The following is a 144,179-nucleotide window of genomic DNA, read 5'->3' on the forward strand; positions in this document are numbered from 1 at the left end:
CACCCATCACTGGATTAAGTTACCAGCATCTTCATACCTCTCAGTGGGGATTATATTCAACACATGAACCCTTAGGAGTCACACCCAAACTGCATCTCAACCACAGCAGGAGCAAGACATAGAAGAACACTGGGGGCTGGGGTTGTAGCTCAGTGGTGGACCACTTGCCTAGCACGTGAGAGGCGCTGGGTTGGATTCTCAGCACCACATAAAAATAAATATATATAAAGTCCATCTACAACTAAAAATATTTTAAGAACAAAATAAAACAAAAAAGAACATTGGGCTGGATTGTCAGCAAATATAAGATTATTTGGAGCAAGATGTGATCTTGGGATTCTTAGGGTGATTTATAACAGGTAAATTTGTTCCAGGACCAAGGGCACATCATGCCCAATATCTGCCTTTAAGGGCAAGAGAAAACCATGCATGAAGTTCAGAAGTGTTCCTTCTTTGAAAAAAATAGCTCCAGGGATGTCCTAAAGTTAGTAGATCAGTAAGATTCAGCATCTCTCTCTCTTTCTTTTTTTTTTTTTTTTTCATGCTGGAGATTGAACCTAGGTCCTCTCACACATGCTAGGCAAGCTCTACCACTGAACTATATCCTCAGCCCCCAATTTTTTTAATAATAGGGATATAATCCACATACCATAAAATTCACTCTTGTAAAATGAGCAACGCCATGGTTTTTAGTATATCCACAGGGTTGTGCAATTATCACCATAATTTAATTCCAGAAAGTTTTCATCACCCCAAGAAGAAACCCTGGACCCCTAGAAATAAAAGTAGAATCTACTTTCTCTCTCATGAATTTGCCTATTCTATACATTTCATAAACGTGGGATCATAATATCTCTTCCTTTCATAGATGCATCCCAGGTAAAGAGAATTGATGTTCAGAAGGAACCACTGCCCACCTTCCCACCCACTACAGCCTTCTCCCCACACACTCAAAGGAGGCCTTACAAGAGAAGATCCACTAAAGGTTCAGTCATTTTCACTTGTTCTCCATCTATTCAGAAGAATTTTTTTTATCGGGAGTTAGACCCAAAAAGTAGGAGGAGGGAACAACGGGGGGAAGTGAAGATTTTTGGTTAATGTATTAACCAGAACACTTAACTGAGAAGATTCTTTTGCCCAAATATGTATAACAGATGTTGGTCTCTGTATCTGAACCACATGCTAAGTTAAAGGGTGGTCTGCATCCAGGCAACTGATTCTGTTAACACTGGCAGAGCTGCCATACTGTGAGTACCATGAGGGCATAATTCACATTGCATTCTGGGTGAATGATGCTCACAGTTGTGCAGTGTGAAGACTTCCTGTGTGCACATGATAGCCCTGGACTCTAGAGGGCAGCTATAATTTAAAAGTTTGACTCAGCTGACCACAGTGGTGCACGCCTGTAATCTCAGCAACTCAGGAAGCTGAGGCAGGAGGATCACAAGTTAAAGGCCAGCACTCAGCAACCTAGTAAGACCCGGTGTCAAAATTAAAAAGTAGAAAGGCCTGGAGATGTAATTCATTGGTAGAATATCCCTGAGCTCAATCCCCAATGCCACAAAAGAAAAAAGAAAGGTTTGACTCACATTCAAACACAAAGCATGATGAATAGTGTGCTCTATAAAAATGGTGTTGCTGTTGTTCTTGTTTTTCCTTTTAAGAAGTATGGGCTAATGAGTCTCCAAGGCAAAGGGGCTGTGGTCAAGAGGAACTTCCTTGCCAGACACAGTGGCCCACTCCTGTAATCCCACCTGCTTTGGGGAGGTAAGGCTAAGGCAGGAAGATCACAAGTTTGAGGACAGCCTCAACAACTTAGCAAGTCCCTAACGAACTTAGAGAGACCCTGTCTCAAAATAAAAACTGAAAAGGGCTGGGGATGTAGCTCAGTAGTTGAGCGTCCCTGGTTTCAATTCCTGATACAAAAAAAAAAAAAAAAAGAGGAACTTCCTTAACCAGCTGCAGGTCATATTGACTTTCCATTTGCATGTGTGTTCCTATAATAAGGCATCCAGGTTTGTTGCTAGGCACTTACAGCATCAACATACCTTTTATCTCTCTGTTCTCTGAGCACCTGGCTGTCTGGCTGGATTGCTCCCAGGTGTTCCTTACCTCCAGCCAAGCCCCTTTAAGACCAATCTCATGACAAAGGGTAGTCCCAAGAGCTCAAGACTGGTAGACCATTTCATTCAGTCTTCTCAGAAACACAGCACAGTAACGGCCAGGACTGAGAGAGGCCACGTGTCAAAGAATGCAATAGCATCTTTGGTTTTATTCCATTTATTCCAGGTCAAAATCCAACAGAACTGATCTATGGAGTCAGGAGTCCAATGAGCAGCATCCTATGGGTGAAGGAAGAGGGTAGTGATTGGAAAGTGACAAGAGGGCCCACTGGAAGTGCTAAGAGTGTTCTATTTCCAGATCTGGATGAGTGTTTGCTTTGTGATATTTCATTACAATCACACTTAACGTTTTATGTATTTTTCCATAATTGAGTAAATTAAAAAAAAAAAAAAAGAATGAAAGAGCTGCCAGGTATGGGGGCACACGTCTATAACCCCAGAGACTCAGGAGGCTGAGGCAGAAGGATCACAAGTTCAAGACCAGTCTCAGCAACTTAGGACCTAAGCAACTTGGCAAAACCCTGTCTCAAACTTTAAAAAAATAAAATACAATAAAAAGGGCTGATGTTGCTCAATGGTTAAGCACTCCTGGGTTTAATATCTGATACCAAAACCAAAAAAATTAAAAAGTAAACCAGTGCAAATGAAAAGATGTCATTTAGCCACAGATGCTGCTAACTAGGAAAACCCATGTGGTTACTCAGTCTTAAAACCTCAAAGGACACCTGTGAAGAGGGGAGAAAAAGCCACATTCACAGGGATATGTAGGACCGAGCCGGCAAACTCTACCCCTGGTTCTCAACCTCGAAGTGCTCATTAGAATCATCCAGACTCAAAAACTGCCAGTGCCCCACCCACAAAGATTCTCATTCCAGGCTGGGGATGTGGCTCAAGTGGTAGCGCGCTTGTCCTGGGTTCGATCCTCAGCACCACATACCAACAAAGATGTTGTGTCTGCCGATAACTAAAAAACAAATAAATAAATATTTAAAAAAAAAAAAAAAGATTCTCATTCCATCGGTCTAGGCTTGCACATGGATATTGATATTTATACAAAAATATCAAAAAGTTCAGGTGGGCCAGGCATGATGGCATTTACCTGTAATCCCAGTGACTCAGGAAATGAGGCAGCAGAATCACAAGTTTGAGGCCAGACTGAGGACAATTTAACACACATACACACACACACAAAAAAAAAGTTAAAAATAAATTAAATTAAATTAAAAGAGCCTTGGGTAGAGCTCAGTGGGTAAATAGAGCACTCTTGGGTTCAATTCCCAGTGCCATAAAAAAAAAGTCCAAGTGATTCTAATGGGCAGTCAAGGCTGCAAACCAAGGGCTAGGTATGTTACCGCCCTTCCTGACCCAGGTACTTTCTCTCACTATCTAATCGGTGCTATTTATATGAAAAGCTCCAGATGGTGTTCCATTTTCCTATATTCACATTTCCTGCCATTTGCCCTTTTGTACAATTAAAGGGTGCCACACTCGGTATTGTTGTATGCAAAACTGACAGTCTATTCACAGGAGAGATGACAGTCCTGAAGAACAGACTTGGCTTGACTTTTTCACAGTACCACCAGTCGGTACAACAAGGATTATCCTATGCATGTCACCAACAAGAGCTCTGGTGGCACTCCGTGCAGTGGGGTGGGCTCTGATCAATGTGCACTTGTCCTCGGTTCTTTTGTTTTGAATTATGCAAGTAAGATGTGTTTCATTCCCCAGATGTAATAGCCGTCAAAAAACATGCAAATGACAAAGGTGGCAAAGGAGCCATAAAAGTGCCGAGGAAGTATATCAGGTGGATATCAAAATGCACACAAAGAACTGAATGAGGAAACTGAAGATACAAATCATCAACTAGGCAGTTCAAGGAGCCCTCCCACCAAGAAACATCAGGGCAGCCAGAACAGAGTTCAAAACTGTGAACAAGACTAGAAGACAAGGTAACAGGACAACTGTCACAACTTGAGATTTGGGGAGAATGATGTCAAGACACATTTCCTTGGGCTCATGCCCAAGTCTGTCTTGAAGTCAAGTGTATCTGCCTTGAATAAAGCGCTCTCTGGTAAGGAATTCAAATGGCAAACAACAGAATCCACTAATTACAAAAAGCACAACAACATTGGTGACAGGGCATTACTTAGGAGCATACAGAACTTCCCGGAGGGACAGGAAAACAGGTGGGTTACTAACAGTCTGGAACAGTGCAGTTAAGAGCCCTGACTTCTAGAAGAGCTGCTCTAACACCAGTTCCACGGCTGCCACAGCCCACCACTCTACACCTGTGACAACCCCTCCAAAAGCTACCCCAGTGGGATTTTCCAGGGTCGCCCCACTCCATAATGCTCACAGCCACCTTCCCAGGTGCACCTTCACAGGTGCACCTTCACACAGGAGCCACTGCTTGACAAAACTGCTGGGAATTCTGGGAAAGCAATGTCTTGGTTTCAGCCTTTCTAGCTCAGGAAGCACACCTGATGGGACCTGGAATGGCTTTGAGTAGCAGACCTGCAGGGTCCGCCACCATTCCTATTGACAGGGCACATCCCTCTCTTCTGGACAAGGTCTGGACTCCTCTGAATGCCTATTAGATGACAAATGCAGACTTTTGTAAATGATTACTTCAAATCCTCTCATGGTGCTCCTGCCCACCAGCCAATGGATCTATTTCTGCATTGTCACCATGTTTGTTGAGCAATATTTGTTTCATAGCTCTTTGAGTGTTTTATTGTACTTGCCCTTGTTCTCTCCCGCCCCGCCCCCACTCTCGAGTGGCAAACAGAGAAATGAAAGTAATTATATTTGTAATAAGAAGCATAGGTCCCATAAATTCAATAAAATGGAGATAAAGATTAATTACCAGTAGATGCCAGGCACAGTGGTGCACGCTTGTAATCCCAACGGTCCAGGAGGCTGAGGCAGGAGGATCACAAGTTCAAAGCCAGCCTCAGCAACTTGTGAAGCCCTAAGCAACTCATTCAGGCCCTCTCTCTAAATAAAATATTTTAAAAGGGCTGCATGTGTGGCTCAGTGATTAAGCACCCCTGGGTTCAATCCCTGGTACCAAAAAAAAAAAAAAAAAAAAAATTACCAGTAGAATCAGGCATGGTGGCCCACACTAAAATCCCAGCAACTCAGGAGGCTGAGGCAGGAGATCACAAGTTTGAGGCCAGCCTCAGCAATTTAGCAAAACCCTGTCTCAAAATAAAATGAAGAAGGATTGTGGATGTAGCTCAATGGTAGAGCCTTTGCCTAGCATGCATGAAAGCCTGGATTTAATCCCTGGTACTGAAAAAAAAAAAAAAAAATACCAGCAGTACCCAAAGCCTCAATAAGATTTTCATTGGGATGAACAATTTCTTCACATGTCAAGAGTACATTTCTACTGCTAAGACTGTGTGAATGGAGAACACGGCTTGTGGACAAAATGTCTTTAAGAATTTCGTAGTCTTTCTAGGAGAGGACCCCTCCCCTTATAATATGGAAGACTGTTTTGCAGTTTTGCCCATCTTTACTTGGATGCATTTTCCAGACTCCGTCAATGTATGAGACGGGGCTTCCCTCTACAGAGAGGAGAAGAGAAGTGGAAGGGGATGAGGAAGGACCCCCAGGTTGGGTCCTCTCCCATTGCTCATCTGAGACAGCCCCCCAGCATCCAGCACCTTGGCCCGTCAGGTACCAGCCCGGTTTACCAAGACCCTGCCTGACCCAACAGTCCAGGAAGGGGACAGCCCCAGGCCCTTGGTCCTCCATCTGTTGCTCATTCCTGCTCATCCTGACCCCCTGGTCTGGCTGGCAATGAAATGAAGACACTGAGAACAGCTGGAAGCAGAAGGGAGAGGACCTCTTTGCCACTCGGAGGAACCTTCCAGGTGAGCTGAGCAGTGCTTGGGCAGTATCCATTGCCGGGCACCAGGCACTACTTGGGGGTGGGTATTTGACCTGTGCATGGCTCCTTCTTAGGTGGTTAAAATGAAATACTTAATTTTCTGATAGAATGTCCTACACTTACAAACATGTCATTTCCATTTGGGTGACAGTAGTGACTTTCAGCAGAGCACAGACCCACATTTTTTGAGGGCAACACCAGCATGTCCCATGAGGCTGCTGACCTGTGAACAATAAACTGCTGAACTTAGACTAAATTCACTTTTTTTTTTTAAGAGAAATGGCTTGGAACTTCTCCAAATCACAAAAGATGTTTTAATTGAAGCCTAATGGAATAATTACTGGAGCTAGAGGGCCACCCTGTGGTTAAGTGTTAAAAAAGGAGGTCTGGGCTTTTCATCCTTTGTAATTCTACAATTAGAGTAGTTCCCCTTTATCCCTGGTTTTGCTTTCCTAGGTTTCAGTTACCTGAGGTCAAGCACTGTGCAAAATAATTAAATGGAAAATTCCAGAAATAAATAATTTATATTTTTGTTTATTTGTTCCAGTACTAGGGATTGAACTGAGGGGCACTCTGTCACTGAGCTACATCCCCAACCCTTTTGACATAGGGTCTCTCCAAATTGCTGAAGCTGGCCTCAAACTTGCGTTCCTCCTGCCTCAGCTTCCCTTATCACTGGGATTACAGGGGTGTGACACTATACCTGGCAAATGAATAAGTTTTAACTAACTTTTTATTAGATTATATTGTTATAATTGTTCTATTTTATTATTAGTTTTTGTTAAACTCTTATTGAGCCTAATGGATAAATTAAACTTTATCATAAGTATGTTTGTACAGGAAAAAACATACTATATATAGATTAGATACTATCTGCAGTTTTGTGTCTTCACTGGAGGTCTTAAAACACATCCCTGAGAATGACAGGCTACTAATAATCTTTTCACCCAAAGAGGCAAACAGGAACTGACCATTCTAAGCCAAATTTTTCAAATTTTCTGCTTAGAATGGTTAGTTAGCTTTGCAGACTATAATCATTAGGCCAAAGTACATTCCTGGACTTCACCTCACACCTATTCAATCAGATGTTCTGGGATGGATCCCAACCACCTGAGTCTTAACAAGCCCTCCAGGTGCCAGGTTAAGACTGAGCACCGCCAGTTTAGACCAGAATCTTTTGCTCTGGACTAGCATAACAGCCCAGAATTAAATGAAATTGATTGTAATTATTGTAGAATTTGTTCATTCAGCAACTATTGTATTTTATTCTATCGAAGGGTGATCTGTACCCCAACAGGGTAGGTGTCTGCTCAGGAAGTATGAGCCGCCTTGGAAATAAAAAGTCTGAAATAATCTATAAGAAACAAGACAGATGGGGGCTGGGGATGTGGCTCAAGCGGTAGCGCGCTCGCCTGGCATGCATGCGGCCCGGGTTCCATCCTCAGCACCACATACAAACAAAGATGTTGTGTCTGCCGAAAACTAAAAAATAAATATTAAAAAATTCTCTCTCTCTCTCTCTCTGTTCCTCTCTCTTTTAAAAAAAAAAAGAAAGAAAGAAATAAGACAGAGGGCTGCAGTTGTGGCTCTGTGGTAGAGCGCTTGCCTAGCATGTGTGAGGCACTGGGTTCAATTCTCAGCACCACATACCAATAAATGAATAAAATTTTTAAAAAAGAAAAGAAAAAGAAATAAGACAGAGCCAGAAATTAGATTCAAAGAGGAGAACCAGATGGGTCTTCCAGTCCTGATAGGAGCTGGAACTGAACAAGGGGAAAAGGGCCCCTTATTCTTTATTTCAGGGGTAGTACATCAAAGACAGGGATAGGTTTCAGGGGGAGGAGTCTTGGTTCAGGGCTTGCTTCTAGGTGTGACAGAGGTCTTGCAGGAAACAGGTTGATTGGCATTTTGGCATCTCCAAGAGGTTGTGTGGCTCTAGCAGGTCACCCCATCTCTGGTGCTGGCTGAACTTGATTGGAGTGAGGCAGGACCCCACATGAACCGGGCATTCTCAAACCAGCAGGGTTGCTACTGGGATTTCCTGATACCAGGCTTTCCTGCCTGATGGCTTCCACATCACTTTAGTTCACACACTGTTCATGGATGGCTCCCGGCACCATTCATTTAATAAACGTGTTCTGTGCTCAGCTGGAAGGCCTGTGTGATTAGAGAAAAGTAGCTAGGGGAGAGAGCAGAGGAAATGAGTTCTGAGAGGTAGGCAGGGGCCAGGTTGTGCATACAAGGAGATCATGATGAGGACTTGTGTGTCACGGGGCACTGGATGTTACTGACCAGGGAGTGGATATGATATGACTGTCCTGCTATAAATAAACAGTCCAGCTACTGCAGAGAGAACAGCCAGCGGTGGAGTGGGGGGCCAAAGAGAGGCCCACACAAAGCTGAGGACTTGGCCTGGGCCTAGCCTGGAAGCCCTGAGACGGCTGAATTCTGTGTGTAGATTTTGAAGATAGAGCTAATTGGTCTTATGTGTAAATTGGATATGAGATGAAACCAAGAGGAGTCCACAATGACACCAATGCTTTGAGCCTAACCAAAACTATATTTAGGAAGGATAATGAGACACCCACCACAGATACACTTACAATGTATCTCAAAATTTAGTAGTTTATGAACATAGTTAAAATGTTTTAGTAAGAAAAAAAATGAAATTAAGATTATGGGCCAGGTGCAGTGATGAATGTCTGTATCCCAGCCATTCAGGAGGCTGAGGCAGGAAGACTGCAAATTGAAAGCCAGCCTCAGCAAGTCATTGAGGCCCTGAGCAACTTGGCAAGACCCTGTCTCAAAATAAAAAATACAAAGGGTTGAGGATGTAGCTCAGTGGTTAAGTGTTCCTGGGTTCAAGACTATGGGTCGTTTGGGAGTTCCACACTATTTACCTAACTCTTTGTTTTTGTTTCAAACAATAGTTCATCTTCTTTTCTGAAATTTTCTGAATTTCAGGCAGTACTTTTGTACACCGACACCTGATGAAGGTAGGGGCTATACTGAAGGTAATCTATAGGTATTCTTCATTATAGATAGAAAAATAGGATTCCTTTATCAGCTTGCTACTTTATTCTTCCTGCTGTACCAATTAGCAGCGATTATGGATGCCGGCAAACATACATTTTAATATATAGTGGATACCTACTGCCTTTTAGCAGTCAGATTCCTGACAACCTCCACCTTTTGGAGCTCAGGCATGAATTCCCAAGCCACACTCAAAGTTGGGCACGGTGGTGTTCACCTGTAGTCCCAGCTGCTTAGGAGGCTGAGGTCAGGAGGATCTCGAGTTCAAAGCCAGCCTCAGCAACTTTAGTGAGGCCCTAAGCAATTCAGCAAGACCCTGTCTCTAAATAAAATACAAAAAAAATGGCTGGGGATGTGGCTGTTTGGCTCAGTGGTTAAGCGCCCCTAAATTCACCAGGACCAAAAAAAAAAAAAAAAAAAAAAAAACCCTCCAAGTCACACTCAATAGCTTAAGGGATGCATTTAAAATTAAGGTTAATGATTTAACAAGTTTCATTATTTGGTTTTCCCTGGCAACCACCCAGACTTCCCCAGGTTGAATCTAATTCATTCCGTGGCCATTGAGTGCTTACTGTGTACAGGGCATGGTCATACTGTAATGACAAATAGACAGGATGAAGACAGCAGATGACCACGAACTGCAGCCAGCAGAAAGGAAAAAGGAAGGTCCCAATCTAGAAGAGGACAAAACTCCCTGAGCTTCTGAATTAGCACTGATAACACAAGACAATTAAATAGCCCCTCAGCTGGATTATAGCCTAAATTATACAATACAACATAATACAATGCCTAAATTACATAATAATAGCCTATCAAATTTTAAAAAGGAAAAAGAAAAAGAAAATGAAGATGTTAGTAACTGTAGGCAAATATATAAGACATCTTCTTTCTCCTACACCGAAACTTCTAGTTTTCATTGATTCTTAGGACAACAGAATTATTAGGTCACAATAATGTGTTACCATTGGGCTAAACATTAATCAGTGCCTAGGTTTAAAGTCTTTAAAAGAATGTGGTAAACCAGGCATGGTGGTATACACCTAATCCCAGCTACTCTGGAGGCCTGAGATAGGAGGATCACAAGTTCAAAGCTAGCCTCAGCAACTTAGTGAGGTCCTAAACAACTTAGCAAAACCCTGTCTTAAAAAAAAAAAATAAAAATAAAAAGGGGTGGGGATGTGGCTCAGAGATACAGCACCCCTCGGTTCAATAAATAAATAAATAAAAGAATGTGATAATGAGGGAAATGGAGAAGGGAAGCTGGCATTCCCCTTTAATCCGTAGGAGAGGATCTGAACAGAGTGACCTTGGTTGTGAAGTAAAGCAATGAACTCAAAACATCTGAAGAAAGTCCCCTGCATAGTGGGCATGAGACCTGTTCTATGTGTTCCCCCAGCTTGTAGACACTGCGGGGCCCTCCATTGTGGCCTGACCCCCGCAATAATAAAATATCCAAAACCTCTCCGTATGCTTGGGATGTTTATAGCCTGGGATGGGGGTGGGGTTTGAACAATTTATCACATAGCAATAAAATTTCATAATCACATAACAACATTTCTGAAAACAAAAATATGATCATTTGGTTTTTGTGTGTGTCTTTTTTTGTTTGTTTGTTTTTGTCTTTTCAGGAAACATTTTTTTGTTGCTCCATGTTTAAGAATTGTCACTGATGATAGAAAATCAACACTTTTAGATGCTCTCCTGCATAGCCCAGCTCAGCTTCTGAATCTTTTTTTTTTTTTTGCAGACCTATCAACATATTTCTCTCCAATATGAACAATCATTTAACCCATGATTGCCACATCAGTCTTAACCTCCAATTTCAATACTTGGCCTTGACTTAGAAAGCTCCTCAGGACTGTCCTTAATTCAGAGAAAAAAGCTTCAGGTAAAGGAGACGCGGTGGTCACTGTGCAAGGTACTTCTCCTAGGTACACACTCACAATGGTAGAAAAGGCAGAAATGAAGCTATGGGCATTGCCTAGGCAACTGTTTTTAGCAAGCAAGTCCATCAGGTTAGACCTGATGGGGAAAACCTCTCTTTTGTTGTCATGTCATAGATTTTTGTGGGGTTTTTTTTTGGGGGGGGCGGGTGTGCTGGGGATTGAACTCAAAGGCACTTGACCACTGAGCCACATCCAAGCCCTATTTTGTATTTTATTTAGGGACAGGATCTCACTGAGTTGCTTAGCGCCTTGCTAAATTGCCGAGCCTGGCTTTGGACTCCGGATCCTCCTGCCTCAGCCTCCAGAGCTGCTGGGATTACAGGCATGTGCCAACCCAGCCTAAATTTTTCATTTTGATGGATGGAACGCTTAATATAGGTATTCAGAATAGAAACCGCCACATTGGGTTCCTTCATGAGTCATGCTACTCTCAACAACTCCTTTTCTATTTGTTCCGTTTATTCTGTTTAGATGCAGTAGAACAAAAAGCAGTAGCATAGTGGCCTTTAATGCCGTATATCTGAACAGGAGGTCTCTCAAGCTTGGTAAATGGTCTGACCATAGATGTGTGGAAGCATCACCTGCCTCAAGAGCCCGGTCAGCCATCTTCTCTCCTGATCATTTGGTTTTTAAAAATGTGTTTTGTTTTGTTTTTCTGTCCTGGGGATTTAACCCAGGGCACTTTTCCACTGAGCTACATCTCCAGAACTTTTTATTTTTGAGACAGGGTCTCACTAAGTGACTTAGGGCCTCAGTAAATTGCTGAGGCTGGTCTCTGATTTGCAATCCTCCTGCCTCACTCCTGAGTCACTGGGATTATAGACGTCTGCCAACACATCCAGCTGTATGTGTGTATTTTTAAAACACAATTGCATATTCTCTACATTTTTCTCTATCTTGCTTTTTTTACTTCACATGTATACCTTAGAGATCAGTCCATGGTGGTATTTAGAGATATTCTTCATGTATTTTTATATAGACAGCTGCCAACTGTGATTGAGTGTTTGTTGTACCCTGTGCCAGCATTGTTTCAAATGGTTTATACAAATTATCCCACTTAATTTTCCTAACAACCTAGTGAGATTGAAACTATTATAATTGCCATTTTTCAAATAGGAAATTGAAGGTTGAGTAATAATGTCCAAAGGGGCCCAACTGAAAAGCAATGAATCATCTTAAAGATAGAAAGGGAAAAAAAATGGGACAGGCAGGGTGGCACACATCTGTAATCCTAGCAACTCGGGAGGCTGAGGCAGGAGGATCACAAGGTCAAAGCCAGCCTCAGCAAGAGCAACTTAGCAAGACCTTGTCTCAAAATAAAACATGAAAAGGGCTGGGGATGTGGCTCAGTGGTTAAGTGCCCCTAGGTTCAATCCCTGGTACCAACAAAAAAAAAAAAAAAGGAAAAAATTGAATAAATTTTACATCTTCATTTTTCATATATTTCCTTATCTTTAGTTAGAGGAAATTTACACTAGCATACAATTAGTAGACATCAGTGTCCCAGAATACTCAGAAGCTATGCCTGATCACAAAGATTCCTGGAGAAGTTTCCATGGATTCAGATGGCTTACAGAGCAAACAAAACATTTAAATAGACACAGAAGGTAGTTTGAAAACCACTTTTAAAAGCTATTCTAGTATGTGAATAAAAGCAGCCTCAATTAACTATACAAATGATGAGATGACATGGAATAAATGAAAGTAAGCACAATGTCACAGAAATCATTGACAGGGTGTAAATTCTTCTTTTTTAAAAAATATTTTATTGTTTTTTAGTTTTCGGCAGACATAACATCTTTGTTTGTATGTAGTGCTGAGGATCGAACCCGGGCCGCACGCATGCCAGGCGAGAGTCTGGCGCTTGAGCCACATCCCCAGCCCCGACAGGGTGTAAATTCTTTGGGCACAGACACAGGGACATGTCTACTCACACGATCCATCTCTTTCATTATTTTGTTGTTCTTTTTTCTGTTGTGTCTTTTAATAGCAGGATCTCTTTCAGTCATCAGCTTTCCACCCAGGGGAAATGGAAACATTCTAGAGAGAGGGAAAGGCTAGAGAGCTAGCAGGCGAAGCCAAATAGCATCTATTCCAGGCCTTATTTTAATGCTTTGTATTCTAATTGTTTATATGCCTGGTTTCTCCTATTTATTTATTTATTTATTTGTGTGCTGGCAATTGAACCCAGGGGCGCTTAACCACTGAGCCACATCCCCAGTCCTTTTTAATATTTCATTTAGAGACAGGGTCTTGATGAGTTGCTTAGGGCCTCGCTGAGTTGCTAAGACTGGCTTTGAACTGGGGCTTTGAACTATAAAAACAAAAGAAATTCATCTTACTAAAGTAGAGTAACTTGTCCAAATTTGGAAATTTCATAAGGATTGTTTTAGAATGTGAATTTAAAAGGAGGTCAACAGCTAAAAAAGAGATGAAACGGTTTTAGGTATGAAATATATATTTTAATACAGAAAATAAAAGAAAATTTTTTGGATGAAAAAGTCTTTTTCCTGGTAAAGGAAAAGGTTGTAAAATGTCTAAATAAGTTATAGAAGGTTTATGGAGGGTAAATTTCAAAAAGTTTGTGTGTAACTAAATTGGTTATATATAATTAACACAATTAGGTAAAGTTACATAAGGCTTTTTTTTTTTCTTTTTTTATAGTGTCGGGGATTGAACTCAAGGCTTTATACATGTGAGGCAAGCACTTTACCAGCTGAACTATATCCCCCACCAGGTTTTTTCCTCTTAAAAGAAGATTTCTAATCTACAAGGCTAAAGGTTTATGAAGGGGGAAGGGTGTCTCTGACATGGAGCATGCTTACAGAAACAGATGAAAAGAAAGGGCTCTTTTCAAAGACATCTGATACATTTCAGGAGGGAGTGGTCAGACTCCTAGGACAGTTATTTACAATCCAGTATGTAGGGACCCATGGGTTAATTAGGCTTCCTGAAAAAGGGCTGAGAGACTGGAGGGGAACTGACCCTTTCTCCAGACACAAGTCAAATATACTGATATAAACCAAAGTTTGACTCTCTATGTATTAAAGTAATAAGGATTTCTTAAAACTTTAATCTGTTCTTACTTATCAAGTTATTATGTCTGTTAAGTTTTGTAATTTAGAAAAACTAATGTTAAAGGAATTATTGTTTGTCTAACTCTGATTAAACAACAACTATTATTTTAGAATATTCCACTACATTCCAGAGTCTTAAGTTTTTCTTCAAAAGCAAAATTTCGTTAGCATAAGAACTTCAGTGTAATTGTGATGTTATTACTAGCTTCTTTGATTACTGGATGTATTTGTATTTTCCAAATGTACAAGCCTTTAAAGTATAAGTTTTTTTTTTTTTTTACCTTTATTTTATTTATTTTTATGGGGTGCTGAGGATCGAACCTAGGGCCTCACATGTGTTCTCAGCAAGCGCTCTACCGCTGAGCCACAACCCCAGCCCCTAAAGTATAAGATTTAAAAGAACATTTTACCGAGCTTGTGTTCTCAAAACTAAAGTTCTTCATAACAGTGGTCTCTTACTGACTTATATAAAAATAACAAATTTAGTTGGGAATTTATTTATGCCATTTAATATTTTGTAATTACATAAAATAATTTGTCATAAGTTATAAAATTTTGGTTAATCTTTACACCATGATGGGAATTTGAATACATTTTTGAAAGGTGATAGGATAGCCTGGTTTATTCAAAGGTTGACAATTTGGGATAGAAAGACATCTTACCACTTTCTCACAGAAGGGGGTTAAAAGCTCTTTTAACTTGTTTGATTCATGTTTCAGATGTTGAATTATGTTAATGTTGAATTATGTTAACTGATTCATATTGACTCAGAAAATGATATATAAAAACTTTATAAATAATATTTGAGAGAGAAACAAAGACCAGTTTCAGAAATAAAACACCTTACCTAAGCTTTGTCAAGAGGCCACCTCACCGGAATTAAGACTCTGTCTCTCACTTTATTCTATTAAGATAATCATTCAAGTTCATTTAAAATTAGGTTCAAAAGATAGATTTAGTTATAAGGATTACTGTAATCTTGAACAGGAAATATATAACTAAGTAAAGATTTGAGATTACAAAAATTATATTTCTTGGTTCCTAGCTATGATACAAACTAAATATGTTTTTGCTCTTGTTAATCTCGTATTTTCCTTGTAAACTTTATAACTATTGTTTTCTTAGTGCCTTTCAGAAGTATAACTTCTAGTATAACAACCTAAGTGAATTTGAGATAATTAGGCCATCACCTATAGGACAAACAAGGTGTGAGGCTGACTTCCAGTACTTAATGACCCCATTTCAAAATTTTGTTGCTCATCTTATTATAAAAGGCATAAGTTGAGTTGTACAATTGTGAAAGCTGAGCCTTCTTTCATTGTGATACCCTCTTCAGTTCAATAACAACATTGGCTTTGACAATTCCTCACCTGCTTGACAGATGACTTTTGCTAATTTTCCTGGCCAAGTAGAAAATACACATCAAGTCATTTCTCAGTGTTTGGCTACTTCTCCAGTGCTAGGCCATCCTCTATAAACTAAGACTGATAATACTCTCACTGATAGCAGTTCTTCTTTTCAACCGTTTTGTGATCAGTATCATATTGATCACCAAACTGGTATCCCTTAAAATCCCCAAGGCCAGGCCATTGTAGAACGGGCTCACTTGTCCCTTAAGTCACAATTACAAAAACAAAAAGGGAGGGCTGGGGATGTGGCTCAAGCGGTAGCGCGCTCGCCTGGCATGCGTGCGGCCCGGGTTCGATCCTCAGCACCACATACAGACAAAGATGTTGTGTCTGCCAAATACTGAAAAATAAGTATTAAAATTCTCACTCTCTTTCACTCTTTCTTTTAAAAAAAAAAGGGAAAGATAGAACCCCACAAAATTGGGGTCTGGGCATGTGGCTCAGTGGTAGAGCTCTTGTCTAGCATGTGCGAGGCCCTGGGTTTGATTCTCAGCACCACATAAAAATAATCAAAATAAAGGTATTGTGTCTGACTACTTCTAAAAAAGAACCCCACAAAATTGTTTGAATCATGCTATCTTTGTTTTAAGATTTTTTTAATTGTGATGCTAAGGGTCTCACTGCTCAGAGCAACACAATGTACCTCCTACTGCAGGAGGCCCTCAGGCCTAGTCTGGTGGACAGACTTACAAACAGAACAATGGAATGGCCCAGATCTGGTAATGATGTGAGGTAGAGGCCATGCTTGTGTCTTTCCAGAAGGTGCAGCTAATCCTATCTGGCTACCTGAGTGTGTTGTTTGTCATCACCATGGAGGATCTCAAGCCACCATTCAGAAAACTGAAGAACCTGACACATCAAGCTGAGCAAATCGTCAAATCTTCAGGTACTAAATCTTCAGCCACCATGATTGTGGCTATGCTGGCTTTGTTGAGCTGTCAGATAAGTAGGGTTCATGGGCAACTTATTTCCCAGATCCACCTTTAGTGCACCCAGCAGTGTGGACTGGAGAATCCATTCCAGGATTTACTAATGATACACACAGAATGGGAGGTTTTTCAGATAAACATATGGTCCTTGTTCATACTATTGAATTTAATTAAACTGGATATAGAGGGAGTCTACCTATATGTTAGTCCTACAATGATATTACTATTTAAATGTGACCCCAGAGAAGTCAGAATATGGGGAAGCCAAGGTAGCCATTGTCGTTGGCACCTGGAATTTTAAAGTGTATGTCCAGTTAGAAAAATGGGACTCCCCAATGACAAAACCATGTTCCCCACAGAACATCCCCCAATACCTTATTGCCCTAATCACACTACAACAGAATCGGGAGTCTTTTCTAAATGTGTGGGGCGTGCCAATATTTTGCCACTGTGACACAATGTCTCCGGCAGTAGTGGATATATTTTGGACTGGTCTCATAGATTTGATAAGAGGCACCCACATCAGGAATTTTGACTCCTGGAGGATTTGTTAGTAATGTTCTGACCTTCAGTGGTGATGGTATACAAAGAGATCTGTGGCATTTGATAGCTGCCTTAGATTTCATCTATTATCCTGGCAGCTCCCTAACTGATCTTGTGGACAAGAGCTGTAAAGTGGTTCCCTGTTACTGCCTGTGGGCCTGCGTATAATCTCCTTATGTTTTAATTTCTGGAAATATAAAAGTAAATAGAACTGGAGAAAAGTACTATGTAACTTGTCCAAGTTGCAATCTGACTGATTGCATTACTAGGTGTAATAGAGGACAAGGAGTGCTTGTGTTACTCCAACCCTCCTTTGTTTTAATCCCAGTCAACATTTCAAAGCCCTGGTACTCTCATGCTGGAGTGCAATCCTACAACAGATTCCCATCTAGCTGAATAGACACCAGTGTGCTCTTGGTCTTATTGCATTTGGAGTAGTCATTTTGATATCTGTTTTGGTCTCTGCCATGACATCCACCCTATTCTTATCCAAAAGCATTCAAAATGCACATTTTCTATGATTTGGCTCAAAATACTTGTAAGTCCCTACAAAATCAGGTAAATATTGATGAAAAAAATAAATGATGATTTTTGAAAAAACTATTGATGATAAAAACTAAATCAAATGCCCTGGAAGCTACAGTGATAAATACGGGAAATGAACTTGCTGCTCTTAGAATTCAGACAGTGGCTTTGTTGCCATATTGGCTACCAATCTGTTTGTATTACAGCAGCAAGATACAACATTTCTCAATGGGACTGGGAGAAAGTTAAAAATCATTTAATGGGCATTTGGCAAAAAAAATAAAGACAGTCTAGACCTTAAGGAGTTGCATCACATCCATGATATTCAAGAGAGCAGGAATGATCTTGTGGATCCCGCATGACTTGCTGAACAAATACTTAATGATTTAAAGGATTTTAATCCTTGGAATATGTTAAAATATCCAATATGGTACATTTTTGGAATTATGTGTTTGCTACTGATACTCTTTTGTGTTATAACAAAGTGGGGGAGATGTTGGGAGTGGTGATCACAGTCTCTGACTGTCATGCGACAGGAGTATGCCTGCGCTAGGAACTCCTTGTACAAACGCACAAGTTGAGACTGCTCAGTTGCTCTGGTGACACTGTTCAAAGGAGGTTCTGTGCATGGCACAACACTATCAGTCTTGACCCTGAATTCAGATACCACCTGCCAGGGGTAAAGAATTATGAGTGCAAGTTGATAATTACAATTGGGGCTGCTCAGAACTTCTTCCTTCATCCTGCATGCTTTGAAGAAACTTCCCCCCACCAAAAAATAAATAAATAAATAACACAACAACTTTGATGTTAAAACCTATATAATAAACATGCCAAGCTAGCTCTGGGTCATTATATCTCCATCAGAGTACAAATGATCCACCTGGTCTCAGCTTTTTCTCTCTTGGTCTGTCTGTTTATCTTTTCTAATCCCCCATCACCCGTCACTGGTTTCCTGAATTAATGGCTGCGCCGGTCACAGCAAGAGCACCTCTCCTTCCCCTAAGCTCTGTGGTGTGAAGGTGTATGCTTTAGAATAGCTACATCAGTCAAGGTCCTAGAAGGAAATAGAAGACACAGTCAAATTGGGCAATTAAAGAAGCAATTAATTAATGGACTCTTTACAAAGATGGGATCCAGGAGTAGGGAAAAACTCAAGGAATAGTTAAGTATCTTAGGGCTATTACTGCCCTTGGCTTACAGGGGGCAGTTTCTGGAATCTAGAGACAGAGCCTCACAGGAGAGCCATCCACGAGGGCAGCTATGTTGTGCCTCGTGGAAGACAGAGGGGTTAATAAGTACCCCAGCCTCTGCTGAGCTCATTCTCCTCACTGGCCAAACCCCAGTGGAAGGCAGAGGGCAAGGGAGCCCATGAATAATATCCAGGTCTGTCACAAGCCGTCCATGGGCTCTGTGTGTGGATTATAAGGTGCTTAGTAACCTAATGAGGGGATAAGCTGGCATTGGGGACCTCCTGTGGCACCCCCCAACAGGGATTGATCTCCTGATGCAGGTGAACTTCCCCCTCAAGCTCTGCCAGAGATCCCACGCAGCACCTGAGATGGGTGTGACCTGCCAAGATGTCAATCAACCTGCTGACTCCAAGATATCTTGAAGCAAGACTCCGGCCCTGAAACCTTATCCCTGCCTTTGATGTCCTTCAATATAAGGGCTCCATTTTTCTTTTTCCAGTGTGGAAGCTCCATCCCTAAGATTGGCTAGCCCGTCCTGCCCCTGCTTTCTAAAAATATTTCCTGTGTTCTATGGTTTTTTTCATTGCTTTATCTTTCTTAGCCTTTATTTCGCAACCAGCCCATTTCACCCAGGGGAACCCCATTTCCGCCTCCTACGTGGGTCACAGGCAAGACAGGTCAGCCTCCAAAGACACTGAGCAGGGAAGAAGAATGGAAGACATAAAGAGGCAAAGAGAAGTCGTGGAACACACCTACCACTGCCAGGAGAGGGCCAGGGAGCCAACAGGAGCCTGTGTGAAGACAAGCTTGCTCACAAGGACAGAAAGGTAGAGCAAAACCATGTCACTTGTGCTGCCTGAACTGCTAGCTCAGCCGTCACCTGAAGATAGATATTTTTCAGTTAATAGAGTCCCTTTATCAAGTGTCACTTGAAACATAAAGGACATTCATGCATGTAATGAATCTTAGAGTGTGACTGAGATTTTAACAAGCAGAAGTGGGAAAAGAACTTTCCAGAAAAAGGGAGCACAGATCAAGCAAAGGCAAAGGTAGGAAAAAGAGAGATATGTCCAGAGATTGATGAGTAATCAGCCCACTGGGACACACAGCCCAAGCACAAAAGCACTGAGAGAAGACACCAGAAGGCTTGGTTGGGTCTGTGGAGTGTCAGCCTAGCACTGCCAGGTCCTGGGGTAGGGAGCTCCTACATTGGCAATAGGGAGTCGTGAAAACTTCAATGTGCTATAATTGTTATCTTCTTTACAGTTCCTTCAGATTCCTAACGGGTAGGAGAGCTGGTATATGTAATAGTAATTGATAAGATGAAAAGTCAGTCACAAGGCTAGACAGACTCACCTGCAGATCTAGACCAAGGGCTCTGAGGCTGCCGTGGGAATCTGATACTGGACCCTGATAAGCCCCTCTTCTGACCAGGGTAAGCCATTCCCCATTTAACATGTCATTCCACAAGGAAAAAAAAAAAAAAAAAAAAAGTTGCCCCCTGAGGGTAATGGCAACTGTAACCATAACACACCAAGGCTGCCCCTAGTGCTGAGAAAGTGAACAGTCACGAAGTTCCCATCTAACCCTGTCTTACACTCCCTCTCCCAATAGCAACTTGACTATCTACTTCCAGGATTGAGAGGAAATATTCTGATCCTCAAAATATAAGAGAAAATTAATTGGAAGCTACTACCATTGATGCACTATTTCCAGAACAACCAATCCCTTAGAAACCAAACAAGTCAATTATATAATAAAAACATCAGTCTTTGTTAGCCTTCCCAGGCTAAAATAACCAAATACAAGAAATGTATTTTGGAAACACCAGAAGTTTATTTCCTCACTGTTCTGGAAGTTCAAGATCAAGGTGTCAGCAGGGCTGATGTCTGGGAAGGATCTTCCCCTTGGGGGTGGCAGATGGCTATCTTCTTTCTGTACTTACATGGCTTGTCCTCAGTGTGTGAGGTGGGGTTGGGGGGAGAGAACTCTTTGGTGTCTTCTTAAAAGGACAATACTCCTGTCAGCTCATGATCTCACCCTTATGACCTCATTTAATTTTACTTAATTCCATTACTCTAAATATAGCCACACTGGGAGTTAGGGATATATATATATATATATATATATATATATATATATATATATATGATGTACTTTCAGTGTAACATAGATCAGGATGCAGTTTGTAGGGCTGGGGAAGTATCTCAGTGGTAGACCGTTTGCCTAGCGTGCATGCATGGGGCCCTGGGTTCAACCCCTAGCACTGGGGGGTCGAAGGGAATATATATATTACTTAGTTCCATCACTTTAGTGGCCTTAGGCAAGTCACTTAACCTCTGTGTGCTCAGTTTCTTTGTGAAGTGGGGATAATAAAAGCACAAGAATGTCAATAATGTTTTATGATAATAATAAAAATCATTGGTGAGATTAACTGAGACTTATTAACATGTAAATTGCTCATTCTGCCTGGTACATATTAAGTGTCTGTTAAATGTTATCTCTTGCTACTGTAATGAGTATTTGAAGTTTTAACTGAAGCACCTGGGTGCAAAAGACTGTGGATACTACTGTGAGCTGTGAATCCTACTGTAGGATTTTCGAAGCACAGGGCTGAGATCTGTTAGCAAATTACCTAGATTGAGGATCTGAGAGCACTGACTGCCAGAAACAAAAAAGGGGAAATCGCTGGAGCATTTCTTTGGAGAAATAAACAAGGGGTGTGCTTGTCATTTTACGCTCAGCTTCAAACCCATCCTCCATACTCTTCTCTATGGGGACTCCACCAGCCACATTTTTTCTTTGCCAACTGGGGACAATAGAGGGATATGACAGGGCTGTCTGCTTCACCACACAGCTACCATCACCCTAGCAAACATGCTCCTCTCCTGCTCCTCTTTGGCAGGAGCCATTGGTTATGGTAGCAATGGTTAATTCCCACCTCTCACTGATCCAACCTAATCACATCTGCAGGGCAAGACCACAAGCTTCTGTGTTTGCCATTGCAGCTGCTCTGCTTGTGCCCCAGCCCTAGGAAATGCCCTTGCTCCCTGCAGGTGCTATGTCAATGGCAACTTAGTGGGATTTTTTTTCCCCTTTTAGTTCTTCAATGCCTAGTTAATGACTCTTTATGTTAAATTCTCAGTTAAAATAATTTATGTGATTTCTGTTTCCTGTGGCTTCTGAATGATAGAATGGGGTAGTGCCCAACTTCACCCAGCCTAACTGAGAGGAGTGTCAAGATTTTGTAAGAAGTCAGACATGTTGGTCCACGCCTACAGTCTCAGCTACTCGGGAGGCTGAGGCAGAAGGATAAATCAAGCCCGGGAGTTCAAGGCCAGCCAGGGGCAACAATAATGAGATGGTCTCAAAAGGAAAGAAAGATTTATTGGAGACCCTGGATTTGGACTGGGCACCTGCCCTGCCCTGGGCCCAACAGACCAAACCACTATAGTTTTATCTTAGTCACAGCTTTGGCTTGTTGCAGTTGACTATGAACAAATAGTTAAAGTTTAACCAGTGGACTGGTTTACTGACCAGGCTATTGCAAACTAAGGAATCTTCTATGTTTCACTTCCATTTTTCTATAAATGCTGTCTGAACACATGGTTGGTGGGGATTTTCAAACCCTGCTCCAGTTCTGGGAACTGCCTAATTTGTGAGTTGTCTTTGGTTTTGGTTTTGTTCAAATAAACTCTACGAAGTTTAATTGGTCTCAGGAATATTCCATTTAATGAGTAATTCAGCTAGAGCCTTGATGAACTTGATATGTATCCCATACAGTTATTGGGACAGAGCAGACGAGTGTCTTGTCCCCACTGGGGAACTTTAGAGGTCAGAGGTGAGCTGATGAGCTGCTCAGGGAGGAGCAGGAAGAGCTGTTCGCACATTGGGATGGACCTGCACTCCCAGGTTCTAAGGTCACAAGGAATGAGAGTGTCACAGACCTAATTCAAGCCACATTTGGGGAGGGGGAGTGGCAGAGATGGAGACAATGGGGCTATCTAAGCCAACCAGGGCCAGCTAGAGGAGCCATGGACTCTCTGCCCAAAGGAGGCTGAAGTTGATTCCTAGATAATGTGGAGGGAGCAAAGAAATGTCTGGAGTACGAGTCAAGAGAATTCAGGTGGGACTAGCAGTGTTTAGCTTCTCAAAAGAAAACCCCAAGAGAAAATCGAATTTTTTAACACCTCCAAACTTAGGGAATACAATGCCATCTTACAACAGTATTACTCAGGTAAAAAAATTCCTGGGCCCCCTCCCATTTTTACCTCCTCAGGGTACAATCCTGAAGGATTGGAAAAAACCAGGTGACTTGGGAGGCTGAGACAGGAGGATTGCAAATTTGAGGCCAGCGTCAGCAACCTAGAGAGACCCTGTTGCAAAATAAAAACAAAAAGGGCTGGGGATGTAGCTTAGTGGGAGAGCACCCCTGGGTTCAATCCCTAGTACTGGGGGCAGGGAGACAGTTAGGCAGAGGTGGGTAAACTTGAGCTGTGGGCAGAAAATAATTACACCTTTCCCCTCATCCCCACATCTCATAGCAGGCCCCTGTAGGGAGAGGGGAGAAGGCTTGAAATTAAGTTAGGAATTCTGATTACTTAGAACTGACAAAAAAAAAAAATTAAAAATAAAAAAAAAAAAAGAACTGACAAAAGGGCTGAACTGAGACTGTGTTGATGACTTCAATTGGTGACTTCTTAAAAGTAACCAAAAAAATAATGGGGCTTGCTGAGTTTAATGCATGCCAAAAAGAATTACTGCTCCTCCCCCAGAGATGAGAGGATTTAAACTCAAGTTAGGATTATAACTCATAAATCATGCTTGTTCAACATGCACTTAGATTAATAATGCTGATAGTTGTGTAATTTCTGTTAATAAAGCATCTTATTTTTCACTATAAATTGTTACTGTCCCCCAACACTCTGCAAAAATTTGTGCCTTCTGTCAGCTTTGTCCTTGTTAAATGTGCCCACGAACAGGGTTTGGTGATACAAACCTGTAATCCCAGTTACTCAGGAGGCAAGAGATCGCAAGTTCAAGGCCAGCCTGGGCAATTTAGTGAGAGCAGGGTCTTGGAATAAAAAGGCCCAGGGATGTAGCTTGGTGGTAAAGTATGGGCCTAACATGCAGGAGGAGGTCTCCAGTCTTCAACTCTTTAGGGCACAATACACTCCACCTTGTGGTCATACTGGGGAACTGCACCACTGTTGTCCATGGTCCTACCCATGGTCACCACCCACTGTTTCCTGGTCCCTCTTTAGGTCTCTTTAAAAAAATAAAAATATTCCAAGATAAAGTCTATTTAATGGGACCTCATTCATCTTAAACATAATTGACCTTAAAACAAATATATATATTTCTTGTACATCCTCTTCGATCAATATTATGTTTTCATTGATTTCTTCAAAGCCACATGGATCAGGTAGGTGAACACATTTTCACACTAAATCCTTATAGTAACTGGGAGACACAAATGTTACTAACCTCATTTCACAAATGAGGAAATTTAGGCCTGCAGGGTCAGTGAGTTTCAAGAACTCACCCAAGATCACATATCTTATTTTGGGAGAAGTCGAAATTTGAGTCACATCCTAGCTCTATTTTGTATTTTATTGGAGACAGGGTCTCACTGAATTGCTTAGGGCCTTGCCATTGCCGAGGCTGGCTTTGAACTCACGATCCTCCTGCCTCAGGCTCCCAAGCTGCTAGGATTAAAGGTGTGTGCCACTATGTCTGGCTGAAGTTGGATTTTTTTTTTTATTTGTTCTTTTAGTTATACTGACAGTAGAATGTATTTTGACATATTGTACATATATGAAGTATAGCTTCCCTTGTTGTTGTACATGATGTGGAATTACACTGGTTGGATATTTATATATAAACACAGGAAAGTTATGTCCAATTCATTCTACTCTCTTTCCTGTTCCCATCTCTCCTCCCTTCCCTTCATTCCCCTTTGCCTAATCTGGTGAACTTCTATTCTCTGCTCCCCCCACCACCATTGTGTGTTAGCATCCAAATATTAGAGAGAACATTCAGCCTTTGGTTTGTTTTTGGTTTTGGCGGTTTTTTTATGTTGGCTTATTTCACTTAGCATGGTAGTCTCCAGTTCAGTTCCATCCATTTACTGGCTAATGTCATAGTTTTATTCTTCTTTATGGCTGAGTAATATTCCATTGTGTATATATACACATTTTCTTTATCAATTCATCTGTTAAAGGTTACCTAGGTTGGTCCAGAGCTTAGCTATTGTGAATTGAGCTGCTATAAACACTGATGTGGCTGTATCACTGTAGTATGCTGATTTTAAGTGCTCTGAGTATATGCCAAGGAATGAGAATAACTGGGTCAAATAGTGGTTCCATTCCAAGTTTTCTGAGGACTCTCCATGCTGCTTTTCAGAGTGGTTGCACCAATTTGCAGTTCCACCAGCAATGTATGAATGTACCTTTTTACCCACATCTTTGCCAACATTTATTGTTACTTGTAATCTTTCTCTTAGTGGGGAGATATCAGGATTAAACTCAAGGGCACTTGACCACTGAGCCACATCCCCAGCCCTATTTTGTATTTTATTGAGAGATAGGGTCTCACTGAGTTGCTTAGCACCTTGCTTTTGCTGAAGCTGGCTATGAACTTGTGATCCTCGTAGGCCTCAGCCTCCCCAGTTGCTGGGATTATAGGTGTACACCACCACTCCCAGCCTTGGTACTTGTATTCTTTTCTTTTCTTTTAACATTTATTTTTTTAGTTGTAGATGAATGCAGTACCTTTATTTTGTTCTTATGTGGTGATGAAAATTGAATCCAGTGCGTCACGCATGCTAGGCGAGCACTCTACCTCTGAATCACAACCCCAGCCTATACTTGTATTCTTGATAATTGTCATTCTGACTAAAGTTGGATGAAATCTCAGTGTAGTTTTAATTTGCATTTCTGTAGTTGCTGGTGATGTTGAACATTTCTTCATATATTTGTTGACCAATCATATTACTTCTTCTATGAAGAATCTGTTTACTTCCTTTGCCCATTTATTGATTCAGTTATCAGACTTTTTGGTGATAAGTTTTGGTGTTGAGTTCTTTATCCTAGAGATTAATGGTCTGGAGATGCAGGTGGCAAAGATTTTTTCCTATTATGTAGGCTCTCTCCTTGCATTCTTGATTGTTTCCTCTGCTGTGAAGAAGGTTTTTAGTTTGGTATCATCCCATTTATTGTTTCTTGATTTTACTTCTGGGGCTTTAGAAGCCTTGTTGAGGAATTCAGTTCTAAGCTGACGTGATGGAAATTTGGGCCGATGTATTCTACTAGCAGGTGCAGGGTCTCTGATCTAATGCCTAGGTCCTTGATCTACTTTGTGTTGATTTTTGTGCAGAGTGAGAGGGGTTCGATTTCATTTTGCTACATATGGATTTCCAGTTTTCCCAGCCCCATTTGTTGAAGAAGCTATCTTTTCTCCAATGTATGTTTATGGAGTCTTTGTCTAGTACAAGATAACTTTATTTACGTGGGTTTGTCTCTGTGTCCTCTGTGTCTTTTATTCTATACCATTGGTCTACAAGTCGATTTTGGTGCCATACTATGCCGTTTTTGTTACTGTAGCTCTGCAGTACAATTTAAGATCTGGTATTGTAATGCATTCTGCTTCACTTCTCTTGCTGAGGATTGCTTTGGCTAGTCTGGGCCTCTTTTCCATGACTGCCTTTTCTATTTCTATGAAGGATGTCATTGAAATTGTAATGGGAATTGCATTAAATCTATATAGTGCTTTTGGTAGTATGGCCATTTTTGACAACATTTATTCTGCCTATCCAAGAACATGGGAGATCGTTCCATCTTCTAAGGTCTTCTTTAATTTCTTTCTTTAGAGTTCTGTAGTTTTCATTGTAGAGGTCTTTCACCTCTTTTGTTAGATTGATTCTCAAATATTTTTTTTTCAAGGCTATTGTGAATGGTATAGTTTTCTTAATAGTAAAGGGATCTTGATTGTTGCTTCCTCTACCCATAAGCAGACACAGTTTCTTGATATCACCTCCTGAATGATACTGGAATCTGTGTTTTCCTCCCTTTCCCTACAGTCTCAATCTTACTTCAGCCCTTCAGCCATTACATTCATATGAAATACTACAATAGCCTCCCCACAGGTTTCTATGGCTCCCCAATCCTGCTCCATTGAAGAGAGGAGTCAAACTCAGTGGTGCACACCTGCAGTCCCAACAACTCAGATAGATGAAGCAGGAGGACTGCAAGTTTGAGACCAGACACTGCAACTTAGCAAGACCCCATATCAAAATAAAAAATTATAACAAGGGCAGGGGTTATAGTTCAGTGGTGGAGTGCCTGCCTAGAATACATGAGGTCCTAGATTCAATCCCTAGAGCTACAATAAATAAGTAAATAAACAAATATCCAATCCCAAAGTCACCATCCATTTAGAGGACATTTAGGCTAGAAGTATCAAGAGTTTTAAAAATGGATACACCCTGGAAGCTGGGGTTGTGGCTCAGTGGTAGCGCATTTGCCTGGCCTGTGTGAGGCATTGGGTTCTATTCTCAGCACCACATATAAATAAATAAAATAAAAGTCCATTGACAAAAATATTTTTTAAAAAGAATGGTTACACCCTTTCACTCAGCAATTAAACAGACTGAATTTGTGCTATATGCACAAAGATGGTCAAGGGGTATTACTGACACAATACATCCATCCTTTATAACTTTCTAAATACTCTACATAGAATAAATTATTTAAATCAACTTAATTTCAACTCCAAAACAACAGGATTTTCCACCTCAGGCTATGCTTGGAAAGTCCTCAGAAGACCCTGAAATTATGGGTCATTCATTTGTCACTGACAAGGCCATCCATGTCCCAATTTACCTGGTTCCCTCAGTTCTAATAGCCCATTAGTTTTAGTGCCACCCTTGAGAAACATGGCTACTGGTGAGTCAGGAAACAGCTGTGGAGACAGCTGTTTCTCTCTGAGGTCTGGCCACCCGCTGGGGTATTGTCAGAAAGCCGGACATGGGCCTCAGCTTTGCAGAACACTGGAACCACCACCTCCCCTTGAAGCAGTGTTTTAGCCTAGGCAGAATCTACCACAGCAGCCTGTTCAGCTTCCCCTGGAGTCCTTTCCCGTCTCTCCACACACTCAGGGGGTTAGACTTCTGAAAACAAAGCCAGGAAGGGAGGTGTTTTGCTGGCAGCTTTTGCTTTCAGCCTGCCACAAAGCACCCCCGAGGAAAGCCAAACAAAGCCTGCTACCTGCTTTAGGAGGGGAAAGAAATGGGAAAACACAGGGGGGAAATCCCACATTCACAGCTCAAAAAGTTACCAAACTTAAAGAAGCCCCAGGATGATACAATTTCATAAAACATGAGTTGAGACATGAAGTCTATGGGTCACACATGGATGCTGACACAGTCTGGCACTATCAATGAGCAAAATTGTTTATTTTAGTTGTGCATTTCCAAAGTTTTGGTGAAAATGACTGAATGAATAGATATTATTACAGCGACTGCCACGGGCTTTCCAGCTTTACACTCCCTTCCACACCTATGGAAATCTCTTTCCTGTTATTTAATCTATTACATCGACAGGATCGATCTGTCGCTGTGAGGGGAGTCTGAGAAGGTCTGGAGGAGATCTGTATTTGAACTTTCCAGGTCCTTGACTCCATTGTGGGAAAGAATTTAAGGGTGACTCAGGTTTTAGTAAAGTGAGGAAGAGCTTTATTAGAAATGAAAAGCAAAGGTGCATGCTTGCAGAACAGAATGTGGGCAAGCTCAAGAGCATGGTGCTCGCCCGCTGCGGTGGTGCACACCTGTAATCCTGGCAACTCGGGAGGCTGAGGCAGGAGGATTTGCAAGTTCAAAGCCAGCCTCAGCAACTTAGCGAGACCTTGTCTGAAAATACAAAATAAAAAGGACTAGTGAGGTAACTCTCAGTGGATGAGCACCCTTGGCTTCAACCCTCAGTATGTAAAAAAAGGGGGGAGGGTGAGATGTTCCACCAAGGCTTATGGCTACTGGAGTGCATCATTAGGTGGACTATGTATGATCCAAAGGGGCTGGACTTTCCTCAGAATTGGGAAATATTAAGATCACCTTTCCCCATTAGGGGGCCTGACACACAGATTTCAGCTTACATCAATGTCTGTGGTGGCTCGGTGGTCATTAGGGTGATTGGGTCAGAGGGTCATGGTCCAACTAATATTAGCCAAGAGGTTAATGGTATCTTTCTAATGAGGTCTTGTTCCTGTTTCGCTCCATTCCAGAAAACTTATAGGGAACTAGAGAGTTACAAAATGTTCAGTGCATTCTTACATTTTGATCCTTTTCTGTCCCTTCGGCTTCTTTGTCTGGCTCACAAGTTGTTTAGGAGTTGTTTGTTCTGGATTTGAACAGGGATATTTTTCCTGTAGAGACTCAAGTGTTCTCTCCATATCCCTAACTTTCCACCTCAAACCAACCCTTCTCCCTCTGTGGCCCTGGCTTCCCAACTTCATTCTGCGCATCTCACTTTCACTTCACACCCCAAGTCCACATAGTCTTCACTCAGGTCAGCCTCCTGTGCACACATTTCACTTTTTGTCAGTGAAACAGGAGGGAAGGTCTGAGCAAATTCATTCCTCTTCAACATCCCCTGGTGGAAGTGTCCTATACAGAAGAACTTCCTCTACAGAAGTTGCCACTTGCTACTACCATTTAGATGAATGGATTGGAATGAGCCCCAGTCCCAAGCACAGCCATGCTATTGGCCAACCAGACCTTCTGAAGTAGCTTGGAGTGAAAGTTCCGACCAGCAAGTCCACCTTCCATTAAATAGTGACCAGCTGAACAATCTGATCATTTCTCAGGGGCTTTAAAGACACATAGGTGTTGGCATTGCAGGAGGGTAAAAGCAGAGGTAGAAAGAGATGGTAGTTTAGGTACTATAATGGGTCTCATAGATAAAGTCAATCAGGTCATCAGGAACTCTGTTGTTCTCATTCACTCCTACAGCAGGTGAGCGTTCCAGTGGTTGGGGAATAGAAGGAAATATAGATGTTTTTCTCTATACTTCCTTCCTTCCTCCCTCCCTTCCCACTGCCTGTGAGTCTTGGCAGAAGGGAAGGCCATAAATCCCACAACAAAAGCTGAGAGGGTCAGGTACTTTCCAGCCCCACATCCTGGAAGTTGGAGCTTGAGCACATGATGATTGTGCTACCAAATCAGAGACTCAAAGTCCATTGAGAAAAACTTTACTGCAGCAGCATCAAATGTAAAAAGTGGCAGTATTTGGTGTGTAGTGGCCATGGAGCTATTAACAGTATGCTAGCCATACTGTTTGTTTTTTTAATAATTCCATTACACACTTTAATAAAGACAATCCCTGGATACATGTATAGTGCATGTATACATATAATATTTTAAGTATTATCAATCCTTTAAAATACAGAGTATTTGCTTTCTCTAAAAATAATTATAGTAGCACATTTATTGTTTCATTCACAAGCACACTTTAGTCAAATAGAAAGACCTGTGTAAAGTGCCTCTTTGCTGAGATGAATAAAACCTCATACTACACATACACATAAAGTCTTAGATATGGATTTCCTCCAAATAATTTTTTTTTTCATTTCATTTTTAGTTATACTTAAAAAAGTTAAAGTCAATAAATACTTTAAAATATATATCACATCCAGAGCTGGGGAGTAGCTCAGTGGTAGAGTGTTTGCCTAACATGCACTAGGCTTTGGGTTCAATCCCAGTACCCCTTTGGCTCTGGCATGATCAAGGGTGTGCATTCTTATTGAGGTTCAGCTGGCAACCACCACCATGGAATGTAAGCAAAGACCACAGGGTGCTTCTGTCTTCAGATGACACCTGAGAAAGGCAGGCAGTGATTAAAAAAAAAAAAAAAATCAGACATGACTCTGGAGAAAAATTTTACTGGCAGAAGAGCTCCACATTATATAAACAAAATTACCCACGAAGCCTTTAGGACAGGAAGTCAAAGACTTCTCGAGTTTCTCCAACCACAGGACTGTCCCATCCTCTGAGATTATGTGTGAGGCTACTGCATTGTGAGAGACCTCCTTGGCCTTTCCAGCCTTAAGAAGCTGAACCTGTGGGTCAATATCACCCACTTCATAGTACTTGACCTAATGGAACATCTTGGAAACTTCGGGCACCCGGCCCAACATAAGGGTAGTGGCCTGGATAGCTGCAGTGGCCAGCCAGACTATTCTTGTGATGAGAAAAGCTTCAAACCTATAGAAAAGTTGAAAGAGTGCAATGTAGATAGTCTTAGTATGTACATAGTTATTAGTGATTAGTTATATATTGCTGAAAAAAAAAATCTCCAAACACTGTAGCTAAACAGAACAAACAATCCTCCAGGTACATATCTTAGTGGTAGAGTGCATACCCTAAGTTCAACTCCCAGTACCAAAATAAAGTGTATCATGATGGTTAACTTTAAAATTTAGTATACACATTACAACATTAAGATGGGATGATATTGAAACTTAGAGGAAAAATAGACCACCACCTACAGATGTTGCACTTAGGTCAAATACAATAAATGATAAGACTTTGAGAGATAAGTGATAAGTACATTTTGCTGTTGTAGGAGAGATGATTGATTATATTGTAAGGGAGTATTTTTATTTAAAATTGAAAGCATAGGGTGGGTGAAGCTTGTCTGTGACTATTGGGCAGCCTGAGGGCTAAACTATAGTGGTGTTATTTTTGTAATAATAGAATAGGATCTAATTATTCTTCTAGTTGGAGGGTGAGTCTTAATTAAGTTGGGCCCCTCCTCTCCACACTAGAAGCCAGCAGGTTGAATAGAAGCCACAATAGAAACCAGAACTCCCCTTCCCTATTGGCAATTAGAACACAAGCATATAACTAGACTAGACCCAGCAAATGGTCCTTTCCAAAACACGAATCCTGAGTAAAGGCATAATTTCACAGAAAAGGTAAAATATAATTCATGGCCACACCAAGGTGCACGCATGCACCCTAATCAAGGTTGGCTAAGTAACTTGCTACTGGATCTCCCTGGGTTTTTATTTCTAGGCCTGGTTCTCTAGCTTTTCTGATGCAAAGAGTATAACCACACACAGCCTCCAGGCTTACTTTACCTGCACTTACAAGTACCAGAAGAAAGAGCGAGCCTCTCTCTCCCTTCCTCATTCTCTAATATCCCTGACAAGGGGTCAGACCACGTCAGGTAGGCTCATATACCCATCCCTTGGGAAACCTTTGAGAACAAGAGGAGAGGGATTATAGTTAGCTAAGCCTGGGCTCCATGCTGCCCTTTCTCCACACCATCTCAAAGAACTGTCGTACAAAAGAACCATCTGATTAACTGAATGCAGACAATTCCTCAAAGGAAAGATTACTATCAGGCAAAAACAAAAGATGCTCACAATATTTCAGAATTTCAGAGCAAAAAGGAAGATGGAACTCATCTATTCTATTCCCTCTCTCACAGGTGAGAAAATCATACAGGGTACAAAATGACAAAGGTCATAGAAAAAACAGATGACTACCTGAGGGGGCCAAAGGAGAAGAGAAAACACCTTTGGCTGAGGATCTCAAGGAGGGCTGATGAAGGTGGGGAGATTTGACCTGGGTCCTGACATACACAGAGTATAACATGCTTGTCTTATGCTTACAGTAGAATTACTAACTTCCTTTCTGGTCACAGTCTATTTATCTCAAGTTCCAACACTCATAACTTCCTTAGCTTTTTTGAGTACTTACTCACTTGGCTTTGATTCTCTTTCAAGTTCCCTTCACTTGATCTAGTGCCCCAACTCTCTGCTGGCAGTCCTGGCTACCTGTTTGGACTTGTTCCAGTTCTGTGTTCAGCTATGTTGGAAAAGTCCCAAATCTCAAGTTTGTGGGATTAAGTGACTCATCTGGAGGTCTCCTATGAGTACTGAAACAACCAAGGGCCACAAACACAAACGCCTTCAGATGTCAGGTAAGTAACAATAATACGTGAAATCTCTGGCTACTACTTAACATACAAGTGGTACTTGTGGATTCATTTATTTGGTGTTGGGAAATGAACCCAGGGCCTCCCATAGGCTAATAAATTCTTATTTAAAAACAAAATCAGCTGGGCATGGTGGCACATGCCTGTAATCCCAGCAGCTGAGGAGGCTGAGGCAGGAGGATCGCAAGTTCAAAGCCAGCCTCAGCAAAAGCGAAGCACTAAGTAACTCAGTGAGACCCTATCTCTAAATAAAATACAAAATAGGGCTGGAGATGTGGCTCAGTGGTTGACTGACTCTGAGTTCAATCCCTGGTACCAAAAAAAAAAAAAGGTTTGCAAGTTCAAATCCAGCTTCAGCAACTTAGTGAGTCTCTAAGCAACTTAGACTCTGTCTCAAAATAAAAAATAAAAAAGGTTGGAGATGTGGTTCAGTGGTTAAGCACCACAGGGTTCAATCTATAGTACTAAAAAACAAAAAGCAAACAAAACCATCTGAGGACTAACTGCGGCTGTCTTGACAGGTTCAGGAAAACCTAAGCCCCTTATCTCCTAACTGCAATGGGGGTCAAGGAGATGCAAAGGAACTCAAATCCTACTCATGCTTCACATTTACAGACTGTTTTTAATGAACTGGGGGGACATTTTGTGGAAATCAGAAAATGTTGTTGAGAGAAAATCATAAGGGAGGGTCTGAGATAGGTTACAAAGTGACCCCCTTCCCCACGACTGCCAGGTAATAGTTCCTCAATGATTCAGGGGCTCAGTGGTAAAACTTTTTTGCCTAGCATGCCTGAGCCCCTGGGTTCAATCCCTAGTACCCCCCAAAATACAAAAACAAACCCTCTATGCTTCAGTATTCTACTCAGCGGTAATTAGGCTCCGAGGCCTCTTGGCTCCCACTTCCTCTGGGACTCTATCACCGACTCCCCATTTGACCAGGCTGCTCAGAGCGCCACTAAGCAGCTCCTGGTTCATTTATCCCTTCTCTCCCTCCCGAACCAGCCTGCGTCCCACCTCTTCCTTAATGCTGACACCAGTCGCCGGGCTGAGCGATCGTCCAGCGGCGCCTGCTTCTGACAAACCCTAGCTAGCACCTGTTGCCGCCTGCGTCAGGCCACCAGGTTTAGACGCCAAAGTAAACAGACGCTCAAAGCAAGACAGAGCCCGCCTCCCCGGCAGCGGCGTGTCCAGAGCACGTCCGCGCGCCCAGAGCAAAACAAATGAATGAATGCCTGACTCGCCGCCCCGCCGACAACTAGGAGAACGCGCCTCCTGCCTCGAAGCTCCGGGCAGTTCCCCGGTGCCAGCCCCTAGACCACGCGCCCTCCCACGACCCCTCTACCCGCGAAAAAGAGAACACGAACCACGACTGCCTAAGGCGAGAATGCGGTCCGCCAAAGCAGATCCGGTCTCCCATAGGCCAAGGCGACGTAAGGGGCGGGGTCTTTTCGTCGAAGCGGGCTGTGTATTGGTGGAGTCTCCACACTGAGGGCTCAGATTGGCTGTTCCGGCCTCCCGGCGCGGACGGAGAGAGGGCGGGCCGAAGGGCGTGGCCGGTGCTCGGTCCCGCCCCAGCGTTCCAGGCGCCAGCGGGAGGGCCACGGTTGTTGCCTGGGATCCCGGGCTCGGGCTGTCGCATGGGACTGCGGGGCTGCCCAGGACGTGCGAAGGTTCGAGGTGCGGTGAGTAAGCAGTGTCCGACGTACGTGTCGGGGTGCCGGGCGTTGGGAATAGCGTCCTGGGCAGCCCCGCGCTTGCGGTGCGGCTCCCTCCGCTCCGCGATCTCTCCTGGGCGGCCTGCGAGGCCCGGGGCCGTGCGGGCTGGAGGGCACAAAGGCTTCCTGGGGGTGGGGGCGCCTCGTGCCTTCGCCTCCATCTTGCATACCGAACCCGGCCGAGGTGAGGGGCGGGAGAAGGGCTGAAGAACGGCTGGGAGCGGCAAGGGCCTGCGGAGAGAGCGCGTGTCCACACATCTGGCGGCCCCGCAGCTGCGCCGCGCGTCTGCCTCCACGCGGGGGAACCCTGCTTCTCGATCCGGGCGAACGCAGCCCTGGGTCATTCCCACTGGAAAGATCGAGACGAACGATTCTCCCGCTCGCTTTCTGGATATTGATGCCGGGGCTAGGAAGAACGCTGTCCTATCGCTGTGACCGTAACAGAGAAAGAAAAGCAAAATGACTCATTTTTTAACCCAGAAGAGCTATCCTTTCCAGCTGTCATCACTAGAATGGTTTCTAGCAGCCCAGGGGCGCTTGTCCAAAACCTATTCCAGACCCTTTATAATTACTAGGTTGCGTTCAGTGTATTGTTTGTAATAAAATGAGCGGAAACCTGCCAGAGCCAGGGCAGACTGGACTTCACTGGGAGTCCCAGGTGGCGAGGGCACAAGGGAGCTAGCTTTGGCATATACCCCATCAGCTCTCAGATCTGGGGTGTAAGGGATCTTGTTAAAGGGCATGACAATGGGTTTTGTATCAGTTTGCTTTGGGATTGATTAAAAGAAATGCAAGTCACTATTTCTCACCTTGTTCCCTCCAGGCCCTTTTTTCAACATCTGGGTAAATTCTGTTCCACTTAGTACAGAAAAGAGCAAGGGTCTCAGTTTCACCTCTTCTAGGAAGCTTTTTTAAAGTTCTTCCCCATCCTAAAACTGATGATCACTGCCCTCTTTTGGGCTGCTTTCTATAACCACTGTTTTTACACACCGCCCTCTGTTGTGGTTTCCCCAGCCCCTAGCCTGATGAAGGCCCTCAGTGATGGAAGGAAGCAGGAAGAAAACAAAAAGCAGTAGTGGGGCCAAAAGTTGAAAAAACAGGAACTTTTATTCTTTTAACTTGTTGGGCCAATTAATTCTCACAGCTGAGCTTAGGCTAAGTCAAATCAGACTGAAGCTCTGCTGAGTAAACTCGGTGTAAATTAACTTCTCTGAGCCCCAGTTTCCTCATTTGTAAAGTGGAGTTAGTAATAGTACCTATTCCGTGGGTTTTGAGGATTGAATAAAATACTGATAATAAAATGCCTAAGATAGTTCCTGGCACAAAGAAAATATTTAGTAGCTGTCAGCAGTTGTTAGGATAAAAATAAACAGATACTTGAACAGACTCACCAATACTAACTTTCTGTAGAGTACTTGACCCTTCAGACCCTTTAGTCTTTATATGATCCTTAATTTTAAAAAAGAAAAAAAAAATCCCTTAAACCTTTCCTGATTCTCTTCCCATGGTAAAAAGTATTCCATAGATTATCTGTTTATGTTTCTACAGTCTTACCACCTATTAGAGATTGGGTGCCAAATAACAGTTTGACCAAGTATCACAGTAGAATTTTATTTTTTTAGCATTTATTTTTTAGTTTTAGGTGGACACAGTTACTCTATTTTATTTTTTATGTGGTGCTGAGGATCATTGGTGCTGAGGTACATTGCTTGCTAGGCAAGCGCTGTACCTCTGAGCCACAACCCCAGCTCTAGAATTTTATTTTTATTATTATTGTTATTTTTTAGGTATGGGGGATTGAACCCAACAGGGCTTGACCACTGAACTATTTTGAGACAAGTTCTCACTAAGTTGCTGAGCCTGGTCTCAAATTTGTTATCCTCCTTCTGCCTCCAGAGTTGCTGGGATTGCAGGTGCACCACAATGTCTAGCCACTGTAGACTTTTAATGTGATGTGTTACTCAGATTGGTCATGTGATAGGGCAGAGGCATGAAATAGATGGTGCCTGATGTGACTGCCAAAAAATATTTAGGATGAGAGACAGAAAAGGTCTTTTTTTAAATTTTTGAGACAGGATCTCACTAAATTCTGTAGGTCCTTGATAAATTGCTGAGGCTGGCATTGAACTTGCCATCTTTCTGCCTCAGCCACCTTAGCTGCTGGGATTATAAGAATGTGCCACCGCATCCAGCAAGAAAAAGTCTTTGGCAAAAGGCAGAGTTTGTGTAGGTGAACTTTGAGTGGCTTTTCTCCTTAGAACTGAATCTATTCTTATGAAGAAACTGCTTCCTGTCTTTAAATTTGTTTCTAGACATGTGAAAAGTGGAAGAAGTCTTCCTGTTGTCTTTGGACTGTTTGCTGACCTAGAGGTGCCACATGCAACCCATGGGGGTTACTACCTCTCTTCCAGGTTTTCCTGTCCCTCATCTGGTTGCAGGAAACAGACTGAAGTGTGTATTTCCTTCCAACTGTAAGCCCCCCTTGGCATGTCAGCTTCTCTTTAAATTATTTCACATCTCCAAAACAAGTATCTTTGTTCCCCTTCTTACTTGTATTTCACAGGAGAAATTCAAATATGTGATTATGTTTTTAGTATAGCCACAGTACTATTCTTTCTGGGAACATCCTTATAGCTGTGACATTTCATAATTAGCCATTAAAAATTAGCCACAAGATGTGAGCTTTTTCAAGTATCTTATTGCAGAAGCTTTCAGGACAAGGACCATAAATTTCCTTCTGTGTGCCTGGCATGTGTGCGCTTGCTTGCTCAGTGATCATAAAGCCATTGGACAAGACCATCCTACTTACCAGCCTGGTGTTTTCTGAAACGTTAGTGTGCCTAGCAAGTCATTAGGAGATTCTGCTAAAATGCAGGTTCTGCTTCCAAGGCTGTAGGTGAGACCTGAGTGTCTGTATTTCCAGAAAGCTCTGAGGGGATATGGATGCTGCTGGTCCTGGATCACATTTTTTAATAGTGAAGTACTAACCTAAGTATCTTTTTGCCTTTTTTGTGTGTTTATTGATTTTATTTTTGCAATTCTAGAATTGGGCAACATTTCCTTTCATAAAATAAGTGTTTCTTCTGTGCTTAACTTTTAGAAGGTTCTGTTGATGTTGTGTTAGTGCTGGTGGTGATGGTGGTGATTTGGTACTGAGGATCAAACCCAGGGCCTGGTACATGCACCCTGTGAAGCATGCACCCTGCCATCAAGCTACACCCCCAACCCATTACATTTTATTTTCTTATGGTATTGGAATAAAATCTTATATTTAGGAATTTTTTCTCTTTATTCTGTTCTTAGCAAGTCCATTATCTTGTTAGGTGATTTGAGGAATCTAAGATGCTTGTATTGTAACAAGATTTGTTTTGCTAACACCTATAAAATAAAAACGGGTTGCTTAGTAGAAGCAGCTCTTTCTGTTAGTGAGACCATAGAATTCTTCTTTCATGAGTTCTCCAAAGAGGACATTGTAGTGTACTAAGTGGCATTCTTTATAGTATCTTTTGAGAAAATTGGTAAGATTCTTATCAGTCTTTATGTGTGTAGCCTGATGGCCTCCCAGAAAACTGTCAGTATAGTAAACCCAGTGGCCTGTGAAATGCAGTCATGTGGAGCCAATACAGCTTCCTCTGACAGTAGGAGCAACTTGTGTTCCAGGAAAACTATTTTTCTGCTTGGCTCTTTGGTGGGAAAAATTAATTTGAACACATTTGTTTCGCATTTAGTCCTCAACATCCTTGTTCTTTGAACTTTGATGCAAACACTCTACTGACTGAGGAGGAGGCCCAAGAACTTGGGATGATGGGAGGGGTGACTGGGCTCAGCCGTGCTCCTTGTAGATGTGGCAGTTGCATGTCTCTAAAGCCATTTACAGACCTTGGCTTTGCTGTGAGGCTGGCTGGTGGTTGTAGTCAGTCAACCAAGAGGTGAGTGGGTGAGAAAGCGAGGGGACCGTTAGCCTGGCTCATGCACTCCCCAGCATAATGATCTATAGGAACCCACTGTCTCCTCCCATAGCTGTGGGGACTCCTCCTGTTCTGTGGACCCAAAGCAGAACTTTAAGAAGCAGCCTGAGGGAGTAAGAAAAGAAAGATATCAATGCCTAATGGTTCAGGAAAGGCCTTACTCTACTCTTCTGTAGCTTTGAACCTGGTCTTCATTTTCACTGTGCTTTGATTTCACCTGCAGGGAAGGATGGGCTGGTCCTGAGGACTGAGGGACTCCAGGCAGCCTTCTGCAGCCAGGGAAACAGCAGGTGAACAGCAGTTGCTCTGGGCCATTGGCCTGCAGTCACAGTTTTCCCTGTACCAACCCTGCTCTGAGGTGGGCCTCAAAGTCACCTCTCGTTGTCCCCTTTGTGGGCCACCCCAATATGTATCTTTTCCCACTTTCATGCAGCCACCTTGCCTGGATTGGCCTTTGCCTTGACATTCTTTTCTCCTATAAATCCAGCTCCCCCAGGAGTCTTGAACACAGCCACCTGCCCTGTGGGTCCTACCCTCCCACCTTTCCCCTTGCCTTGGTTCATACTTGTGGAGGAGGAGAAGCAGGCAGAGCCGCTTCATGTCTCATTGGCCACATTCTGCCACTGTGTATTCATCTCTGTGTGCATTTATCTCTATGCCTATGGCTCCTGTGAAAACAGATTTCACCCATAGGGGCCCAGAACTGGTAAGTCTTGCTCTGTGAAGCAGCACCTGGCCCCTGTGCCAGCAAAGGTGGCCATCTCGGATGCAGGGATAAGCCCCTGTAGGAACAGAACTTCTTTGAACACAGTTGGGATAAACGGGATTGTTATAAAGAGAATTCATGATGAAAGAATCTGTATGCTCCCTAATGGATCATTTTTCTATTTGATGATTTAGTCAACAGTGGACAGCCTTCATCCCCCTTTCCCATTCCTCTTTTCTCTGTCCTGGACAGGAATGAGTGGGAGCAAGCCTGGCAGCTGTGACAGGACTGCCTTCGAGTGATAAGCAGATAGCAGGAGGGTCAGGTGGCCAGGCTTGTAGAGTTAACGTTACCTCATACGTGGTGCTGAGCATATTTTTAATGTAGGACAAGAGTAAGCCAAGCCTACCTCACTTCTAATTATATCTTGTAGATCATACAGCCTTTGTGGGTCCTGGAAACTATGGAGGATTTTAATAGCAAAGTCCAGGTGGTCCCTAGAATATGCAAAGCTTATGTGGCCTGTCTCTTGGTTTGGACAGGGACAGAGCAGTTGTAGTTAGTGGGTTCAGACATTCTCAGGCAATGATGTATTTCATTGCTCATTGTTTATATTCTTTTTTTAATATTTATTTTTTAGTTTTAGGTGTATAGAATATCTTTATTTTACATTTATGTGGTGCTGAGGATTTACATTTATCAGTGCCTCGTTCATGCTAGGTGAGCACTCTACCACTGAGCCACAACCCCAGCCCCTCATTGTCTATATTCTGATGCCTCCTTTCACTCAGTGCCATCTTCTGATGCTTCCCTACAAAGAAGGAGGCCAGCTAAGGAGGCCATCATGGAGCCACTGTAGTGCAGCAGCTAAAGTTGATGAGCCAGCATAGCAAGTGATGCTCTTCAGTGTGAGCAGTCCTTTCGGCTGCTCTGAGAGGGACACACTGTCTCTAGAAGGAAGGTCCAAGCAGGTGCCCCACCCTCAAGCAACAGTTACTACATCAGGGATTTTCCCTCGTTATCTCTATCCCTGTCAGTCTCTCCCTTTCTTTGTATTTAGTATCATTTCATGTGAGATTTGGAAGGCATAATTGCTTTTATTCTTTTCTTTCACATTTGTCTAATTCTCAGAAATTATGCAGTATAGGGGAAGGACATGACTTATTAGGCAGATCAATAAAATAAGATTGTGAAGGGACTGCTTAACCACCTGTATTCTGTTTTTTTTTAATATATATATATATTTTTAGCTCTAGTTGGACACAATACCTTTATTCTATTTATTTATTTATTTATGTGGTGCTGAGGGTCGAACCCAGCACTTCGCATGTGCTAGGCAAGTGCTCTACCACTGAGCCACAACCCCAGCCCCCTTTATTCTGTCTTTTTGTAAGTACTGTTTCCATGAAAATTATTGGTTTTCAGACCTCCTTAACTCGTTTAATGAAGGGCCTCTGGTCATACTGGTAAACCTAGATTAGGTTTGTATGTGCCCTTGTGAATTACTTAAGGGTGTCTCCTGAACAGCATAGAATAGTTACTGTAGTTCTCCACACTCCCTTCCCCAGGATAAGAATAATGAAGTCCAGATAAGACAATGCATCCTCAAAGCAAAATGTTTTCACTTGTCTTCCCCGGCTTCATCTCGCTCTAGCACTGACTCACACTCCTTAGTGAGGGGCATAGGGAACTCTGGCCATTGAGAGAGTTTTTAGGACTGGAGCAAGAAGGAGCAGTCAGGGGTTGTGGGTTAGATTCGGCCTTCACCCTAATTTCTCCAGCTCGTGGGCTCAGCTTGTTCCCGCAGTTGTGAAATCACAACTTACCCGCAAATGTCTTCATATGCAGTTTCTTAAAGAGCCACAAGGTGAGGATGTGGCTTCATGAAAATCCCTCTCAGCAGGACTTGGTCACTCTGTCCTTCCATCCTTCTTCTCCACCAGTCTTCTCCTTCTAGTCTGTGCTTTTCTTCTGTCACTGGTTCCCTACTTGGTCCATAAAGAGCTTGGGTTCTAGAGTCAGACAACCCTTGGACTTGACTCCTGAGCTGTGGTTTCCCCATCTGAAGTGAGAAGGGGCCCTTCCTTCAGTGGGATGCCACACTGGCACATGCCGGTGGGAGTCTGGATTGACAGCACCCAGAGGCTTCTGGTAACGTGTGCAGGTCCTCTGCACCTCAGGATGCTGGCATGCGTGCAGATGATGTGCTGTTCATCAGAGTATTATTTGTAGAAGCAAAGATTGGAAATAACCCAACTATCCATTAATATAAGTGACTGATGATGAAAAAGAAAAAGGAAACCTGTGCATTGGTAAGGAACAGTTTCCAAGGTATTTTGTTTTAAAATAGCAGCCAAAATAGATAATCATGTTTGTGTACACATTGGGATGCAGGAGTCATCCACAAAAACTACTAAGGCTGCTTACCTGTGTTTGTGGGAGTATCTGGTGGTAAACATTTTGATTTATATGAAAGGTTGACTGCTGTTTCTCCTGTGTAACTCCTTTGTTCCTTCCTTGTAAGGTGACCTGTTAACACTGATTCTGTCAGTGCCCCCATGACACTACTGTTAATAGTTGATGCTTAGTACATGTGCTGTGCCAGCCACTGTTTGAAATGTTCTGCATGCACTGGATCATTTATTGGAGGAACAGGGGACATGGACAGAGGGAGACTTTCACATCTGTCGTGCATTTTGTATTTGAGCCATATATTACCTGTCCAAAACTTGTTTTTCTGACTAACTCCTGCCCTATCTGGTGCTTGCAAGAATTAAATGAGCATGCTGATAAAGTGCATGCTCTTCTGAAGGGTCACCCCTAAAGCAGGGTGGAGCCTCATGTGCCTAAGGACACAGTGAGGACTCTAGTATTCTGGGATAGAGTGGTCTCAGGTGTATGTGGTTCTCTCCCTGGTTGTGTTTCCTGACATGTGAGCCAAGTGTGAGGAGCATGCAGCTGCGGCCTCCTCCCCTTGGCAGCCTCCCCTGCTGCCAGCAGCGCCTGCTCTTTCATGCTTTGCCTCCAGTCTCTGAGGAAACAAGGCTATTTCTGTCCTCATTTGAGCTTTGAGATTGGCCTGAGTCACTGCAGGTGGCTGCTGACATCCTGGGCATTCATAGTTGCCTTACCTCCTCCCAAGCCCTCCCAGAGCTGCTCTTCTGTCAGCTCTTTAGCCCAGCACCATCCTGCCCTAGCAGCAGCCCCGGCCGACCATCTCAGGCCCAGGCTTGTCCTAGATCTCTTCCTATTTGCAGGTCCATCTCAAATTCTTTTCCTCTTCTCTGAGTGCCCACCTTGTGTTCTTCTGCCTACCTGGCTCTCCCTCTCACATGGACTAACTCCGGTCCCACCATTACCCACCTGGTTTCCACAGCTTCCCTCAGCCATCAACATCATCATAAGCCCAGGCTAGCTCCAGGCACAGTGAGTACACACCTGTAATCCCAGTGATTTGTGAGGCTGAGGCAGGAGGACAACAAGTTTAAGGCCAGTCTCAGCAACTTAGCAAGACCTTTAGTATCTTAGCCAGTCCTGATCTAAAAATAAAAAGGTCTGGAGATATAGCAGTGATAAAATGCTGGATTTAATCCCTAGTAACAATGACCCCCCCCAAAAAAAAAAAAAAAAAGGCCAGGTTAGATCCATTGACAACTAAAAAAATAAAAATAATTTTTTAAAAAGCCAGGTTAGCCTGAAAAGGTTACTGATCTCTCCTTTAGGTCTCTGACGACCATCCTTAGAGTGAGAGGCCCAGCCTCATTCACAGCCTTGGGATACGGTTCTATGTGCTGAGAGGGCCCTGCCTCCTCTGCCAGGCAGAGCCAAGTCCCATAAGAAGTATCCTTTCTTGGGCCCAGTGGGAGGCAGGGCATGCCCTAACTTGCTATTCTCCAGGGTAGAGGGGATAGAGATAGGCCCAATCACCTGCCAATGGGCAGACAGGCTGTTGTGACACAGAATCACTGTAGGCTGTTCCCAGAGAGGGCCCAGCTGGGCCTCTGGTTCAGTGGGGTTGGGTCAGAGGGACTGTATGAAAAGGTGACATAGGCAGGACCCTAACCTTAACTCTGACTGGGACTTGAGAAGCTGAGCGCTGAGGCACTATCTCCCCCAGTCTCCCTATTGAACCTTACCTGACCCTCGTCTTCCACAGTCATCAGGTGAAGTGTGTTTTCTTTCATTGCTGTGAGTTTGGTGCTCAGCAAGAGGGCCTGGGGCAGCTGCCCCCTCTATCCTGTCCATTGTGTAAGATGTCAGGAACTGCATGGGGGCAAACCAAGCAGTGACAAAAACAGCCTAAGGAAATAAAAACCTTTGCTCTTTGTTCTTTGTTGCAGAACTGAAGAAACACCTAGTGATTAGGATCAGGATTGGTTGATTAGGATCAGGATTCTGTCAAAAGGCCTACCATCATCCATCTCCTATATAAGTTGCCCCTAACTCAGCCTCACAGGAGTGTGACACTTTAGGACAGAATGGTCCTCCATCTCAGGACCGTCTGGCAGTTAGCTAGCTCACCACCATAGAGTTCCTTCTCTGCCACTGCCCTGCTCCTCCACTAGGCCGGTGCTGCAGGCCCACCAAGCCTTTTGCACTTTAACACCTGTACTGACCCTCCTGGATTCCTTCTGCTGGGACAGAATCAGCTACCATAAAAACAGAGGACAAAATGTGCTTCTGTGTTCCCTCTGAGAGTTCTGAAGCCGGGGAAACCCTGTATCTTAGCCCTCCCTGTAGACATAGTCACTGTTTCTTTTTCCCTTTGGCCAAAATGTTTGTCTTAAACATTAAAAACCAAGGTTTCCAGGGCTGGGGTTGAAGCTCAGCAGTAGAATACTCACCTAGCATGTGCGAGGCCCTGGATTCGATCCTCATCACCACATAAGAATAAATAAATAAAGGTATTGTGTCCAACTACAACTAAAATTTAAAATTAAAAAAAACAAACAAACTGAGCCTGGAGTTGTGGCTCAGTGATTCGGCACTTGCCTGGCATGTGTGAGGCCCTGGGTTTGATCCTCAACACCACATATAAATAAAACAAAAGATCCATTTACAACTAAAAAATATTTTTAAAAAATAAAATAAAAGAACAACAACAAAAAAAAAAAAAACAAGGTTTCTTGAACACAGATGGAAAAAAAAAAATCTTGTTTTTCTCTCCTGTTCGTAGGGAGTGGAAGGCTTCAGGGGAGCCCTGACCTAGGGACAGCTTGATGGCCCTGGGTGAAGAAAAGGCAGAGCTGGAAGTATCTGCAGATGCAAAGGCCCAGTCCTGTGGGAGATGGAGCCATGGGGAGCAAAAGGTGGATGTGCCGGGGCCTATGAACCAGGAGCAGCCCCAATGCCTAGAGGCTGAAGGAGGGCCGGCCTCTCCTGTGTGGGGGACGGAGGGGCTACCTGCCCATGCCGGCCCCTGCAGAGCTTACCTGCCACAGGCCAACCCTGCCAGCAGAGCAGCTGTTAGGTCTAGGCCTGCCCCCAATGGCCTGCTTCCTCATGCCAGCGTGGGAACTGGAGACCTCTTGCACTCTGTGGAAAGCCAGGTAGGTAGGAAGGCAAACAGGACTGTGGGTTGACACAGTGCTGTCCTTTGGGAGTGTGGATGTTTCCTCACCGACTGACATCCTTTCCCTGCCATGGTGCGGGTTGGAGGAGCCTGGGAATGCGGATTTCTGTCTCAGACTCACTTGGAGAGGTAGGCCTCCAGGCCAGGAGGCCACTCTGTCCATGGTGTCTCCTGTTCCTCAAGAGCATAACTGTTGACCTTGAGGACTGGTGAGGGTATGGCCAAGAGCCTGCTGCCCCGGGGGCTAGACCAGGGGACCTTTGGAGCCCTGTTGTGTTTCCGCTGAGTTGGTGATTTGAAGGATTCAAGAGGACCCTGGGGACATTTTGGGCTTCTGAGGGCCCTGAGACTTGAATTCCCTTGGGACCAGGAGACCTGTCAGAGCCCCTGTAGGGGACAGCACTGTCTATGGCTAAGGAGAATTTCTTGGGCATCTGACTAGGTTCTGAGAATGTGACCAAGTCACTGCATCTTTCAAGGCCTTTTTATAATTGGAAGGTGACCCTAATGATCTGTCCCTTCCAATTCTGACATTCTGTATTCTGCTTGCCAAACCTTTCCTGGGAATGGCTTTGGTGTTTTGTTTTGTTTCTTTTTTGTGGTGCTGGGAATTGAACCCAGAGCCTTGTACATGGGAGGTAAGCACTCACCCAACTGAGCTATATCCCCAGCCCGCTTTGATGTTCTTGATGTCATTGTGACCTTGGCTGCTGCTTGCTTCCCCATGGGCCCCATCCTGTGGGGAGACTCTTGAGTGTGACTAGAGCAAGGGGCTGGGACACACAGGCACCTGAGCTGGTGTGGTGGGGCAGGTAGCAAGTCAGCCAGCACAGAAGTGGGCAGCTTCACTAGAGTGAGTTTGCTTATCGAGGTAGTACCTGGGCTCTTCCCAAGTGCTTTGCTCCAAGAGTTCAGTGACCCTTTCCTTTTGAAGGGGCAGTGCTGTTACCCTCCCCACTCTACACACCAGCAAAGTGAGGCTCAATCTTAGTTCTGGAAGGTGGCAGAGCTTAGGAGTTGACTGGTTCAGGTCTGGGTTCCAAAGCCCATCCCTTAACAATTGTGCTGTCCTGCCTTTGTGGAGGCTGAGCTTTTCACTGAGCTAATTAAAAATTCAAAATGAAGAGGCTGAGGTGAGGGACTATGTTGTCAGAGTTCACCTACCACTGGGGAGCAAGCTGAGCAGGGTACAGCCTGGTGGGGTTTGGATCTCCTGTCAGCCACATAATGATCAAAGGTAGCCCACCCAGGACTTGCTTCTCAAAGAATGGGCAGTGCTCTCCAGCTGCAGCATGACAGAGCTGGGTTTTGCTTGCTCACAAACTGGCCATCCATGGAGGAAGAACTTCTGAAAGGACTGGGGACAGGGATCTCTGCTGTGGGGGACTGCCTGGGGGCAGCCTGAATCACTCTGCTTCTTGCCTTAGGCCACAGACTTTTTTACGTTTTGAGATTTTTCCTGCCTGCGTTGTCGTGGGAAAAGAAATTGGGTTTGATTATTTTCACCCGAGTGCCTCTTTGTCCCTTGCTATTGCAGATGGAGGAGACCAAGCCTTCTACCTCCCAGGAGCTACCTCAGAGTGTTGACATGCCCAGAACTACAGCTCTTTGCTCAGGACATGAGGCTGATACTGAAGATGACCCTTCCCCAGTTGGTTCCCCCTGGGTGCTCAGCCAACAGCCTCAAATCTCACGTTTCCCTTTCCCATCACCGTGGAAGTCCATCGTAAGCCCAGGGGCTGCTGCTCCTCAATTGTCCAGCTGCAGTGTCTCTGCCTCCTCCTCAGGCAGCAGTCTCCAGAATCAGCAAGAGAAGGTGGAAACCCAGAATGGCTCCCTTACCAAGATCCCCTCCTCCCTGGAGCTGGCTGTCTCTCAGAATCCCCCTTCTCTGGTGGGGTCAGGGCCTCAGCTCCAGTGGTCATCACAGTCTGCGGCTTCTGGGTGTGATGCTACTGGCTTGGGCCGGAGGCGCCTCTCCTTCCAGGCTGAGTACTGGGCCTGTGTGCTTCCGGATTCCTTGCCTCCTTCCCCTGATCGCCACTCCCCGCTCTGGAACCCAAATAAAGAGTACGAAGACCTGCTAGACTATACTTACCCCCTGAGGCCTGGGCCTCAGCTCCCAAAGCAACTTGATAGCCATGTGCCAGCTGACCCTGTCCTGCAGGACTCAGGTGTAGACCTGGATAGCTTCTCTGTCTCTCCAGCAAGTACTCTGAAATCACCCACTAATGTCTCCCCCAACTGCCCACCAGCACAGGCCCCTACCTTGCCATTTTCTGGGCCTAGAGAGCCAAGCCTTAAGCAGTGGCCCTCTGAAGTGTCCCAGAAGCAGGGCAGCATGGGCCTGGCATCTTGGAGCCAACTTGCATCCACCCCTAAAGTCCCAGGAAGTAGAGATGCCTCTTGGGAGAGCAGAGAGACAGCCCTGAGGGGCGTGAAGAATCGGCTTCCTGTGGGTGAACACCTCGAGGTGGGCGGTTCTCCCCAGCTGAGGACAAGGGACAGAAGATGTCCTTCACCTAGGCCAGAAAGGGAGAAGAGGGCCTGCCACAGTGTCCGGCGCCCTGCCTACATGGAGTCTAGATGGAAATCAGAAGAAGAGGTGGAGAATGACGATGAGTTTCTTGCCCTGCCCACTCGGCTGACACAGGTTTCTAGTTTGGTTTCCTATCTAGATGCCATTCCCACCTTAGTGACCCTGCCCTCTGGAGTCGCCGAGAGGCAGAGTTCCCTGGAAGTATCAGACACTGATGGGCCAGCTTCCCTTCCATCGGACTCCAGCCAGAGCCAGCTTCCTTCTGGGACTACTGTCCAAGGACCTGGATGTCCCAAGGGACAGAACCACTGCTGCCTGCACAACTTTGTCCAGGCTCGAGACTTGGCAGGGGAAGGCAATCTGGTGAGCAGCCAGATGCTTGGGGTCTCCTCTAGACTGCTGAAAACACACCCCTCCTTGCCAGCTGTGTTGGACAGGTGGCCATTCTCAGACCCAGATGCTGAAAGGCAGGATCCCAGAAAAGAGCAGGGGAAAGCCTCCCTGTTGCAGTGTGTGCAGGTAAGGACCTGGGGCAGGGCGGGGATGGTACTTTTCATGTTCCCGGCACTGTGCTGCACCTTATTCAGTTCTTACAATTCCTGGGGCTGGGGTTGTGGCTCAGCGGTAGAGCGCTTGCCTAGCACGTGCGAGGCACTGGGTTCAATCCTCAGCGCCACATAAAAATAAATAAATAAATAAAATAAAGGTATTGTGTCTAACCACAACTAAAAAAAATTTTTTTATTTATTTTTTTAATTCTTGGGCTGAGGCAGTAGCTCAGTGGTTAAAGCTCTTGCCTCACATGCATGAGGCACTGAGTTCGATCCTCAGAACCACATAAAAATAAAGATACTGTGTGTTCATCTACAACTAAAAAATATACATAAAAATATTTTTAAAAAACATCTTAGCCCATAAGTACTGTTATCATTTTGCTGTTTGGAGAAGAAGGCAGAGTGTGTGGGACCAATGCCAGGAATCAGACCCAGGTGGACCCTGCAGATCCTGACTCCAAAGCACTAGCCCTGGCTGCTTTTCCTCTCAGGTATCTTGCACAAAGGGTTCATGTGCAGGTGCCCTTAGGAAACACTGGGCTTTACAAAGGTAGCAGCTCTCTCAACTGCAGGACTTCTCAGTGCTTCCTCTGCCACAGTGGTGTACTCCACAAAGTAAGGGGTGTTAGGTGTCCCATGTCCTAGAATTCTCGGCCATTGAACCTTTCATTGGCTGCCTATTAGGATCTGAAGATGTGGGGCTGGAGATGGAGCTCAGTTGGTAGAGTACTTGCCTTGCATGCTCAAGGCCCTGGGTTCAATCCCCAGTACCACACATACACACACACACAAAAAAAAATCTGAAGATGTGATCAATACCGGGTGGAATAGATTGCTAATGGTCAGGCAGATCTGGACTGTAAATCATGGCACTGCTGCCTCTGGGATTTTGGCTCAGTCCCTTGAGTTTGCTTCTTTGTGAAATGTGGAGCCCTGCCTCTTTGGGATATTGTGTCGATTAAATTAAATAATTCACATCAGGACTTTGTGCAGTTACCAACCCCTGGGAAAGGTTCAGGAACGTGCCTTTCCCCACTCTCTGGGCATCCCTCTGCCCTCCTTCCCCACCAGGTGGCAGAAGGATGCTTGCCTGCAGCTTGGCGAGGGCCTGTGAGCCCGTGCTACCCACATGTCCTAGCACTCGTGGGGGGTTTTAACCTGCCTGAAGTCACGTGTGTTATTTTCTTTGTCCTGGATAGCATGTAGGACCAAGGTTATTGGACATGTTGTCTTTTGTGGTAAAAGATGGAGATAGCACGAGGTAAAAGTTGTTTTCAGCAATGGGTTCACGTTGGTCAGGATTTGTTCCCTTAGAAACAGTTTGATAGTAATGGTGCTGTCCCAGGAATTGGTTTCCAGGACAGACCTGCTCCTCTCGGCTGTCCAATCCATTGCCTTTACAGTTCACTCCCATTGCAGGGGCTGGGTTTTCTTAGTCTCTCATTTGGTGTCACAGCTGACTAAAGGGAGACAGAATCAAGTGGTGCTTCTCATTGCTCTGGCAGAGGAAGGTCTGGCGTCATGGGATGGGAACAGGCAGGGGACGGGGAGAGAGGAGCCTGAAGGAAATTCTGAGAGGTGCACACCATTCCCAGAGCCATCCTGATATTTTTAGTTTTTTGATTACAAATAGGAGTTCAGTCACTAATACCTTGTGTTCATTTATTTGTCTCTGCAGACGTTTTGCTGTCAGCTGGAAGAGCTGATCCGCTGGCTATATGATGTCTCAGATGTCATTAACCTTGGGTCTCCACCCAGGTCTAGTCTTACAGGTCTCAAGTCTTCTCTGCAGCTTTACCGGGTAATGTGTGGTCCTGGCTTCTGGCCTTTTTACTTTCGAAGAGTGATTGCAAAAGCACTTAATCACAAAATAAAATCTCAAATAACTGATGCCTAATATGTTGTAGCTCAATTATAGCTGAAACTAATCAGAGGGGCTTTTCAAATTCTAAGTGTAAAACTTTGTAAAATGAGCCGGACTGTAATCCCAGCAGCTCCGGAGGCTGCGGCAGGAGGATCTGCTGCCTTAGCAGCAGCAAGGGACTAAGCAATTCAGATTCTCTAAATAAAATACAAAAAAGGGCTGGGGATGTGGCTCAGTGGTCAAATGTCCCTGAGATCAATCCCCAGTACAAAAAAAAAATTAAAAAAACTTTTTAAAATAAATGAATTGATTCCCAGGCCAAATAGAATTAAGAAAATATACACTGTAAATACTTCAGGGTGTTCTGCATTATAATTTTCCAAATATCTCAGGGTTTATAATTATTGGCCTGCACTGTTACAGAGCCACCAGTCACGGATGACGTTGAAATTAAGATTTTTCACTTGCATTACCTGCATTCCCAGTGCTAATGGCTACCACTCCAAACAGTACAGATACAGAACATTCCATCTCAGAAGTTCTGATGGGCTTTGTTATTTTTTAAGTATCTAAGCTGAAATTTTCCTGACTTCAGAATGTCAACAGGGCATTCAGATGAAGCAGATTTAAACAAAAATCTGACATCAGTTTGCTTCTGTGTGTCTTTGGGCTTGGGTTTGGCTTTTCGGGGGGCAGGTTACCTCCTTTTCATTAAGATTCCATTCTTTTAAAAATACCTCTTTGTGAGATCCAGTTAACTTGATCCTAGGGTAAGCATATTGAATGGGATTAAGCATATTGAAATTATGTAATTTTTATCCTGAAGCCAGGAAGAAAAGACCTTAACTGCTAATCAGGCTCCACTAAAACTCAGGGGGAAGGTTGGTGAGGGAAAAGCAGGTTTTATTCTAAACCAGTTTTGAGTAGGATAAAGGAGATGAGGGTAGAGAAGACCTTTCTGTCTCAAAGACCATCTTTGGGGGGCTGGGGTTGTGGCTCAGTGGTATTGTGCTCGCCCAGCATGCATGAGCACTGGGTTTGATCCTCAGCAGCACATAAATGTAAAATAAAGATATTGTGTCCACCTAAAACTAAAAAATAAATATTAAGGAAAAAAAAGACCATCTTTGGAGAATGGAAAGCTTTTATGAAAGGGGAAAGAGATACAGTAGGACAAAGGTCAGGGATTTCGGGGTTTCCCCCTCTTCTAAACAATCTGGCCTTTCTTAACTGAGTCACTGTTACCCTCTTATCACATCAAAGGGAACCTCTACCTCCTTAGCCCAGCATCTCCATCTTTTTAGACAAACCTATTACCTTTTTAACTGAGGGAGGGAGAGGGATCATAGAGGACTTTCTTTAGAAAGAGAGGTTAAAGACAGAGAAATAGATTCAGATAAGGTAGAGAGTAAGAAGTACTCCAAGAACAAAACAAAAAAATTCTGTGGAAATACTTTGGTTAAAATAAATAAATAAATAAGCCAGCCTCCCAGAATGTTCTATTAAGCAGCTAATACATTTAACCTCTGGTTGGCCAAGCCTTCGTAACTTCTTCCTGAGGGGAGAGACAGCATTTGTGGTCTGAGTCTCATGGCAATCTAAAAGGGGTCTTCTCTAAATCTGTATAACCTTAAAACCTGACATTAACTTCAACAGAAGAGGGCGTGATTTACAAGTTCCTCTGGCTGCACCACCCTGACTCAGAGCCTGACTGGGACCACACCCAGGCTGAAGGGAAGACCTTTGTTTTCTATCTCTGAGCCAACCAAAATCTGGCAGGGAGGCCAGCTGCTCCACCCTCAGGAATGTTATTTACTGCACTGTGGAGAGAGGTAGCCTGAGTTCCAGAAAGAGCTTGGAGAAGGCCGAGTCTCAGGGTCCTCTGTAAGCCAACTCCATGACCCCACGTTGCATAAATCTGTAGAGAAGAGGAAATGCCCTATTAGACTTACCTCAATGGTCTTTCCTAGCCTGTCATTAACAGGTACATATAGGCTAACCCCATTCCCTTCATTTTATCCCTCACGCCATTCTCTGCACCTCACTTCCAGCAACTATCTTGCTTTGTGAGTACAGTTGAGATCTGAGCTAGGAGTTACTCCTGCAAGTCAGTGAGGCCTAAACCTGTGTATGTATGAATTAACCTTGGCTCCTGCTTAAATCAAGACTTAGTATAAAAGGGGCAAGGTGGTGCTCACCTATAATTTTAGCTATTCTGAGGCTGAGGCCTTGAAAAGTTGGAGGCCAAACCAACATGGTGTCACATGCCTGTAATCCAGATGTAATGCTAAGGCAGGAGGATCATAAGTTTGAGGCCAGCCTGGGCAATTTAGCAAGACTCTGCCTCAAAACAAAAAATAAAAAGGGCTGGGGATGTAGTTAGGTGATAAAACACCCCTAGTTAAATCCCAGTATTTAAAAAAAAAAAAAAAAATTCCAACTATTATAAGCAAGTGTGCATGCTCACATATTTAATTACTTTTAAGGTGTTAGCTGTGGGTATGGCTTTTTTGAGGGGGAGAGCCCCGTTGGGGATTGAATCCAGGGATGCTTTCTCACTGAGCTACGTCCCCATCCCTTTTATTTTATTTTTACAATTATAATTACCATAGAATTTTGTGTTATGTGACAAATAAGCCCATTGAGTTCCTGAGGCAGAAAGAGGACAGTGGAATATACAGTCATTAGTGTGTTCTTGAGTAAAGCCAAGAATATTTCCCCTAGTACTTCACAGATTCTCCATGTTGAGAGAATAAATCTGAACACTTGTGAAGTTCATTAAAAGAGTCTGGAATCCCAGACCCTGTATGTGTTTCTGGGCTTGCAGGTCACGTTTCTTCAGTATGTCACAGAAACAATTTTTGTTGACATTTGGGTTTGTATGAAGTGGCCCAGCCCTTTTATTTTTTTTATTTTGAGACACGGTCTTGTCAAGTTGCCCAGGCTGACCTCAAACTTGTAATCCTCCTGCCTCAACCTCCTAAATCACTGGAATTGCAAACACGAGCCACCACACCCAGTTGTGTTTTCACATATTTCAACTGAAGCCTTTCCCATACTCTGCCTATCTTAACTCAGTGGGGTTAAGGCAGCATCTCAACTCATAAGAGTACCAAGGAATAAAATAAGTGTAGATATCAGGGTAGAGGAAGACTGAAACCAGGAAAAAAGTAAATCCAAGAGTGAAATTATGGCTCAAAAAGTTAAGCACCAGGAGCTGGGATTGTGGCTCAGCTGTAGAGCGCTCGCCTAGCACGTGTGAGGCTCTGGGTTCAATCCTCAGCACCACATAAAAATAAATAAAGATATTGTGTCCAACTATAATTTAAAAAGAAATATTAAAAAAAAAAAAAAAGTTAAGCATCAAGCTGAGCATGGAGGCTCATGCTTGTAATCCCAGCAATTTTGGAGGCTGAGGCAAGAGAATCAAGTTCAGGACCAGCCTCAACAACCTAGTGAGACTCTGTCTTAAAAAATAAAAAGGGCTGGGGATGTGGCTCAGTGGTTAAGTGCTCCTGGACTTAATCTGTAGTACCTAAGGGAAAAAAAAGAAAAAGAAAAACAACTAAGCACCGAATTATGCCCCACGGATTAAAGGTGGTCATAGTTTTGACCTAATGTTTCTTAGCAACTAAAAAAAGATTAAAACAATCGACTACAAAGTTTGGTAGCTGTGAAGGCAAAACAGATGAGCTGCTTGGGAAACTTGCCACTTCCCTGGTGGAGGCAGTTACCCTGAGGTGGAGGCCGAAGCTGCCAGAGGTCACTAGCCACATTGCTTGTTCTTACTTATCAGGTCCAGTAGAAAAGGGTTTATTTTGGGAAACCCATACTATTGTGAGTTGATGAGAACCCCATAAAATAGGGCACAACAATAAATCTGTTCATGAGCCAGCCTCAGTCAGGGAAAACTCTTGTCAAACTAAACAGAAGAAAGCAAAAATTAGGCTCAAGGAAGATGAACTTAAACTAGTACACTCTTTACTTGAGGAATTCTGCAGACCAAGTGGTATCTTCCATGTTAGAGGACTCAAGCCACTTTGCATGGTGTTCACTTAAGTTTTGTAAAACAATAGTAGTGAAGTTTTGTTTTCCCTTTTCTTTCCCTATATGTCTTAAGCAATTTAAGAATGATATAGATGAACATCAGTTCCTGACAGACAGTGTCTTACAGAAGGGGGAGATTCTTCTTCAGTGCCTATTGGAGAACACACCAGGTGAGATGCTTGAGAGATTGTTGTTTAACCTATTTTTTTTTTATTTTTGATTGACATACAGTTGTACCTATTTATCAGATACAGTGTGACATTTCAGTACATGTGTACAATGTGGAATGACCAGATCAGGATTGGTATATTGGTTATCTCATTTATCATTTCTTAGTGTTGGGAACATTTAAAATCCTCTGTACAAGCTAATTTGAAATAAACAGTTAATTATTGTCAACCATTGTTATCTTTCTGTGCTGTAGAACACTTCTGAAGTGGGGCTGGGGATATATAGCCTAGTGGCACAGCGAAGCTCTAGGTTTAATTCTTGGCACTGCAAAACCTGAGAAATTATTTCTCCTTCCAGCCGCACTCCAGAACCATTAATCATTCTATGATTAGAGATATCTCTCTTTCTGTAAGATCTGCCTTTTAACTTCTACATAATGTGAACATGCAGAATCGGGTTTTTGTTGTTTGGTTGTTTTGTTTTCTTTGTGTTTGTGGAGCTGGGGATCCAATCCAGGGTGTCATAAACTCTGGGAAAGCCCTCTAAAACTAAGCCACAACCCCAGCCCCCAGAATTTGTCTGCATCTGACTTATTTCACTTAATATTCTATCCATGAATATGAAATGACAGACTTTTGTTCTTTTTTATGCTTTCAATATTCCACTCTGTAAATGTACTTTCCTTACCCATTCATCCACCAGTGGACACCTAGGTTGATTCCATATCTTGGGTATTATGAATGTGTTGACTGTGAACATGTGAGTGCAGGTGTCTCTGACCTGCTGATTTCCTTTCCTTGAGATGTGTATACACAGTAGTAGGGCTGCTGAATCACATGGGAGTTCTGTTTCTAGTTTTTTGAGAACTTCCATACTATTTTCCATAGTGGCTCTGCTGATTTACATTTCCTACCCAGCATTATCTGAGTGTTCTCCCTTTTCCAAATATTCACCTTTAATTTTTTTGTCTTTTTGATAATGTTCATTTAACTACAGTGAAATTTTATTTTATGGTGGTTATGATTTGTATTTCCCTCATGATTAGTGATATTGAGCATTTTTTTGTATATTTCTTGCCATTTGTGTATCTTTTTTAAAAATATCAACAGTCATTTACCCATTTTTAAATCAGATTATTTGGGGTTTTTGTTGTTATTATTTGAATTCCTTTTATACTTGTGAGTTAATCCCTTGTCAGATGACTAGTTTACAAATACCTTCTCCCTTCTGTAGGTCTCTTCATTCTGTTTTTTCCTTCACTGTGCAGAAACTTTTCAGTCAATGTAATCCTGTTTGTCAGTTTTTGCTTTTATTGCCTAGGCTTTTGGGGTCATATCCAAAAATTGTTTGCCCAGACCAATGTCCTGAAGCCTTTCCTCATGTTTTATTCTAGTAGTTTCATAGTGTTAGGTCTGTTTAAGTCTTTGATCTATTTGGGGTTGATTTTTGTAACAAGGGTTATGTTTTAGTATTCTGCATGTGGATTTGCAGTTTTCCCAGCACCATTTATTGAGGAGACTTTCGCCAGTATTCTTACTGCCTTTGTCAAAAATTGACTGTAGATCTATGTGTAGATTTCTGAGTTCCCAATTCTGTTCCATTGGGTCTATGAGTATGTTTTTATGCTTGAGGGTTTTTTTTTTATGATTTTTTTTTTCTATTTTATTTGCAGTCTTAAGGATTGAACCCAGGGTCTCACACATGCTAGGCAAACATTCTACCACTGATCTATATCCTCAGTCAAAGTTGGCCAGGCTGGCTTCAAATTTGAAATCCACCTGCCTCAGCATCCAGAATAGCTGGGATTGTAGGCATGTGTATCTGTGCCCAGTTTATGTGCTTGAGCTTTTAATTTAGCTAGAGCTTAATCCCTCTCAGCAGCAGGCCTGGTGAGAATACAATGTTGCAGGACCCCCACCTGCCTTAAGAGTCACATGGGGACTTCTGCCAGCTCTTTATGTCATCATTGCCCTGCAAACCCAGGTTGAAGCATTTGTCATTAAAAGTAAATCTGTCAGAAATCCAGCTTAAGCTTGCAAGAATGGCGCTCATTTGCTTATATAGTTTCTTGGTAGTGTTCTGGGTGGGAATCCTGGTTGTATTCTAACAATCCTTAATTTGTGGCTGGAGTATTCAGTGGGTAACACTCAGGGGTTCCCCACTTTACTCAGCTCAGGTTGAACTCTGGTTTTTCTGCCTTATTTTCTACTTTAGGGAAGGAATTGTTCCAGAAATCCTTGACCAAAAGGACTTGAGAATAATCTAATCTCATGGATTAGACTGAATGAAGAATTAAACTGATGAAAGGGAATGGGCTGGCAGTGGCATGCAAACCAAGCTCAAACCCATTTCGCAGGATGAGTTCCCAACTGGTATTGTGAGAATCAGAGACTAAGAGCTGGTGATGGTGCACTCCTGCGATTCAGGAGGATCACAAGTCCAGAGCCAGCCTCAGCAACTTAGCAATACCCTGTCTCAAAAAGGGATGAGGATGTAGTAGTGGTAAAGCACCCGTGGGTTCAATCCCCAGTGCCAAAAAAGAAGAGAAGGTCTGAGTGTACCAGATGCCTACAGTTTTACACACATCTTTGTCCTTATAGGGGAAGAGGTGTGATATGGAGGTTAAAACCTTGAACTGAGGGAACTCCCCAAAGTAGTCCCTAATTTCCTGTTAAGACTATGTACAAACAATTGCTTTAAGATCTCATCTATTTTTTGCTTGAGCTTTAGAGTGAGATGAGATTTATACTGGAATCCAAGGGTACGCAAAGCTGAGCAAGACCCCAGGAGCTTGAGAAGGCACTTTTTTTTAAGGAACTTTTAACAGAGTAGTGGGTGTAGGCTAGGGAGGTAGTGTAGACCTAGGTTCTCAACCCCAGCACAGTTGCTGTATGTTATAGAGGGTTTTCCCTATGCAATTGCAGGATGTTTCGCAGTATCCCTGACCCCACGAAATACCAGTAAGCCCTTCTACTCCCACAGTGTGACAACTGGCAGCACTTGCAGATATTTAGTGGTACCCTGGGAAGTACCTGTGAATCAGCAGAGGGGTTCTGATGGACAGTGACCCCTAAAGGGTTTACAGTAGGAAAATGATTATCTCTTGTGAGTTATGCGAACCCTTTGCAATTCTCTGCCCCTTTAAGGCCTTTGGCTCTTCCCTGGTTCCCTTAGACTAGGATCTTTAGGTTTTATATTGGAGCACAAACTCAGCATGCCAAGCTCCTTTGCTGCTGTAACTACACCAGCATTTTACTGAACACTTACATGGGCTGAAACAGTTGACATATCTTTTTTTTTCCCTTATTTAATCACAGCTCTGAGATAGATGCTATTATTACCTTACAGAATTGTGAATTTGCCTCAGGCAGCCCCGATGTGCTGACTCTATACTGCTGTCAGTGTCTGGAGGTGTGAGGCCTGAGCAGGGAAAGCTCAAATGCAGGAACCTCTTTTCAGAGGCCACATGTGAAAGTAAAGTGACTGACCTTCACTTTAAAAAGTTTTCCAGTAGTTTTCAGTAGCTAGCCTATAAAAAGAACACCCCACTTGACGCTGCTCTCAGAAGGGATCCTGGGGTAGTACTGGCCAGAAGAGGAGGCTTTCAGTTAGAATCTATGGTTCTTGGATATGTATCCAGGCTCTTTCAGATTGGTACAATGCCCCTCCCTGTCCTCTGCCTGGAATAATCAGAACGCTTGGCTGTTTTGTGAAAATCACAAGTTCCTCTTGTGACTTCACACTTTTCTTCCTCCAGGAGCACCTTATCAGAGTGAGCAGAGGCCAGCACATGCCCACTCCCGCCCAGCTTCACAGCCCACTTTCTTACTTGACTCCAAGTATAACCCAAGGGATTTTCCCTTAAAGAGTTGCCCATCTCAGCTTCCTGCCAAAGGCCTCCACATTTTTACCCAGTTACTTGTACAGATTGACAGTTCTGTCTTGAATCTCAACCCTTATAACTAGTCAAATGACTGGAACCTGTTAATGTTAAGCTGTACAAGGCCCCTGTTTGTATTCAGTTAAAAGTTAGAGGGGTGTGTTGGCACATGCCTTGTGATCCCAATGTCCCAGGAGGCTGAGGAAGGAGGATCACCAGTTCAAGACCAGCATGACTCTATCTCAAAATACAAAATAAAAGGGTGGGGATGCAGCTCAGTAATAGAGTACCCCGGGATTCTATCCCCAATACTGCCAAAAAAAAAAAAAAAATCCTACTGGGAAATTATTCTGTACTTCATTTCCCTTTCTAGCTTCTCTTTTCCTTGGCCCCTAGAGTCAAAGATTAAAGAATAATCAAAAAGTTCCCCTGAATTCCACTGACAACACACAGGAAGGCTGAGCAAAGTGTGAAAGTGGAGGGGAAACACCCAGCTCAGCCACCTTTATGACCAAGTTTTACTGCACATCTCCGCCACGCCAGCTCTCTAGAGTTGTCAGAACAGCTCATTGCCCTGATGACATGGCACTCTGCGGCTTCCCCAGGGACGGATCTCAACACAGCCAATCTATATTCCTCCTTCTGCCCATCCAGTCAGCAATGTCTGAAGGCATGCAGCTTCCCCTTTCCCTTCCTTTGCTGGCAGATGTTGTAGCTGTGGCAGGAAACCAGAAAGCATGTTAACACAGCTGATAAAGGCACCGGAAGCTAAGGCAGCCTTTGTGCTTAAATTTTTTTTTTTCTTTTGAAGGAAAAATTCTGCTGTGCGTGAAATACTCTGGCTATATATAAAGCCCATCCACAGCACCACTGTAGGAGTGAAGCCCAGCCTAATGATTTTGTCCTAGCCTGCTCTCAGATCATTTTCTTTTTAAGTCTGTTCACTTAGGACCCACAGAAGGGCTCATAAACATCCCCTAATACATTACCAAATCACTCATATATGAAATGTCAGTCCTCAAGCCATCAGAAGTTGATAGGAGCTGGTAGCGTCGGCATTTTTATCTTGGCATGTTTTTATATATAAGCGTTATGTGCCTGATCTCACCTCTAAAGTTAAATTATACTATCTAACAGAAAGCCATATCTGTGTGCCCTATTGTCAATTATGTAATTCCAAAGTACAGCTGGTGAACTATTAGCTTTAACTGAAAGTTAATAATGTAGCCAGGTGTTGTGGTACACACCTCAGCTACATGGGAGGCTGAGGCAGGAGGATTCCAAATTCCAGGTCAGCCTAGGCAACTTAGCAAGACCCTATCTCAAAATAATAAAAAGGGTTGAGGAAGTACTCAGAGGTAGAGTGCCCCTCAGTTAATTATCCAATACTGCAACAACAAAACAACACAACAAACATTAACAGACCCTCATTAAAAATTAACAGTGCCACAGAAGTCCTTGGAACATCACTGTTTTAAAAAAAAAAAAAATGGGTGGGCATTCTGAAACTACTGCTACAGCCCTATTTCAGCAGAATGCTGTATCTTTGTATAACTTCATTGTTAGTTTTAAAGGATGTCCTTGGGAGGATCGCGAAGCAATCTGGGGAGCTGGAGAGCCATGCAGATCGCCTTTATGACTCTATCTTGGCCTCTGTGGACATGCTGGCTGGCTGCACCCTTATCCCTGACAGTAAGCCAGTGACAGCAAAGGAGCGCCCATGTGAAGGGGTTTAACCCGGTAAGTAGAGGAGCCCAAGGAGAAGTCTGCCCTGCAGCCCCAGTGCTGATTAGGGATGAGAGCTCTGAAATAGTACTGGAGTAAGGCTGCCTGTGGTGCTGAAATAGGGGTCACTAACACAGCCAGGAAGGAGGGTGTGAGTTTTCCTGTAGCAACGAAAGCCCATTTTGGTGTCTTCCTTACCTGGTTTCACTCCTGCTGCTGGCTGAGAACAAAAGTGCTCTGTGCACCCATCTTTATTGCATTACCTTCCCCAGTCCTAGCCCCCAGCAGCAAAATTGTCCATACTTACTTTGTTTCTGCACATGAATGCCTCTCTGTTATGAGGCTGTGGGTCAGGTTGCCTCTGCCCTCAGGTTCTTCTCACCATCTTATTTGATGCTCCATCTTTAAGCATCGCTGACAGCACTAAGTGCCCATGGAAACCTAGAGTTACCGCTACCTCTCCCAATGTCCCAACCCCCTGCCACAAAGGGTTTCTGCAAATTTCCCACACTACTCCTTCCAAAAAGGGCTGGGGGACAGAATAAAACACATCTTGGAGACTTACGTAGTACAACTTTCTTTTTATCCCTCGAAAACTCAAATAGGGAAAGAGGAAAGGAGGTAAAACAAAAGAGGGGCTAACTGGTACTGACTGTGGGTTTGCACTGCCCAGAACATCGTAATTTCACAACTTTTTTTCTGAAATTTCCTCTCCTACAAAATAATTTTCTAGATGTGAATTCACTGTAGCTATGTCAAGAGCAGGGAGTCCCTGCATTTTTACATCAAAGCAATTTTAGTAATTATCTTAGTTCTCAAATGGATACATGTGATTGCTGTTATTTCTTCCTGCAACATTATGCCTGTAACAAATGCTGCTTTCTCCTTCAGGCATCTTCTCAGGCAGAGTTGACTCTTGGGAAGGAAACTATCAAGAAGTACTTGCAAGAGCCATTTAACAGTTAAGTCAAGGGAAAAATGTTAATATATTTTTAGCTTTAAATGCCTTTCTCTTCTCTGAAGTAAGGGCTATTAAATTACTGGTTTTATTTACAAAGAATCCTTCCAAACTGTATTCTTTTTGGTGCTTTTCCACAGAAAGCATGTGGCTTTGCAACTTTTGTTAAAATTAAGATTTACAGTTACAGGCCTTGCCTATGTCCAGTTTTAAAAAAGAAAAAAGACAAAGCTCCTAAACTCTTCTTCCTGCTGAGATTATTCACAGAAGGCTGCTTTGAGAAAGAAGGTTTCAAATACTTGGTATTCTCAGACACAAAAAGGGATCAAGTGTAGGAGGAGGATCCTGTCCCTCTACTCCTACTCCCTTGGAAGACTAGTGCAAGGTCAGGGAAGTGAATGGATAGGATCACACAGCCTGTTTCACTACAGAAACTAAAACTGTCAGTAAAGGAAAAAAGGGAATTCTTTGTTGCTTGGGAGTTGGCCTGTTAAGTACCTTGTCAGAAAAGGGAAAAATATGCATGGATATAAATATATTTAAAGCATTATATTTAGCTTTTTGAAGCAAAGCAGTGTTTTGTTAGTGACCGCAGATACTTTAAAAAAGAAAAAAAAGGCACTTAAAAAGTTTCTATTTTGACATTGAATGAATATCAAAGAAACAATATTAATAGGATCCTATTCAATGTGACATTTCTGCTTCTACATTTCTCAGACTTTACAGTCACTGGAAAAATAGCTGTAAGTTCTAATAATGAAAAGTGAACCATTCAAAATTAACTAACTATTCAGGGCTGGGGTTGTGGCTCAGTGGTAGAGCACTCACCTTGCACCTGTGAAGCACTGGGTTCAATCCTCAGCACCACATAAAATTAAACAAAGGTACTGTGTCCATCTACAACTAAAAAACTATTTTTAAAAACACTAATTATTCAATAGTAGCTTCACAAAAAATAAGTTCTTTAGGTATGCCCAGTGGACTCTACTTTTAAATACACTGACATATTTTACCTTTTTGTTAATGTAGCTACAAAGTGGAACATGCCTTTCACTGAGTATGTTGCTGTTGAATTCATATTGTGAATTCATATTGTGGCATTCTCAGTGTAATAACATCAGCTTCAGCTGACAGGATATTCCAAAATAACAGAATCTGAAAATTCATACTTTCCAAGAAAATGGTGCCTTATTAAGTGATAGATTTGTTCATCCTCTTTGAAATAAGGTGCTAACTTTCTGAACCTGGCTCTAGCCACTGAGGAATATCAATACAACTGTTAATTTTACCTTCAGTTTGAGACCTCCCTTTACAACTCAAAAACAAATTGTTTCAACCTAGGAAGATGCTGGCCAGGTTAGATTCAAGTAGCCATCCCTTAATGATGAATAGAATTTGAATCCACAGTGGAACTGCAAAACTAAAGGGTAGATTGGGTTTTTGTTGTGCATCCGGGGTGAAGTGCTAATAAATGAGAGACTGTTACAATACAGGGCTGTTCTAAAACTTAAACATGAGCATGAAGGGTTTATGTGAGATACAGTGGAAAGGTAATGTACATGCTGAAGATTTCTTCCTATTCAAAGGGCAGACAGCGAATTAACTGTTCAGACCATAATCACTATTACTCTGTAATGACTTCCCAAAGTGTGCCACAGCTCGGAACACTCTTCATTACCTAGAACATAGCAAGTGATAATTCCCTTTATTTGTGAACAGGCCCATAGTAACCTTGAAATGTTTGTACTTGAAATAGGGTTAGAAATGGAAATTTGTTTTTCTCAAAACCATAATTATTAGTATATACATAAAAGCAAAGAGTGCAGCATGCTGAAATATGTTGTTGTCCCAATTTTTGACTGCCATGGGGGGAAGAACACTACAGTTCTCCCAAACTAAGTCTGTAGATATGCTTACATATTAAAGTACATTTATGTAATGTTTTTCTGCTAACTCACCAAGAATAAGCTGACCATTTAAACATCTTTTGCTGTATGAAACTAAAGTGCATGGCATCACATTGTCTAGTATCAGTTTTGTATCATTTAGCTATTTTAGAAAATATTTTCTGAACTTTATACTGTATTGATAAGGCAAAAGAAACTTTTTTTTTTTTTTTTAAGCATTAAAAACAAGATATTCACCCAAATAACTATTGGTGACTTCAGGAATTTGTCAGTTGCCTTATGTAAGGATGAATAGATCCAACAAGCACGTCTATAATACAAAGTAAACTATGATTTTATTGTGAAATTCTCATAGATGGAAAATTAAATTGAATATTTATTCTGTCCATTTCATTTTTACAATAATCTTACCACTTATTTTTGTACCATGTATTTCAATTGCCTGTTTAGTGAAAAATAAAAATTAAAAAAAAAAAAACCTATAATTTTTGGCTTGTTTTTAACTTAAGTTTTCTCATCAAAGACCCCACAATAAAATGTGTTGCCAACAGCCACATCCCAAGCCCGTATGTGAAGAATGTTTTGGCTGTTGTTTCAACCTAAAGAAACAGTCCTTGACTTCTGTCACCTTAAAATGGTAGTGTCAGCAAAAGACTTGTTTTCCACAATAAAAATAAAAACAAACCCTAGAATCTTGAAGGTCCTATTTAACAAAATTTTCACACATGCAAAATTTCACTGAAATAAATATATTTTTCTCATTTATAATTCCCACCCAGCATTTATGTTTTCAGTTAATTTTTAGGGATATAATTTCTAGAATTAGGGCACTCAAGTTTCCTGCTTTCTCCTTTAATGCTTAAACTCTCCAACATGAGTTATACAATTGTGAAGGACAAAATAGTTGACATCTGACTCAGAGCATGGAAGAAACTTCAGCACACATTATCTGATCATTTGCCAATTACGAAGGGTGTGCCGCTCTTCACTGCTACCACAGATGAATTAACAAACTCTTGATCAGTGGAGCCATTTCAAATGATTTTAGAGAAGCATCAGAGATGGTGGGGCTAGACAGCATACATTCTAAACTTGTTTTCCATACAATTTGAGCTTCTTGAACCACTAAAATTGATTAAATCCCTACACAGCACAGAAGCTGCCGTAGGTCATTTATCAGGTCTATAATCTAGAAAGCAAATAACTGGATGCTGCGCTACAGGTAGGTCTACAATGCCCTGGTTGCACACACAAATGGCTGTTTTCAGTATAATGCAGGGCTCTATTTCCCTTTAACCATAAGAATTAAAACAATACTTATCACCATACAGTTTGATATTACTTCCAATAAGTACAATATTTATTAAACATATCTTCAGTTGTTTTGTTACATAGTGTGCAACAAATTACAATATTCTGCAGCCACAAATTATATGCAGAGTATGAAGAAACTATTAATCAGATAGTGTAATCTTTCCATTTATAACTCTACAAGGAAGAACTAGCAAATCAGATCTTACATAGAACATCTCACTAAACTTTATGCATGGAAAGTGACAGACACTGGTTGTGCTGTTTGATACAAAATGGCTGAACTTCATCTTCAGAAGACTAAACCCGACATCTAAACATGCCAATATAAACATCAAAACAAAATATATTCTAACCAACCACGGGAAACAGTCTGGTATCAGGAAAGCAACAAGGATTACACACATTATTTTATAAACCAGCACACAAAGGTTTAAAACAGTTCTGAAAATGAAGTTAGCTGTCTTGAGTCAAGGGAATAAAAAAAAAGTCAGTATTGACCATTTACAATCTCTGACCTTTGTGGAGACGGTAAGAATCTGTTGTAGTGCAGCTACATACAGTACAATTCAGGCAATTTTGTTTTTTCACTTGGGTTCAGATTGCAAATTCATTGCTGTGAGAAAAGGACGGAGGCAAATTTTAGCAGCAACCTCCACCTGACTGCTTGACTGGAGTGCTCTGAATTTTAACATTGGACTTCTCTGCGCCACCAGCTGTTGCTCCAGGGCCCATTCGCTTTTTAATCTCAGCTGCCATCGTCATGAAAGACTGTTCTACATTCGTTGCGTTCTTAGCACTGGTTTCCAAAAATGGGATTCCAAGGGAATCAGCAAATTCCTAAGACAAATAAGACACAATGAACACTGAAAAACGTTTTTTCGCTTAGTCCACTTCTGCCATATAAAATGGGAGTGAGGAGAGTCTAAAATTTCACTGGATCCTAAGACACTACATGTTCAATTTTTGTCAGTATCCTAGTACACATTTTTAAGTATTACGGTGGTTGGTTGTAATGGCCATCATGTGACTTCATATCCATTCATAATTAAAATTCAACAACTTCAAATTCAATTTGAAAATCAAACTTTAAACATACACATACCTTTGCTGTTGTGTAGTCTACTACTTTCTTTGTGGTCAGATCACATTTGTTCCCTACCAACAACTTGTTGACATTTTCACTAGCGTAACGATCTATTTCCTGCAGCCACTGTTTAACATTATTGAAGGACTCCTAAAAAGACAGATATTTTTTTAAGAATGATCATACATACAATTCTGGACAGGCTTAAATATAAAAATATTAATAGAGGAAAATACAGCTTAACATTTAAACTAGCAAACCCAAATTGTTTTTGAGATGTGCAAATCGAATGTGCTATATAAAGCATAGTTTTTGAAATTCAATAAAGTTTTGATTCATGAATAAGTGTTAAGTATTACTCCCAGATGCATCAAAAGATGCTATTTGGGCCAGTGCAGTAGCCCACACCTATAATCCCAACAGCTTGGGAGGCTGAGACAAGAAGATCACAAGTTCAACGCCAGCCTCAACTGTGAGAGGCTATACAACTCAGACCCTGTCTCTAATAAAATACAAAAAAGGGCCCTGAGTTCATTACCCAAATAAAAAGGGCTGGGTATGAAGCTCAGTGGTGTGGTGCCCCTGAGTTCAATTCCCAGTACCCCAAAAAAAGTTATTTGGGCTGAGACTGTAGTTCAGTGATAGACGGCTTGCCTAACATATGAGGTTCTGGGTTTGATCTCCAGCAAAAAATATACTTTTTTTCTTTTTAACATCTCAGTAATTTGAAGAGACTTTTGAACTTAGCACTCTTCCCCAGCTTTTCTGGAGATAGGATCTTGCTATGTTGCTCAGGCTGTCCCCAAATTATTGACCTCCCACTTTAACCCCTCCTAGTATCTGGGACTGTAGGTGGGTGCTGTGCCATATAACATTTTTTCTCTATGCTTCTAATGGCACTGAATCTGAATCTAAGTATAAGATATCTCCTTAATTCACAGCTGAGATGAGATTTTAAGATTTAGCATTTGCTACAAGAAAAATGAATTCCAGAGTTGGGAATGTAAATAGCTCAGTAGTGGAATGCTTGCCTAGCACGCACAAGGGCATTCCACAAATAAAGGAAAATGAACTCCAATTTTATTGGGTTTTTATTCTTTCTCTTAGGGGGAAAAAAAAAGTGATCCTGAAATCTGCCAAGTTTCTGATCAAAAGAAAACTTAATGGCCCATGGACCACATTCTCCCCACATCTTCCTGACTTCTTTCAGACATTCACTCTACTAAAATCCTCCTATAGCATATTCCATTCAAATTCTGAACCATAACCAAGACATCTCACTTTTGGCAATTCTGATAGGAAGAGTCTAATCACCAGGTATATTCTTGTTTCTTTGTTTTTTAAATATTCTTTTAGTTGTAGACAGATATGATAGCTTTATTTTATTTATTTTTATGTGGTGCTGAGGATCAAACCAGTGCCTCACATGTGCAAGGCAAGCACTTGCCACTGAGTCCCAACCCCAGCCCCAGGTATTCTTGTTAATATATAAAATGAAGATTGCAATACAAGAAACCATATAAGCCATAATTCCCTACAATTCTCACCTTAGATCATTTATTTAGTTGATAATGACTACCAGAGTCTCTTGAAAGCAAATGTAAAAATAATTACTAAATTGTCTATTTACTAAAGGGAAATAAATATCTAAATGATTCATTGGGGGACAGAGAGCAGTACTAGGAATCAAACCAGGACCTTGAGCATGCTAGACAAGAGCTCTATCACTGAGCTACATCCCAGTCCATGATTCACAGTTTTATTTGGAGAGAGTTGTGGCCTTTTTAAGTATCAGGGATTGAACCCAGAAGTACTTAGCCACATCTCCAGCCTTTTATTTTTTGAGACAGGACTCACAAAGTTGCTTAGGCCCTCGCTAAAGTGTTGGGATTAACAAGCATGCACCACTGTGCCAAATTGAGGAAAATCTTCTGCCATAAAAATAATATTGATGTCTTATATTAAAGTAAAAGAATCTGACATTAGTCAAATAGTAATTTCATGCCTTGTCACTGTAACACCATCTTCTCTTGGAACTTACCTGATCTGTCACATCATACACAACTATGATGCCATGGGCTCCTCTGTAATAACTGGAGGTGATTGTTCGAAATCTTTCTTGGCCTGCTGTGTCCCACTATTACAAAACAAGCAAGAAACCAAACAGTTCCGTTAAAACAGAGTTGGGGAAGGTTCAGAAGGGAAAACAATCTAGTTGTACAGATTATCAGGATGTGATATGGAAACAACAGTCCTTAATACTCACATTAACTGCACTGCCTAATACATGGAAGTCCAGAAAAAAAAGTAATGCCTGCAATTTATCCTGTGGTAATGCTATCAAAATTATAAGCACAAACCATGTTACGCTATTTTCATATTCTGTATAGTGCTTAACACTATGCTAGACACACAGGTTGACTTGGTTAGGAAAGGGGCCCAAAGCCCCATGAACAGAAATACACCCTCATGAGGCAGAGTTAATGGATAGCATGTTTTATCATCATAGAAAGAAAGAAAAGGATCTACTTCAGGTAACTACATCAAAATAGCATTTTAACCACTGCAGCCAGGTACTATCTTAATCCTAGAAAAAGTAATGTATCAAAGACACTTACATTACAACATTAATACTGTGAATTTTAAAAAAACTATTTTGAAAACTACCAAGAAGAAAACTCCATTTTTAAATTTACAAAGCCTTGGTTTTTATGCAAGCTCAGAGAAACAAGCACAAAATTGTGTAAACTATATCCTGGTTCTAATTCAGCCCCCATTACTGTCTCTCTATAAACATCAACATCCATGACCAAGGGGTTGCTGTTTCTCCTTCTAGAGATAGCCTACATTCTCCTTTGAATGTGTTGGTGCTTTCCAAAATAAAAATGTGTGCATGTCTAGAAAAAAGGAGGGGGAAAAAAGGCCCTGTTTGTAACAGGATGATGGGCATTTTGTTTGCTCCTAAACAATGGCCTCCTCTTTAAAAAGTGTATAATTAACCAGGCACCATGGCCCATGCCTGTAATCCCAGCAGTTTAGGATACTAAGGCAGGAGAATCACAAATTCAAAGTCAGCCTCAGCAATTTTAGTGAAACCCTGTCTCAAAATAAAAAATAAGGACTAGCAATGTAGCTCAGTGGTATAGTGCCCGTGGGTTCAATCACCAGTACCCAAGAGTATATAATTAGAATAGTTACTCTACCATAAGTTACTGATAGGGCAGGGGAAGTAGCTCTGTATTCTAACATGCCACAAAACTCCAGGGTTTGATCTTGAGCACATAAAAAGACCCCTGTAATTCTGGTAAAATTTGAAGACCAGCTGGATATTAACACATAAGTGTTAACTTTGTTAAATGTGGTTTTAAAAAAATAGTAATAAAGTAAAAGACAGCTGCATTCTGGAACAAAGAAAAAAAATCACAAGGTCTATAAATTTGGGGGGCCGGGCATGGTACTGGGTATAGAGCCCAGGGGCACCTACCACTAAGCTATATCCCAAGAGTTTTTTTTTTTTTTAATACAAGGGATTGAACTCAGGGGCACTCAACCACTGAGCCACATCCCCAGCCCTATTTTGTTATTTTATTTAGAGAAAGGGTCTCACTGAGTTGCTTAGTGCCTCACTTTTGCTGAGGCTGGCTTTGCCATGCAATCCTCCTGTCTCAGCCTCCCAAGCCATTGGGATTACAGGCATGTGCCACTGTGCCCAGTTATCTCAAACCACTTTTATGCCACCGTGCCCGGTTACCCCAAGCCATTTTTATGATTTTTTTTTTTTTTAATTTGAAAATAGGGTCTCACTAAGTTGCTGAGACCAGTCCTTTTTTTTTTTTTTTTTTTAAGAGAGAGAGAATTTTTCAATATTTATTTTTTAGTTTTTGGCCGACACAACATCTTTGTTTGTATGTGGTGCTGAGGATCGAACCCGGGCCACAGGCATGCCAGGCGAGTGCGCTACCACGTGAGCCATATCCCCAGCCTCTCTGAGACCAGTCTTGAACCTGAAATTTTCCTGCCTCCTCCTCCCAAGTCGCTGGGATCACAAGCATACAAGGTGGTGACCACACCTGGCTTGTAATTTATTTTAATATACTCAATTCTCAGAAGAAAAAAAAATGCATATAATGAAGCAAATAATCGAAAAGATTAACAGTCATTATCTAAAACCAAAAACATGAGGCTTCATTTCTTTTTCTGTCCAAATTACTAAGTCTGAGAGCTCAGAAGACTAATTTGAGCTATTGTTATCAGTAAGGAGCCTCAAAGTTTTTAAGAATATCACTGGAGAAGCATGACCTCTGAAGTCAAGCCAACCTGACTACAAAAAATCAAATCCAATTTCATGGTTCCTGTTAACACCAAAGAATCATTTACCAGTTTCTTCAGCTGTAAATCAAAGATGCCACTCATCTCATGTAACTGCTGAAGTTTAACTAATGGTTTTAAAATGCATGGCAAGGTGCCTGACTATAGAAAATATTCAGTAAAATAGTAATATTTCTTTCCCTTCCATGCCCAAAGACTCCTTTCTCAAGACAGTATAAGAAAAGAAAGTTTTCTAACTAAAAGTTAACAAAGAATCATAGCTAACTAAAATAAGAAATGGCATCTAAAGAGTACCATTTCTGATGACTCTTTGCTACCCTGAAGATCTTCCTGTATCAGTATACCAACAGCACTAATAGTACCCTCTCATTATCACAGGTTAACTGTTTTTTCTCTTCAACTGAAACATGATCTTATGGCTGTTTTTCTCTGTAACTTCAACTATCCAATGCCTGGTATAAATGTAGGCGTTTCCATGTTATGTTCCATGAATGAATGAACAATTACAGAAAGAGGCCTTTCTTTGACTAGACTCCACACCTATCCTATCCTACCCAATGTTTTGTAAAATGTTTCTTTAGGGAGGGTTGGGGAGGGGGGTGTTGAACCCAGAGGCACTTTATATCACTAAGCCACATCCCCAAACCTTATTTTTTATTTTGAGTCAGGGTCTCAATAAGTTGTTTACAGCCTCACCTAGTTACTGAGACTGACCTTGAACTTGTTATCTTCCTGCCTTAGGAGTCTCTGGGATTACAGGTGTGTACTACCCATGCCCAGCTTAAAAAAAAAAAAAAAAAAAAAAAAAAATCACTAATTTCATTAAAGACCTAGATGTCACAATTGAATAAGAAAAGCTGAAATGAAAACATAATTAAAATATAAGTCAACAGAATCAAGAGTATGAAAGACCTAGAAGAATACCTGGAAAGATAAATGAAGCCAAGCAAGATAAAATGTAACAGAGTTAAAAATAAAATTCTGCATGCAGATTTTAAAAGCACTAGTCACAGAAATATAAGATAAAACCTTTTTCTTTTTTGGTACTGGAGACTGAACTTAAGGATACTCAACCACTAAGCGACATCCCTAACTCTATTTTGTATTTTATTTAGAGATACGGTCCCACTGAGCTGCTTAGCATCTCACTATTGCTGAGGCTGGCTTTGAACTCGAAATCTCCTGCCTCAGCCTCCCCAGCTGCTGGGACTACAGACATGTGCCACCACACCCAGCTCTATTTTTTTTTTTTTTAACTAAAAACAAGCAAAACAAAATTTTAAGATCTGCATTACTAGGGTAATATGGCTATTGGACAGCAAAAGTAAACTTTCTTTCTTTTTATCTCCTCCAGGGGATTAATGAGGAGGAGGGACATGAGCCCCTAAAGGCCAGAAAGAAAACTTTGTAATCTTGAGTTACAGGTTTTAAAAACATATGTTCCAACAAGGAATGGCTGACCAGCTTTAGAGACAGAAAGGTTGTGTGATAAGCTCAATCTACATGGCAGCCTGCACCAGCAGACAGGAATCAGTCTGATTCAGGGAGCTTCAAAAGGCAGAGAAATAAGATAAAGGAAACTGGCTTTAGCTCAATAGAATTAAAAATTAGGTTATAAATAGGAGTAGATGCTTTGAAAAATGATGAATTTCCCAAAAATTTAAAAACAAAACAAAAAAACGTAGTACCAGATATGGGAAGGAAATTCCTAATGAAAATGAAAGGCAAAATGAGTGACCTGTAAGATCCTTTCCAGGCTGGGAATATATAGCTCAGTTGGTATAGTGCTTGCCTTGTATGCACAAGGCCCTGGGTTCAATCCCCAGCACCACAAAAAAAAAAAAAAAAAAAATCCTTTCCAGCCACTGTCAAGTAAACAAAATGTGAATGTTTCACAAACATACACTCAAATCTTATGATGATATCATCACACTCACAATAATCCTTAGCTTCTAGGCTTAGGCAGGTCTTTTTGCAGTATTCTCTACAATGGCACACATAAAGCTCATACTCTAGCTATAATGTGAAAAATCAATATGGAAGGTAACCTGTTCATTGGTTCAAAACATTTCAAAAGCTATTTCTGATAACTATATCCTTAGAGTATCAGTATCAGTATCTGGGACTATAGACATGTGCCACTTTGTATTCACTTGTACCAAAATCAATAGATCTTTTTCCATATACCTTCCTTTCCTCAATACAAAAATAATAATAAAAATAAATAAAATAATAAAAAACCTATCAAACATCCATTTATCTGAACATGCATCAGTAACATCTAAAATAGTACACAAAAGTTCAAAACAGGCATTCACATCTCTCATATGCACCTACAGAGCTACTACATTTGATTCTCACAGCTATCTTATAAATTGATTAAAAAAAAGTCTGATGATACCTATTTTTTTTTTTTTTTTAAGAGGTACTGCATATTGAACTCAGGGCTGCTCTACTACTAAGCTACATTCCCAGCCTCCACCTCCCGGTTTTTTAAGACAGGGTCTCACTAAGTTACTAAAGTCTTGAATCTTGAACTTGTGATCCTTCTCTCTCAGGAGTCATCTCCGGGATTAAAAGTATGTGCCACAGTGCCCAACTCATCAGACTCATTTTAGAGAGGAAACTGAATTATCAAGGGAAATAAGTTAAACCCACAACTAACATAACTACCAGAACCAAGACAATAAATATAAACTCTTATTCAAAATTCAAGACTGCTTCCAGTTCACTGTGGCATCAGCTCCAAGAAAAGAAGTTACTGGTTTTCTAGTTTATCTCATACTAATAGTCAACTCTAAAAGATACTGGCATTTATTTTTTTAAGTTCACATATATGTCCACAATGGCAGCACCAAGATCCATATTAAAGAAATGCAAGTAAACTTACAACTGCCTGCATTTAATTGGAGGCTGGGGATTGATATGGGGGTTAGGATAACCTGGGAACACAACATACTGAAGACAGAGATATAGGTCACTTGGTTCTGCCAGTAACTTTAGCCAATCATTAAATCTCTCAGCATCCATTTTCTTAGACTAAAATGACCATGTTAATTTCATGGTCATTTTAGTCTCTGTTTCCTTCCAACCAAATTTTATGTTTCTATAAAATCGGTGCATACTATCTAAAAAAGTACAACAGAACTAAATAAATACTTTTTTAAATAATTTTATTTATTTATATATCTTTATTTTATTTTTATGTGGTGCTGAGGATCGAACCCAGTGCCTCCCGCTTGCCAGGCGAGCGCGCTACTACTTGAGCCATATCCCCAGCCCCTAAATAAATACTTCTTTTCAACTAAACTACCTATGAAGTGCCTGTCCTAGGTTTCTTTTAATGTTCCACAGCACTCTTACAAAGTCATACAGAAAATGCTCAGTAACACTTTCACCACAAAGTAAACTTAGCTCTCCACCAATGAAAATAAAGTGAGACTAAGACCAAGTTTGACTTAAAATGTGAAATTCTCTGCCTTATAAAAATCCTAATCCTTGGAAATTATTTTTAGTCTAAACAATTATTCTACCATCCTATCACAGGTGTATGATTCTTAAGATATTTTGAATCCAATTTTGTCAGTATTGAGAGGCCCCGAGTTCAGTCCCCAGCACAAAGGTCTGAACAAACAAGGAGGGAGGAAGAAAGGATAAGAAGGGAGAGAAAAATGTCAATGAGAAAACTAATCCTAGGAAATTGTAAGTATAAACAATTATTGTACCACACTTATCATAAATGCATGACTTAAAATACTTTTGTTCAATTTTGTCAACATATTAAATATACATGTATAAAATAGTACATTCTAAATTTATCAAAAATTTTTCCAAAGGAATTTCCAACTGAAAGTCACTTACTATTTGAAGCTTGATTGTTTTCCCATCTAACTCTATAGTTCTTATTTTGAAATCCACACCAATTGTGCTGATGTAGCTTTCTGTATATGTGTCATCCTGCAGTGGGAAAAAAGTTAATGAACATTGTTCAGTAAATTTTTAAATGTTTACTTTTACCTATAGTCAAAGTTTATTCTGTTTTTGTTTTTTGTGGTGCTAGAGATAAACCTCACACATGCTAGGCAAGCACTCTACCATGGAGCTTCATTCCTAACTCTGAAGTTAATAAAGTTTATAAAATGTTGACAAGAGCCCTCTACCCTGCTCTAGTACTCATTTCATGTTCTGAATACAACGTGTTGACTAGTTAACAGTAGTTTATTTTGTCCTTAAGATTTTTTTCAATAGCAAATCATTTTGTTCCCAAATACTTTTACCAATTCCTTACACATATCATAAATAAAAATATTGTATAAGTGTGATTATAAATGATTTTTCTATTTATTCCATCCATACATCCACCTACCTACATTTCTGAGATAGGATCTTGCAACATTGCCCACACTAGTCTCTTGAGCTCAAATGATTCCCCCACCTCAGCCTCCCAAATGCTGGGACCACAGATGCATGCCCAATTTAATGCCTTCTCTAATTGCTATCCAGCAAAACTCTTGCTCCCCACCCACCCAATTTATTCATCACAAAGTATGATTACACTTCACTCCCTCCTGAATTTTTTTTTTTTTTTAAACAAATCAACTGTATTTGCTAGTTACGATTTTTCCCCCAGTACTGGGGACTATACCCAGAGGTGGTCTACTACTGAGCCACATCCTCAACCTTTTCATTTTTTAAGACAAGGTCTTGCCAAGTTGCCCAGATTGACCAAGAAATTCAGATCCTCCTGCCTGAGTCTACTAAGCAGCTGAATTACTAGTGTGCACCATAGTTATGGTGGGGTTTCTTTTGGCTGCACTAGAGATTGAACACATTGTACTAGGCAAGCTCTCTACCACTGAATTATTATGATTCTTTAAATTGATATGTAAGGCGCAACAGACTCACCTTCTAAAGTATACAACTGGACTTTAGTATATAAACAAGTTTGCATAATTGTCACCAGTATTTAATTTCATAATATTTTATGACCCCAAAAGGAACCCTATACTCATTAACAGCCCCACAGCTCCTCCCTATTTCTACTTTGTCTCTGTAGACTTGGACATTATGGACATTTCATATAAATGGAATCACATAATATATGGTGTTTTGTGTCTAGTTTCTTTTACTTAGCATGTTTTCAAGCTTAGTCCATATCGTAATATATATCAGTACTTCATTTTTATGGATGAATAGCATTCCATTGTATGAATACAACACATTTTGTTTAACCACTCTTAGATATCTGGGTTGTTTCCACTTTTTGCTTACTGTGAATAATGCTACTATGAATTTATGTACACCAGTTTTTGTGTGAACACATTATTTGTCAATTTTTTAACCCAATGTTAAACTTTTAAAATTGCACCTGTTTCTCTAAAGTCATAACATTTTACTCAGAATGAAAACACTTTTAAGTGGGGGAAGGAAAAAAAAAGTATTTTGTGAAGCCAGGTCAGGTGGTACATCATGCTTATATTCCAGCAACTCAGGAGGCTGAGGAAGGAGGATCATAAGTTTGAGGTAAGCTTGGACAACCCAGCAAGACCCTGTCTTAAAATAAAAATTAAAAGGGTTGAGAATGTAGCTCAGTAGTAGAGTATATAAGAAAACGTCTAAAACCGAGTACAATGGTGTACACCTGTAATCCCAGAGACTCAGGAGGCTCAGGCAGGAATATCTCAAGTTTGAGGTCAGTCTGAGCATCTCAGTGAAACCCTGTCTCAAAATAAAAAATAAAAGAGGACTGAGAATATAGCTCAGTAGTCAAGCACCCCTGGATTCAATGCCCAATACTCCCAAATGAAGAAAAGACAATCTCACTCCATATGAAAAAATGTCTGCCAGCTACCCAATTCTGCGTAACTATAGTTTATCTGTCAACTGGTTCTTTAATGTTTAGAGGGAAAAACCCAACAACAACAAAAAAAAGCTAATTCAACTCAAATCAACTACTCTAATACTTTTCTGAGACAACCAACACACCCTCGTATGCAGTGAAGTGCTTTATGTGTACTTCCTATTTCTTCACACAGGTCTTTAAGAATCAAATTTTTTTAAAAAATTAATAATTTTTACTATTTTTGTTAAGAACATTCTTAGGAGAAAATGGCTTTTCAGGGTGGGGGTGCATAGCAGTGCACAAAGGTGAAGAATATCATGACTGTGAGTACAGTTTGGTTTTTAACACTACCTTAATATGTACCCAAGATGCCAGCAGCAGTTTTAGCCACCAATGCTTTTGCACCATCACAGCAAATATCAGCACAGTGAAAAAGGTAAATGTTTTCTGTTGGTATAGTTCCTAATTAAATATTTACTTGCGGTTTAGGGGTGTAGCTCAGTGATAAAAGAGATTGCCTAGCATGCATGAGGCCCTGAGTTTGATCCCCAGCACCATAAAAGACAAATCTAACATTAGAATACTACTATAAAGACCCTGAGAGGGTCTTGATAACCCCTAGCAGTCTTTAGTCCATATTTTAAGAACCAAAGATCTATACAGTGAGAAGGGAAACATGCTAAATTTAAAGGTAGTTTTTAATCATTAAAAATTAAGGAAACTGTGGATTGTATTATGCCAAAAGTCATATTTCTGTGAGTTTCTGCATACAGAACGCCATGCCATTGTCCAGCAAAGTTTCTACTGGGCCCTACTTTTTCTCTTTGTTCTATTAAAATTTAACTTGAAGGTTTCTTTTCATGTCAATTTCAACACAAGCCAACTATTTCCCCTTAACACCTATTAGAATGAACCACTGTGAGACTTCTACCAAAGTATCAGACACTCTGATTTTATAACCACATTTTGGTGTATTTCTTTAAAGGGCAACATTTATTTAACAATCCCAGTATACCACTAAGGATGTACAACTGTAGTTTTAAATGTATATTAATTCTGGAAGAAATAAATTTACTCAGAATAAAAACCTTTTTACATAGAAAATACAGTATTAACTGTATTATTATGAAGCATTTTAAATTCAACTTACTGCAAACCTAAGAAGGAGGCAAGACTTTCCAACCCCAGAGTCGCCAATCAGAAGTAACTTGAATAAATAATCACTGCAAAAAGAAAAAAAAAAATCATATTAATAAAAAGTATATTGCATTGTAATTTCCATAATGATAAGAACATGGTTTTTAAAAATTAAAAAAAAATTTAAAACAACAACACATGGATAATATTAACAGCTCACTGTGAGGACTATAGCTCCTGAAAAACCCATGGGTGTCTTAAAAGAAGCCAAAACTAGAATCAATAGCAACTCTTACTAAACATGACAGAATTACATAAAAGAAAGATAGTCAATAAAACCCATGTCACTGAGATCCCTGAACTTCCTCTTCCAAGGAAAGAATGAAAGGAAATATATGTGATACACATTCCTGAAGAGCCCAAACAAATTCCAGCTCCTCTACAGAATTAGAAGAGAAAGTTAAATGTCTATTGTTCCAACCAATGAATGTATTAGGGTTTCCTTCAAATTCCAAAACCAAATCATTACTTCATGACATTCCTCCAATGAAAGGGATTTTTTATTTTAAAGAGAGAGAGAGGTAGAGAGAGGCAGAGAGAGAGAGAGAATTTTTTTTAACATTTATCTTTTAGTTATTGGCAGGCACAACATCTTTTTTTGTATGTGGCGCTGAGGATCGAACCCAGGCCGCACGCATGCCAGGCGAGCGCGCTACCACTTGAGCCACATCCCCAGCCCCCAATGAAAGGGATTTTATGATCCTTTCCCAGCATCCCACCTGGAATTTTCCCTCAAAAAAACAGATCATTTCTGAAAGACAATATTATAAACATTTTATGTTAGAAATGTGATAAAAACCAAAGGTGATTTATTCAAGCTCAGAACTTTACCAACATTCTAAGCTTGTATTCAAATATCCTTCAAAAACACTGAAAGCTAGACTCTGCCTATGTCCTCTATTATTGTCAGGTCTAACTCAAAAACCAGCCCCCAAGAATTCCTCCTGGGACCTGAACAACAACAATAGATTAGGACTCCAAAAAATCTTTCATAAATCATTACCAACTCAGACAACTTCCATATGTTCTCAGCAAATTAAAAAAGAGCAGGGGTCTTAGTTCAGTGGTAGAGCACTTGCCTACATGTGTGAAGCACTGAGGTCGATTCTCAAGGCCACATATAAATAAAGGTCCATCAACAATTAAAAAAAAGTTTAAGAAACATACAAAAGGACAACAGATCAAGAATTTACAAATTCTTTTTTATTTTCAAATTATATATGGTTTTCAATTTTCTCATTTGTGTCAAAAATGAGAAAATTTTAGTTTTCTCATTTTTGTTTCAAATTTTCTCATTTTAGTTTTAAAAGCTAGTATCTACTTAAAGGTGAAAAACAAAAGTCACAAAATTTAAATTAGGTTATATTAGCATTATTTACATAAGATGTAAAACTTTTAGAACTGATTATCTGTGAATATTCACAGAATGTTACCTAGGTTTACAGTACTAATGCATTATTTTAAATATCAATTTGGTTTTACCAAATTATGATATACTTATTGTTCCTAATTATAACTGAATTAAAAAAAAAAGTTCTAGCAGTAGCAAAATAGACATACAAAAGGATATTAAAAGCTTAGTAATAAAGATATTATGCCCACCTTAAACTAAAAAATAAATTTAAAAAAAAAAAAAAAAGGCTTAGTAAATCAGAAGCATGACTAGGGTTGTAGCTCAATGTTACAGTGCTTGCCTAGTACTTGTGAGGGCCCTGCATTCAATCCCTAATGCTACAAAAATTAAAACAAGAACAGAATGAATCATAGTATGAACTAAATAATTAAAATCCTTTCAATTTTAGATTATTTGAATAAACAACCTAAGTCAATAAAAGGACTGCATTAGGCCACAGATGATGTCTAAGGTATGGTACCTTAAAGATCAAATTCTCTACTTTCAGAGCAACCATAAGGCTGGAAAAAACATAAATACTTCCTAATTGTTACAAGTAACAAAGCTTCTAAAGCTTAGATTTTAGTCATAAGCAATGGTGCATGCCTATAACCCCAGCGACCTAGGAGGCTATAAAGCAAGAGGATTGTAAATTCAAGGCCTGCCGGGGCAACTTAAACAGTATCACAAAATAAAATTTTTTAAAAGGGCTAGGAATGTACTGCAGTGCTAGAGTGCTTGCCTAGTTTGCAGGAGGCCCCAGGTATGATCCCCAGTAATACAAAAAGGGAAAGCGAAAGGAAGGAGAAAAGAAAGAAAAAGAGTAAAAATCTTTAAGTCACTTTTTTCAGTTAAAGTTTTAAAACAGTAATTTTATTAGAGATATTTGAGTTTCTAGACATTTCTGTAACTATAATTTACAAAACAACAGTAAAACTGTCATAGAAAATATACAAACCTAGTAAGCTAGGTCCAGTGACACATGCCTGTAACAGCAGCAGAGACTTGGGAGCCTGAGGCATGAGGATCACCAAGTTCAAGGCCAACCTCAGCAACTTAGTGAGACCTTGTCTCAAAAACTAAAAAGGGTGGCTATGGAGGCTGAGACAGGAGAGTTCAAAGCCAGCCTAAGCAAAAGCAAGGTGCTAAGCAACTCTGTGAGACCCTATCTCTAAATAAAAAACAAAAAAGGGCTGGGGATGTGGCTCAGTGGTTGAGTGCCCCTGAATTCAACTGCCAGTACCCCACACACACACAAAAAAAAAGATTAGGAATGTACCTCAAAGGTAAAGCGCCCTTATGTTCAATCTTTACTATACCCTCCCCCCACAATAAAGCACACAGGAACCAACCTGAAAATTCGCTCAATGAATAAGCCAAAATAATTTTGAGCCACAACCAGGTATGGTGGCACATGCCTATAATCCCAGCAGCCCAGGAGAATGAGGCAGGAGGATTAAAAGTTCGAAGCCAACTTGAACAACGTAGTGAGGCCGTTAACAATTAGTGAGGCCTAAACAATTTAGGGGAGACCGTCTCAAAACAAAACAAAAAGGGTTGGGGATGTGTCTCAGTAGTTAAGCACCCATGGGTTCAATCCCTGGTACCAAAATAATAACATCAACAACAATGATAATTTGAACCACAAAGTAAACAACCATGTATTGCTGGATTGTAACTCAAAGAACAAATATCCTTGAATCTACACTAGTATAAATTAAATAAATGGGAGAAGAGGGGGCTGTGGCTGTAGCTCAGTGGTAGAGCACTTGCCTCGCATGTGTAAGGCACTGGGTTCAATCCTCTGCACCACATAAAAATAAAAAATTTTTAAGTGGGAGGAGACAAATCTTCCCTAATAGGAAAATTCCCATAATACATGTAGAAGAAATAAGAGAAATAGATCAATAGATCTCCACATTATTAACTGCTGTGTGGGCAATCTACTGCCAAGGGTTTTAATTAGCAGATAAAACTTAGAAGGAGAAGCAAGATACAGTGGTGCATGTGTGTAATCCCAGCTACTCAGGAAGCTGAGGCAGGAGGACTGCACATTCAAGACCAGTCTGGGCAACATAGTGAAATCCTATTTCAAAAATTTTTTAAAGGGTTGGGGATATGACTCAGTGGCACAGCACTAGCCTAGCACACTTAAGGCCCTGGGGTCAATCAATCCCCAGTACCACAAAAATAAACCTTAAAGGAGAAACAGGATATTTGCATAGCAAAGAATGTCCCCAAAGTGTTTATTTCTGGTGGCTTTAACATATCCCACAAGTTATCTGACTATTCCTCCCACAAGGAGGAGTGAACTGTACAATACTTGATTGGTTTCTAATAAACAGTGTTAATCAAAAGGAGAAAATTGGGGCTGGGGCCATAGCTCAGTGGTAGAGCTAGAGCACTTGCCTCGCACATGTGAGGCACTGGGTTCAATCCTCAGCACAACATAATAATAAAAATAAAGATATTGTGGGCTGGGGATGTGGCTCAAGAGGTAGCGAGCTAGCCTGGCATGTGTATGGCCCAGGTTAGATCCTCAGTGCCACATACAAAAACAAAGATCTTGTGTCCACCAAAAACTAAAAACTAAATATTAAAAAATTCTCTCTTAAAAAAAATAGATATTGTGTTCATCTCAACTAAAAAATATTAAAAGAAGAAAATAGTAACTTTACTGTGGAGAAACCTGACATTGCTTTAAGTGTGTGGTGAAGGTGGGGCTGGGGATGTGGCTCAAGCAGCAGTGCACTCGCCCGGGTTCGATCCTCAGCACCACATACAAACAAATGTTGTGTCTGCCAAAAACTAAAACATAAATATTAAAATTTTCTCTCTCTTTAAAAAAAAAAAAGTATGTGGTGAAGGTAATCACCAGTAATGTGCCAGTAATAAGCCCAGAAATAATTTTCCAGTAATGAGAATAGCATCAGTATGACCAGCAATTATATCATATTGACATCACATGTCTTCTGATGTGATATGAACAGACTTCTGTGGTTCCTGTGTTATTTTCCAAAAAAAAATCTATAAGCCCCATCTAATCATGTGAAAACAAACACAAACTGATGGACATTCTATAAAATCCAGTGCTTATTAGCATTCTTCAAAAGTGTCAAGATCAGCAACTTGAGAGGCTGAGGCAGGAGGATCTTAAGTTGCAGATTAGCCTCAGCAATTTAGCAAGGTCCTAAGTAATTTAGCAAGACCCTGTCTCAAAATAAAGATTTGAAAGGGGGCTAGGGATATGGCTCAGTGGTACAGCACCTTTGGGTTTAATCCTCAGTACAAAAAAAAAAGTGTCAAGATCATTTTTATATTGTGTGTACAGATGTATAACAAATCCCATCATTATGTACAACTATTATCCACCAATAAAAAAATGTGGGGGAAAAGAAGAGTTAAGATCATGAAAATAGGAGAGACTAAGAAATTCAGATTGGGGCTAGGGATGTGGCTCAAGCGGTAGCGTACTTGCCTGGTATGCATGGGGTGCTGGGTTCGATCCTCAGCACCACATAAAAATAAAATAAAGATGTTGTGTCCACTGAAAAACTAAAAAAAAATAAAATAAATGGGCTGGGGATGTGGCTCAAGCGGTAGCGCCCTCGCCTGGCATGTGTGCGGCCCGGGTTCGATCCTCAGCACCACATACAGACAAAGATGTTGTGTCCGCCAAATACTAAATAAAATATTAAAATTCTCTCTCCCTCTCTCTCCTCTCTCTCACTCTTTCTTTAAAAAAAAAAAAAAAAGAAAAGAAATCAAATTCAGATTGAAGGTGACTAACATGACAAAACACCTAAATACAACATGGTATTCTGAATTAGATCCTAGCATAGTAAAAGTAGAAAACTGAAGAAATTAGTATAAAGTCTACATTTTAGGGAGCAATGAACCAAGGTTAATTTCTTAATTTGACAAATGAGCCATGTACACAAGATGTTAATATTGTGGAAAGCTGGATGAAGAATAACACACAGGAACTCTCTACATTGTTTCTGCAACTCTTTGATGAATCTAAATTTAGTTCAAAATAAAACATTTAAAGAACCACTAACAATGATGAAGAAATGAACAAAATAGGTACTAACAACAATCCCTTCAAAAAGCAGCTCCTGCTGGGCACAATGGCACACCCATGTAATCCCAGCAATTCAGGGGGCTGAGGCAAGAGGACTGCAATTTCCAGGCCACCCTGGGCAACTAAGGGACAACCTGTCTCAAAATAAAAAATAAAAAAAGGTTAGGGATGTAGCTCAGTGGAAGCATACATCTAGATTCAACCCCAGTACTGAGGGGGAAAAAAAACAAAGTTAGCTCCTGATTTTTTTTTTTTATACACACACACACACACACACACACACTTGAGATACTTTGTGTTTTTCCATTTTGTAATCAAATCATAAATCATGAATTTGTAAAATCACTTTTAAAAGTTGCTTTTGAGGCACATTAAGGAATTCTTTTCAATTGCTTGATTTTATATTACCATGAGCAATGATATTAAATTTAAGTATCAAATTCAGAGGACAGGGGTTAGGGATGTGGCTCAGTACTAAGGCACCTGCTTATTAGTAATGCTTGAAGACTCTGGTTCCAACCAGACACCACAAAAAAATAGAGATCATTCAATGAAAAAGTTAAAACATGCAGGTAGGAATGGCATCACTTAAGGCTGAATGAAAAGGAGGAGACTGAGGGAAATTGGTAGGCTTTTCACAATTGAATGACTGAGTATCAAAGACAATAACAAGTGAAAAATTATTTTTACTATCAATTCCTCCTGAAGTCAGCTCATGGTCTACCTTAGCGACACTGGAGATTTCAAGAGTAAAACACAAACAATGTGGTTCAGTAAGAATGAATTTTATTCTATCCAGTTTTCATGAAGTTGAATGATAATGGCAAAAATGTATCCTTTTTTTGGTCAACATTAGAATGATCTTTTGCTTAAATGAGATGAAGAAAACATGAACTATACATTCTATTCCAGATCAGCGAAAGGCTAATCCCAAAATGTTTGATTCATCTTTCAGATTAGAGCTTTATTTCCATTATTTATACAATATTCTTGAAAAAATTACTAAAACAAGTCAAGCATGGTAGCTCACACCTGTAATCCAATTATTCAGGATGGTGAGACAGAAGGAACACAAGTTCAAAGACAGTATGGACAACTTAGATCTAAAAAAAAAAAAAAAAAAAAAACTTAGTCACATATAAAAAAAGATTTGGAAAAATGCAGACTTCTAAACTGTAGCATCACAGCTGACTTTTTTTTTTTGGGGGGGGGGGAGTTTACTGGGAATTGAACCACTGAGTTGAAAATAGGAGAGAATAGGAGTTGAATCACTGAGTTGCTTAGCACCTTGTTTTTGCTGAGGATGACTTTGAATTCAAGATCCTTGAGCCAATGCAGAGGTGCACACCTGTAATCCCAGCAGCTCAGGAGGGTGAGGCAGGAGGATTATGAGTTCAAAGCCAGACTCAGCAACTTAGCGAGGCATTTAGCAACTGAGCAAGACCCTGTCTCTAAATAAAATATAAAAAGAGCTGGGGATGTGGCTCAGTGGTTGAGCACACCTGGGTTCAATCCTCAATACCAAAAAGAAAAAGAAAAAAAAAAGATCCTCCTGCCTCATCTTTGTGGGATTGTAGGTGTGCACCACCCGCACAGCTTGACATTTCTTTTGTAAATCTTTTTTAAGCAGCCTATATAGCCTTACATCTACTCCTGGTATGTCACCATCTTAAAACTTAAAGGAGCAAGGAGATCTCAGAAACACTTCTTGTTTTCTTTTGTAGTAATGGAATCAAAACCAGGGTCTTGCACATGCTAAGCCCATAGTCTATCACTGAGCTACACTCAAGCCTCCCAACTGTTTTTTGTTTTTTAATTGAAACTGGATCTCACTATGTTGTCTGTCCTGGCCTTGAATTCCTGAGCTCAAGTGATCCTCCCATGTAGCCAGGACTACAGGTGTGTACCACCTCGCCAAACAAGAACAGTTTGACATAGCATTTTCTCACAATACAGCCTCTAAAAACAACCAAGGTTGTTAGGGGATGTGGCACAGCATTGCCTAGCATGCACAAGACCCTGGGTTCAATTCCCAGAACCACAAAAGAAGAAAAATTTAAAAAAAAAAAAAAAAATTAAAAATAGGCTGTCCTGAACTTCTAATGATAGAATTCTTTACCTTCATACCAAGGAGGTTGAAAAAGCACCAAAATCCTTATGTGACACTTGCCCATGCTTCCAAGGGTGCTGTGAGACCTTAAGTTCTTATGAGATTGCCTAAAATAAAAAACATGCCAGCCAGGCCTATAGTGGTTCCATGTGTTAAAAGTGTCCATGATAAATCCAAGCATATTTTTCTTACTGCGGAACAGATAATCAATGCAAAAGTGTCAAAGGCACAAGCAAAAAGCCAGAATAACTAAATATAGAAATGAAGCTTCTAGGCTGGGAGTACTGCTCAGTGATAGAACACTTGCCTAGCATGCACAGGGCCCTGGGCTCAATTCCTAGTGGATGTGTGTGTGTGTGTGTGTGTGTGTGTGTTGCGTAGGTATACATACACAAAACACACATAAATAAATAAATCCCTGTTCCTATGATCAACCACTAAAATTACTTGTTTTTCTTTGTTAGAGACAATAGCTTAATCTTCCACGTTTTATTTTGGTTGTGTTTAGAATATTTCAAAAACTCAAAGCTGAATTCTGAAAATGAAGGAAGCTTTGGTAAGGCAGAAGGAAGTGCTCAGTGATACAAGAGAACAAAAGATTAGACAGTTTTACAATACATATACAACAAACATTTGCTGAAAAACACCAATGAGGGAATGAATGGATGTAACCATGCTCTACCACCTTACCTCTCAAAGCTTGCATGGGTTTTGAAGCTAAAAACACCTTTATTGGATTCAGTTTCTATCCAATACAACTTACTCAAAAGTTTGATTAACACCCACCACCACCCAAATTAGGTTTATCAAGATTAGGAATAAGGTCTCTGATCAGCATAGTGACACACACCTGTAATATTAGCTACTTGGGAGGTTGAGGCAGAAGGATATCAAGTTTGAGGCTAGTTTGGACAACTTAGCAAGACTGTTTCAAAATAAAAAATAAGGGCTGGGGATGTGGCTCAAGTGGTAGCGTGCTCGCCTGGCATGCGTGCGGCCTGGGTTTGATCCTCAGCACCACATACAAACAAAGATGTTGTATCCGCCAAAAACTAAGAAATAAATTAATTAATTAATTTTAAAAAATAAAATAAAAATAAAAAATAAAAAGGACTAGGTATATAGCTCAGTAGTAAAGCACACCTGGGTTCAATCCCCAGTACCATGGAAAAAGAAAAAAAAAAGAAGGTCTCTAAAACATTTATCACAATGTCTGTCACATGATAGGAGCACAATAAGTACTCAAATATTTTTCCTTCCTCCCTCTGAAACACAAGGTAACTTACTAAAAACTTTCAAAGGTACAGACAAAAACTTTAAGGCTATTTTATTCAAAGCTTCTATTCAGATGAATGAATGAAAAACAATCACAGGAGTCTTCCAATTTAAAGGGAAAGTTTAAAAATCACTAGCTAATATTTATATAAGTAGTATGACCATATCAGGCATAACTATCAAAGCCTAGTAACATAAAATACTAACATGGTCTACAGCAAGTGTGCTGTCTACAAGACAGTTCTCTGCCTCACTTGTTTTTTTAATCACAAAGACTTCCATGACTTCTAAGGACCCCAAGTATAAATATCCAAGAGCACTCAAGAGCGCACACACACACGCACACACACAAAAAAAACTGAAAATGGATAAATAACTTTAATCCTGGAGAAATTATAATTATCAACCAACACAAGACTTGAAGGACAAATCAAAGGTCCATTCAAACCTAACATGTATTCTCCTAATGAACCCTTAAGGGTGGGAGGAGGGGGGGTAATTAGGTAATCAAATTAAGGATTGAACCCAGGGGTACTTTATCCCTGAGCTACAACCCCAGCCCTTTCTTCAAATTTTTATTTTGAGACAGGGTCTTACTAAGTTGTGTAGGGCCTTGCTAAACTGTTGAAGCTGGATATGATTTTTGTTAAACTGTTGAAGCTGGATATGATTTTTGTTATCACCTGTGCCTGAGCCTCCCAAATTGCTAGGATTACAGCAGCGCTGGGCATCCCTTAACATTTCTTTCTTTCTTTTTTAAAGAGAGAGTGAGAGAGGAGAGAGAGAGAATTTTTTTAATATTTATTTTTTAGTTATCGGCGGACACGACATCTTTCTTTGTACGTGGTGCTGAGAATCAAACCCGGGCCGCACGCATGCCAGGCGAGCGCGCTACCACTTGAGCCACATCCCCAGCCCCCCTTAACATTTCTAAAGAGGCCTCTCTATTGTAGTGTTATATGAGGAAACTTTCAGAAAAGTTAATCATAAATTATTAAATTAAGAGCCACAAACTTGGGCTGGGAATATGGGATATAGCTCAGTTTGTAAAGTGCTTGCCTTGTATGCACCAGGCCCTGGGTTCTAGCCCCAGCAACACACACACACACACACACAAAAAAAAAGTCCACAAACTGGACCAGCCACTGTGGTACACGCCTGTAATTCCAGGAGCAGGGTAGCTGAGACAGGAAATCCCGAAATCAAAGCCAGACTCAGCAACTTAGCAAGGCCCTAAACAACTCAGTGAGACACTATTTCAAAATAAAATACAAAATAGGGCTGGGGATGTGGCTCAGTAGCCGAGTGCCCCTGGATTCAATCCTTGGTACCCTGCCCCCTCACCCCAAAATGAGAGTCCACAAGCTGGGCAGGTTGGTGCATCCCTGTAATCCCAGTGGCTTGGGAGGCTAAGGCAGGAGAATTGCGAGTTCAAAGCCAGCCTCAGCAACTTAGCAAGGCCCTAAGCAACTCAGTGAGACCCTCTCTCTAAATAAAAATACAAAAAAAGGGATGGGGATGTGACTCAGTAGTTGAGTGCCCCTGGGAAAAAAAAAAAAAAAAAACAAGAGTCCACAAAAATGGCAGGAGCCTAATTACCTAACTTGGATTTTAATTTCCCAGGGCTGGGGATACAGTTCAGTGGTTGAGCATCTAAAGGCCCTGGGTTCAATCCCCAGGACTACCCACCCCAACACACACACACACACACACACACACACACACACACACACAGAATTCCTAAAAGTAACCATCTGTAGGAAAGTAGAAACAGCATACCAGGACTAAAATCAGAGGACCTTAAATTAAAATTCCAATTCTGCTGACAACTCTAAATGCCCTGGGCAAGTCTTTTTAACTCTTTAGTCTGATCTTTGTTTCTTCATCTTTAAAACTAGGACAATATGAAGGCTAGGGTGTAGCAGAATGGTAGAGCAAATGCTTACTTAGAATGTTGTGAGGCCATGGGGTTTATTCCCTAGCAGAAAACAACCATACAAAAACCCTCCTAGGACACTTTTTTAAAGAATTTATTATGAGGATAAAGGAAATAATGTATATATTTAAAGTTTCTGGCTAGTGGAGGAAACAATTTTTTTTTTCAAATTGTCTTTAATTGACTCCACCCCAAGACTAGCATATCAAGGTTTCTAGAGAATCCTCAATGTTGAGCTCCTCTCCACTTAAAACAAACTTCCTGTAATAACAGAATTCTCGGGGCCCTTCTACAAATTTTTTGCACTATTTCACTATCCTATTCTTTAAATTTATCACAGTATTTAACATGTTGGCTGGGGGTGTAACCCTGTGGTAGAGCGTTTGCCTAGCATTCACAAGTCCCTGAGTTTGATTCCCTATTGTCAGGAAAATAGGTATATATGGACAGAACCAGTTTTGTTTTTTTTTTTGTTTTTGTTTTTTTTTTTTTTGGACAGAGAAAGGGAGCACCAGATCATTAAAATAAAATTCTGCCCCAAAACACCACATTTTAAAACTCAAATGAGGGGCTGGGGATGTGGCTCAAGTGGTAGCGCGCTCGCCTGGCATGCGTGCGGCCCGGGTTCGATCCTCAGCACCACATACAAACAAAGATGTTGTGTCCGCCGAAAACTAAAAAATAAATAATAAAATTCTCTCTCTCTCTCTCTCTTAAAAAAAAAAAAAAAAAAACTCAAATGAGGACTGGGAATATGCTCACCAACACCATAAAAAAAGTAAAATATGTATTTTTAAATGTTCCTAGAGGTCACAGGAGTACATATCTATAAATGGGTCAAGAATATGTGTCCGAGGGCTGGGGATGTGGCTCAAGCGGTAGCGCGCTCGCCTGGCATGCATACGGCCCGGGTTCGATCCTCAGCACCACATACAAACAAAGATGTTGTGTCCGCTGAAAACTAAAAAATAAATATTAAAATTCCCTCTCTCTCTCTCTTTTAAAAAAAAAAAAAAAAAAGAATATGTGTCGGAAAATCAAGAAAATGGAAAATATCTATAGGCAAAGTAGGAAAAAAATAAATATTTCTACTTAAGTACTATTATTATGCAAGGAAACAAATTCAGAAAAGTTAAATGGATTCTTGTGCTTGGAAAAATTCAATTATATAATTCACTTAGTTTCATTTTTAAAGTAAATTTGAGAGGCTGACCCTCTTAAATGCCCTGTATAAAAACCCTAGTCAGCCAGGTGTGGTGGCACACACCTGTAATCCCAGCAGCTCAGGAGGCTGAGACAGAAGGATGGCAAGTTCAAAGCCAGCCTCAGCAACAGGCGATAAGCAACTCAGTGAGACCCTGTCTCTAAACAAAATACCCAACAGGGCTGGAGATGTGTCTCAGTGGTTGAGCGCCCCTGGGTTCAAACCCCAGTACCAAAAAAAGAAGGAAAAAAAAAACCCTAGTCAAGTGGCTGGCACAAAGAGTAGTGGATACTTCTTAAACAATACTTGTCATTAAAAAGTGATGGTGGCCGGGCATAGTGGCGCATACATGTGGCACACACATGGGAGACTGAGGCAGGAGAATCACAAGGCCAACTTTGAGAGACCCTATCTCAAAATAAAAAGGGCTGGGGATGTGGCTCAGTGATTAAGCGCCAGCCTTTAGGCCAACTTTGAGAGACCCTATCTCAAAATAAAAAATAAAAAGGGCTGGGGATGTGGCTCAGTGATTAAGCGCCCCTGGGTTCAATCTCTGAATCTCTTTACCAAAAAAAATTTAAAAGGTGATGTTTCACCTCTGAGCAAATGCAACATAATTATTTGTCAGAATTAATAATCTGCAAACACAACAAAATAAACTTAATTGGACATCATAATCTTGAGATTTAAATAAGGCAGGATGTTCTGGCCAACTGAGCCAACCAGTCACAAAAGTAGCAAGGAAAACTTCATTTCCTAGTTTTCCTTCCAAACCCTATTTCTTATGCTTTAGTTGGCCAACAAACCAAGAAACACTTTGTTCTCTGGCTCCTCAGGGGCTCAGAACCCCACCACCACCACCACCACCTACATATATCATTCCACCATTATCCTTTTATAATTTGAAATATTCCTAGGGTGGTGCCAAAGAAAAACCAAGACCTAGGTTTTCTTCCCTAAATTCTATTCCTGACATCAAAGCAGCAATCTCAGCCCCACCTTCTACAGGAAAACAGAGTAATAGTCTGACCAGTCTCTCCCTCTAATGAGGGGAGAAAAAAAATCTGGGCATTTTGCCCAAATCTCTTACTAAAACTCCTAAGTGAAATTAGACAAAGAATGATAAAAAGCTGATAAGCTACATGTCTAAAATATCTTATGCATTAGCAACCCTAGTTTCAATTTTGGCTTAAGACATTCTAAGTTGATTATTAGCAAATCTTTAAAAATCTCAACGCCTTAAAAAGTCTTTTATTTTACTCTAAACATCTTCAAATTATCAGAAGAGAAGGAAAAGTAGACAGCATTTGCAAAAAGAAATTATTCTTTACTACTGGAAATAAAACTTAGCAGCTCAGGAGGCTAAGGCAGGAAGAAAGAGTTCAAAGCCAGCCGCAACAATTTAGTGAGGTCCTAAGCAACTCAGCAAGACCTTGTCTCTAAATAAAATATACAAAAACGCTGGAGATGTGGCTCAGTAGAGTTAAGCGCCCCTGGGTTCAAACCCCAGTATCCAATCAATCAATCAATCAATCGAATTTAGCTGGCACAAGCTATAGTCCCAGCTACTCAGGTGGCTGAGATAAAAGGATCCTAACCCTATCTTTAAAAATAAAATAAAATAAAAAGCACTGGGGATGCAGCTTAGTGGTAAATCCACTAAGGTTCAATCCTTAATAGCACCAAACTAGAAAATTACCAAAGTAACACTTGATTTCAAAGCTCTTTCATCTTTAAAGCAACCTTTTTTCTGCTAATTGGGTTGTGGTTCAGCGGTAGAATGCTCCAGGGCCTGGCCTGGTTCAATTCCCACACCACCAAAACAAAACAAAAAAATTAATATATAAATTTTATGGCACAAAATTGTCAACTTTCCTATTTTAAGTTAATTATGATAAAAAAGAAAAAAATTTTTGGAACCTGGGATTTAACCCAGGGACACTTAACCACTAGGCAACATTCCCAGTCCTTTTTATTTTGAGGCTCGGTTTTGCTAAATTGCCCAGGCTGGCTTTGAATTTGCAATCCTCCTGCTGCTTTAGCCTCCTGAGAAGCTGGGATTACAGGTGTGCATCACCACATCCAGCAAAAAGTAAATTTTTAATTTTTTTTTAAAGTAAATTTTTAAATGTAAGATTTCAGTTCTTATCTATAAATGATCCCATAAGATCATCCCATTCACAAACACACACACACACACACAAAAAGTGAGTACATTTTGTGGAGACTCTTATAAACTTAAATTACCCAAAGAATTACAGATTTGATTCTTTGCTGACACTTAAAAATTATATTCTGGACCATAAAAATAGTTATTGGGCTGTGATTGTGGCTCAGTGGTAAAGCATTTGCCTAGCACATGTGAGGCACTGGATTTGATCCTCAGCACCACATTGAAAAAAAACCAAATGAAATAAACTTATAAAAATGACTTTATTAAAAAAGAAAAATATAGTTATTTTTCTTCTTTAAACTTTTTGGAGGGGAGAGGTGTATAGCTCAGTGGTACAGTGCTTTACCTACCATGTTCAAGTGGTAGGTTTGATCCCCCAGCATCACAAAAATAAACAAATAAATAAATAAAAAATCACTAACAAAAAAAAAAAAAAAAACTGTATAAAAGCCAGGACTATTACTAATGAAATCATACTGTCGGATAACAAAACTGACCTCCTTTTTACTTTCAAATACTTAAAGGAAATAATGTGAGGGCTGGGAATGTAGCTCAGTGGTAGAGTACTCGCCTACCAAGCCCAAGGATCTGGTTCAATCCCCCTGTACTGCAAAAAATAAAAACAAGACTTATTTGAAACAGGTTTGGTAAAAAAAAAAAAAAAGTCAAATGTTCCTTGAATCCACCATTGCAGAAAAGCAAATGAAAAACTGACAAAATTGAGACTGAGAGACATATTTTTAAAGAGGAAAAGAAAAGCTAAAAACAAAGTAATCCCTTTAAAATCTGTATTTAAAAACTACCATTTAAAAAATAAATAAATAAATCAGGCCCAAGAGCATACATCTGTAATCCCAGCAGCTCAAGAGGCTGGCAGGAGGATCTTGAGTTCAAAGTCAGCCTCAGCAATTAGTGAGGCTCTAAACAACTTAGCAAGATCCTATCACAAACAAATAAAATAAAATAAAAAAGGAGTAAGGATGGGATTCAGTGGTTAAGTACACCTGGGTTCAATCTCAGAACCAAAATTAAAAATAAACTACAATAGTCAGAAGTAGAATACTACTTTTCTACTATAGTTCACTGGTACATCCAAGATGGGTCCACACGTTTTATTTTCAATACATTTATTAAGACATATCTAATATATTCTTTAAGACAAAATTATTTTCTTGACACTAAAAAAATTCACTAGAAGCATTATGAAAAATGTTTCTGGTATGAAAATAATGTTAAGTACTTCTTAACTAGTGTACTGAAATAATCACTGACTGCTTCATCACCTGGTTTGAAAAATCAAAAATTTTTTTCCTCAAGAAAAAGGAAAGTTTTGACCCTTTCTGCCTACTTTTCCACTGTTAGGATTATACTTCCAGTTGCTTTTCTTATTTGCAGTTGAAATTGCGAACAAGCCAGTCATCACCTTTAATTTCTACCTTAAGGACAACCCTGGATTGTAATTTATCCCCAAATCAATCTAATAAAACAGAAAGCAGTCAAAGGGACAGATTAAATACAACCTTTATTTTGGGGCTAAGTAATGGTGACGGAACTCAGGGATGTTTCACCACCGAGCAACATCCCAGTCCTTTTTTATTTTGAGACAAAGTCTCCCTAAACTGGTCAGACTGATCTTGAACTTGCAATCTTCCTGCCTCCAGCCTCCTGAGTAGCTAGGATCGTAGACATGTACCACCATACCCAGCATAAAATTCTATCAGCGCTCAACATTTTTTTCCTCCTCACCCCTAAACCAAAAGCTTACAACTTAAGGATCATAAAAGTAAGAGCATTCAGTAATAAAACTAGCAAGAAGTAATCTCATGTCAACCAATATAAATCTACAATCCTACTCCTCAAAGAAAATTTTTTCTTTTGTCAACATCCTATTTTCTCACAAAATTCTTAGCAGCACCCATACAGTACACCTTTAAGTTTCTAAAAAGAATGAGACAAATTATTAGCTGATAAACTAAAGCAAGTAAAGGAACACTTGGGATACAATTGTAAGCACTAGCTACTACTCCATTCATTAGTTACTAAATCAAAATTCTGAAATCAGGAAAAGCCCCTACCCCAACAACCAAGAGTTTAATTTAAGAAAAGATTTTAAAGTTCAGATAAGATATTAAAGAAAACAGACTTCTTTTGTATTAATTTTACATTAATTTCTTTGAAAAGGTAAAAAACAATCTTTAGTGCCAGAAAGAATACTATGGTTGTCTGGAGCCAGAGAAGGTAGAAAAAAGAAAAGAAAAGAAAATAGACTTCTATCTGGGTGATAATAACAGCCAGGCACAGTGGTGCATGCCGATAATTCCAGCTACTCAGGAGGCTAAAGGATGAGGATCATCAATTGGTGTCCAGCCTCAGCAATTTCATGAGAGCCTGTCTCAAAATAAAAAATAAAGATATGGGGATGTGGTTCAGTGGTTAAGGACCCCCGAGTTCAATCCCCAATACAAAAATAAATAAAACTCTTAAAATTAACTTTTCTCTGTTTTCCAAATTGGTAAACAAATTTCAAAGACAAAAAACAGGTGAAGACAGATTGTTAAAAGGCTTGTTCTCCTAGTGATGTTACCTTATAAAATATCCATCACCTCATATCACCTTAAGCAATTTTCTTTTTTTTTTTTTTTAATATTTATTTTTTAGTTTTCAGCGGACACAACATCTTTGTTTGTATGTGGTGCTGAGGATCAAACCCGGGCCGCACGCATGCCAGGCGAGCGCACTACCGCTTGAGCCACATCCCCAGCCCACCTTAAGCAATTTTCATTAACACTTTTGCAAAGGTTTTCCCAAATTCCTGGATTATTTTATTAGGCAATCTAGAATACCAACAGAGTAAGCCAAATATTAGAATACTTAATTCTAGAAAAAAAATATAACAACCATTCCTGGAGCCAGGCTCAGTAGTACATGGCCATAATCTCAACAACTCAGGAGGCTGAGGAAGGAGGTTTCAGGCTAAGCCTGTGCAACCTAGCAAGATACTGTCTCAAAAAAAAATAAAATGAAAAGGCTAGGGATTTACCTCAGTGGTAAGGTGCTCCCGAGTTTAAGCCCCTGTACCCTCAAAAAAAAAAAAATTAAAAATTTCTGGGTTCGATTCTATTGAGATTATTAAACTAGAGACCTCAAAAGAAAGAATAATTTGGCACAGTCATATATTTAAGAATTATTGTCCTTGCCATTAGTCATTTCTCTTCTTCCCCCCTCTTGGAAAATTCTCCTTAATCTCCTACAAATGTAATTGCTAATAATTCTCTTACAGGTGTCTTTTCTATAGTTTTCCAAAACTCAACAGCCAACCACAACCCACTATCCTCTTCTGAAATTTTATTGCTCTGATATATGCCAAGCATCTGGAACTTTATGGGTTTATAGGTATTTAACAAGAATAAAATCTATTTTCCATACTGCATTACAAGCTCCTTGAAGTTAAGAATCATATTCTTAAATCCTAGCACTAATAGAATGATTTATACCACCTAAAGAGTATTTGTGGGATTCGGTGGCATGAGGGGCTCAGGAGGATCATGAGCTCAAAGCCAGCCTCAGCAACCTTGAGGTGCTAAGCAACTCAGTGAGACCCTGTCTCTAAATAAAATACAAAAATAGGGCTGGGAACTTGGCTCAGTGGTCCCTGAGTTCAATACTGAAAACAAAATGTGTTTATATACTTTCAAATCTCACCACTACCTTGATAGGAATGAGTCCTATGCTATTTTACAAAAAGAGAACATTCAGAAACTGAGTAACTTATCAAATTTTTATTCAACTAATTAATCTTCAAGATTTAGAGTACTAAATATATTTCACAAGTACAATATATTTCCACCAAGTACAAGAAACAACAGAGGTTTACAAACCTCCATAAAATGGTCAATCCATACTCCTGACTACCAAGAAAACTACTAATTAGGAACCCCAAGTTCTTCTCCGCTCTACCATGCCAAACCCACTGTTCTTGGAGCCCTTGATAAAGAAAGAAAAAAACTGCCAACACAGCAAATATGTCACTGTAAAAACACTATCCTCAACTTCTTAAAGTATACAGAATTCCAATAAAATACTATGACTTCTGTTGAGTGCAAAAGGGAACATTTCAGCATCAAACCACTGTATTACAAAACTTGAAATCAGAATGTATTTTGCAAGAGCCATGTGACAGACACATGACAGTCAGCTAAACTAATGGGTGGACCTTTTAGGGGGAAATCTTTAGCAGTAATTGACTAAAGGACAATTCAACTTTCAAGACAAATACCGATTTGTGCTTTAAAAAAATTTCCCCTAACCTCTAAAGGCTTCTGACGCTAAAACAGAAATACCAACTAAATCTCCTCTAGTTATTCATTAATTTTTACCTATGTAAACTGGAAGATTTATTTTAAGAGCCATTGAGGAGCCCCTAACAAAGTCTTTCCAAAGGAAAGTGAATACCAGTTCCCATGAAATGTGCCAGGTATGTCACATCTGTTGTGGTGACTTCTTGAGTAAGCAAGAAAAAAGAATACATTAACTTTTCATGACACGTCATGGAACCTCTTTCCCTATCTGCAAGCATTCAAATAGGTAATCTAAAACCTACAGATCTATATAGGTCCCACTTTGAACTTGACAGCAACCTCTTCCTTTTAATTTGGTAGTATCAGAAAGACATTCCTTGGCTTCAGTTGTTTTGTTGTTGTTGTTGCTGACCTACAGAAAATAAAATGACTTAAATGTCCTCTACAAAAGGAAAAAAAAAAAATTCACAAATGCCCAGGTGTTTAGGAGGGCAATGGACCGGCGAGTTCTTCGCGAACTCTTCCAAGAAACAACTCAAAAAGAGAACTAAACATTTTAAATCGCTCCTCACCATCTACTCATTCCCCTCAATCCCACGCAGTCCCGAGAAACATCCATATTACCTGAAACCTGGCGGGGAGGGTGGAAGAAGATAGAGCCAACAAGCTCAGGATTTACAAGTAAAGCTGGTTTCCACCCTGACGATCCTGACAGCTCCTCAGAGTGCGTGCGGAGGGTCTGCCAGTGCCCTCTAGGAAAGCGCCCCCACCCTGCCCCCGCCCCTTAAAAACAAGTCCTCCTTCCAAAGTCACTGCCCTCCGGGAGAGGCCACCCCTTCAGACAGCCCTTCACCCGACGCCCAAACGCCACGACCCAGCAGTACACCGTTCCTCCGCAGCGGCCGCGCACCCAGGCCCTCCAACCTGACCCCGGCCAGGCCCGGGAGGCTCACCCCTCCGGCCCGGCCCGACCCCTCCCCCCGGCCGCCCCTCCGCCGTCAGACAATGGGGCCCGACTCCCGGACGCCAGCCTCTCCCGCTCCAACACCCTCTCCTCACCCCGGCCAATGCCCCACTCCGGCCCCAGTCCTCTTCGCCCGCTTAAAGCTTCCCCAAGCTGGCCCAAGACCCAGCCGAACGGTGCTCTCCTGCACTCACTATTCGGGATTCATGCTGGACATGTCACTGCAGCTGCCGCCGCCGCCACCGCCGCCCTTGCTGCTGCAGCCGCCGCCCTGACTCTCCGCGCCACGGGTAATTGAAGGAAAGGAATGAGATAGGTTGTTCCGGGAGAGCAAACGTCTTCCCCCACTCCGTCCCCTTAGAACACAATCAGCAGCCGCCGCCACTCAGCTATCGCTTCCACCCAAAATGGCCGCCGGCGAACCAGGAAATAGGGAAGCCTTAGACCAAAGGGCCTTTACATAGCCCAGAGGGCGGCCGCACCGAGTGGCACGCCGGGAAATAGAGTCGCGAGCGCGCCTATGCTTGCTGAGGACCGACGGTGCGCCTCCGCGATCAGCACTCAGCTTCCCGCCAAGCCCTGCGGTTCTGGCGCATGCGCACTTTGAGGGCTTGTAGCCCACCCCATTCCCCACTCCCTCACCCACTAAATCTCCTCCCCTCCCTACTCCCCTCCCAGCTGACTCGCTGGCTAGGACTTCGCTCGGACTCCCCCTAGCGGATTGGCTAAGGCCGAGCGGCCCTGGTGATGTCATCAGTGAGACGTGGCAGCCGGGCGAGTCAGTGCCGGACCCAGGAGGGGGTAGGGAGGGGCGGAGGGCGGTGCCCGCCGCGATAGAGGATGGGGGTGGGGGGGAGATGGACTACCTGAGAGGAAAGGAGGGAGGGGTCAGAGCCAGAGGGACTACCCGAGTGTGGGAGCGGGGAGGGAAGGGGGTTCCGAAACAAGCTTGACTGGTGCGGCTTCTGCTGGCTTGACCAGCTTGAGGCTTGCCCCTCCCGGCTAATCTGAGAATGTCTGATCAAAGGACGGAAGGAAAGTCAAGGGTTCCCTGCCAAAGACTCTGGCTCTCTGGACTGCTTGAAGTCGTTCTTTCACCCGACCCCTACTAGGTTGGATCATCTCCAGTGAAGGCCTCACACACTTTTTTTTTTTTTCTCTTACCATTCGTATTGCAGCATATTGCAGTAGCCACCAAATGGACTCTGCCTCTATCTCTTCTCCACCCCACCCCTTTTGCACACGTAGCCAGATTTATCTTCCCTGAAACCACCACTATCACAACCCCACAACCTTCCGTGGTTCCATACTCTGGATGGGACACAGTCCTGAATCATCCTAAATTTCCACTCTTCCTGCTCTGGCACTAGCCTTCAAGTTGAATTGTACAGCTTTTTTGTTAGTTATTACTCGTTTTCTAGTTGTTCTGAAATTTGAAAAGTAATAAGTGATAAAAACATGCAATTCATTACCTTATAGACCTACAAACTCTAGAAGTAACATTAACACCTTTTTTGTAAGCAGTATGGTCTTAACTAATCAGCTCAGGAATTTAAATCTCCACTAAACTTTAACATATTATCTTGGGTTATTAAATTACAAAGGGCATAGTATAATACTTTGTCCAAAGTTTGTCTTACAAGTTGCTCTAAGAACCAAGAAAAGCATCTCCTGAGACTGACCACAAAATCACTTAAAATTTCTGTGACACCAAACCAGGTGTGGTGGCTCTAAACTGTAATCCCACCCATAAGGTAGGCTGAAGCAGCAGTACCAAATTGTAGGACAATTTGGGCAGTTTAATGAAACCCAATCTCAAAGTAAAAAATAAAGCCTGATGCAGTGGCATAGGCATATAATTCCAGCAACTGGGGAGGCTGAAGTAGAAAAATTTAGAAGGCTGAGGCAGGAGGATTGCAAGTTTGAGCGCTAGCCTCAGCAATTTAGCAAGACCCTGTCTCAAAAAGAACTGGTGTTGTAGTTCAGCAATAGAGAGCCCCTGAGTTTAATCCCTAGTACCAAAATAAATTGTTTTCTATGACATCAAAATATGGGGAAAATATGGGTTTTCATTTCTACTAATATACCAGCTATACCCTTACCTTCAAGTCCTCCATATGCCTTAGTTGAAAACCTCATCAAACAGTACACAACAGTTCTTTTACATCATGATGACATTTTTCCCCTCCTACTCGGAACTGAAGGGAGGGCTCTCTACCACTGAGGTACATCCCCAGTCCTTTTTATTTTTTATTTTGAGGCAAAGTGGTGGTAAATTGCTGAGGCTGTTCTCGAATTTGTGGCACTCCTGCCCCAGCCTCCTAAATAGCTTCAGTTACAAATGTGCATTTCTCCCTAGGGAAGTATCTTAAACTCATATTTTAACAAGTTTTGCTTATTCAGACTTTAATATATTTCATGTTTAAGTGTTTAGGAACAACTACATTTATAGTTCAGATTCATACCAAGAATAATTAACATGAGCTCTGCTGGCCACCCCACTGTTGAACCAGAACCTTTCTGGGGGCTGGGATTGTAAACTTGGTGGTAGAACACTTGCTTAGCCAAAGCAAGGCCCTGAATTCAATCACCACAAAATGACAACAACAGCAACAAAACTCTTCTAGGACCTTTTTCTGGGGCCATTCAGACATTTGGACATTTGTTGGCTTTCTTTTTCTTTTTTTCCTTCTTTTCCTCTCTTTCTTTCATCATGTATTTATGACTTGACACATGATAAATGTATTTGGAACTTCATTTTGAATATCTTTGAGCAATACAAAGATAGATGATTACAGCTGTCTTCAAGATTACCATCCAGTCAGAGAGAAAGAACACAGGCAAAATCTATAAGAGCATAATACAAAAATAGGCTAAAATGATATAAACTGTATAGGGACAGAAATCAGATCAATGATTTCCAGGAACTAGGAAAAGGAAGAGAGAATTGCTTCAAAAAGTTGCACAGGAACTCTTTGATTTAATGGAAATATTACACACCTTCATTGTGGTGATAATTACTCAATTGTATGTGCTTGTCAAAACTTACAGTACTGCAAAGCACAGTGGAACACAGCCTGTTCTCTCAGCAACTTGAAAGCTAAGGTAGGAAGGTCACAAGTTCCAGATCAACCTGGGAAACTTAGTGAAACCTTGTCTCAAAAAATTTAAAAGACAGGGGATGTAGTTCAATGGTAGAGCGCCCCTGGGTTCAATCCCCAGTACCTCAAAATCAAAAACTCAAGTACAGGAGTAATTTTAATTGTATCTAAATTATACCTATTATGAACCACATATTTTTAAAACAATAAGCAGTGAAAATAAAAGGAAGGAAACAATTCAAAGTCAAACAACTGGGGACATTTCTATGAAAGAGGTGGTATTGAAATTAGGCAATTTAATTAAAATTGACAACCATTAAAATTTTGATCACTGACAGAAATGGGAGGGAGGGAGCCATTTATTCCAGAATAAGAGACTATGAGCAAAGCCATGGAAGTATGAAAAACGAGCATGAGTTTAAGGAATAGAGATCAACAGTTGCATGTGATCATAGGGTCCTTAAGAGGTTAAGGTGAGACCTTGCTGAGTCCCCAGATGCCTGTTAAAATATTTAGGCTAGCTAAGTAGTGCGCTCCTATAATCCCAGCGATTTGGGAGGCAAGAGAATTGCAAGTGTGAGGCCTTAAGCAATTTAGCAAAACCCTGCCTTAAAAGAAAAAAAATAAAAAGGGCTGGGGATGTAACTCAGCGGTAAAGCTTCAATCCCCAGGACAAAAAAAAAAAAAAAAAAAATTAGACTCTGCCTATAACAGTGGTCCATTTTATGCTTTGAATATAACCCTTGCTGCTCTGCCACTGCAACTTATTTTTAAAATGGACATGTCTCTTTTTCTAATCTCTCCCCATCCCTAATCTCAGGGAAACAGGATTACCTTTCTTTCCCATCCTAGGCTGAGTTATCTGTCCCTATACCTACCATAGGAAGGAAGTAATCCAGATTTTGGGGATGGTACCAGAAGATTTTAGAAATGACTATCTCCCAAATTAACAAGTGAATTACAACTCTAGACAAAGAACATGTGGAATGTAGCTTTTGAGTCACTTCTTTAAAATTCCTCTGTTCCTGATGATGGGCAGAATCACAGCCTTTTTTTTCCCTTTTTGTCAAAACCATGTCCTCTGGGGCTGGGATTGTGGCTCAGCTGTAGAGCGCTCACCTAGCATGGGCGGGACCAGGGTTCGATCCTCAGCACCACATAAAAATAAAAGCATTTTTGTCCATCTACACCTAATAAATAAATAAATATCTAAAAAAGAAAAAAGAAAGGTTAAAAAAAAAATGTCCTCGTTAATTGAATTGGCATCAGGAATAAGGACAGATCTTTCAGCAACATGGCTAGGAATGTAGCTCAGTGGTAGTGCTTGCCTAGCAGGTGAAAGGCCCTGGGTTTGAGTGAAATGTCAAGAAAAGTGAACTGAGCAGATCAGTGTTTTAGGAACACTTTGGAGCTATTTGCAGCCTGGAGGTAGGAAGATTAGTAAAAGGTAAATATGTTCCTTTGGGCAAAAGCTGATGTATCCTGGCCTAGGTCAGTTGCATCAAAATGCAAAAGAAGGGAGATTCCAGAAAGGAACAGATAGAATCTGAAGCCATGGAGGGAAGAGAGGTACTAATGATAACTCAGAAATATCCAGTTTACCTACCAGCAGGAACCAGTGCCCTGAAAAGTCAGAGAACAGGGTGAAGATGTATGCAGTGGAGCCGAGATTGAAGAAGACAAGCCAGTGGTGTGATTGGAAGTGAGACATAGAGCTGCCCTGGTGAGGCACGACTACCAGAAACTGTTCTGAACTGGCTTGTGCGCGCGCGCGCACACACACACACTCAAATCTGTCAAAGGTAAACAGTTACCTAACCACGGTCCACTTTATGCTTTGAATATGTCCCCTGCTGCTCTAAAACTGTTTTTTTCCTCTTTCCTGACCTTCTCCCCACTGACCTTCTCCTTCCTGATCTCCTTTCTGACCTTCTCCTCCCTGACCTCTCCTCCGGATCTTCTTGGTTTTCTCCTTCCTTGTCTCCTCTTCCTAATCTTGAAAAACAGGATTCTTCTGAATCCCTTCTTTAAAAGTCCCCTGTTCCCCTTCCTGGGCAGAATCACAGCCTCAGGGACAGGAGTCTCCTGTGATTCTCCTTTGCTAGCAAAAACTTTTTTCCTTTCTCTCAAAACCATGTCCTCCTTATTGGATTGGCTTTGGGGACAAGGACCACGCTTTCAGTAACAGGCACTAAAGTGGTAAGATAAACTTTATTCAGGAATAAACCATTGCAATGGGGAAGAGGTCCCGATGGGAACTGAGCTCAATTTCAGGAGAGTAGGGGACAGCAAAAGACAGGAGATTTTTTTTGCGGGGGAGGGGTAGCAGGGATTAAACTCTCGGAGACACTCAACCATTGAACCACCTCCCCAGCCCTATTTTGTATTTTAATTAGATACAGGGACTCACTGAGTTACTTAGCACCTCACTGTTCCTGAGGCTGGCTTGGAACTCACAATCTTCCTGCCTCAGCCTTCCAAACTGCTGGGATTACCATGCACCACCACACCCAAGACCCGGAGACTTTTGAAAGGTAGAGGTGTGCTCCTGGAAAGTCTTTGAAAAAAGCTCAAGAATGTTGGTTCGTGGCACTAGTAGGCCATCTGGGTTTTTTCACTGGTGTTTACCTGGAGCAGAAGCAAACTTTTTGCATCTTTTTCCCACAAGTTAGAGCAGGTTCCCTGGGCTGTGAGTGAGAGGGAGAGAGTTATCTCCTTGAAAGTTTGTTTACATTTCAAATGAGGCTCTCTAGTCCTAGAAGAAACCATCAAAGGACTGAAAAAAAAAAAAAAAAATTCTAACCACCAAATTTCTGCTCCAAGAGAGGGTTCAGGTTTGGGCTAGAAGAAGTCATAAATTTCCCCAGTGGTACTGACCTAAGGCAGGCACCATAAGGCGGTGGTGGTAGGAGTCATCTTAAGGATACAGCCTTGAGCTACTAGAAATTATGCCGGTACTGGGCATGGTGGCATATGCCAGTAGTCCCAGCAACTCTTTCAGGCTGATGCCTTGTCTCAAAATAAAAAATGGAAAGAGCTGGGGGTGTACCTCAGTGGTAAAGTGTCCCTGGGTTCAAAACCCAGTATTTAAAAAAAGAGAAAACCTACTAGAGTTTGGCTAAGGAGAGAGTTTCTGTCAAAACAGAACCCTTGATTTGTTGGGCTCAGTCCTTGGAATACAGTCTCTGAAATTCATTAGCAAGAAAGAGCTGAACAATACCTCCTTGCCTTATATTCAGTCTAGTATTTTCTTTATTTTTATTTTATTTATTTTGGACTGGGGGGTTGAACCCAGTGGGACACTTTACCGCTAAGCTACATTCTCAGTTCTTTTTATTTTTTGAGACCAGGTTTTGCTGAAGAGCTGAGGGTCTCATTGAATTGCTGAGGCTGGCCTTGAACTTGACATCCTCTTGCCTCAGCCTCCAGAGGAGCTGGGATTACAGATCTGCTTTATCACACACAACTCAGTCTGGTATTTTTCTTACTTAATATCTTCAGTTGTTTTTTAAATATTCTAAGTGTAATGCTTGATCCCTTGAGATCAGAGCACTAAATGCCATCATTGTCCTACATTTGTGGGATTTTTTTCCTTTGTGGTAATGGGTAATAGGGCTTTGTACATACTTGGCAAATGCTCTACCACTGAGCCACATCCCAGCCCTTTTTATTTCTTATTTTGAGAGAGAATCTTGCAAAGTTATCCAGGCTAACCTCAAACTTCTGAACCTTCTGCCTCAGCCTACAAAATGACTAGGATTATAGGTGTGCACCACTGTGTCCCTCTTGTCCTACCTATTTTTTGAGATGATTAAATTAAGACAATGTTTGTGGAAGTGCCTTCCATGAAGGGGGCCTCAAAAATGTACACTTTTTGGGCTGGGGATGTGGCTCAAGCGGTAGCGTGCTCGCCTGGCATGCGTGCGGCCCGGGTTCGATCCTCAGCACCACATACAGACAAATACTTGTGTCCGCCAAATACTAAAAAATAAATATTAAAATTCTCTCTCTCTCTCCCTCTTTCTCACTCTCTCTCACTCTTTAAAAAAAAAAAAAAGTACACTTTTTTGTTTTGGTCACCCTTTCTATAATCTAGCCCCAAAATAGCCTTCCTTCTCCATTTCTCCAAGTCTTTATTTATTTATTTATTTTAAGAACCCCTGCCCAGAGGCAAACAGATCTCTGGGATCTCCAAGTCTTACCTATTGTAAAGATACAGTTTAAAGTTCCCATTCCTTTCCTAAAATATGTCCTGACTGCCACAGGAGGGAAAATATCCCTCCCTCTGAACCATACCTCCATACCACTGCATACCCCTACTCTGGTGGCATGCTTCTTGAAGATTTTCTACTTATTTTTGCCTCTGGGGTTTAGCCACCCAAAAGATTTTCCTTAAATATCTGGTGTTTGCTTTGTTTGTAAAATCAACAAATACATTTTAAAAAATAGTCAATTATATTGAACACACAAGCACTGGTCATCTTTCTACATAAAAGAATAAATTCAGGGGCGGGGGTTGTGGCTCAGTGGTAGAGCACTTGCCTAGCTGTGAGGCACTGGGTTGAATCCTCCAGCACCACATTAAAAATAAAAAAACAAAGTTGTCTCCATGTACAACTAAAAATATATTTTTTTTAAAAAAGAATATATTCAAGATGGAGGCTCTTAAAAGTGCCTTTAAAAATATCCATATATATGAGAACATTTCACACTTCACACAGTGACTAAGATGTTTTAAATGTTTTTTGGGGGGTTGTTTTTTGTTGTTGTTTGTATCAGGGAATGATCCCAGGGTACTTAACCAATGACCCACATCCCCAGCCATGTTTTATTTTGAGACAGGGTCTTGCTAAATTGCTGAGGTTGGCTTTGAACTCTTAATCCTCCTTGCCTTAGCCTCCCAAATCGCTGGGATTACAGGTATATGTCACTGCACCTGACAAGATATTTTAAAAGCTGAATGAAGTTTCTAGATAAACCTTATATAAAAGCAAGTCTCAGCCATCTGGTCACTTGTATTCTAATATGTATAAACCAATAACAACCTTTTATCAATCAAACCATTGATTGGTAAACCTCAATAATGGCTGTAGTTATGGGAGATGACCCTGGGTGTGGCACCATAGCCATTCCCATGGGGTTACTCAGGTGTCATTTGTTTTTCAATCAGCTAACTCATGCCAAGGCCTTAGGTGCTTTAAGGAATTCATTTATTCCCTCTCAAACAATGGCAAACGGTAGATAAGCTCCATTTGACCTAATGGCCATACCGCGTAACTAAGCTGGCCAAATCAAAATCTCAGAACTAGTAGATAAGCAGCTACATTACAATATGAGGTCACCATCAAAGCTTCAGACAAAATTCTATATAGCCAGGCATGGTGCTACATGGCACTCCAAAATTCTATATAGCCAGGCATGGTGCTACAAATCCCAGCGACTTGAGGGCTAAGGCAGGAAGATCACAAATTCAAGGCCAAACCTCAGCAATTCAGAAAGACCCTGTGTCAAAATAAAAAGTAAAAAGGAATGGGGATGTAGTTCAGTGGTAAAGCCCGCTGTGTTCAACTGCCAGTATCAATAAGGAAAAGAAAAAACAAAATCCTACATAGATGCTGGGCATGGTGGTGCACACCTGCAATCCCAGCAACTCAGGAGGCTGAGGCAGAAGGATCACAATTCAAAACAAGACTGGAAAAGGTAGTAAGAACCTGTTTCAAATTAAAAAGATAAAAAGGACTGGTGATGTAGCTCAGCGGTAGAGGCAGAAGAATGCATGTGCAAGGCCCTGGATTCAGTATCTATGTTGCAAAAACAACAACAAAAAAAAATAAAATAAAACAGAAAATCCTTCACAGCTGGGTGATATTCCCTGGAATTGAGTGAGAGGTGTGAGAAAGTGGAGTTACTTTTTCCTACTTACTTTGCCACAAAACATTCACCCAAGAAGTCTTATCAGGAAGAGTTGTCTTTGCATATTCCATGAAATCCATCTTGGTCTTTCATCTGGTTGGTTTTCATTGGTTATTCATTCTGTAATTATGTTAAGCACCTATTTTGCTCTCACATGGAGATATATCTGTGATCAAAGCAGACCAGGTGTGTGCCCTCATGGAGAATGTAAATTCTCATGAGAGAGATCTGTCAGTCAACTACTACTATTTCCTGAAATCTAAAAATCTAAAGCATCATTGATTTCCATCATAGGTTGGTTAATAACAGGTTTCCTTTCTTCTTTCTTTCTTCCTTTCTTTCCTTTATTTATTTATTTATTTTTAGAACCAGAGATTGAGGCCAGAGGTGCATAACCACTGAGCCACATCCCCAGCCCCTTTCATTTTTTTTTTTTTTTTTTTGAGACAGAGTCTCGTTGAATTGTTTAGCCAGCTGAAGCTGGCTTTGAATTTGGAATCATCCTGCCTCAACCTCCCAAACTACTGGGATTACAGGTATATGTCACTGTGCCTAGTCAATAACAGCTTTTCAGGAAAGAAAAGAAGTTCTACAATACTAAATATACTCATTTATTGGATATTAGTATCAAAAATACCTCTGACTCGAAACCGTGGCACATGTCTGTAATCTCAGCAGCTCAGGAGGCTGAGCCTGGAGGATCATGAGTTCAAAGCCAGCCTCAGCAACTCATAGAGGCCCTTAGTAACTCAGTGAGACCCTGTCTCAATATAAAATACAAAAAAGTGCTGGGGAAGTGGCTCAGTAGTTAATTGCCCCTGTAATCAATACCTGGTAACCCCCCCACACACAAAAAAAAAGGCTCCTCTAAAATATCTCCAAAGCAAGTGTTACTAAGATACAATTCAGTTTATTGCTTACATGGAAAGACAGAATGCTATCTAGACAGTCTTTGCAATATCTCAGAGTCTGATAAGGGCAAGGTTGAGCTATTCATTGGACTTGAAAAGTCTGGTTTAAGGTGGGTCTTTTAATGAGGGGAGTAGTTTAGGATTGGTGGACTCAGGAATTTAAGAATTTGTAATATATATTTCCTTATTTTGAATAGTTTATAGATCTTCCTGAAAGTTCCGGTAATCAACAATAATTTTTTTTAAAGCTTTATTTTTTTTTTAAAAGAGAGAGTGAGAGAGGGAGAGAGAGAGAGAAAGAATTTTAATATTTATTTTTTAGTTTTCGGCGGACACAACATCTTTGTTTGTACGTGGTGCTGAGGATCGAACAAGGGCCACACGCATGCCAGGCGAGCGCGCTAGCACTTGAGCCACATCCCCAGCCCAAAAATATCTATTTTTTTAGTTTTAGGGGGACACAATATCTTTATGTGGTGCTGAGGATCGAACCCAGTGCCTCACATATGCCAGGCGAATGCGCTACCACTTGAGCCACATCCCCAGCGCAACAATAAATTTATTTACAACTTTTGTCTTTCTGGATAAGAGTTTCCTGGAATAGTATTTATCTTGATGAAGGCAGAAGAATAAGAATCATGTTATTAAGAGTAAACTATGGAGCTGGGTTTGTGGCTAAGTGGTAGAGCACTTGCCTAGCATGTCTGAGGCACTGGGTTCCATTCTCAGCACTACATGTAAATAAATTAATAAAATATAGGTCCATCAACAACTAAAAATTGAAAAAAAAAAAAGCAAACAGTGAAGATGGTCTCAAAAGCATGTAAAGATGTGTTTAAGAGAAATGATTACCCAATTAAGTCCATGTAATTATAATGTTGTGGAGAAATATAGAGTGCTTTGGGAGCATATAAATGGGGCACTTGGCCAGACATTGTAGTGCACACCTGTAATCCCAGTGGCTCCAGAGGCAGGAGGATCCCCAGTTCAAAGCCAACCTAGGCAACCATGAGGCACTAAGCAACTCAGTGAGACCCTGTCTCTAAACAAAATACAAAATAGGCTAGGGATGTGGCTCAGTGGTTGAGTGCCCCTGAATTCAATTCCCACTACCCATTTTTTAAAAACAAAAAAGCTTTTTTTTTTTTTTTTTTTAAGTAACTTGTATTAGAACTAAGGCAAAATGATGTTTAACTAAATGAAGGAATGGAGAAATGGGAAGATGAGAGAGTACCTGCAAAGGTCCTGTGGCAGAAAGAAACATAGTATACTTAAGGATTTGAATATCAGCAAAGCTATAGCACAGAATGAAAGAGATACACTATGTAGTTGTTAGAGGAGAAGAGCATTGCTGCCCCTTTCTATGCCCCTTACCATTTTTGAGACAAAGCCAGAACAAAACACTTTATGCTCTGAGATCTAAAGATTATATTCTCAGAGTCATAATCAACATTTTCAAATCCTAAAAACCATGATGAACAAGCCTCCATTCCGAGCTGCCATAATCAAATCAGATTCAAACTGTTGCCCAACAACAGCCAAACCAGTTCCAGAATATCCTCCTACATGAGTTCAAACTTGTGGTTAAACAGGTTGTCTGGATTCTGGTCTGGAGGTCTGGCCATGCCCAAAAGAAAGCCAAGAGTAACTAGATAAACTTAAATTAAGGAAAAATAATTGTTATTTTTGTGGAACTGGGAGTTGAATCCAGGGCCACACCCATGCCAGGCAAGGGCACTTTTTTGGGGGGTGGGGTTTACCAGTTATATGACCCCAAAGGCATATAACTACTGAGCCACACCTCCAAACTTTTTTGCTTTTGAGACACGGTCTCACTAAGTTGACTACTGGGCCACATCCCCAGCCCCTTTTCTATATTTTATTTTGACACAGGGTCTTGCTAAATTGCTTAGGACCTTGATAAATTGCTGAGGCTAGCTTTGAACTTGCAATTCTCCTGCCTCAACCTTCTGAGCTACTGGGATTATAGACTAATAATGTTCTTTATACCAGCTTTACCACCTTATTGCTTTCCTCGTTATAAATAAGGTGAGTGAAATCTTTGACATGTCATTTTATATGCATAAATTATGGTTTGAAACATTTTTGAAAGTTATACATTGTTCCTAGAAGTGCAGCCTCATGAACACCAAAAGAATCCTTTAGATTCAAGAAGAATGATGAATTACAACAAAGTACTACTTCATGCCCATTAAGATGGCATGAGTCAAAAATTCAGAAATGGCAGGCATGGTGTCACACGCCTGTAATCGCAGCAGCTCAGGAGGCTGAGGCAGGAGGGTCACAAGTTCAAGGCCAGCCTCAGCAATTTAGTGAGGCCCTGTCTCAAAATAAAATAAAAATAAATAAAAGAATTGAGGATGTAGAATAGTGGTGTCGTTAGTAATGTCAAATGCTCAGAAAAAGCAAAAGGAGAAGAATACAGAAGTGGGAGATGCAGGAGAGATGAGTTTAATGAATTTTTTTCACAAAGTTCAGCTGTGAAGGAAGGGCAAAGGACCTGTATATGGTAGGTGCAGTTTTGAAGAATATTTTTTTAAGACTGAAGATAACAGAATAAAGATGTTCATAGAGAGTGAGAAGTTGGAAAGACAGAAGAGAGATAATTGCTAAATCGAGGTAGTGAAGAGCAGGGCCAGTCCAGGGCACTGGTATAATCTGACAACATGGGGGATATTTCCTTTGGTCAAATGGGAGAGATGGAAAAAGGCAGGTTGTGGAACACGTGGGTTTGCAGGTTGGGTCATAAGAAGATGAGGAAATTCTCTGATGACTTATGATCTTGCTGTGAAGTTGCTCTGGCCATCTGAGGGAGTGAGGAGGAATGTAGTAGGATCAGGGAATGAAATGGTTGCTCCACATAGTGGGTTGGCTATGTGAGCATAGTGCTATGTGAGCATTTGTGCTTGTGTGTGTGTGTGTGTGTGTGTGTGTGTGTGTGTGTTTCAGTGTTGGGGATCAAAGCTAGGGCCATATGCAAGTTCTCTGCCACTGAGCTACCCACCCCCAGCCCTAAGCATTTGTTAAAATAAGTACAAAAACAGAGATAGGAAGTATACCTGCCAGTTTCATGAAAGTAAAGGCATCTAGGAATAGAGGAGAGAAGTTGGAGGCCAGAGAGGCCTCAATGTGTTAGTTCTTTAAATACAAACAAAATCTGAACTGGGCACAGTGGTGCACACCTGTAATCCCAGTGGCTGAGACAGGAGGATCACAAGTTAGAAGTCAGCCTCAGCAAAATCGAGGCACTAAACAACTCAGTGAGACCCTGTTTCCAAGCAAAATACAAAACAGGGCTGGGGATGTGGCTCTGTGGTTGAGTGCCCCTGAGTTTAATCCCCAGTATCTCCCTCCAAATTTTTTTTTAAATTAAAAAAAAAAAAACACTATGGCCCACAGTGAAGAAGGAAAGTTACCTCCTATCCTAGATCTCAAGGGACCTAAGGCATCTCTGATGCAAGAATGATAGTGACACACTAAAGCCTCCTTGAATGGGAGGGAGGAATGTGGAGGCACCAGAAGGGAAAGGTACTCTTCAGCACACTGATCCACACAGGGGCACAGCCAAAATATCACAAATGCCTTAGGCAGGGCATGCTTCTATGTTGCAAATCATGGCAGGAAATGAGTCCTATCTGGAAAGGATTAAGGAAACTAGAAGAGATGCAGGAGACGGGCACATTGGAGGCCAGCCTCACCAACTTAGTGTGGCCCTAAACAATTTAGAGAGACAATGTCTCAAAATAAAAAATAAAAAGGGTTGTAGCTCAGTAGTAAAGCACCCATGGGTTCAATCCCTAGTACAAAAAGAAAAGAAAGAAAGAAAGAAAGAGAAAATGCAACCATCTCCTTTGATTTATTTTCTTCCTTCCTTCTTTTCTTTCTTTCTTTTTTTTTTTTTTTTTAAATACCAGGGATTGAACTCAGGGACACTCGACCACTGAGCCACATCTCCAGCCCCATTTTATTTAGAGACAGGGTCTTGCTGAGTTGCTTAGTGCCTCGCTGTTGCTGAAGCTGGCTTTGAACTCAATCCTCCCTAGCCGCTGGGACTATAGGCATGCACCACCACACCCAGCCTTTGATTTATTTTCTATTGCTGCATTAATAATAATAATAATAATAAAAAGATTGGCTCATGCTAAGTAAGTGCATTTAAAGTGGATTGGGGCCAGGTATGGCAGCATACACCTGTAATCCTAGTGGTTCAGGAGACTGGGACAGGAAGATCAAGAGTTCAAAGCCAGCCTTAGCAAAAGCCAGGCACTAAGCAACTCAGTGAGACCCTCTCTCTAAATAAAATGCAAAATAGAGCTGCGGATGTGACTCAGTGGTCAATTGTCCCTGAGTTCAACCTCAAGTACTCCAAAAAAAAAAAAAAATTTAAAGTAGTTTTGGGTAGAATAAATTAGGACAGGTATCTTAAGTTATTAGACTAAGGTAGTCTGCCCCAAGTCTCAGGAACCAAATTACTTTTTTCTACCTGGCAATTTTTATTAATGGATCCAAAGGAGAGAAAAAAAAGAAGAAGAAGAAAAGCCTTGAGAGTTAATCTAGAACGTAGATTGTCAAAACTGATGAGCATATAAATTCACTGTTCTTGTGACACCTGTCACCAGCCTAACATTGAGCCAGGTGCACCTGTTTTTCAAGAGAACTCCAGAGACAATGCATCTAGTCAGGCTGGCAAGAAAAGGAATGAGTGTCACACAGAACGTGTATTTATGGCTTAATGAGACACAAAGGATTATTATTTATAACACAATCACCATATGCAATTTATGAAGTGATTAAATCTTGTCCCAAAAGAACTCACATGGATCTAAGCCACAATGACCCAATTATTTAGAAGATTTTTTCCCCCTTTTTTGTCATAATCTGTTTTCCAGTGACCAGAAAAGGATTTGAACTACTCTGAGATAAAATGCAAGGCCATAATGGCCTTTGTTTTCTCTGAAATTACATGGAAACAGAAACAAAGACTTAGCTTTAAAAAAATAAAATATAAATATAAATAACCTTACCATAAACTCCCAGATGGGACCATGCACATTTTGGGATTTTGATTACCAAAGTTTCATCCTTAGTATTTTCATATCCTTCCATTTCCTTAGCCCTTACATGTATGTGGTGGTTTTTCTTTGGTAAGTGTTTTCAGTTACTGTACAAGATCCTTCCAAACCCCTTGGGGTGAGCTATATCCACTTTCTATGGTGATAAAAAAAATATTTGGCTGGGGCACCCACCAGGCCAATGAGGCATGAATCAATCAGTGTTGAGCTCTCAAGAAAACACTAGCCCTGCCCATTTGTAGGAGGAGGACATGGATGATCAGGAAAACTATGCCTGAGGTCGCAAGCTCAATATTCTCTACTTCAAGGCAGCAGGACTGGTTCCAGGCTACCTGATTTCCAATCTGAAATCACCCTCCAGCCCTTAACCACTTTAAAAGAATGATGGAATTCCAAAATAAGTAAAGAAGTTTTTCCTCAGGTCACTACAAAAAGAAAGCAGTCAGGTGTGGTGGTGCACACCTGTAATCTCAGCAACTCAGGAGGCTGAGGCAGGAAATCACAAGTTGAGGCTAGCCTCAACAACTTAGTGAAGCCCTAAGCAATTTAGGGAAACCCAGTCTCAGAATAAAAAATAAAAAGGACTGGGGATGTAGCTCAGTGGTACTGGGTTCAATCCCTAGTACCAAAAAAAAAAAAAAAAAAAAAAAAAAAATGGTGGACTGGGGCTGGGTCTCAGCAGTAGTGTACTTGCCTGGCATGTGTAAGGCACTGGGTTCAATTCTCAGCACTACATATAAATAAATAAAATAAAGGTCTACCAACATCTAAAAAAAAATATATATATATATATTTTTTTTTTCCCAAGGAAAGAGAGAAAAAAGGGGGGGATGGGAGAGAGAAATAGTAGAGCCTCACTATCAATATTCAATATTCATGCACACCTATGAGCACTGGAAGTATAACCTCTTGTGATCAACTGTTTTTAAATACCATTTTTTTTGTTTTTTGTTTTTACAGGGGGCAGTAATACCAGGGATTTAACCCAGAAGTACCTCCCCAGGCCTTTTCCTTTTTATTTTGAGATAGAGTCTCACTAAGTTAATTAGGGCTTCACTAAATTGCTGTCCTTCTGTCTCAAATACCGATTGTTTCTGGGTTGTTATATTTGTTTGGTATATTTGCTCATTTAGTTCTGCATTTTTCAACAGTAGCATTATTGACATCTTGGGCTGAATAAACTCTTCTTTCTTTTCTTCTGAATAAACTCTTCTTTCTTTTCTTCTTTTGTGCCATGAATTTCCTGTGTGCCATGAATCTCCAGATCGCCAGCAAGCGAAGCAAGCTCTTTACCACTGGGCTGCACCACCAGCCCCTGAATAAATCTTCCTTGCAGGTGCTGTCCTACGGATTATTAGACGTTCAGCAGCAGCCTGGCTTCTATGCACTAGATGCCAGTAGCACTGTCCTTGTTGAGACAACCAAAAACTGTCTTCTGACATGGCCAAATGTTTCAGATGGTTCTCCAGGTAAAAACCACTGGTTTGCTGGGCATGGTGGAGCATGCCTGTAATCCCAGTGACTGTGCAGGCTAAGACGGAAGGATCAGAAGTTTGAGGTCAGCCTCAGCAATTTAGCAAGGTCTTAAGCAACTTAGCAAGACCATTTCAAAATAGAAATAAAAAGCTCTGGGGATGTAGCTTAGCAGTAAAATGCCAATGTACCAAAAAAAAAAAAAAAAAAAAAAACAAAAACAAAAAACAAAACAAACAAACCCTGTGAAACAAAATGGAAAACACTGGTTTACTGGATTCGTTTTGACAAAATTTTGGATAGAGATGGAATTATTAAATCAGCTAAGTTCCAGTAGCAGACATCTTTGAATTTTATGATGTATAGACCTAACAACATATTTGCATTTTTTTTCATTACTAATGATTGAATCCCAGGGCCCCGCATATGCTAGACATGAACTCTACCACTGAACTATACTCCAACCTTTTTTATTTTGAGATGAGGTCCACTAAGTTGGCCAGGCTGGCCTTGAACTGGTATTTTCCTGCCTCAGCATTCCAAGTAATGTGGATTATAGGTATGTACCTTGTACAGCCAGATTTACATTACCTAACAATTTATAATACATATAATCCATTTCTTGATATTTTTCTAACACATCCAATAATTTCTTTCTTTTTTCATGGGATGGGGGATTGAACTCAGAGCTTTATACATGCTAGGCAAGAGCTCTACCACTGAGCTACATCTCCCTAGCCCCTCCCTTTATTTTTATTTTGAGTCAGGGTCTCCTTAAGTTGCTCAGGCTGGCCTTGAACTTGTGATACTCCTGTCTTAGTCTCCTGAGTACCTGGGATAACAGGTACATGTCACTCTGCCTGGTTTACATATCTTGTGTTTATTTTAGAGTTATATCATCTTTACTTTTTCCTTTAATTATAATAACTCCACATTATCTTGGGAAGTTTATTTAAATTATTTTGCATTTCCTCTTACAAAAGTTATTTCCAAAGTGCTTAGACAACTGAAAAGTGCTCCATGAGTCTGAAATGTACCTTTTGAGCTTGTCCTATGCTCATGTTTCATAGCAGCATTAGTCATCATAGGCAGAAGTAGGGTCAACCTGAGCGTATAGCTAACAGATGAATGGACAAAGAAGATGTGGTCTATACATATGATACAATATTATTCACCCTCAAGGAGGAATGAAATTCTGCCACATACTGTCACATGAATGAACCTTGAAGACTTTACGCCAAGTGAAGTAAAGCAGTTACACTGAACAAACATTGTATGAGTCCAGATGATTCCACTTACATGAATTACCTGGAATAGTGAAGTTCATAGAGACTGAAGTTGAATGGTGATTACCAAGGGTCAGAGGGAGAGGGGAATGAAGGGTTCTCTCAATTAACAGGTACAGAATTTCTCTCTCTCTCCACCCCCACCCCTTTTTTTGGTCCTGGGGATTGAATTTAGAGGCCCTTGGCCATTGAGCCACATCCCCAGTCCTATTTTGTATTTTATTTAGAGACAGGGTCTCACTGAGTTGATGAGTGCCTTGCTTTTGTTGAGGCTGAACTCACAATCCTCCTCCCTCAGCCACCTGAGCCACTGAGATTACAGGCATGTGCCATGTCACCCGGCCAGAATTTCTCTTTCTGGGATGATGAAGTGCCAGATGCAGTAGTGACCATTTGTAATCCCAGCAACTCAGGAGGCTGAGGCAAGAGGATTGCAAATCTGAGGCCAGCGTCAGCAATTTAGTGAGGCCCTAAACAACTTAGTGAAAACCTGCCTCAAAATAAAAAAAAATTAATAATAATAATAATGATGAAATTAAAAGGGCTGGGAATGTCGCTAAGTGACTAAGCTCCCTGGGTTTAATCCCAATGAATAAATAAATAATCTAAAAAAAGAGTCTGGAAAAAAATTAAAAGGGAGCTAGGTACTCCCTATAATCTCAGTGGCTCAGGAAACTGAGGCAGGAGGATTGGGAGTTCAAAGCCAGCCTCAGCATCCATTTCTTTTCTTTGCAAAAAACCCTACGAATACAAATTTGACACTATATCTCTGAAATTGACTTGTTCTATTAATAGAAAAAAAATTGAGTATCTATAGTAGAATATGTCATAATAAATTTATGATAGTTTATTAAATTAAAAGTTGGGGAAAAGTTGTCATGTGTGCAATGAAGGGCAACCAATATCTAAACATTCATAAAATAGGGCATTTTTTGTCTGGTTACTGTAAACAGTGTAGACAACCTTCTTGCACTCCCCAACCCAGGTCCCCATCAGTTGGCATGGATGTGATTATATGTAAGTCAGTTTTTATTTTGTTACTAAGAATGCAGAAGGGGAAGGGGGAGAGGCTGAGGTTAAGGAATTGGAGAATGGAAGGAGATAGAAAGGATTCCAGCATCTACCTCATTCTTTGAACAGGTTTTGAGCTCATTACTGAGGGTGAGAGGCAGAAATTGATGGGCTATTCAAGACCATCTTAGACCTGTCAATAACAGAGGAGGAATGGGTTGGGCTCAGTGGTAAAGCACTCACTTAGCATGTATGAGGCACTGGGTTCGATTCTCAGCACACATATAAATTAATTAATTAATTAAATGAAGGTCTATTGACAATAAATAAGTAACAGGGAAGGAAGAGGAAGCTCTGTTCTTTCATTTTTGATGATCCCCACCTGTTCTTGGCTTCTTCTTATTTTTTCAAAATCATGTTGAGCTCTATTTTTTGTTTTTTTATTTAAATAAGGAGAGTCTGTTCTCAGATTCTGAGACCTGGAAGCACTGTGAGACCAGAGACTCTAGCTTAGGGATAAGGAATCAAGGGATACCACCATCAGGCCACAGTCAACAGCTGTGGACCAAAGGGATCTGGAGAAGATGTGGGTAGCGAGGGCATCATGACAGGCACAATCAGAGCATACCTTTGGCTGCTCCCAATAGTAATGCAGGGTCACTCGGAGGTAGGGGATGGAGTCTCTTTTTATTTTTATTTATTTTTTAATATTTATTTTTTATGTTGTGAATAACCAATAAAAACATTTATTTTTTAGTTGTAGTTGGACACAATATCTTCATTTAATTTATTTATTTATATGTGGTGCTAAGATCAAACCCAGGGCCTCGTACATGCTAGGTAAGTGCTCTACAGCTAAGCCAAACCCCAGCCCCAGGGGTTTCTTTTTATGAGTACAGCAATGCAAAAATGTAGATATTGAATGGCATATAGGTTGTTTTATTAACTCCTATAATAATTCTGAGAGGTGGGATTATAGTTATTCTGATTTTATAGATAAGGAAACTGAGGCTCACAGAGGTTAAATAACTTTCCAAATGCTACATGGGTCCTAAGAGGCAGAGTTAGGATTAGAACCAAAGTATATTTGACTCTAAAATCTGTGGGTTTTTTTTTTTTTTTTTTCATACTGGGAATCGAACCCAGGGTACTTTACTACTGAGCTACATCCCCAGCTCTTTTTATTTTTTATTTTGAGACAGGGTCTCACTAAGTTGCCTAGGGCCTCTGTAAATTGCTAAAGCTGGCCTCAAACTTATCATTCTCCTGCCTCAGGCTATGGAGTCACTGAGATTACCTTAAGCATGTGACTATCTTTTGTTTGCTACAATAGTGACTTTTAAAAGGATCATAATAAGAGTGGGGGTCAGTAAACAATTCCAAAACATTTTCAGATAAGGCCGTGGAAAAATAGACATTCTCTAAAGTATAATTGTAAAAAAAAAAAAAAAATAAAACTTCCACATATCTACCACTTTCTTTGCAATATAGATGTATATATAACTCATAAAAGACAGTTATGGGATTGGGATCAAGATCAGTGGTTGAGCACTTGCCTAGCATGATTGAGATCTTGGGCTCAAACCCCAGCACAACAAAAATAAGGAAAAAAAGAAAGAAGAAAGCAAAGATTTCAAGGTTCGTTATTTTGTCTGACCTTTCTGATACACGCTGATACTTCTGGCTTACACAATGTCTTCCAGAACAAATTCCTGACTTGGTTAACACATTCCAAGAGTTTATTTAGCAGAACATGGCAGAGTGATCCTGGACGCCCTCTAGTGGGATCTCTTTTGTGTTTAACTTAGCTGCCTATTTGGTGGCAAAGAAAACCCTAGAATGGAAACTCCTGGAGGTCAGGGCCCTTATTTTGTACTCTGCCATATATCTGGACACCAGGACCACAGGAACAGAGTAGAGTAGGTGTTGAATGAGTAAATGAGTGAATGTATTCAGTAAGTTTGACCTAAAGCTGCCTTCATACATAAGAATTTGAGTTTAGTTCAAAGGTTTCTCCATACACGGTGAATTGTAACCTAAGTGCATCATGGGACAGGGTTCTGAGGAGGTCCCTCCAAGGGGGCAGTGGGACTTCGATTCTGCCTGAACGAGTTCTCAATTTATGTGTCACTGAAAAGAATTTCAGGATGCCTTGAAAGAAAAATACAAGCAAAGATTTTTAAAAGGAGAGCAAAGCAAAGTATATGCCCTTTGCCTCTCACAGAAAAGAAGATGAGCACCTAGGTTTGAGCTCTCTGACTATAAATTATTTTCCTCGGAAGAAATGTCCAAAAAAAAAAAAAGGAAAAAGAAAAAAGAAAAAAGAAAAGAAAAGAAAAGAAAAAGAAATGTGCAGGTTCCCAGGAAAGCTTTTGTGAAAATCAAATCCCAGTCAATCATTTGATATTTGAGGTTTAGAATGTTTCTTCTTGGTTAAGCAGTCTAGCCATAAATCAGTTGTGAGCCCATTGTGTAGGTCTTTGAATCTGGTGACATTTAAGTTGATTATGTTTTTATTCTAGTTGATCTGATTCAAGCATATGCTGGAGTTTTGTTCATCTGACTGAAGAGACAAGCATGGCTGGTCATGCTCATAGATCTCAGTCTCCATCTAGTAAGGATTTCTTTCTCTCCCTGAGAGCCCTTCAACTTGATGTGTAAAAACAATCTGTAACTCATGCTTGCAACAAGTTAACTGAGTCTCAGCCAATCATAAGAGACCAAGGGTTCAAAGCATTCAAATAAGACATATGGAGCTCTAACCAATCAGGATGCTTCTGCATCTGACTTTCTCTCCTCCGTGTCACTTCCTTTTATCTGAGCCCATGTGGTGGGTTGAAGCATTTTAAACATCTTGGGTCTGTACTGCTGTCTGATTAAAGAATGGCAAATAAAGCCAACTAAGATCTGCAAAAATAAAAAAAAAAAATTATATATATATATATATATTATTTTAATGCCAGACTATGTGAAGAAAAGGGGAGAGGTGTTTGGGACATCCCGAAAATGGAACTACAGAACCTATCTGACCTCTTGAGAGTTAAGGCACCTCCTTTGGAGCATGGCCTATGCTTATACAAATTCCTGGACCACAGTCCTCTTTGTACCTTCCCCTAAATTCCTGGACTACAGTCCCCTATGTACCTTCCCCTAACCTCATGTTTCAAACCCCAGCCTACGAATGATCTCTCCTTCATGAGTTATCAATATCCTCTCCTCTCACCTCCTCAAAAAAGTCCTGCATGGATGACAGGAGCGGAGGACAGCTAGTTTAGCTAAGAGGGGTCATTGGATAAGGCAGGTACTGCGGTTGATGTGGCCTGTACTTTACTGTTTATTGTGGTCCCTGAAACCAGCAGCACTGACATCATCCAAGAGCTTATTAGAAACAGACTCTCATCGAACATGGGTGCATATTTGTAACCCCAGCTACTTGGGAGGCAGAGGCAGGAGGATTGCAAATTTGAGGCCAAACTGGGCAACTTAGAGAGACCTGGGCAACTCAGCAAGACCCTGTCTCAAAGTAAAAATTAAAAAAGGTTGGGGATATAACTTAGTTGTAAAGCACCCCTGAGTTCAACCCCCAGTATCAAACAAAGAATCTTTACCCTAACACAATCCCAGGAGAATTGTGGGAACATTGAAGTTTGTGAAGCACTGTTATTCTAGGCCATTCGTGTTGCACTCCTGTTAGTCACCATGCAGCTCTTCTGTATTTATTTATTCTTATCTTGGTAGCACTGTTTTGGGACTCTTTATTTTGCCTCTTTAAAAAAAAAAAAAAAAAAAATTTTAAAAATTCTTATTTATATATGACAGCGGAATGCATTACAATCTTATTACACAGAGCACAATTTTTCATATCTCTGGTTGTATACAGAGTATATTCACACCAATTCGTGTCTTTATACATGTACTTTGGATAATAATGATCATCATGTTCCACCATCATTTATAACCCCTTGCCCCCTCCCTTCCCCTCCCATCCTCCTGCCCTATCTAGAGTTTGTCTATTCCTCCCATGCTCCCACTCCCAACCCCACTATGAATCAGCCTCCTTATATCGGAGAAAACATTCAGCATTTGTTTTTTTTGGGGGGATTGGCTAACTTAGCATTATCTTCTCTAACTCCATCCATTTACTTGCAAATGCCATGATTTTTTTCTCTTTTATTGCTGAGTAATATTCCATTGTGTATATATACCACATTTTTTTACCCATTCATCTATTGAAGGGCATCTAGGTTGGTTCCACAATTTAGCTATTGAGAATTGTGATGCTATAAACATTGATATGACTGTGTCCCTGTAGTATGCTATTTTAAAACCTTTGGATATAGACTGGGGAGAGGGTTATTTTACCTCTTAATTTATTTTTATTATTTAAAAACTAGAAGAGCTGCTATCTACTTATTTATTTCATATTTATTTATGTCAAACTTGGGGATCAAACTCAGGGCTTCGTGCATACAAGACCAGTGTTCTACTACTGAGCTTCTACTCCTAGGCCTCAATTACTATTTATTGACCACTATAATCTTTTTATACCCTTTCTTTTTTTCTTTTCTTTTCTTTTTCTTTTTCTTTTTTTTTTTTTTTTTTAAATCCAGGAATTGAACTCAGGGGAACTCGACCACTGAGCAACAACCCTAGCCCTATTTTGTATTTTATTTAGAGACAGGGTGTCACTGAGTTGCTTAGTGCCTCTCTGTTACTGAGGCTGGCTTTGAACTCACTATTCTGTCTCAGCCTTCCAAGCCACTGGGATTACAGGTGTGCATCACCTTTATCCCCTTTCTTAATAGATGAGGAAACTGAGGCTGCAGTATTACACATCTGCTCAAGGTTGTAAGCATAAAGCCAGTGCTGCTGCATAATTCCTGAGCATTCTTTGCCACATTCAAAAGGTAAGTCCTGGGGCTGGGGATGTGGCTCAAGCGGTAGCGCGCTCACCTGGCATTCGTGCCGCCCGGGTTCGATCCTCAGCACCACATACAAAGATGTTGTGTCCACCGAAAAAAACTAAAAAATAAATATTAAAAAATTCTCTCTTTCTCTCTCTCTCTCTCTCTCAAAAAAAAAAATATTCAAAAGGTAAGTCCTTAAAATATAAGTATATGTCAATTTCCTCAGAAGGAAAAATATCAGTAGATTTTGTTTCTTCGTTTTCAGGTTCTTGGTGTTGATGTGAGGCAGCCTAGGTTCCGGCTGCTTTGTCCTACCTAGAGATGTGCTACCTTAACAAGCTCCAGAGAGGAAACAAAAGCTTCAACCAAGTGCTTCCCTCCATAACCTCTTCTAAATCAGGGCTCTTGACTCTGGCACACTTGAGAATCACCAGGGGAGCTTAAAAAATACCATAATCTGCGCTCCATCCCCAGTTATTCTGAATTAATTGGTGTGAAGTGAGGGCTGGGGATCATTGTTGTTTCTTTCTTTTGTATCTGTAGATAATTCTCAAATGCAACCAGGATTCAGAGCCTGTGCCCTAAGACCAGTGAAACCAGTGGCCCCTAGGTCCAAGTGAAAGGTCTGAATATAGCTCTACAAAATGCTGTAAAAATGTTGTAAGTCGATACCAGGTGCCTCAGCTTTCCATAAACTAGATCAGTAAAGGACTTTTTCCTGATGTGATACAAGGCCAATTCACAAGCAGTTCTGTAATTAGAATTTATTTTTTATTTCATTTTTAAAAAAATATTTATTTCTTAGGTGTAGATGGATACAACAAAATGCCTTTATTTTTATGTGGTGCTGAGGATTGAACCCAAGTCCCGCCCGCTGAGCAACAATCCCAGCCCTAGAATTTATTTTGTGGTGAAGAACACAGCAAAGGAACACAAGAAATAATGAGTGAGAAGGGAAGCCACCCTGGGCTCCCGCTGGCTAATGAGGATGAACTCTTTCCATACTGCTGGGTAGCTCTGGAGTCTCTAGGAGAGAGCATGCCCGCTGTACATGGCAGGGCAGCAGGACATGCTCATAATGTGGCTGGGTCAGTAAAGAGCTAAAGAGAAAATTTATGCTATTCCAAATCCTGAAGGTCTTGAGAAGTGAAAAATATATTTTATTAATGGAACTTAGTATTTGAGTTAGGAACAATGAATAACAAGTGGTAAAAATGCTATTAATTTCAGTCCTAGCATTTCTGGAAAGATAGCAAATAGTTTTGTCCATTAAAACAACAGTATACAAAGTAAAGGGATTTTTTTCTTTTTTTAAAGGCATAAACCCAAAAGAAGGCTCCCAGGTAAACAGCCTAATTAGATCAATACAGACTCTCAGGCAGGGTCTGCATGTGCACCCAAAGCTTCAAATCAGATTTTTAGCCTCCCCACACTACATTTTCAAATGAGTATTGTAAGATGAGGAATCAGATAAGGATACCCACTTGTACCAGTTCTAATCAATGTGGTACTGGAAGTTTTAGCCAGAGCAATTAGGTAAGACAAAGAAACAGAAACAAAGCATTTATGTGGCAAGAAAGGGGTAAAATTATCTTTTTTGCAGATGACATACTGATATATAGAAAATCCTAACACACACACACACACACACACACACAGAGAGAGAGAGCTAATAAATGAATTTAGCAAAATATCATGATATAAGATCAACACAGATTGTTACAGTTTGAATCTAAAATGTTCCCTAAAGGCTCATGTGTTAAAGGCTTGGTGGCCAAGGCAGCAATGTTCAGAGGTGGAGCTTTTGGGAAGTGATTGGGTCATGAGTACTCTGACCTCAACAAGAAATTAATAATTTGATGGCAATCCTGGAATGTGGTGGAAACTAAAAGGGGGGGGGATGCTACTTGGAGAAATTAGGGTCACTGGGGGTGTGCTCTAACAGGGTATATCATGTCCTTGGCCCCTCTCTCTGCTCTGCTTCCTGACTGGTGAGGTGAGCAACTTTCCTCTACTATGTCCTCTACTATATCTACCATGATGCTCTGCTTCACCTCATGCCCAAAGCAATAGAGTCAGCCAACCATGGACAGAAACTTCCGAAACCGTGAGTCCAAATAAATTCTTCCTCTTCTACCTATTTTTCTCAGATATTTTGTCCTAGCAACAGAAAACTAACATAAAAGTGTGAGTTGTATTTCCCTAAGCTAGCAAGGAACAATCCCAAGATTAAGAAAACAATTATATTTACAATAAAATTAAAAAAAATGCTTAGGAATAAATTTAACCAAGAAAGTGCAAGATTTATATACTGAAAACTACAAAATATTTTTTTCTAGAAAATATTTTTGAAATTAAAGGAGATCTGAGTAAATGAAGAGACATTCTATGTTTATGGACTGGAAAACAGTATTTTTTTTTAATTTTTTAAAAAAAATTTTTTTAAGAGAGAGAGAGAGAGAGAGAATTTTGACATTTATTTTTTAGTTTTTGGCAGACACAACATCTTTGTTTGTATGTGGTGCTGAGGATCCAACACGGGCCGCACACATGCCAGGCGAGCTCGCTACCGCTTGAGCCACATCCCCAGCCCTGGAAAACAGTATTAAGATGGCAATACTACCAAAAATGATCTAGAATTCAATGCAATCCCTATCAAAATCTCACTAATCTTTTTTGCACAAATGGAAAAGCTAATACAAAAACTCATACAGAATTGCAAGGAACTCCAAATAGCCAAAACCATCAAAAAAGAAAACAAAAATTTGGAGGACTCACACTTCCGGTTTCAAAAATTTCTACAAAACTAATAATCAAGGCAGCAATAAAGATAGACATATAGATTGATGGAATAGAATCGTTCTAGAAATAAACCTATACAATTGATTTTCAACAGGGGTTTCAAATGATTTCCAAAAATAGTCCCAAGACTATTTAATAAAGAAAGAATAATCTCTTAACACATGGTGATAGGACAACTCTGTGTCCACATGTAAAAGAATGTGGACACAACTCACATCATATACAAAGATAAACTCAAAATAGGTCAAAGGCCAAAATAAAAGAGCTAAAAATATAACACTCATGGAAGAAAACATTGAAGGAAGTTTTTATGACCTTGGATTAGGCATAGATTTATTAGAAACACCAAAACCACAATCAGAGAAAAATATAGGTAAATTGAGCTTCATCAAAATAAATATTTTTTTTTTTTTTTTTTTTTTTTTTAGTTGTAGGTGGACAGCAGGTCTTTATTTTATTTGTTTATTTTTATGCGGTGCTAAGGATCAAACCCAGTGCCTCACATGTTCTGGGCAAGCGCTCTGCCACTGAGCTACAACCCCAGTCCTCAAATTAACACATATTGTGTATTAAAGGACACTTTGGAGAAAGTGAAAAGGTGGGCTAGGAATATAGCTCAGTGCTTACCTAGCATTCCCAAGGTATGGGGTTTAATTCTCAGATCCACCAAAAAAAAAAAAAAAAGTGAGAAGGTAACCTATAAAATGGGGAAAAGATTTGCAAATCAGCTGAGAAACATCCATATCAAGGATTTTTTTAAAAAAAACTATAAATCAACAACAAAAAGCCCAATCAATTAAGAGCAGATACCTAAGGATCAACAGAGGGAAGTTTCTAATGTCAATGAAGTTTCTAAAGATGTGGACCAGGACAAGTAAATGGGGGAAAACAATGTGTAGGAAATAGAGATGCTACAGGGAGAAGGCAATCAGCAACCATGAAATAACAACAGGGTACAACTGGTGGGAAAGCCAAAAACAAACAAAAAACAGTATTCCAACAATAGTCCTGGAAATCAAAAAGTAAAACTACTCAATAGTAGGTTCCGAAAATAAAGCAGAAATTGTCAAAGCTGTCATCTGAAGCCAAGTTAGCTTGACCCCAAAGCCCACAGAAACAAAGGAAAGATACCTTACCTAAATTATTCATTAACTTATATTTTCTTATGATGGATAATAGGGCATCTTATATTGCCACACTTATTAAAAATTAGCTTCAGACTCTTAATTGTTTGGAATCTACTCAATGAAAGCCAGAGGCAACCGAGTGCTTTTTTTCTGGAAATATACACAATGCAATAATTCCTAGTTTTAATCTCTTTAATTAATGTAATCATCATATGCAATTGTACATAGCAAGGCAGTTTCAGGTTCTCACTTCCAAGTTGAAATAATAATAATAATAATTCTAAAAAGGGCTGCATTGGAGCATGCCTGTAATCCCAGTGGCTTCAGAGGCTGAGACAGAAAGATCTCAAGTTCAAAGCCAGTTTCAGCCCTAAGCAATTCAGTGAGACCTTATCTCATGAGGGGGTAGCTGGGGATGTGGCTCAGTAGTTAAGGGCCCCTGGGTTCAATCCCCGGTATCCCCGGTACCAAAAAACCCCACAAAGGCCATGTGCAGCCAACCTAGTCTCTGCACAAGGTGTGCCCAGTGCAGTGCACCCTGTGCCTGTGCCCAAGGACAAGGCCATGAAGAAGTTCTTCATTTGCAACTTAAAAGAGGCCACAGTGAATGTTTTAGACTCTTATTACATACTTTCCAAGCTCTGTGTGAAGCTGCATTTCAGCATGAGAGGTGCCATTCCCAGCAAGGTGGCCAGGAATCCAGGTCATGAAGCCTGGAAGGACCCAGCCCCACTGGATTTAAACCAGCTGGTGTTGCCCCATGACCTCCAGGAAGGATCCTTAAGGACTGAAGAAAAACCTCCTCTGGAAAATAAATAAATAAATAAATGAAATGAAATTATAGTTTTTAAAAATATGCAAGGCATACAAAATACTACAGGGAAATATATATGTGAGGTTTTATTAATTTTTTTGGCTTGGAGAATTCATTTTGAGTAAAATTTATTTTTTTAACATCATCATCATCATCATCATCATCATTATTTTGCGGTGCTGGGATCACATGCTAAGCAAGCACTCTATCACTGAGCTACATCCCTAACCCTTTAAGAGTTCAGATTTTTTTTATGGTCATATCTTTTCCCAGACTTTTGAAAAATTCCATAATAAAAATAGCCAAATGCTGTTGCAACAGAATAAACTGCCATTCATGAAAACATGGTGCGTTTAATTGTCAGTGTCAGCCTCCCAAAACGTCGGCAGCCATAAATGCTCCTTCATCCCTTATTTTTTCCCCATCACTACTTATTGTACCATCATTTTATATTATCAGTCAAATTCCATTTCCTTTTCATTTATCTTTTTTTTTTTTTTTTTTTCCCCTGCCTGGCACTGGGGATTGAATGCAGGGGAGCTCTGCCAATGAGTTATATCTCAGCCTTTTTAAGTTTTTATTTTGAGACAGGGTCTCGCTAAGTTGTCTCTGGCTAAGTTTATTTTTATTTATTTATTTTTTTTAGTTGAGCATGGGACACAATACCTTTGTTTTACTTGTTTATTTTATGTGGTGCTGAGGATGGAACCCAGTGCTTTACTTATGCAAGGCAAGGGTTCTACCACTGAGCCACAACTCCAGCCCATAAGTTTATTTTTTATTAAAAACTTAAAAGGGCTGGGGATATAGCTCAGTGGCAGAGCACTACTGAGTTCAATCCCCACTACCCACCCCCATATAGATACATGTATTTATATGGAGATTTGGGAACTGGGAGGAGTCCTAAATGTCATCTAGCTTTTTTTTTTTTTTTTTTTTTTTTTTTTGGTGTAAAATATGTGAAAAATTGAGCCAGTAAGAAAACTGGAATTCAAGTATGCTAGCTCCAAGTCCACCACAACTTCTGCCTCATAGAACTTCCAGAAGTAGATATCGCAATAGTTCTGATACCAGCATATAATTACTTTAAAACTTTGAAAGCTCTATATGGTGGTGTGGTGGAGCATGCCATAATTCCAGAAGCTCAGAAGACTGAGGGAGGAGGATCAAGAGTTCAAGGCCAGCCTCAACAACTTATCAAGGCCTTCAGCAATTTAGGGAGACCCTGTATCAAAATTAAAAAAAAAAAAAAAAAAAGAGTTGGGGATGTGGATTAGTGGTTAAGAGCCCCTGGGTTCAATACTCAATATATATATATATAAAAACTTGAAAATCAGGAAACAGTAACTGGGTCATCTGCTACAACTACAGCATAAAATAAAACACATGATTTTGCCCTGTAGTGCTGATGATCAAATCTTCCAACCTCACATCTCCTACATATAATAATCAACAAGTATTTCTTAAATAATTGTGAAATGCATGACAACAAATAAAGCAGCTAAACCACAGTGTGAAGCACAGTAGAACTGCTGTGCAGAAACTGACCACACTGCTCAACACCACTTGGTGCAATTAATTTTGTTGAAAAGCATTAATTTAGGAGTGTTATATATGAAGTTGAATTCTCAAAATTGAACATTTTTTTTTAAAGCTGGTATTATTTTATTATAGTGAGTAAAACATCAAAAGTTATAGGGTTTGGGGATGAAATGGAGTAGAATCCAGATGATTGGGGTGGGGTTGTGGCTTAGTGGTAGAGGGCTCACCTGGCATGTACGAGGCACTGGGTTCCATCCTTGGCATTTTACATAAATGTAAAATAAAGATATGGTGTCTATTAAAAAAAAAAAAGAAAAAAGAAAGAAAGAAAAGAAAAAAATGATTGTTTAAAAAAAAAAAAAGAATCTAGACGATTGAAGACAAAAAGGGTTTTCTTTGCTCTGGTGCTGGGAATTGAACAGAGGCCCTTGCTCATGCTAGACAAGCCCTGTACCACTAAGCCACATCCGCAGCCATTTTTTTTTTTTTTTTTGGTGTTTGTTTGTTTGTTTGGTACCAGTGATTGAACCCAAGGGCGATTTATCACTGAACTATGTCCTTAGTCCCTTTTATTTTTTATTTTGAGATAGGGTCTCACTAAATTGCTGGGGCTAGCCTAGAATTTGCATCCCTCAGCCTCCTGAATAGCTGGGATTACTGGAGTACACCACTGTGCACAGCAGGAGATTATTCTTAAACTGACTTTAACCCACAACAATTGTCCCGTATTGGTATTGAGTCATGTCTTTTCACTTTAAGGGAAGTGCAAAGTGAAATCAATGAAACAGCTGAATTGATATGAGTTCCAAGAATTGCAACATAGAGAACAATGAAATCATTCATAGAAGAAGCCATTCAAAAACAGTCTAGTACCACTGTAGTAAGAAAATAAGGAACAGGGCTGGGGGTGTAGCAGCCCAGTAATAGAGCACTTGCTTAGCATGCATGAGACCCTGGGTTCCATCCTAACACAGCAAGAAACAGAACAAAACAGAAGTAGAAAGAAAAAGTGTCACTCAGGATTCTCTATTTTAAAAAGGTTTTAATTATTTTTAATTTATGGCCTAATGGAATTCACATTGTAGGGTTTTTTGTTTTGTTTTGTTTTTGTTTTTGTTTTTCCTGTTTTGTTTTGTTTTGGTACTGGGGATTGAATTCAAGGGTGCTTTACCACTGATCTGCATCCCCAATCCTTTAAAAGATTTTCTATTTTTTTTTTTTTTTCTAATTTTGAGACAGTGTCTTGCTAAATTGCTGAAGCTGAGATCGAACTTGCCATTCTCCTGCCACAGCTTCCCAAGTTGCTAGGCTTGTAGTTGTGCACCATTGCACCCCCACACATCATAGTTTCTTTTGCTGAAGAAATGCAACCAGAGTATGACCATTCAGTTTATTCATTGCACAAATATTTATTGCATGGCACACGACATACTGGGTAAGGTACTATTGTAGATACGTAGCATATAATAGCAAGCAAAACATCCCTATCCTCACCCCAGCTGACATTTAGATGATAAACATCATGCGTAAATGCCGCTGTCTGGCTGGGCACAAGATCACGAGCCACTCAAACAGGAACAAACTTTATTTGAAAGAACCGCCAATAACACGTCCGCCCGGGAAGCTTCCCGATCCACCCACGCGGCGTTCTCCTGCTCCTTTCCGGAACTCCAGCGCAAGCGCCTCCCCGGAATTCCCTCCTACTGTACTTTCCCAACCAATGGGAACTCTCCAGGAGTCCCGCAGCAGGAGTCCGGTATCCATATGAATGTAATTTTTAACATAATCATATCATCTCAATGGCTAGCTGGCATCACCTTTCAATCAAAAATGCCATGCATCATATTAATTGGCTGTGGCTCCCAGCATCTCCCCCCTTCTGTTTAATTAAGAAGCAAGTAATGTGGCTAGGGACCGTGCCTGTTAGGTTTGTCCAATTCAACATATGGTTCTTACCCGTCATTGGAAAACTGACCTTTAGGCGTCAGCCTCCTGTCTTAGGTTGATACCATTGCAATTGGATCATACCCGTCACTGACTACCGGTCCAGCAAATAGCCATAAATTGTGGATAGGCCTATGCACCAGTGGGGGGGTGAGGTTCTTTGCCTCACCTCTGTTGGCCCCCAGATTTGGCCTTGGTGCCAGTGGGGGGGTGAGGTTCTTTGCCTCACCTCTGTTGGCCCCCAAAATTAGACCATCACTAGTAGAAGGGAGGAGGATACAGAAATGCCACAACACCACATCAATTGACGACTCCTAGGGAAAATTGCATCACTGGTGACACATCAGCAAAGATACGCCAGCATTACCATAATTTGTTGTATCAACGGATAGATCACAGTGCATACAAGTGATACATAGTCCAGGCAAGTTTTGTAAGCAGTTCAAAGTGGAGGAATCTATCAATATGTCCATTTCCTCCCAAGATCATTGATATATCAGTTTATACAGTTTGTTGTGATAATTATCGAAGAAGTTGTAGTTTGGTTTCATCTTTGTCTTCACCGGCACTGGGATGAAAAATAAGAATTCTGACAATGATGTTAAAGAGAAAAAGAAAAAAAATGTAACATTTTAACAGGTACTAAGAAAACATTTTTTTTTTTTTTTTTAGAACAATTTACATTATCTTGAACAGAATTATTAAATATAATGAAAAGGAAAGATGAAAATAAACAAACAGATTTGTTAACCTGCTTATTTGTACACATATTAAAATAATTTTTAACAGCTGTTTACCCAATTTAAATTAAACCATTAAAATGACGTGAATAATAAAAAGTACTTGGATCCATTTTTTTTTTTTTTTTTTTTTTTTTGAGCACTCCTCATATATGATCTATGGACATACGCACATATAGACACATAACACAAAACAGAAGTGTGCACATATAACATACAACACATAAGACAATAGTAAAGGCCTTGTAGTTTCACCTAGGTGAAATCTCCATTGCAATGTTAAAAACTCCACAGTTAAAAAATAAAACTGATCAGAAAAACATCAACCTAGGTCTGTATGAGCTCAAAAATAAAATAGAACCTATGATATGGAAAAATGCAATAATAAAATAGATATTGAAAAAAGCATCCTGGTTAATCAGTCGCAGATGTAAGAATGGCCAAGCTGGAGTTCTGGATATCAGCTGTTATGGATTTGAGTCAAATTATCTTCTTTTTGATCTGTAGAAATCGTTTTAGTTAGTCTTTCTGGAATCCAAATCGGCTGCTGTTCTCCCTGTGGAAACACGCAAACAGAGCCCCGACTCCAGACAATTACTGGGTCAGGACCTTTCCATTGTCCTGTTAGAATATCTTTCCAAAGAACTTTAGGCTTATGCACATTTTTTGGATACATATGCCTTTCCGCAGCACTAAGTCCTGATGAATCCAAATTTAAAAAGTTTAGAGTAAAGAGGGTTATTTTAAGTTTATCTTTGGGGGATATATACCCCTTTCCAATTCCCTCCTTTTGTTTTAATAAGTACATTTTAATAGTTTGATGAGCTCTTTCAACTATGCCTTGTCCCTGTGGATTGTATGGAATTCCTGTTATGTGAGTAATGCCAAATGATGAGCAGAATTGTTTAAAAGAGGTAGAAGCATAACCGGGACCGTTATCTGTTTTTAACTGTTTTGGAACGCCCACAGTGGCAAAATTTTGTAAGCAATGAGCTATAACATCTTTAGTTTTTTCTCCGGCATGAAGGGAGCCCATCAAAAATCCAGAAGAAGTATCAACTGTAACATGCAAATATTTTAATTTTCCAAATTCTGGCAAGTGTGTGACGTCCATCTGCCAAATATGGTTAGGTATCAGTCCTCTAGGATTGACTCCAAGATTAACTTGTGGTAAAAATGTCACACAATTTTGACATTGTTTTATTATATGTCTGGCTTGTTCTTTAGTTATTTTAAAACGTTTTTGTAAAGTATTAGCATTGACATGAAACCTTTTATGAAAATTTATAGCTTCTTCTATTGTGGAGAAAATATGTATGTCATGTGTAGATTTATCTGCTAATTCATTGCCTAAACTAAGGGCTCCAGGCAATCCTGTATGTGCCCTGATATGTCCTATAAAGAATGGATCTTTTCTGTCCCAGATTAGACTTTGTATAGTGGAAAACAAAGAGAAAACAGTAGAAGAAGGGGAAATCCTACCTGCATCTTCAAGGGATACTATAGCATTAACTACATATTGACTATCAGAAAATAAATTAAATACAGAATCTTTAAACATCATAAAAGCTTGTAATACTGCATTAAGCTCTACCTTTTGAGCTGATTGTTTGGGTACTAAAAATGTAAAAGTTTGATCAGGGGTAACTACTGCTGCTGTACCATTATTTGACCCATCAGTGAATATATTTGGAGCATTCATGATAGGGGTCTTTCTTGTCATTTTTGGAAAAACTACAGGATGCTTAGACCAAAAAGACAACAAAGGATTAGATGGCAAGTGATTATCAAATGAAACATTAGATTTACACATGATTATTGCCCAAGTATTTAACTCATTGGCTAACTCATCAATTTGATCCATAGTATATGGAGTAATAATTTTATTGGGAGAAATCCCAAACACTCCCTTTGCTGCTTTTATTCCTTTGAGTATTAATTGTCCTACAGCCTCAGGATATCTAGTAAGAATAGTATTAGGAGAATAAGATAAATGTATCCACAATAATGGACCTTCTTGCCAAAATACTCCTGTAGGAATATTTTTTGTTGGTAGTACAATAAATAATAAAGGCAAACTTATATCAATTCTATCCAAGTGCATATTTTCCATATATGTTTCAATGATTTTTAATGCCTTTCTTGCTTTAGGCGTTAGCATGCGGGGTGAATTTGGATCTGATGGACCTTTTAGGATATCAAATAAAGGTCCTAGCTCTCCTGTTGGTATGCCTAGATAAGGCCTTATCCAATTTATGTCTCCCAATAACTTTTGAAAGTCATTAAGTGATTTGAGTTGATCTACTCGTATTTGAATTTTTGGTGGACGGACCATGGTTGAGGATAACAGGACTCCTAGATAATTAATTGGAAGATTTAATTGTACTTTATCTATTGCTATCTCTAGATTATAATTTTTTAATAAGTTTGTAAGTGTGGCATAACATTCCAGCAATATGTTTTTATCTTTATGTGCCAATAATACATCATCCATATAGTGAAATATTTGTAGTTCAGGATTTTGATTTCTAAGTGGTTGGATTGCTTTGTTAACATAAATTTGACACATAGTTGGACTATTAGCCATCCCCTGAGGGAGTACTTTCCATTCATATCTCTGATCAGGACCTTCATGATTTAGTGCAGGGATAGTAAATGCAAAATGTGGACTATCCTCAGGATGAATAGGAATTGAAAAAAAACAATCTTTAATATCTATAGCTAAAACATACCAGGTTTTTGGTAAAGCAGACAATTGGGGAATCCCTGATTGAGCAGGTCCCATAATAACCATCTCATTATTAATGGCTCTTAAATCTTGTAATAATCTCCATTTACCAGATTTCTTTTTAATAACAAAAATGGGAGTATTATGGGGAGATATGGAAGGTTGTATATGTCCTTTCGCTAATTGTTGTTTAACCAGATCATGGGCTACTTGTATCTTTTCTTTAGTCAGGGGCCACTGAGGAACCCACACTGGTCTTTCTGATTTCCAAGTAATTTTTATTGTCTCAGTGGCCCTTTCTGAAAATCCAACCCATGTCTGTCTGTTCCTTGATCTATTTGAATTGGTGCTGCTATATTTTGTCCTTGTTTTCCTAATCTTTTTTCTTTTTTAAAACCTTGTTTAGCCCTAGTAGTGGGCGCATTAGGATTGATGTTATTTGTTAACGTTAAACCTAATTGATCTAGGACATCTCGTCCCCATAAATTTATAGGAAGATGATCCAATACATATGGCTGTATAGTTCCCTCACATCCTTCAGGATCCTTCCAATCTAATACCATTGCACTTCTATGGGGATTAGTAGCCACTCCTAGGCCTCGAAGCGTTTGAGTGGCTTGTTGTAATGGCCAATGTTTTGGCCATTCCTGACTAGATATGATGCTAAGGTCTGCACCTGTGTCCAGTAGCCCATTAAAGTCGTATCCTTGAATATTTAGTTTTAGCATGGGGCGAGAATCTAAATTTAAAGACAGCATAGCCCAATCTACACCTGTGGAGCCCAATCCCCTGGTACCTCTTTCTACAGTACGACTAGAAAATTTATCATGTAGGCTGGGTATTATTAGTAACTGTGCTATTCTATCCCCTGGTGAGATAACTGATATGCCTCTTGGAGAACTAGCTATAATTTTTATTTCACCTTCATAATCGGGATCAATTACCCCGGGACTTATCATAAGTCCTTTTAGTGTGGAAGAACTGCGTCCCAATAATAAGCCTACCGTTCCTTGGGGAAGAGGTCCTTTTACTCCTGTGGGAATAATTTGAATTCCCATCTCTGGAGTTAGTACTGCTCTTGCGGAGGCGCAGATGTCCAGCCCTGCGCTCCCTCTAGTTTGTCTGATGAGGGATTTAATGGATAATGTGTCCTGGGCACTACCTTGATGGTGCTGTTGGGTTCCTCCATTGCCCCGTATATTTGTGGTTTTGGGCCCCGGAGCATTGGGCCCTCCAGTCCGTTTTTTGGCAATGGAGCCTGATGCCTTTCTCCACGATATCGTGGGTAAACACTTGATCCTTGTCCGTTTTTTGATAACGGAGTGCCCTCTATGGTAGTTTGAGAACGGCATTCATTAGCCCAATGTCTCCCTCTACGGCATCGTGGGCAAATACCTGGTATTCTATTTCTTTGATACCTAGCTTTGTTAAACCCTCCTCCTATGGGACAATTCCTTTTAAAATGTCCTGTCTGATCACAATTGTAGCATGTTTTTGGCCTGGCATCTAAAGCCTGTTGTACTGCTGCTAAGACTTGTCCTTGTTCATTAATGTCTCTACATAATTTAATATATGTGTTTAAATCTTCATGTTTCCATGGTCTAATGACCTCTCTGCAGCAACGATTTGCTTGGTCATAAGCCAGTTGTTTTATAAATGGCATTGCTTGTTCTACATCTCCAAATATCCTAGAAGCTGTCTGAATAAGCCTATCTACAAATTCAGCGTAAGGTTCGTTAGTTCCTTGTATTACCTTAGATAACTGTCCTTGTAAATCTCCATGCCCCTGTAAAGTTTTCCATGCCCTAACTGCATCTGCAGCAATTTGTGCGTATACACCAGGATCATATTCAATTTGTTGCCGTTGACCCTCATAAGGTCCCTTTCCTAACAACATCTCCAGATTTCTTTGAGGGTAACCGGCTGCTGTATTTCGCCTAGCTGTCTCCATGCAGAATTCCTCATTGGCAACCTTCCATAACAAATATTGTCCTCCATTTAGCACAGATCGACACATGTTAGCCCAATCTGCTGGTGTCATGTCTAAGTTGGTAATAGATTCAACCATGCTTATGGTGAAGGGTGCTTGCGGGCCATAGGTTGTTACAGCCTCTTTTAATTGCTTTACTGTTTTGAAATCTAGAGCGCGATGAATTCGTTGCCCTCCTGCCTGCTCAAGTACAGGGCATGCTAGTCTTTGGGATCTTGCCTTAGGATTTTGTGCATTAACTACAGGAATTGAGGGCCGCTCAGCTCTTACGCCCTCTGGTGATAGAACGGAGTTAGTAGCAGCCTCCTGTTGTAACTCCCCAACTGATGGTCGTTTTTCCTCTAAGCTTTCTTTCTTCAAATTTTCCTCTGTCTGACTAGCTGGAGAGACCTTCTCTTTTGCTTGACCTGACATGTTTTCTACCACAGTTTGGACCTCTAACAATTTACTTAACAGTTTTTCGGTTTGTTTTTTACTAGTTTCTAATCTACTATAAAGGTAACGCAACCCAGTTAGGTAGCATAAAACAAAGCCGAAACAGAATGAAACAAAAACGGAGCAAAGAATAGTTGTATCAATTTTCTCTTTCTCCGGGCCAAACAACTTCAAGCCTTGAGCCAACCATTTTTCCCAGTTTGCCTGAGAAAATTCTAGGGATAGGCAGCTTGAAACAAAAACAAAATAAATCAAAAGAAGAACACATTGTTTTTTGAAATGGTCACCCATTCTGTCGCCTTCCCTCAGGGGCGAGCAATTTTACTCACCTCCAAGCTTCAGGCGCTCCCCGTACAGGGCCACCAGTTGCCGCTGTCTGGCTGGGCACAAGATCACGAGCCACTCAAACAGGAACAAACTTTATTTGAAAGAACCGCCAATAACACGTCCGCCCGGGAAGCTTCCCGATCCACCCACGCGGTGTTCTCCTGCTCCTTTCCGGAACTCCAGCGCAAGCGCCTCCCCGGAATTCCCTCCTACTGTACTTTCCCAACCAATGGGAACTCTCCAGGAGTCCCGCAGCAGGAGTCCGGTATCCATATGAATGTAATTTTTAACATAATCATATCATCTCAATGGCTAGCTGGCATCACCTTTCAATCAAAAATGCCATGCATCATATTAATTGGCTGTGGCTCCCAGCACGTAAAGAAGTTAGGTAATGTGTTAGAAGGCAGTAACTGCTATAGGGACATAAGGGCAAAGTTAGATGAATCCAGCATCTGTGGAGGTGCAGGCTGGGATCTTAAACGGTAGGCTTTGATGAGAAATTATTTATTTATTTAGGTATTAGGAATTGAACCCAGGAGCACTGTACCAGTAGCTTCCCAGCCCTTTTTATTTTTTGAGACAAAGTCTCACTACATTCCCAAGGCTGGTTTTGAACTTGTGATCGTCCTTCCTACCTCAGTCTCCTTGGAATTACAAGTGTCTGCCACCATGCCTACCTTGAGAAGTGACTTTAAAAGAAGATTTGAAAAAGGTGTGAATGTTTGGGAGAAAAGCATTTCAGGAAGAGGTAACAGCTGGTACAGAGTCCCAAGAAAGCAGGAACATCTTGACTTTTCCCAGAAACATCAAGGTGACCAGAGTAAAAGGAGCATAGTGGGCCAGGAGGGAAGTGGAAGGAGATCTCAGAGGACCTGGAGCTGTTGCAAGGTTTCTGCTTCCATTTTCCTTATTTATTCTAAATTTTGCTTTTGAACAGAGAAGAAATTCAATTTAACTTTCATTTTAAAACAGTCTTTCTGGCTTCTCTATTGAGAATAGACTGAAGGCCACAAAGCTCAGAGACCAGTGAGAGACCACTGCAATAATCCCAGCAAGGGCTGGAGGTGACTCAGGCCAGGTGCACTGTGGCAGTGGAGAAAAGTGATCACATTTTGGTTGAGTTCTGCACAGGATTTCCAGAAAAATCAGATGTGGGTCCGGAGGAAAAAAAAAAAAAAGAGAGAGAGAGAGAGTAACCCCAAGGTTTTTACCCTGAACAACTACAGAAAGTGGAGTTGTCATCAACATAGGGGAGGGAGTTGCTACCAAAGGGGCTTAGAGGAGGTGAGTCAGGAGTTTGGGATATATTATTTTGACATCCAAGCAGGAAGTCAGTGGGCAGTTTGAAGTGTGAGAATGGAGTTCAAGAAAGAATTCTGGGGGGCTGGGGATATGGCTCAAGCAGTAGTGCACTCGCCTGGCATGCACGGGGCGCTGGGTTCGATCCTCAGCACCACATTAAAAAATAAAATAAAATAAAGATGTGGTGTCCAACGAAAACTAAAAAATAAATATTAAAAATTCCTCTCTCTCTCTCAAAAAAAAAAAAAAGAAAGAAAGAAAGAAAGAATTCTGGGATAGGAGATACAGTTTGGGTGTTGTAAGTATATGGATAATATTTATATATTTATTATTATTCTCTCAGCATGAATATATATATATATATATATATATATATATATATATATATATATATATATATATATATATTCATAGTCTTATGCTGAGTGCAGTGGTACATGCCTGTAATCCCAGGTCTCAAAATAAAAAAAAAGAACTGGGAATGTAGCTTAGTGGTAAAGCACCCTTGGTGTCAACACCTAGTTAAAAGAGAGAGAGAGAGAATTTTACTATGTTGCTCAGACTAGCCTTGAACTTGTGATCCTTCTGCCTCAGCCTCTTCTGGATGGCTAAAATTAAAGTCATACACCACCATGCCTAGCCTAATGTGAACTTTTTCAAACATGCAGAAATGTATACAGATTTAGTATATATCTTCTACCTCCATTCAAAAATTAGCCATATTAGCTCTATGTTTTTCTATTTATACATGCTTTTACTTTGTTGGTTTAACAGAATTGGAAACATCTTGTTACTTCATTCTTGAATATTCTTCTCCCTGCCTCCAACACTGGGAATGAAACCGAGGGGTGCTCTACCACTGAGTTACAATCCTAATGCTTTTTTCTTGTTGGGTACCAGGGATTGAACTCAGTGGTACTCGACCCCTGAGCCACCTTCTCAGCCCTATTTTGTATTTTATTTAGAGACAGGGTCTCACTGAGTTGCTTAGTGCCTTGCTTTTTTTTTTTTTTTTTTTTGATGAGGCTGGCTTTGAACTTGTGATCCTCCTGCCTCAGCCTCAGGAGCCACTGGGATTCCAGGTGTGTGCCACTGCGCCTGGCTCCCTAATGCTTTTTTTTTTTAAAGAGAGAGTGAGAGAGAGAGAATTTTTTTTTTTTTTAATATTTACTTTTTAGTTTTCAGCGGACACAACATCTTTGTTTGTATGTGGTGCTGAGGATCGAACCCGGGCCGCACGCATGCCAGGCAAGCGCGCTACCGCTTCAGCCACATCCCCAGCCTCCTAATGCTTTTTTAAAAAACTTATTTCTTCTTTTGAGACAGGGGCTCTTTAAATTTCTCAGGCTGCCCTGGAATTTGTGATCTTCCTGCCTTAATCTCTCCAGTCACTGGGATTACAAGTGTGCACCACTGTACTTGTCTTATAAATTGTTTTAAGTGAACCTAATAAACCTAAAGACATGGATTCCATAAAGGAAACTCATGCCTTGTACTAGTTTTTAGGCCTAATTCTGAAAAGATTAACTTTTACATTGGAGATGGCTAAGTGGTCAGGAAAATCTCATTCTTTCTTGGGCTTCCTGAACATTGGGCCACTTCCCTTCATGAATCAGGAAATAACAAACAAAATAAATCGTGTGTGGAACCAAGATCAAACAGTCACAATCAAACAGTATTATTTATAATAAATAATAAAATAGTTGACATTGGCCACAGCTTGAAACCCAGAGATAAAAGACTCTGGGTTGAAGACTAAAGGGTGCTGGGGTGAATTGTGAATTTCATCTGACTCTCAGAGAAACAATCTGGCCCCTCCTGGGAAACAGAGTTAGGCTCTAGGAAAGCACTAATGGGCGATGTCTCTAAATCCTTTCCTGGAGTCAGGGCTTCTCTCTATACCTCCAGTTTTCTGCCAAGAACCTTTCCTGTCTCATTTTTCAACCAAGCACAGAATTCAGAAAAGACTACTTCAGACTTCAGTCTATGAGTTTCAGAACAGTATCAAATCCAGAAAAATATCAGCCCCATTTTGAGCCATAAGGAGGTATTTTAAACATCAGAGGGGAAAAATAAATACAAGTAGGAAAAAAAAAAAAAAATGAGACCCAGAAGAAAAGAGAAGGAGCAGACAACAGGGAAGAAAATGGAAGAATTAATTATGATGACTATTTTCCCACTTAGTATATCTACACTTTATGTAGTAGGACCAAAGTAAAAATGTCCTATATAAAAATGGGCAGCATCCCACATTCCAGGAGGATTACCAAGGAATGTATCTTTTTTTTTTTTTTTTTTCTTATACTAGAGATTGAGCCTAGGGATGCTTTACCAGAAACTACAACTCCAACCCTTTTCATTTTCTTTCAGACAGGATCTCGCTAAACTGCTTAGGGCCTCACTTAATAGCTGAGGCTGGCTTTGAATTTGAGATTCTTCTGCCTCAGCCACCTGATTTGCTGGGATTACAAACTTGTGCAGCTGTGCCCAGCAAAAAATATCTTGTTGAAAAGAAAGGCAAGGAAATAGGCTCTGTTATGCAGCGGTTGGTCCCCAGGCCAAGCTTAGAAGCAGGAAGTTTGGAAAAGGGGCATGGAACCACTTTGTATAATGACCTCAGAGTTTATCTATAATCAGGTCAGGGAAACCTATGCACATTTGTTCCCTTGACGCAAACTTCCTTTTTCCGGTTAATCTGAACTTAAACTGTTGTCATTAGGAATTATTGTTAGTCTTGGAAAATTGAGGATGTTGAGTTCTGTCCAAGAGCTACCCACAGTAGCTCCCCACAGAGCTGCAGGAGGGAACTGAGAGAATTAAGCATTCCTATCTGACTGTCACAGTGGCAGAGGGTTCCTCAAACATATAGGGTGTTTATTTATGTGTGACATGCTGCTTAAGGGCTTTATCCATGTTAACTACTTTATTTTTCACAATAAAACCTTATGAATAACTATTGCTTCACTTTGTGGATGAGGAAACAGGAACAGAGACATTAAAGGACCTGTTTGAGGTCACTCAGATGGCAAGTAGGAAAACCAGGTTGAAATCAGGCAGTCTGAACCTAAATTTTTACCATTTCACCATACTTTTTGTTTTGTTTTGTTTTGTTTAAGACAGGGCCTCACTAAGTTTCTTATGGTCTTGTTAAAATGCTGAGGCTTACAATCCTCCTGCCTCAGTCTCCCAAGTAGCTGGAATTAGAGGCAAGTGCTACTCTGCCCATCAACACCTGTTTCTTGTAAAAGCCCACACATTCATTTTGTGAGCCTCCCTGCAGGAACACTCAGTCCAACATGAATTGCAGTTCTATCACCCTCACTCCCTTCCTACCAACCTCACTACCATTTCCTGTCTCAGCATCACAATTCCAGACACTAAATAACTTTGGACCTCACTTGATCTAGAAGCCTAACATTAAGAAACAGAACATTACTAGAACATATGCATATTCTATGACCTAGCAATTCTACTCCTAAAAACTTGCATAGAAATGCAAATATGTGCTCACTAAAAGATGCCACTCGACTTTGAGAACTCTCAACCATCTTATGTTCACTTTAAATCTTAAAATGTTTTAATAAAAAAATAAAGCATTGCAGTTGAAATTGAAACCCCCTTTGCCTTCCAATCCCAGTCCTATTACCCTTTCTTAGACCCTCTCAGCCAATCATAAATTGTATGTTTTCATACCCTTACATAAAAATACTTGTATTTGTTGAATTTGTTGCATTTTTCTTACCCTTTGAGACTGAGCACCTTCTCCTATTTCCTCTTCTAAGAATTTTCTTGTCATGGTACTGTTTTTTTTTATTGTTGTTGGATGTTGTTTGTTTATTAATTATAGAAGCTTTTCTTATTAGGGTATTTACAAAACATTTCTGGTCATATTTATTGCAAATATTTTCCCTCATTCTTTCTTTCTTTTTCTTTTTTTAAAGTGTTGTAGTTGACACAACACTTTTATTTTATTTATTTATTTTTATGTGATGTGAAGATCGAACCCAGGCCTCGAACGCCTCGCATATGCTGGGTGAGTGCTCTACCACTGAGCCACAACCCCAGCACCCCCCCCCCCTTTCTTTTCACATTGTTTGTAGTGTCTTTCACTTTGTCAAAAAAATTAAATTTTAATATAGTCAAACATGTCTATTTTTTGTTTGTTTGTTTGTTGTGGGTATTGGGAATGGAACGCAGGATCCCCCACATTAGGAAAGTGCTTTAGCATTGAATTACATCATTTAACTTCTCTGTGTTTTTGTCTTGTTTAAGGAGCTCTCCCCATGCCCCCAATATGCAAATGTCCTCTTGTATGTTATTTCCATGGTTTATTTTGTGTTTTGATTTATTCACAAAGTGCCACATCAGACACTTCCTGGAATGCATAAGAATATACTGGAGTGAATAGGGAGAGATTTTCCCATTTATAAGAGATGAAATTGGAAAATAAGTTGGAGGCGGTTTTGTCTTCAAACTTTTCCTATGTAGTTGATGAAAAAGAAAAACGGATACCACAAAAATAATTAGTCCAGCAGCTAGCCCATTTGACATCTTGTTAGCAGGAAGTGCAAAAATATTAACTATTTTGTAAAATGAATTCTTTTTTCAAGTGATACTCAAAGAATGTGATTAGTCCTAGAAAATATTCTAGTTTCTTTCCAGGTAATGACAACACCTAGGGATGCGTGTTGAGAATACTGAAAATAATTGCTTAAATTAAAATACAAGAGGTTGAGTGTGATGGTTCAATCTCCAGAGACTAGGAAGACTGAGGCAGGAAGATCACAAGTTCAAGGCCAACCTGGGCAATTTAGCAAGACCCTATATCAAAATAAACTGAAAAGATTGTGGGTGTGACTTGTGGTAGAGCACTTGCCTAACATAACATGTAAGAAGCCCTACCCGCCCCCCTCCACCACCACACACAAGAAAAGCAGGAGGAGGTGGAGGAGAAAAATCCATTTTTGGTTTTTGTTGCAAAAGCTCTCTTTCCATTGTTCCCATCAGAACCTTCTTCAAGAGCACTGCACTTTTTGTAAATAGCTACAAATTGGAGGACATGAGGTTGCTAAACAAAAGTTGTTGTTGCTCCTACTACCCACACTCCTACAATGTATGGTATCTTATTTCAGCCTTTTCCAACAAGGATCAAAATACATCATCATCCTTAATTGAATCAGTCATCTTGAGCTAAGCATGAATTTATAGAGTAAGAAGTTTGCACTTAATTTAGAAAGTGGTAGGAATATGCTTAAAAGTCTTTGAGGCTGAGCACAGTGACACATGCCTGTAATACCAGTGGCTCAGGAGCCTGAGGCAGGAAGATTGCAAATTCAAGGCCAGCCTCAGCAATTTAGGCCCTAAGCAACTTAATGAGACCCTGTCTCAGAAATAAAATTAAGAAGGGCTGAAATGTAGCTCTGTGATAAAGTGCCCCTGGATTCAATCCCCAGTACCACCCTTCCTGCCCCCAAAAATAGTCTTTGAGGAAGTCCCACCCTAGCTCATTTCAGATAGTTTAATCTGACAGTCAAAAATGGAATAGAAACAAGATATCAGAGAGTCTTGGGTTGCTGTTTCTAGTAGCCTCCTTCTGGCTGAGTAAGCTGTGTTCACAATGATCTGTTTTATTACTTGGCAGCTGCTGAGAATGCAGCTGACTAGAAGAGCAGAAATTGCTGCTGTCAGCCATGGCAGGGAGGAGGGGACACTCATTTTGAAAAAGGATAAAATGTGAACGTTCATTAGATTATTTTTTCAACATTTGCTGGTAGAAAAACCAACAGCCCATTCCAATCCCCTGAAATATTCTTACAGGTTAACTGAGGAGATTGGGGAAGGATTTTTCTTTACAGCAATTTCAAAGTGTTTCTTGAAGGTTTTTTCTCTCAAATAGATCAGAGAAAAGATATTTTTAGTGAGGAGAACCAAAAGCTGGACTAGGGACACGTGCAGCTTGGAACTCCTCACCAAATTCTCCTTTTTTGTTCCTTCAGGAAAGAAGGCAGTCACAGTCTTTAGTTTTGTTCTCTGGCTAGGTTGACAAGGTTAGTCAAATACCTTGTACAGCAGAGTTCCTGGGTTAATGATTGATCTAACCAGGGTAAAAGCCATCTGCTACTGTCATGCTGCATTTTCTTCTATTTTTCCAAAGTAGTTAGCTATTGCTCACTGGTGATGTAGCTTAATGCTGTGTCACCAGACTGTTCTAGAACATAAGTATAGATTATGTTCCACCGTTCAGCGAGAAAGAGAATTTCCCTTCGTGATAGTGCTATGATCGTTTTGATAACCCTGAAAAGAAAAAAAGAAAAAGTGACCCAAAGAATCAAGATAGCATTTGGGTAACATTTAAGTCAGATTGAATCTCAGATTTAAAAGTATTTTTAAAGTGAAGGTTGATTGAGGTATTATGTACATACAGAGAAGTGCACTGTACAGATCATTGGTGTTCAGCTTAATGAACTGCCACCAGGTACACACTGTAGTGTACTGCTCCAAGATCATAAAATGGAACATTATCACAATCCCAGGAACCCTCTGAATCTATACCAGTCACAAGATCTCTGAGGTTAATCATATCTTCTCCTTTTCTTTCCTTTTTTTTTTTTTTTGTGGTGCTGGGTATTGAACCCAGGGCCTTGTGCATGTGAAGCAGGCACTCTACCAATTGAACTATATCCCCAACCCCTCTTTTTTTCCTTTTTCTGTAGTGTCGGGGATCACACCCAGAGTCTCTAGGCAAGCATTCTATCACTGAGCTTTATTCCAAGCCCCAATTTAGCCTATTTTGGAACTTTATAAAAGGAATCATATATTTTGATATCTGAGCTCTCAACTTTAAGGGTGAAGCTCATCCATGTTGTGTGCAGCTGTTGTTGGTTTGTTTTCATTGATACAAAGCATTTCATCGCGTGCACATGCCATGATTTATCCCTTCTACCATTGATGGGAATTTGGGAAATTTCTAGCTTTTGGTGATCATGGATACTGCAGCTATCATAATTCTTTTGGTGCTGGTGATGGAACTCAGGGCCTCTCACCAGCTAGGCAAGTGCTCTACCACTGAGCTACTCCCTCAACCCACAACATTTCTTTTTCTTTTCTCCATCCTTTCTTTCTCTCTCCTTCCTTCCTTCTTTTTTGTAGTTCAATATGGAAATTGAGCCCAATAGGAATCTACCATTGAACTACATCCCCATCCCTATTTATTTATTTATTTATTTTTGCGGTGCTAGGGATTGAACCCAGGGCCTTGTGCATACAAGTCAAGCACTCTACCAACTAGGCTATATCCTCAGCCCTTAATTTTTTTTTTTATTTTGTGACTGTTTCATAAAATTACCCAGTCTGGCTTTGAACTTGAAATCTTCTTGCCTCAGCCTCCTGAATTAGCTGGAGTTAACAGTGTGCACGCACCATCAGTGTCCAGCCAAGATGAATTCTAGAAAACAATGAATTTATCACAGGTTTCCAAAGTCAAATCAGAATGACTCAGGAGAAAATTGGGTTCTCATTAGCCAAAGATGGGACAATTTAAGCATCAATAAGAATAATAGCTATAATGAATTAAAACGCATTTAGTATGTATAAATATTAAGCCCAAAATTGTGCCTGAAAAAAAATCTCATTGGGAGCATCATGCTAAGTTAAATAAATCAGACTCAGAAAGTCAAGCGTCAAATGTTTTATCTCATACATGGAGGGAAGAGAAGGAGAGTAAAGGAAAAGGAATAAGAAAGGGATCTCATGAAAATAGAAGGGAGTCCAATAGAGTAGTGTGGAAAAGGAAAGGAGTCAGGAAAGAGGAAGGAGGGGAGGGCATGGGGAAGTAGTGGGGAATGAAGTCTACCAAATTATGCTATGTCTATATATGAACATATTACAATGAATCCTGATTTCATATATAATTATAATGCACTCATTAAAGTAATAATAGAAGGGATACCAGTCGAGTGAAACAAATGGATGGGGGAGAGAGAGGGAAGGGAAAGGGAATATACTAAATATACTAGGGAATGAGACTGATCAAATTATGTGTACATATGAAAATGCCTTAATGATTCCCACTATTGAGTATAATTTAGTGTACCAATAAAAAATTCATTGGTTATCTTTGGAGAATGCTAGAGAACCAATTCATTATTCTGAAAATTCATAAATAAAGGGAAAGAATCAAACAGTTCTTAAAAGGGGACTGTATATAAAAGAGCCTATGGATGCTAATGACTTTGTAGTTTTTAAATAAAACAGGAAGATTGGACCTTGGACATTAGGCTGGAGACAGTTCTGTTCTATGCTGTTAAGAGTTTACTGAATTCTATAAAATGTATGGAATAGGGAAGAATGCTTGTATTGTATTTCTAATAAATTTTCCCTGTAGATTCATAATCCTGCAGATTCATAACCTTGGGTAGCCATCAATAAATGTTAATAGATGATGACAAATATAGAGAAAGAGACATCACCATACAGAGTGAAATAAAACATTTTAATTTGTTCAAGCATACTGCAACCCATTAGTCATTTGTGTTAGTTTTCCAGGGAAGCCACCATTTAAACATGCTCTATATATTTCTCAGTTATATCATGGGCCTTTATTTGCATATATTTATTTTACTAACTGCAGGAGAGAAAAATATTACAGCATAAGCTTTTTTTAAATGACCAAGCAAATTAAATAAAATGCCATGACCTTTTCTTCTCTCTTGTCGGTTTATTTTAAATTATCACTTTATCCCGTAAAAAAGGATGATTTTCCAATGGCTTGTAGTTTTTCCATTCTAATAAACTTCTTCAGAATACCATCATACAGAGAACTGACCTGCCTACTTTGTGTCCTGCTCTATAATCTTTAGTCCTATCTTATGGGTGGGTGATGATTACCCCATCAGCTCAACCCCTCATTAGGACAATTCACAGTAATTGCCATGGCTAAGATACATGACCCACTCCAGAATAAAAGAGATTTGGGGATGCAAGTCATATCTGTTCCACTCTTCCAGGAAGGACAGGGAAATGGACCCTGAAATGCAAGAACTAACAGAGCAGGTGTCTTCAGTCTGCTCCTGATGATGAGGTCTGCAAGGGCTTCACATCAAGGGTATATGTCTCAGCTGGGCGTGGTAGTGCACGCTTGTAATCCCAGCAGATCAGGAGGATCGCGAGTTCAAAGCTGGCCTCAGCAAAGGAAAGGTGCTAAGCAATTCAGTGAGACTCTGTCTAAATAAAATACAAAATAGGGCTGGGGA

General features: G+C 40.6%; 2 protein-coding genes and 1 pseudogene across 4 annotated transcripts; 1 reads left to right on the plus strand and 2 right to left on the minus strand.

Annotated features, from left to right (window-relative positions):
* Positions 1-10,740: 10,740 nt before the first annotated feature.
* Positions 10,741-11,574, minus strand: LOC143379980 (ATP synthase peripheral stalk subunit OSCP, mitochondrial pseudogene; annotated as a pseudogene).
* Positions 11,575-34,264: 22,690 nt separating this feature from the next.
* Positions 34,265-63,221, plus strand: Cep68 (centrosomal protein 68). Of its 3 annotated transcripts, none has more exons than XM_076833160.2 (7): positions 34,265-34,352; positions 44,236-44,608; positions 46,169-47,689; positions 49,403-49,525; positions 53,709-53,805; positions 59,253-59,426; positions 60,303-60,392. In XM_076833160.2, exons 2-6 carry the CDS (start codon positions 44,279-44,281, stop codon positions 59,420-59,422), a joined length of 2,241 nt encoding a protein of 746 aa, XP_076689275.2. In that variant the 5' UTR covers positions 34,265-34,352; positions 44,236-44,278; the 3' UTR covers positions 59,423-59,426; positions 60,303-60,392. The 3 variants fall into 3 exon arrangements, with proteins under 3 accessions (XP_076689275.2, XP_076689276.2, XP_076689277.2); XM_076833161.2 differs by having other exon boundaries at positions 34,265-34,347; XM_076833162.2 differs by lacking the exon at positions 59,253-59,426 and having other exon boundaries at positions 60,303-63,221.
* On the minus strand, positions 62,593-96,046 carry Rab1a (RAB1A, member RAS oncogene family). Its single transcript, XM_076833163.2, has 6 exons — positions 95,674-96,046; positions 75,996-76,068; positions 72,865-72,960; positions 66,716-66,811; positions 64,693-64,824; positions 62,593-64,427 (listed from the first exon to the last, which is right to left on the minus strand). Exons 1-6 carry the CDS (start codon positions 95,694-95,696, stop codon positions 64,230-64,232), a joined length of 618 nt encoding a protein of 205 aa, XP_076689278.1. The 5' UTR covers positions 95,697-96,046; the 3' UTR covers positions 62,593-64,229.
* Positions 96,047-144,179: the final 48,133 nt, after the last annotated feature.

Source organism: Callospermophilus lateralis, chromosome 14 (assembly GCF_048772815.1).
Source record: "Callospermophilus lateralis isolate mCalLat2 chromosome 14, mCalLat2.hap1, whole genome shotgun sequence".
Classification (NCBI taxonomy): Eukaryota; Metazoa; Chordata; class Mammalia; order Rodentia; family Sciuridae; genus Callospermophilus; species Callospermophilus lateralis.

Coding starts and splice junctions, on each gene's coding strand:
- Cep68 (XM_076833160.2), top strand. CDS start 44,279: ATGGCCCTGGGTGAAGAAAAGGCAGAGCTGGAAGTATCTGCAGATGCA. Junction 44,609..46,168: donor TGCACTCTGTGGAAAGCCAG/GTAGGTAGGAAG, acceptor TTGCTATTGCAG/ATGGAGGAGACCAAGCCTTC. Junction 47,690..49,402: donor CCCTGTTGCAGTGTGTGCAG/GTAAGGACCTGG, acceptor TTGTCTCTGCAG/ACGTTTTGCTGTCAGCTGGA.
- Rab1a (XM_076833163.2), bottom strand. CDS start 95,696: ATGTCCAGCATGAATCCCGAATA. Junction 72,961..75,995: donor GCCTCCTTCTTAGGTTTGCA/GTAAGTTGAATT, acceptor TTCCCACTGCAG/GATGACACATATACAGAAAG. Junction 64,428..64,692: donor TAGACTACACAACAGCAAAG/GTATGTGTATGT, acceptor TATTTGTCTTAG/GAATTTGCTGATTCCCTTGG.